This window comes from Mesoplodon densirostris, chromosome 15 (genome assembly GCF_025265405.1).
Source record: "Mesoplodon densirostris isolate mMesDen1 chromosome 15, mMesDen1 primary haplotype, whole genome shotgun sequence".
NCBI lineage: Eukaryota > Metazoa > Chordata > Mammalia > Artiodactyla > Ziphiidae > Mesoplodon > Mesoplodon densirostris.
In genome coordinates, this window is record NC_082675.1 from 90,325,033 (window position 1) to 90,466,846 (window position 141,814).

The following is a 141,814-nucleotide window of genomic DNA, read 5'->3' on the forward strand; positions in this document are numbered from 1 at the left end:
GTCCTAGGGTTAGGCTTAGGGAACGGCAAGGATTAGGGCACAGGTGAGGGTACGGAAACATGTTAGGGTCAGGGTATGTGCTGACGCACGGGTCATTGTCAGCGTACGGATTAGGATTAGGGTACGGCGTAGGGTAAGGTGTAGGGTTGGTGATACGTTTCCATTCCGGGCTAGGGTTAGGGTTAGGGAACGGCAAGGCTTAGGGCACAGGTGAGGGTACGGAAATGTGGGAGGGCCAGGCTATGTGCTGACGCACGGGTCAGTGCCGGCGTACGGGCCAGGAGTATGGTACGGTCTAGGGTAATGTGTAGGGCTGGTGATGGCTTTCCGTTCCGGGCTAGCGTTAGGGTGAGGGAACGGCAAGGCTTAGGGCACAGGTGAGGGTACGGAAACGTGGGAGGGTCAGGCTACGTGCTGACGCACGGGTCAGTGCCAGCTTACGGATGAGGAATAGGGTACGGCGTAAGGTTAGGTGTGGAGCTGGTGGTGGGTTTCCGTTCCGGGCTAGGGTTAGGGTTAGGGAACGGCAAGGCTTAGGGCACAGGTGAGGGTACGGAAACGTGGGAGGGCCAGGCTACGTGCTGAAGCACGGGTCTGCCGGCGTACGGGCCAGCAGTAGGCAACGGTGTAGGGTAAGGCATAGTGCTTGTGGTGGGTTTCTTTTCCCTGCTAGGGTTAGGGTTAGGGAACGGCAAGGCTTAGGGCACAGGTGAGTGTACGGAAACGTGTTAGGGTCAGTGTATGTGCTGACGCACAGGTTAGTATGAGGGTTCGACGTAGGGTAAGGTGTAGGGTTGGTGGTAGGTTTTCGTTCCGGGCTAGGGTAACGTTTAGGGAATGGCAAGGTTTAGGGCACAGGTGAGGGTACGGAAACGTGTTAGGGTCAGGTTACGTTCTGACGCAGGGGCCAGTGTCAGCTTATGGGTTAGGATTAGGGTACGGCATAGGGTAAGGTGGAGGGTTGGTGGTAGGTTTCCGTTCCGGGCTAGGGTTAGGGTTAGGGAACGGCAAGGTTTAGGGCACAGGTGAAGGTAGAGAAACGTGTTAGGGTCAGGTTACATGCTGACGCACGGGTTAGGATTAGGGTACGGCATAGGGTAAGGTGTAGGTTTGGTGGTAGGTTTCCGTTCCGGCCTAGGGTTACACTTAGGGAACGGCAAGGATTAGGGCACAGGTGAGGGTACGGAAACGTCGGAGGGTCAGGCTACGTGCTGACGCACAGGTCAGTGCCAGCGTACGGGCCAGGAGTAGGTTACGGCGTAGGGTAAGGCGTAGGGCTGGTGGCGTTTTTCCTTTCCGGGCTAGGGTTAGGGTTAGGGAACAGCAAGGCTTAGGGCACAGGTGAGGGTACGGAAATGTTGGAGGGTCAGGCTACGTGATGATGCACGGGTCATTGCCAGCGTACGGGCCAGGAGTAGGGTACGGCGTAGGGTAAGGTGTAGGGCTGTTGGCGGGTTTCCGTTCTGGGTTAGGGTTAGGGTTAGGGAACGGCAAGGCTTAGGGCACAGGTGAGGGTACGGAAACGTGGGAGGGTCAGGCTAGGTGCTGACGCACGGTTTAGCACCGGCGTACGGGCCAGGAGTAGGGTACAGCATAGGGTAAGGCGTAGGGCTGGTCGCGGATTTACGTTCCGGGCTGGGGTTAGGGTTAGGGAACGGCAAGGATTAAGGTACAGGTGAGGGTACGGAAACGTGGGAGGGTCAGGGTACGTGCTGACGCACGGGTCAGTGTCAGTGTACGTATTAGGATTAGGGTACAGCGTAGGGTAAGATGTAGGTATTGTGGTAGTTTTCCATTCCGCGCTAGGGTTAGGGTTAGGGAACCGCAAGGTCTAGGACCCAGGTGAGGTTACGGAAACGTGTTAGGGTCAGGGTACTTGCTGACGCATGGGTCAGTGTCAGTGTACGGATTAGGATTAGGGTACGGTGTAGGGTAAGGTGTAGGGTTGGTGGTAGGTTTCTGTTCCAGGCTAGGCTTAGGGTTAGGGAAGTGCAAGGTTTAGGGCACACTTGAGTGTACAGAAACGTGTTAGGGTCAAGGTACATGCTGACGCACGGGTTAGGATTGGGGTACGGCGTAGAGTAAGGTGTAGGGTTGGTAGTAGGTTTCCGTTCCGGCCTAGGGTTAGGGTTAGAGAACGGCAAGGTTTAGGGCACAGGTGAGTGTATGGAAACGTGTTATGGTCAGGGTACGTGTTGACCTACGGATAAGGCTTAGGGAACGGCTTAGGTTCAGGTGTAGGGTTGGTGTTAGGTTTCCGTTCTGGGCTAAGGTTAGGGTTAGGGAACGGCAAGGTTTAGGGCACAGGTTAGGGTACGGAAATGTGTTAGGGTGAGTGTACGTGTTGACGCACAGGTTAGTGTCAGCGTACTGATTAGTATTAGGGTACGGCGTAGGGTAAGGTGTACGGTGGGTGGTAGGTTTCCGTTCCTCGCTAGGGTTAGGGTTAGGGAACGGCAAGGTTTATGGCAAAGGTGAGGGTACGGAAACGTGTTAAGACCAGGGGTACGCGTTGACGCACGGGTTAGTGTCAGCGTACGGATTAGGATTATGATCCTTCATAGGGTATGGTGTAGGGTTGGTGGTAGGTTTCCGTTCCGGGCTAGGGTTAGTTTAAGGGAACGGCAAGGTTTAGGGCACAGGTGTGGGTACTGAAACGTGTTATGGTCAGGGTACATGTTGACATATGGATTAGGATTAGTGTACGGCTTAGGGTAAGGTGTAGGTTTGGTGGTAGGTTTCCATACTGGGTTAGGATTAGGGTTAGGGAACGACAAGGTTTAGGACACAGGTGAGGGTACTGAAACGTTTTATGGTCAGGGTACGTGGTGACGTATGGACTAGGATTACTTTACGGCGTAGGGTAAGGCTTTCCATGTTTTATCAGAGGCCCAGAAGGAATTGTACTGAATTTCCCTGTTTTTCTGTTTTGTTTTTGAAATTCATTTTTATAGTGAGATTGAGCTGATTCTCACTGCTGTGTTTATGCCGGTCTAGACACACTTGATTCCCTTATGGAGACATATCAATATATAGGTTTTAAGATTCTTACTAGTCAGATATATTCCTGTATGGGAGATATTGGGTGTTGAGTCCGTTCCCTGAGGAAGGAATAGGTCTTGTCTATTCCTTATTTGGTTTTTGGAACGGTACCTGTGCTAATATCAAACTCTGGTTTTAAGCATCACCCAACTTGTCCTTCCCCCTTAAGCAGGCGTACGAGTGTTTTCTAAATGTGAGTCTCTGTTTTCTTTCCTAACTCAGTTCATGTGCAGCCATGTTTACAGGACCTTCATAAGTGATATCTTATGATAAGTTTCTTTTTCTGTGTGACTTATTTCACTTAGAATCATCGTACCTGAATCCACTCATTATGCTGCTACTGGCCTTATGACATTGATTTCATGGCTGAGGGATATTCCATCGTACGTAAGTACCACAATTTCTTTACCAATTTTGTCTTTCCTGTGATATTTAAGGTGTCCCCAAGTCGAGGTTCTTGTAAGAAGTGCAGCTCTACATTTTGTGGTGGCTATGTATTATTGATTTTCAGTTTTCCCAGGGTATATTCCCTAGACTGGAAGTGCCCTTGGCTCTGTTGCTCTGTTGATTACTTGTTTTATGGAACACAATACAGTCCTCCAGAGAGGCAGTTGGAAATTTACATCCCACCCATCAGCATAACAAGGCTCCCTCTTCTCCAAGGCCTGTCTTGCCTTTCTGGTTTTTACACATATTTCGGATGTCCCTTTTGACCGGTGGGAAGTGATACTTCTTTGTAGTGCAGATTTGCATTGCCCACTTGCTTGCTTGGCCAAAAAGGGCGTATGCATTTTCTCCTGAATATACGCCCTTTTTGGCCAAGTGCATCATTGTCGAAGTTGTGCCCCTCTTCCTGCGATTTAAAGCGATTCCAATGTACCTCTTGAAATCTATTTCCTGCTATTCTGCATCGCATTCAAGTCAGCCTCGTTGCCTTCCCTCAACAGATTTTTGGATGATAGTTGTCCTTTATTACTCTGCCAGTTTGTGAATTGCTGTGCCCCTGAGCTCCATTTTTCAACTCACTTTTTTGTTAGCTGACCGAAAATCCACAATTTTGTTTGAGGTCATATACTGGTTCCTGGTGGTCCGGCTGAGACTTTGGTTAATTCTTCTTCCTGACGTGAAATTAGAGTGACATGTGCCCGTCCAAATGCTTAACAACTACTCTCTCTTTGGTTCACCCACTTCGCTTTCTTCCTTTGAAAAATTGGCAACCTGTGCGAACCAGGAGGTTAAAGGGGCTGTCTCTCCATGTTGGGAGGTTGGTAGTAAAGCAGTTGGGAAGTCAAACAGGAGCACCAGGAGAGGGACTATTAGGAGAGTCTTAGAAACCTTTAGCCATCACAGTGTGCCCATTCTCTAGGTTCCCCATACATGTTATAGCTGTCGTAATATTCCCTTCAACCTGGAGAGTTGGGACCCATGGAATGTGTGCCATGCAGTATTGCTTTAAATGGTCTGCATTTGCTCACCCAATCTCACCAATCTTCTCAGTCCCAAGTGTCCAGCCTTATGCCACATCCAGCTGTCGTTGTAGATATGGTCATTCCAGGTTTCATCAGAGCCCCTGAAGGAATTGTAAAGAAGTTCCCTGTGTTTTCGTTTTGTTTTTGAAATTTATTTTTATAGTGGGTTTGAGCTGATTCTCACTGCCGTGTTTATGCCGGTCTAGACACACTTGATTCCCTTACGGACATATCAATACATAGGTTTTAAGATTCTTACTAGTCAGATATATTCCTCTGCAGGGAATAAGGTGTGTTGAGTCCCGTTCACTGAGGAAGGTGTTGGTCTTGTCTATTCCGTATTTGGTTTTTGGAATGGTACTTGTGCTAATATCGAACTCTGGTTTTATGCATCACCCCACATCTCCTTCCCTCTTAAGCAGGCATAAGAGTGTTTTCTAAATGTGAGACTCTGTTCTCTTTCCTAACTCAGTTCATGTGTAACCATGTTTATAGGACCTTCATAAGTGATATCTTATGATAAGTTTCTTTTTCTGTGTGACTTATTTCACTTAGAATCATCGTACCTGAATCCACTCATTATGCTGCTACTGGCCTTATGACATTGATTTCATGGCTGAGGGATATTCCATCGAACGTAACTACCACAATTTCTTGAACCATTTTTGTCTTTCCTAGGATATTTAAGGCCTACCGAAGTTGACGTTCTTGTAAGCAGGGCAGCCCTACATTTTGTGGTGGCTGTGTCTTATTTATTTTCAGTTTTGCCAAGGTATATTCCCTAGAGTTGACGTGACCTTGTCTCTGCTGCTCTGTTATTTACTTGATTTAGGGAACACAATGCACTCCTCCAGAGAGGCAGTTGGCAATTTACATCCCGCCCATCAGCATAACAAGGCTCCCTGTTCTCCAGGGCGGGTCTTGCCTTTCTGGTTTTTACACATTTTGCAGATGTCCCCTTTAACCGGTGGGAAGTGCTACTTCTTTGTAGTTCAGATTTGCATTGCTCGCTTTCTTGCTTGGCCAAAAAGGGCATATGTGTTTTCTCCTGAATATATTCAGGAGAAAACACATATTCCCCTTTTGGGCAAGTGCATCATTTTCGAAGTTCTGCCCCTCTTCCTGTGCTTTGAATGCGATTCCAATATATCTCTTGACATCTCTATCCTGCTATTCTGCCTCGCTTTCAAGTCCGCCTCGTTGCCTTCCCTCAACAGATTTTTGGACAAGAGTTGTCCTTTATAAATCTGCCAGTTTGTGAATTCCTGTGCCCATGAGCTCCATTTTTCAACTCGCTTTTATGTGAGCTGACGGCAAATCCACCATTTTGCTTCAGGACCTATACTGTTCCTGGGGGGGGGCAGGCTGAGACTTTGGTTATTTCTTCTTCCAGACTGGAAATTAGAGTGACATGTGCTGGTCAAAATACCTACAGCTACTCTCTCATTGTTTCTCCCTCATCCCTTTCATCATCTGCAAAATTGGCAACCTGTGTGAACCAGGATTTTAAAGGGGCTGACTCTGCAATTTGGGAGGTTGATAGTAATGCAGTTGGAAAGTCAAACTGGAGCACCAGGTGAGGGAATATTAGGAGAGTTTTAGAAACCTTTCACCATCACAGTGTGTCCATTCTCTAGGTTTCCCGTGCATGTTATAGCTGTAGTAATATTCCCTTCAACCTGGAGCGTTGGGACCCATGGAATGTGTGTCTCACATTATTGCTTTATAGGGTCTGCATTTGCTCACCCAATCTCACCAATCCTCTCAGTCCCAAGTGTCCAGACTTATGTCTCATCCAGCTGTCGTTGTAGATAGGGTCATTCCAGGTATCATCAGAGCCCCTGAAGTAATTGTGTAAGAATTTCCCTGTTTTATTGGGTTTTTTTTGAAATTCATTTTTATAATTGGATTTAGCTGATTTCACAGCCGTGTTTATAGCATTCTAGACACAATTGATTCCATTACAGTGACATATCAGTACATAGGTTTTAAGATTTTTTCTTGTCAGATATATTCCTCTGCTGGGAATATGGGGGGTTGAGTCCCGTTCACTGAGGAAGGAGTAAGTCTTGTCTACTACATATTTGGTTTATGGAATGGTACTTGTGCTAATATCAAACTCTGATTTTATGCATCACCCCACGTCTCCTTTCCCCTTAAGCAGGCATAATTGTGTTGTCTAAAGGTGAGACACTGTTCTGTTTCCTAATTCAGTTCATGTGTAGCCATGTTTACATTCCCTTCATAATTGATATCTTATGATAAGATTCTTTTTCTGTGTGACTTATTTCACTTAGTATCATCATACCTAAATCCACTAATTATGCTGTTACTGGCCTTATGACTTTGATTTCATGGCTGAGGGATGTTCCATCGTACATAAGTGCCATCCCTTCTTTACCCATTTTTTTCTTTCCTGGGATATTTATGGTGTACTGAAGTTGAGGTGCTTGTAAGCCATGCAGCCCTACATTTTGGGTTGGCTGTGACTTATTCATTTTCAGTTTTCCCAAGGTATATTCCCATGACTGTAACTGCCCTAGGCTCTGTAGCTTTGTTTTTACTCCCTTTAGGGAACATAATGCACTCCTTCTGAGTGGCTGTTGGCAATTTACATCCCGCCCATCAGCATAAAAAGGCTCCCTGTTCCCCATGGCCTGTCCTGCCTTTTGTGTTTTTATGCTTTTTTTGCATGTCTCTTTTGACAGGTGGGATGTGATACTTCTTTGTCATGTAGATTTGCATTGCCCCCTTGCTTGGTTAGCCAAAAAGTGTGTATGCGTTTTTTCCTGAATATATTCAGGAAGAAATGCATACGCCCTTTTTGGCCAAGTGCATCATTGTCGAAGTTCTTCTTGTTTACATGTGGTTTAAGGCGACTTATTCTCCCTCTTGAAACTTTTTTCTTGCAATTCTGCCTTGCTTTCATATCCTCTTCGTTGCCTTACCTAAATATATTTTTGGACGGTAGTTGTATTTATAACTCTGCAACTTTTTGAATTGGTGAGCTCCTAAACCTCAGTTTTCACCTCACTTTTATGTGATCTGCCCACAATTTGCAGGACTGCTCTAGGACCTATTTTGATCCGGAGAGGCAGGCTGAGCCTTTGGTTATGTCTTCTTTTGATGGCAAAATAAAGTGACATGTACCCCTTCAAACACCTACAGCTAGTCTCTCATTGCTTCCCCCTCTTCCCATTCATCCTATGCACAATTTGGTAACTGTGCGAAACAGGATGTTAAAGGTGCTAATTCTCCCTGTGAGGAGGTTGTTACTAAAGCGGGTGAAATGGCAAACTGGAGCACCACTTTTTGAAAAATTACTTGTGTTTTAGAAACCTGTCCAGATCACACAGTATAAAAACCTCTGGGATTCCCATGCATCTTTTACCTGTAGGAAGATTCCCTTCAACCTGGAGAGTTGGGACCCAGGGAATGGGTAACATGCTGAATTACTTTAAAGGGTCTTCCTTTGCTCACCCAACCACACCAATCATCTGTGCCCCAAGAGTTTCCAGCCTTATGTCTCATCCAGCTGTGGATGTAGATGTGGTCAGTCTGGGTTGCATCACAACTTCTGAACGAATTTTGTAAAAAACTCTCTCTCTTTCACTGTCTCTGTGTTTTGTGTTTGAAATTTATTTTTATAGTGGCATTTACCTGAATTTCACTGCTGTGTTTATGCCACAGTACACAGACTTGATTCACCTACAGCGATATATCAATACATAGGATTTAAAATTCTTACTAGTCAGATATATTTTTCTGTGGTGAATAGTGACTGTTGTGTCCAGTTCACTGAGCAAGGAGTAGGTATTTTCTATTATATATTTGGTTTATAGAACGGTATCTGTGCTAACTTCAAAGTCTTGTTTTATGCATCACCCCACCTCACCTTTCCCCTTAAGCAGGCATAAGTGTGTTTTCTAAATGTGTGACTCTGTTCTGTTTTGTAATTCAGTTCATGTGTAGCGATGTTTACATTCCCTCTCTAAGTGATATCTTATGTTAAGTGTCTTTTTCTGTGTGACTTATTTCACTTAGAATCATCATACCTAAATCCACTTATTATGCTGCTACTGGCCTTATGACATTGATTTCATGTCTGAGTGATATTCCGTTGTACAAAATTACCACAAGTTCTTTACGCAATTTTCTCTTTCCTGGAATATTTAAGGTGTACCGAAGTTGAGGTTCTTGTATGCAGAGCAGCCCTAAACTTTGGGGTGCCTGTGTCTTGTTGATATTTAGTCTTCCCAAGTTATATGCCCGTGAGTGGAAGTTCCCTATGCTCGGTAGCTTTGTATTTTAGATGTTTTAGGAAACAGCATACACTTCTTCAGAGTGGCTCTTGGATATTTATACCCCACCCATCAGCGTGACTAGGCTCCCTGTTCTCCATGGCCTCTCCTGCATTTCTGCTTTGTACACTATTTTTGGATGCCGCTTCTGAGCAGTGGAAATTGAGACTTCTTTGTTGTGCGGATTTGCATTTCCCGCTTGCTTGGTTGGCCAAAAACTCTGTATGTGTTTTATTCCTGAAGATATTCAGGAAAAAAACGCATACACCCTTTTGCCCAACTGCATCATTTTAGATATTCTGCTGCTTTTCATATGCTTTAAATGTGAGTCCAATCTACCTTTTGAAATCTGTTTCCTGCAATTCTGCCTCTCATTCAGATCCTCTTCGTTGCCTTACCTGAATATATTTTTGGACGTTGGTTATCATTATATCTTTGCAGGTCTTTGAATTGTCTGCTCCTGAGCTCCATTTTTCAACTCGCTTTTTTTTTGTGAGCTGGCCGCCAAACCATTGGATTGCTTCTGGCCCTATTCTGGTTCTGGGGAGGCAGGCTGAGCCTTTGGTTAACTCTTCTTCCTAATGGGAAATTAGAGTGACCTGTGCCTGTCAAAACTCCTACAGCTAGTCTCTCATTGGTTCCCCCTCTTCCCGTTTATCCTCTGCACAAATTGCAAACTGTGTGAAACAGGAGGTTAAAGGTGCTGATTCTCCAAGTGGGGAGATTGTTAGTAATGTGGCTGGAATGGCGAACCCCAGCACCAGGAGATCAAAAATGAGGTGCATTTTAGACACCTTTCCTGAGCACACGGTGTACATTCATCTCGGTTTCCCAAGCATGTTTTTGCTGTAGGAAGATTCCCTTGAACCTGCAGATTTGGGACCCATGGAATGGGTACCAGGCAGTATTACTTTAAAAGGTCTGCATTTCCTCACCCAGCCTCTCTAACATCTCTTAGCGTGCATAGCTTCCAGCCTTATATATCATCCTGCTGTGGGTCTAGATGTGTTCAATCCATGTTACATCGTAGCCCTTCAACAAAAGTTGTAAGAATTTTTGTCTGTCTCACTTATTTTCTAAATATTTTTAAATTTATTATTATATTGCTTACAGCTGATTTTCAAAGCTCTGTTTTTTGCTGCTGTACATCCACTTGATTCATGTACTGTGAGACATCAATAAATTCTTTTACAGATTCTTACCAGTCATATGTATTATTTTCCAGTGACTTGAGTGTACTGAGTGCAGTTCTTTGAGGTACCGTGTAGGCCTTGTCAATTATTCAATTTGGTACTTGGAATGGTATCTTGGCTAATTTCAACCTCCTGGATAATACCTCACCCTTCCCCACCTTTCCCATTTAGCAGCCTTATGTCTGTTTTCTACATATTTGACTATGTTTCTGTTTTGTAATTTATTTCATGTGTAGCCATTTTTGATTCCACCTTTAAGTGACATCTTATGATATGTGTCTTTTTCTTTCTGACATATGTCACTTAGAATGATCGTATGTAACTCCTCCAGAGTTGTTACAACTGGCCTTATTTCATTGATTTCTGGATGAGTAATATTCCACTCTACATAAGTACCCCATCTCTTTCATCCATTTTATCCTTCCAGGGACATTTAGGTTATATCCAAGTGGAGGCTCTTTTTAACAGAGAGGTGGTAAACGTTGGGGTGCCTGTTTTCTGTCGATTTTTGTTTTTCCCAAGGTATACGCCCATGAGTGCAAGTGCCCTATGCTCTGTAGCTCATTTTTTAGATGTTTTAGCAAACACAATACACTTCTCCAGAGTGGCCGTTGGCAAATTACATTTCCACTATCAGCCTCACAGGGCTCCCTTTTCTCCTCGCCCTGTCCTGCATTTCTGGTGTTTACACTTTATGTGGATGGCCCTTCTGACTGATGTGAAGTGATACATTTTGTAGTATTGATTTCCAGTGCCCACCTGTTTGGTTGGATAAAAAGTGTGTATGGCCTTTACTTGAATATATTCAGAAAAAATGTATACGCCCTTTTTGGCCAACTGCATCATTGGCGATGTTCAGCCCCTTTTCTTGTGCTTTAATGGGGAGTCTTTTCTACCTCTTCAAATCTGTTTCCTGCCACACTCCCTTGCTTACAAGTCCTTTTCTGTGACTTACCTCAAGACATTTTTTGACGATAGATATTTTCAACTCTGCAGTTTCATGAATTTTAGTGCCCCTGAGTTCCATTTTTCAACTTGTGTTTTTGGAAACTGGACACAAAACAGCGGGATTTCCTCTAGCCCTATTCTGTTTCTGTGGGCAATTCTAGCCTTTGATGAATTTGTCTTCCGGATTGTAAATTAGAGTGGCATGTGCCTGTCCGAACACCTAGGACTTGTCTCTAACTTTTTCAAATCCTTCCGCTTCATCCTCTGGACAAATTCCAAACTGTGTGCAACAGAATGTTGACGGTGCTGATATCCCCAAGTGAGGAGATTGTTAGGAAAGATGCTGGAGGGTTGAACCTGAGCACCAGGCGATGAGGAGATGAGGTGCCTTTTCCAAACTCTTTCTGATCAAACGGTGTACCATCCTCTAGGTGTGACAGGCATGTTTTAGCAGTAGGAAGGGTCCGGTGCATGTAAGGAGAACACCAGGGATTTTTCCAAATCAGTGCCTCCCCGAACCCCAAACTGGGGAATTTTTAAGCTACGGCTACACATATGTCCATTAAGGGCCTTGGGAAATGGGCAGAGTCCAAACTTTAGATGGTTGAAATCTTCAGGGTCAGAAGCGCTCACCATCGGCCTTGCTTAGGTTACATTTTATCTGTCATTGATAGGTGATGTCGATAAAATATCTATTCTTTTCCAGATTATTTCCCCTTATAGGTTTTTGCAAAATATTCAGTGTAGTTCCCTGTGCTATACAGTAGTTCCTTGTTTATGATCTATTTCATACATAGCAGTGTGTATGTGTTAATCCCAGACTGTTAATTTATCCCTTCTCCTACCTATCCCTTTTGGTAATAATAAATTATAAGATTTTATACTTCTCAGAAATGGGGGAGCTGAAAGAGAGGTATCCTTTTCAATGGAAAAGCATTCAAAACAAGATTGAAGCTTCAGCCAAGAGTATTCTATCTACATCCTTGGAAATAAATCCCTTCATTGCTCTAATGTTGGCCTGACAAATAAGACAGACTTCTTCACTGAACTTGCTTACAATAAAGTGATGGAAATATCAAACGTAAGTCTTAGAAACATCTTACTTTACCCGAGCCTTATACACTGCTCTATGTTAACTACAGTTTGGCTCACACACCTGTTCATTGAAGTTACAATGTTCTCAATTTCTGTTACTGATCCTCCAGAGTGGACCCCAACAGGAGTCCCCGCGCCCAGTGTCATTGGAGCCAACAGATCAAGACTGAGTTTGGTTCAGAAGCAAAGGAAACTTTATATTTTGAAAATAGAATGGAGAGGTGAGAGCGTGCACTCCCCCGTGGGCTGTGGGCTGGGCTGCTGTGTAGGGATCCCGGCAGCGTCAGTGGGAGGGAGGGGATGGAGCTGTCAAAGGCTGGGTTGGCTGCAGCTCAGGCTCTATGTCACGGAGTCTACATGGGACCCCGCTAGCTGAGGTGTCGACCCAGCCATTCTGCACTAGGAAATCGGGTCTGAAGGGCCGGGTGTGGGACCTCTGCATGCGGAACCCCAGGAGCACGTGATATTAGACCAAGCACAAAGGAAAAACAGGTTAGACTTTATTTTATTGCCCAGATTCTCTTTTTATCTCCCAGGAATTTTTAATGAACGTTGCCGGAGACGAACACCTCCTCTGCCTTTTGTCCTGTACCTCATTCTTGGGGTGCTGAGAGTGCAGACCCCTCTTTTGTAACTGCTTCATGCTGAGTTGGGAGCCCTCATACCCGGGGGGAGGGGCAAAATTTCTCCCGAGCACCCTCCAGGTGCGGTTGATTGTCCCAAGGCCTCCTGCCTCACTGCTCGTCCGCCTGAGCACCAGCATTGGAAGAGTTATAGATTCTAGTGACCTTTAAGGGTCCAGGAAAGAGATGCACAGAGATGCTGCAGTGGCAGGTTTCACCCCACCCCACATTTGTTCGGCGACCTTAGGCTGACGTTTTTTGCCAGCCTAGATGCTCTGACCAGTAGTCTGTGCTTTCTTTAATTAGGTCCCTGAATTAATGTACAAACAGCACCATGTGTCAGAGCCCTTTCCGCTCAACTCCCAGACAGTCCAGGGTCAGTGGTGATCCAGGACCATGATGTCCACTGAGTCAACGCCCTTTAGAAGTAGCCAGCAGTCCAGCCGGTCATATTGGCCACCATCACCGCGGTGTCTGTAGGGTTTTCTATGGAGAAAGCGTGATATACATTTCCCCCGCCAAGCTTATTAGCTCCCCTCTGCGTGCAGTAAGTCCTGCAAGCAGTAAGTAGTCTGCTCTTTCGGGGCACAGTCTTGTTGTTTTCTGAGAGAAACTCCAGGTCAAGTGATGGTCACACGAGTCATCTTGGGGGCCCATTGCCCCCGTTTGTGTCCCTGGAGGTTGGAGTTGGAGGGCCTCCTCACTCGAGGTCAGTGTGTCCACAGAGTGACCCCTGCAATGTCAGGGCATGATGGGTGGTTAGGATCACCACGTGGGGTCCTTTTCCCTTAGGAGGGAGCTGGCCTTGCGGGCTGCTGATTTCCAGCTTTTTAGATACCCCAGTATCCTGGCCTGATGGGGCGGTGGGCAAAGCCCTTGGTGACCATAGTTTATCATACCTGAAGGGCATTCTTGTGTTGCTCCATTTCAAGTGGTTCCAGGTTTTGCACTAAGGCTCCCAGGGCGATTAACCTTTGACCGGGTATGTAAAGGTCAAAGGGTTTAGTTAAATTAGGGAGTTCCTGGGCAAGGGTCTGAATTGACTGCTCTTTCCATTCTTGAAAGGCTGCTTCTGGATTCTATTCAAAAGGATCATCATCTTTTCGTGTCAGTGTTTCATGTAGAGGCCCAGCTATTAGACTGTAGTTAGGGATCCAGATGCAGAAAACCTTGGCCTCCCCAGGAACCCCTAAACTGTCTTCTAGTTTTAGAAGAGGTAAGGCTGCAAATGGCTTCTTCCCTATCCTGGGATGTGTTTCTCTGAATATCTGTGAGAATGAAGCCCAGGCATGTCACCTTAGCCTGGGATATTTGAGCCTTTTTCTTGGACACCTTCTATCCTTTCTTGGCTAGGTAGTTCAGAGGCGTCTTTAGTAGGCCTGGCGATCAGAATGTCATCTGCATATTGAAGGAGGGTTCCCTTTTACAGAGGTAGAACTTTTAGGTCTTTAGAGAACATTTCCCCAATGATGGTGTGGGGATTTTTGAACCATTGGGGCAGGACGGCCCAGCATTATTGCTTTTGTTGCATGTTGTGGCCTGCCAGTCACAAGCCAAAAATTCTTGTGACTCTGAGATGAATGGAATACATAAGAAGGCATCATTGAAGTCTAATACAGAATGCCATGGCCTGGTGGATGGTAGAATGACCAGCAGTGTGTAGGTACTGGCTGTATATCCTTGGTGGCTTCACTGACTGTCCTGATATCCTTTACCGGGTCTCCAGCAGCCCATGGGGCTCTCGTGGTCAGGCCAATCCCAGGATATGGAGCTCACCTGGGCTGCACCCCCCACCCCACAGCCCACGGGGCTCTCGTGGTCAAGTCCCTCCCAGTGTATGGAGCTCACCTGTGCAGTTACCCAGCAGCCCATGGGGCTCACATAGTCAGGCCCTTCCCAGGATACGGAGCTCCCCTGGGCAGGTAACCAGGCAGGGCTGGACACACAGGAACCGTGCACATAGCCCAACTTGCAGAGAACCCCCAGCTCACCTGTTGCTCACAGCTGACACAGAACACCTCAGAGCAAGACTTGAACTAACAAACAGCAGCTCTGACAGGTCTGTGACCCTGGCTATCACTCTGTGCAGCCTCTCTCTGCCTGGTCTTCCAGACACTTCCACTGCAGCCAGGGCACCAGGCCTCTGTCTCCACCCACCATCACTCCTCTCCCTGACTCCTGGGTTCCTCTCATTAGGATAGGGTCTTCTTGAATTTGTTTTCCACTCATGGACCAGATAAAATGATAAGAAAACAAGCCACAGCTGCAGCCCCTTGTCTATCCTGACTCTCAAGAGCCCACACGTGTTCCTTGGGCCTGGCCCGTTTAACAAGGTTCATTTTCTGCAACTGAGAGCCCCTGAGGGGTGAGGATTGGCTGATTTGGGCAGCCTGACACTGCCTGCCGGCCCTCCCCAGGTGTGCCTGGGTTGAGGTCAATATAAACAGCGCTCCAGGCAGCAATAGCCCCTGAAGCTGTGCCTGACTCCATATTCTCTGCCCCGTCAGCAGTGTCGGGGCTGTGCTGGTGGGAGGGAGTGAGGGGCCACGGTTTTGTGGGGGGCCCAGTGTGAATGGTGCTCTGCTGGCTTTTCTGCAGGATTTTCCAGGCTGCCACCTGTAAAGAAGAGGATGTGTCACCCATACCTTCCGCTAGAATATCTCTCCGGCCAGTGGTGAGGAAGGAAAAAAGCAGTGGGGGCCGGGACAGGAGGGGTATCTCAGGTAGGGCAATAGAAAGCTTCCAGAAGAGCGCCCGGGGCCAGGACCATCCTGGCTGGCCTGCAGGCACCAAGTTGGCCTGCGTGCTGTCGCTGGTGTGGCTCCAGGGCCCTTCCTCTAGGCTTTCAAGCCCTTGTACATATTCAGGTGTTTTACCTGGGAAGGGTGGGAACAGTTCAGCAGCAGCTGGCCTGGGGCTCAGCTCAGGTTTACTCACAGATGCCTCAGCACGGTCCCCCAGCTTTGCAATGAGGACGCTGCTTGCATGGGGGGTGGGTTGCTGGCTGTATGGGAGGTGATTCCCCACCTCTGACCAATTTCAGAATTCTTTACCGCTGGAGCAAGTGCCCTGATAGGGTTTCCCTCTGTATAACTGGTGGGTTCATGTTTTTTTTTTCTTTTATGGTTCAAGTTAGATTTGATTCCTCTTTTATGTATTTATAGATATAAGCATGGAAATAATTCATTCCTATAAATACATCTGTGTGAAGGGAAGAACTTTTTTCTGTTTTATTTTAAAATTTTATTTTTTTAAATTTTGAAATTTAATTTTATTTATTTTTTTTATACAGCAGGTTATTATTAGTTATGTATTTTATGCATATACATGTATACAGGTCAATCCCAATCTCCCAACTCATCCCACCACCACCACCCCATGGCTTCCCACACTTGGTGTCCATACGTTTGTTCTCTTCCTCTGTGTCTCTATTTCTTCCCTGCAAACCAGTTCATCTGTACCATTTTTTAGGTTCCACATATATGCATTAATATACAATATTTGTTTTCCTCTTTCTGACTTACTTCATTCTGTATGACTGTCTCTAGATCCATCGATGTCTCTACAAATGACCCAGTTTCATTCCTTTTTATGGCTGAGTAATATTCCATTTTATATATGTACCACATCTTTATCCATTCATCTGTCTGTGGGCATTTAGGTTGCTTGCATTACCTGGCTATTGTAAATAGTGCTGCAATGAACATTGTGGTGAATGTGCCTTTTTGATTTATGGTTTTCTCTGGGTATATGCCCAGAAGTGGGATTGCTGGATCAGATGGTAATTCTATTTCTAGTTTTTTTAAGGAAACTCCATACTCTTCTCCATAGTGACTGTATCAATTTACATCCCCACCAATAGTGGAAGAGGGCTCCTTTTGTCCACAACCTCCCCAGAATTTGTTGTTTGTAGATTTTCTGAGGATGCCGATTCTAACAGGTGTGAGGTGATACCTCATTGTAGTTTTGATTTGCATTTCTCTAATAATTAGTGCTGTTGAGCAGCTTTTCATGTGGGTCTTGGCCATCTCTGTGTCTTCTTTGAAGAAACGTCTCTTTAGATCTTCTACCCATTTTTGTATTGGGTTGTTTGTTTTTTTAATATTAAGCTGCATGAGCTGTTTATATATATATTGGAATTTAAACCTTTGTCCATTGATTCATTTGCAACGATTTTCGCCCATTCTGAGGGATGCCTTTTTCCATTCCCGTTTTTTTAACAAAAAAGGAAAGAAAGAAAAAGAAGCAGAACACTAATGTGCGTAAAATATGCCTTTGGAAATGGTCCTTTTGAAATATGGACGTCCTTTGAATTTTTTGGTCGATATGTGACCCCAGGATTTGTTTTCAGGGCAGGTGTCATTTACAGGCCTGCAATGATTTTGAATATCAACTGACCATTAGCGCTGGGATTAAAGCTGCTGTTGCGTGAAACGGCCACAAGGTGGCAGCAGTTCTCCCTTACCAAATCTGGTTACTAGGGCAACAGAGCCTCAATGGAAGTCGTGTTCTAGATTGGAATTTAGAATGGAATGTGCCAGGAGAAAGCCCCTCATGTTTGTCTCACTACTTCTTGTTCGTGTTTTTAATTTTTTTTTTTATTTTCTATTACAGCAAGTTTGATTACAATGTTTGGCTTGTTGTAGGTGTGGAAGATGTGGTTCTTTTACACATATACAGATGTCTGTTCTTCCTGGGATCCTTTTCCCATGTACGTTAGGACAGAATGTTGAGTCGTCTTCTCTTGGTATTCCGTAGGTCTTTGGTGAATATATATGTCACCTGTGTTTGATTATGTCTGTTAACCCCGATATCGTAATGAAACCAATCCTCACACCTTTCCATTGGTGAACCATAAGTTTGTTTAATGAATCTGTGATTGCCCTTCTCCGTGGAAATATCTGCCCTGGTATCCATTTTTAGGTAATACCTATAAGTGATATGATACGATATGTGTCTTTCACTTTCTGACTTACTCCAAGCCACGTGATTACCTCTAGACTCATCTACGGGGCTGCAAATGGCATTGTGTCCTTTTTTTCCTTGGCTTCTATTCTGCCTTAGCGAGGTCCATTTTCAACCATGTGATTCCCTGAGGGTTGTGGATTAGCTGACCTGGGCAGCCTCACACTGCCGGCCGGCCCTCCCCAGGTGTGCCTGGTTGAGGTCAATATAAACAGCGCTCCAGGCAGCAATAGCCCCTGAAGTTGTGCCTGACTCCATATTCTCTGCCCCGTCAGCAGTCTCGGGGCTGTGCTGTTGGGAGGGAGTGAGGGGCCAAGGGTTTGTTGGTGGCCCGGTGTGAGAGGGCATCTGCTGGCCTTTCTGTAGTAGTTGCCAGACTGCCACCTGTAAAGAAGAGGATGTGTCACCCATAACTTCCGATGGAATTTCTCTTCGGACAGAGTTGAGGAAGGAAAAAAGCAGTGGGGGCCGGGAGAGGAGGGGTATCTCAGGCAGGGCAATAGAAAGCTTCCAGAAGAGCGCCCGGGGCCAGGACCATCCTGACTGGCCTGCAGGCACCAAGTTGGCCTGCGTGTTGTCGCTGGTGTGGCTCCACGGCCCTTCCTCTAGGCTTTCAAGCCCTTGTACATATTCAGGGGTTTTACCTGGGAAGGGTGGGGACAGTTCAGCAGCAGCTGGCCTGGGGCTCAGCTCACGTTTACTCACAGATGCCTCGGCACGGTCCCCCAGCTTTGCAATGAGGAATATCCTTGCGTGGGGGGTGGGTTGCTGGCTGTATGGGTGATGATTCCCCACCTCTGACCAATTTCAGAATTGTTTACCGCTGGAGCAAGTGCACTGATAGGGTTTTCCTCTGTATACCTGGTGGGTTCAGCTTTTTTTTTTCTTTTATGGTTCACGTTAGATTTTATTCCTCTTTTATGTATTGATAGATATAAGCATGGAAATAATTCATTCCTATAAATACATCTGTGTGAAGGGAAGAACTTTTTTCTGTTTTATTTTTAAATTTTATTTTTTAAAATTTTGAAATATAATTTTATTTATTTTTTTATAGAGCAGGTTATTATTAGTTATGTATTTTATGCATATACATGTATACAGGTCAATCCCCATCTCCCAACTCATCCCACCACCACCACCCCATGGCTTCCCACACTTGGTGTCCATACGTTTGTTCTCTTCCTCTGTGTCTCTATTTCTTCCCTGCAAACCAGTTCATCTGTACCATTTTTTAGGTTCCACATATATGCATTAATATACAATATTTGTTTTCCTCTTTCTGACTTACTTCATTCTGTATGACAGTCTCTAGATCCATCGATGTCTCTACAAATGACCCAGTTTCATTCCTTTTTATGGCTGAGTAATATTCCATTTTATATATGTACCACATCTTTATCCATTCATCTGTCTGTGGGCATTTAGGTTGCTTGCATTACCTGGCTATTGTAAATAGTGCTGCAATGAGCATTGTGGTGAATGTGCCTTTTTGATTTACGGTTTTCTCTGGGTATATACCCAGAAGTGGGATTGCTGGATCAGATGGTAATTCTATTTCTAGTTTTTTTAAGGAAACTCCATACTGTTCTCTATAGTGTCTGTATCAATTTACATTCCCACCAATAGTGGAAGAGGGCTCCTTTTGTCCTCACCTTCCCCAGAATTTGTTGTTTGTAGAGTTTCTGAGGATGCGGATTCTAACAGGTGTGAGGTGATACCTCAATGTAGTTTTGATTTGCATTTCTCTAATAATTAGTGCTGTTGAGCAGCTTTTGATGTGCGTCTTGGCCATCTCTGTGTCTTCTTTGAAGAAACGTCTCTTTAGATCTTCTGCCCATTTTTCTATTGAGTTGTTTGTTTTTTTAATATTAAGCTGCATGAGCTGTTTATATATATTGGAGATTAAACCTTTGTCCATTGATTTGTTTGCAACGATTTTCGCCCATTCTGAGGGATGCCTTTTTCCATTCCCGTTTTTTTAACAAAAAAGGAAAGAAAGAAAAAGAAGCAGAACACTAATGTGCGTAAAATATGCCTTTTGAAACGGTCGTTTTGAAATGTGGACGTCCTTTGAATTTTTTGGTCGATATGTGACCCCAGGATTTGTTTTCAGGGCAGGTGTCATTTACAGGCCTGCAATGATTTTGAATATCAACGGACCATTAGGGCTGGGATTAAAGCTGCTGTTGTGTGAAATGGCCACAAGGTGGCAGCAGTTCTCCCTTACCAAATCTGGTTACTAGGGCAACAGAGCCTCAAAGGAAGTCGTGTTCTAGATTGGAATTTAGAATGGAATGTGCCAGGAAAAAGCCCCTCAGGTTTGTCTCACTACTTCTTGTTCGTGTTTTTCATTTAATTTTTTTATTTTTTATTACAGCTGGTGGCGGGTTTCCGTTCAGGGGTAGGGTTAGGGTTAGGGAACGGCAAGGCTTAGGGCTCAGGTGAGGGTACGGAAACGTGGGAGAGTCAGGCTATGTGCTGACGCACGGGTCAGTGCCGGCCTACGGGCCAGGAGTAGGGTACCGCTTACGGTAAGGTGTAGGGCTGGTGGCGGGTTTCCGTTACGGGCTAGGGTTAGATTTAGGGAACGGCAAGGCTTAGGGCACAGGTGAGGGTACAGAAACGTTGGATAGTCAGGCTACGTGCTGACGCAGGAATCAGTGCCGGCGTATGGGCCAGGATTAGGGTACGGCGTAGGGTAAGGCGTAGGGCTGGTGGCGGGTTTCCGTTCCGGGCTAGGGTTAGGGTTAGGGAACGGCAAGGCTTAGGGCACAGGTGAGGGTACGGAAACGTGGGAGGGTCAGGCTACGTGCTGATGCACGGGTCAGTGCCAGCGTACAGGCCAGGAGTAGTGTACGGCGTAGGGTAAGGCACAGGGCTGGTGGCGGGTTTCTGTTCCGGACTAGGGTTAGGGTTAGGGAAAGGCAAGTCTTAGGGCACAGGTGAGGGTACGGAAACGTGGGAGGGTCAGGCTACGTGCTGACGCACGGGTCAGTGCCAGCGTACGGGCCAAGAGTAGCGTACGGAGTAGGGTAAGGTGTAGGGCTTGTGGCGGGTTTTCGTTCCGGGCTAGGGTTAGGTTTAGGGAACGGCAAGGCTTAGGGCACAGGTGAGGGTATGGAAACATGGGAGTGTCAGGCTATGTGCTGACGCAGGGGTCCGTGCCAGCGTACGGGCCAGGAGTAGGTTACGGCGTAGGGTAATGTGTAGGGCTGGTGGCGGGTTTCCGTTCTGGGCTAGGGTTAGCGTTAAGGAACGGCAAGGCTTAGGGCACAGGTGAGGATACGGAAACGTGGGAGGGTCGGGCTCCGTGCTGACGCACGGGTCAGTGCCGGCGTATGGGCCAGGAATAGGGTACAGCGTAGGGTAAGGCGTAGGGCTGGTGGGGGGTTTCCGTTCCGGGCTAGGGTTAGGGATAGGGAACGGCAAGGCTTAGGGCACAGGTGAGGGTGCAGAAACGTGGGAGGGTCAGGCTACGTGCTGACGCACGGGTCAGTGCCGGCGTACGTGCCAGGAGTAGGGTACGGCGTAGGGTAAGGTGTACGGTTGTTGGCTGGTTTCCGTTCTGGGCTAGGGTTAGGGTTAGGGAACGGCAAGGCTTAGGGCACAGGTGAGGGTACGGAAACGTAGGAGGGTCAGGCTATGTGCTGACGCACGTGTCAGTGCCGGCGTATGGGACAGGAGTAGGGTACAGCGTAGGGTAAGGTGTAGGGCTGGTGGTGGGTTTCCGTTCCGGGCTAGGTTTAGGGTAAGGGAACGGCAAAGCTGAGGGCACAGGTGAGGGTACGGAAACGTAGGAGGGTCAGGCTACGTGCTGACGCACGGGTCAGTGCCAGCGTCATGGCCAGGAATATGGTACAGCATAGGGTAAGTCGTAGGGTTGGTGGGGGGTTTCCGTTCCGGGCTAGGGTTAGGGTTTGGGAAAGGCAAGGTTTAGGCCACAGGTGTGGGTACGGAAACATGGGAGTGTCTGGCTACGTGCTGACGCAAGGGTCTGTCCCGACCTACGGGCCAGGAGTAGGGTACGGCGTAGGGTAAGGCGTAGGGCTGGTGGCAGATTTCTGTTCTGGGCTAGGGTTAGGGTTAGGGAACGGCAAGGCTTAGGGCACAGGTGAGGGTACGGAAACGTGGGAGGGTCAGGCTATGTGCTGACGCACGGGTCAGTGCCACCGTATGGTCCAGGAGTAGCGTACGGCATAGAGTAAGGTGTAGGGCTGCTGTCGGGTTTCCGTTCCGGGCTAGGGTTATGGTTAGGGAATGGCAAGGCTTAGGGCACAGGTGAGCGTACATAAACGTGGGAGTGTCAGGCTACGTGCTGACGCACTGGTCAGTGCCGGGGTACGGGCCAGGAGTAGGGTACAGCGTAGGGTAAGGCGTAGGGCAGGTGGCGGGTTTCCGTTCCGGGCTAGGGTTAGGGTTAGGGAACGGCAAGGCTTAGGGCACAGGAGAGGGTACGGAAATTTGGGAGGGTCAGGCTACGTGCTGACGCACGGGTCAGTGCCGGCGTACGGGCCAGGAGTAGGGTACGGCGTAGGGTAAGGCGTAGGGCTGGTGGGGGGTTTCCGTTCCGGGCTAGGGTTAGGGTTAGGGAACGGCAAGGTTTAGGGCACAGGTGAGGGTATGGAAACGTGGGAGTGTCAGGCTACGTGCTGATACATGGGTCAGTGCCGGCGTACGGGCCAGGAGTAGGGTACGGCGTAGGGTAAGGCGTAGGCCTGGTGGCAGGTTTCCGTTCTGGGCTAGGGTTAGGGTTAGGGAACGGCAAGGCTTAGGGCACAGGTGATGGTACGGAAACGTGGGAGGGTCAGGCTACGTGTTGACGCACGGGTCAGTGCCAGCGTACGGGCCAGGGGTAGGGTACGGTGTAGGGTAAGGCGGAGGGCTGGTGGCATGTTTCCGTTCCGGGCTAGGGTCAGGGTTAGGAAACGGCAAGGCTTAGGGCACAGGTGAGGGTACGGAAACGTGGGAGCATCAGGCTAAGTGCTGACGCACGGGTCAGTGCCAGCGTACAGGCCAGGAGTAGGGTACGGTGTAGGGTAATGTGTAGGGCTGGTGGCGGGTTTCCGTTCCGGGCTAGGGTTAGGGTTAGGTAACGGCAAGGCTTAGGGCACAGGTGAGTGTACGGAAACGTGGGAGTGTCAGGGTACGTGCTGACTCACAGGTCAGAGCCTGCGTACGGACCAGAAGTACGGTACGGCGTAGGGTAAGGCGTAGGGCTGGTGGCGGGTTTCCGTTCTGGGCTAGGGTTAGGGTTAGGGAACGGCAAGGCTTAGGGCACAGGTGAGGGTACGGAAACGTGGGAGGGCCAGGATACGTGCTGACGCACAGGTCAGTGACTGCGTACGGGCCAGGAGTATGGGACGGCGTAGGGTAAGGCATAGGGCTGGTGGCGGGTTTCCGTTCCGGGCTAGGGTTAGGGTTAGGGAACGGGAAGGTTTAGGGCACAGGTGAGTGTACGGAAATGTGTTAGGGTCCGTGTATGTGCTGACGCACGGGTTAGTATGAGGGTTCGGCGTAGGGTAAGGTGTAGGGTTGGTGGTAGGTTTTCGTTCCGGTCTAGGGTAACGTTTAGGGAACGGCAAGGTTTAGGGCACAGGTGAGGGTATGGAAACGTGTTAGGGTCAGGGTACGTTCTGACGCACGGGTCAGTGTCAGCTTACGGATTAGTATTAGGGTACGGCGTAGGGTAAGGTGGAGGGTTGGTGGTAGGTTTCCATTCCGGGCTAGGGTTAGGGTTAGGGAACGGCAAGGTTTAGGGCACAGGTGAGGGTACAGAAAGGTGTTAGGGTCAGGGTACATGCTGACGCATGGGTTAGGATTAGGGTACGGCGTAGGGTAAGGTGTAGGGTTGGTGGTAGGTTTCCGTTCCGCCCTAGGCTTACGCTTAGGGAATGGCAAGGATTAGGGCACAAGTGAGGGTACGGAAACGGGTTAGGGTCAGGGTATGTGCTGACGCACGGGTCATTGTCAGCGTACAGATTAGGATTAGGGTATGGCGTAGGGTAAGGTATAGTGATGGAGGTAGTTTTCCGTTCTGGGCTAGGGTTAGGGTTAGGGAACTGCAAGGTTTAGGGCACAGGTGAGTGTACGGAAACGTGTTAGGGTCAGGGCACGTGCTGACCCACGGGTCAGTGTCAGCGTATGGATTAGGATTAGGGTACGGCGTAGGGTAAGGTGTAGGTATTGTGGTAGTTTTCCATTCCGCGCTAGGGTTAGGGTTAGGGAACCGCAAGGTTTAGGACACAGGTGAGGTTACGGAAACGTGTTAGGGTCAGGGTACTTGCTGACGCACAGGTCAGTGTCAGTGTACGGATTAGGATTAGGGTACGGCGCAGGGTAAGGTGTAGGGTTGGTGGTAGGTTTCCGTTCCAGGCTAGGGTTAGGGTTAGGGAACTACAAGGTTTAGGGCACAGGTGAGGGTACGGAAACGTTAGCGTCAGGGTACGTGCTGACGCACGGGTCAGTTTCAGCGTACGGATTAGGATTAGGGTACGGCATAGGATAAGGTGTAGGGTTGGTGGTAGGTTTCCGTTTCAGTCTAGGGTTAGGGTTAGGGAACAGCAAGGTTTAGGGCACAGGTGAGGGTACAGAAACGTGTTAGGGTCAGGGTACATGCTGACGCACGGGTTAGGATTAGCATACGGCGTAGAGTAAGGTGTAGGGTTGGTGGTAGGTTTCCGTTCCGGCCTAGGGTTACGGTTAGGGAACGGCAAGGATTAGGGCACAGGTGAGGGTTCGGAGACGTGTTAGGGTCAGGGTATGTGCTGACGCACGGGTCATTGTCAGCGTACAGATTAGGATTATGGTATGGCGTAGGGTAAGGTATAGTGTTGGTGGTAGTTTTCCGTTCTGGGTTAGGGTTAGGTTTAGGGAACCGCAAGGTTTAGGACACAGGTGAGGTTACGGAAACGTGTTAGGGTCAGGGTACTGGCTGACACACGGGTCAGTGTCAGTGTACGGATTAGGATTAGGGTACGGCGTAGGGTAAGGTGTAGGGTTGGTGATAGTTTTCCGTTCCAGGCTAGGGTTAGGGTTAGGGAACTGCAAGGTTTAGGGCACAGGTGAGGGTACGGAAACGTGTTAGCGTCAGGGTACGTGCTGACGCACGGGTCAGTGTCAGCGTACGGATTAGGATTAGGGTACAGCATAGGATAAGGTGTAGGGTTGGTGGTAGGTTTCCGTTTCGGGCTAGGGTTAGGGTTAGGGAACGGCAAGGTTTAGGGCACAGGTGAGGGTACAGAAACGTGTTAGGGTCAGGGTACATGCTGACGCATGGGTTAGGATTAGGGTACGGCGTAGAGTAAGGTTTAGGGTTGGTGGTAGGTTTCCGTGCCGGCCTAGGGTTAGGCTTAGGGAACGGCAAGGATTAGGGCACAGGTGAGAGTACGGAAACATGTTACGTTCAGGGTATGTGCTGATGCACGGGTCATTGTCAGCGTATGGATTAGGATTAGGGTACGGCGTAGGGTAAGGTGTAGGGTGGGTGATACGTTTCCATTCCCGGCTACCGTTAGGGTTAGGGAACGGCAAGGTTTAGGGCACAGGTGAGGTTACGGAAACGTGGGAAGGTCAGGCTACGTGCTGACGCACGGGTCAGTGCCAGCGTACAGGCCAGGAGTAGGGTACGGCGTAGGGTAAGGTGTAGGGCTGGTGGTGGGTTTCCGTTCTGTGCTAAGGTTAGCGTTAGGGAACGGGAAGGCTTAGGGCACAGGTGAGGGTACAGAAACGTGGGAGGGTCAGGCTACGTGCTGACGAATGGGTTAGTGCCAGCTTACGGATGAGGAATAGGGTACGGCGTAAGGTTAAGTGTAGAGCTGGTGGTGGGTTTCCATTCCGGGCAAGGGTTAGGGTTAGGGAACGGCAAGGCTTAGGGCACAGGTGAGGGTACGGAAACGTGGGAGGTTCAGGCTACGTGCTGACGCACGGGTCAGTGCCAGCGTATGGGCCAGGAGTTGGGTACGGCATAGAGCAAAGTGTAGGGTTGGTGGTGGGTTTCCGTTCCGGGCTAGGGTAACGTTTAGGGAACGGCAAGGTTTAGGGCACAGGTGAGGGTACGGAAACGTGTTAGGGTCAGGGTACGTTCTGACGCATGGGTCAGTGTCAGCTTACGGATTAGGATTAGGGTACGGCGTAGGGTAAGGTGGAGGGTTGGTCGTAGGTTTCCATTCCGGGCTAGGGTTAGGGTTAGGGAACGGCAAGTTTAGGGCACAGGTGAGGGTACGGAAACGTGTTAGGGTCAGGGTACATGCTGACGCACGGCTTAGGATTAGGGTACAGCGTAGGGTAAGGTGTAGGGTTGGTGGTAGGTTTCCGTTCCGGCCTAGGGTTATGCTTAGGGAACGGCAAGGATTAGGGCACAGGTGAGGGTACGGAAACGTGTTAGGGTCAGGGTATGTGCTGACGCAAGGGTCATTGTCAGCGTACAGATTAGGATTAGGTTACGGCGTAGGGGAAGATGTACGGATGGTGGTAGGTTTCCATTCCTGGCTAGGGTTAGGGTTAGGGAACGCCAAGGTTTAGGGCACAGGTGAGTGTACGGAAACGTGTTAGGGTCAGCGTACGTGCTGACACACGTGTCAGTGTAAGCGTACGGATTAGTATTTGGGTACGGTGTAGGGTAAGGTGTAGGTTTTGTGGTAGGTTTCCATTCCGCGCTAGGGTTAGGGTTAGGGAACGGCAAGGTTTAGGACAGACGTGAGGGTACGGAAACGTGTTAGGGTGAGGGAACTTGCTGACGCATGGGTCAGCGTCAGCGAACTGGATTAGGATTAGGGTACGGCGTAGGGTAAGGTGTAGGGTTGGTGGTAGATTTCTGTTCTGGGCTAGGGTTAGGGTTAGGGAACGGTAAGGTTTAGGGCACGGGTGAGGGTACAGAAACGTGTTAGTGTCAGGGTACATGCTGACGCACGGGTTAGGATTAGGGTACGGCGTAGGGTAAGGTGAAGGGTTGGTGGTAGGTTTCCGTTCCGGGCTAGGGTTAGGGTTAGGGAACGGCAAGGCTTAGGACACAGGAGAGGGTATGGAAACGTGGGAGGGTCAGGCTAAGTGCTGACGCACGGGTCAGTGCCAGCGTACGGGCCAGGAGTAGGGTACGGCGTAGGGTAAGGCGTAGGGCTGGTGGGGGGTTTCCGTTCCGGGCTAGGGTTAGGGTTAGGGAACGGCAAGGTTTAGGGCACAGGTGAGGGTATGGAAACGTGGGAGTGTCAGGCTACGTGCTGATACATGGGTCAGTGCCGGCATACGGGCCAGGAGTAGGCAACGGGGTAGGGTAAGGCGTAGGGCTGGTGGCGGGTTTCCATTCTGGGCTATGATTAGGGTTAGGGAACGGCAATGCTTAGGGCACAGGTGAGGGTACGGAAACGTGGGAGGGCCAGGCTACGTGCTGACGCACGGGTCAGTGCCGGCCTACGGGCCAGGAGTAGGCAACGGCGTAGGGTAAGGCGAAAGGCTGGTGGTGTGTTTCTGTTCCGGGCTAAAGTAAGGGTTAGGGAACGGCAAGGCTTAGGGCACAGGGGAGGGTAGGGAAACGTGGGAGGGCCAGGCTACGTGCTGACGCACGGGTCAGTGCCAGCGTACAGGCCAGGAGTAGGGTACGGCGTAGGGTAAGGTGTAGGGTTGGTGGTAGGTTTCCGTTCCAGGCTAGGGTTAGGGTTAGGGAACTGCAAGGTTTAGGACACAGGTGAGGGTACGGAAACGTGTTAGCGTCAGGGTACGTGCTGACGCACGGGTCACTGTCAGCCTACGGATTAGGATTAGGGTACGGCATAGGATAAGGTGTAGGGTTGGTGGTAGTTTTCCGTTTCAGGCTAGGGTTAGGGTTAGGGAACAGCAAGGTTTAGGGCACAGGTGAGGGTACAGAAACGTGTTAGGGTCAGGGTACATGCTGACGCACGGGTTAGGATTAGGGTACGGTGTAGAGTAAGGTGTAGGGTTGGTGGTACGTTTCCGTTCCGGCCTAGGGTTACGCTTAGGGAACGGCAAGGATTAGGGCACAGGTGAGGGTACGGAAACGTGTTAGGGTCAGGGTACGTGTTGACGCACGGGTCAGTGTCAGCGTATGGATTAGGATTAGGGTAGGGGGTAGGGTAAGGTGGAGGTATTGTGGTATTTTTCCATTCCACACTAGGGTTAGGGTTAGGGAACCGCAAGGTTTAGGACACAGGTGAGGTTACGGAAACGTGTTAGGGTCAGGGTACTTGCTGACGCACGGGTCAGTGTCAGTGTACAGATTAGGATTAGGTTACGGCGTAGGGTAAGGTGTAGGGTGGGTGGTAGGTTTCCGTTCCAGGCTAGGGTTAGGGTTAGGGAACTGCAAGGTTTAGGGCACAGGTGAGGGTACAGAAACGTGTTAGTGTCAGGGTACATCCTGATGCACGGGTTAGGATTAGGGTACGGCGTAGAGTAAGGTGTAGGGTTGGTGGTAGGTTTCCATGCCAGCCTAGGGTTAGGCTTAGGGAACGGCAAGGATTGGGGCACAGGTGAGGGTATGGAAACATGTTAGGGTCAGGGTATGTGCTGACGCACGGGTCATTGTCAGCGTACGGATTAGGATTAGGGTACGGCGTAGGGTAAGGTGTAGGGTTGGTGATACGTTTCCATTCTGGGCTAGGGTTAGGGTTAGGGAACGGCAAGGCTTAGGGCACAGGTGAGGGTACGGAAACGTGGGAGGGCCAGGCTACGTGCTGACGCACGGGTCAGTGCCGGCGTACGGGCCAGGAGTAGGGTACGGCATAGGGTAATGTGTAGGGCTGGTGATGGGTTTCCGTTCCGGGCTAGCGTTAGGGTGAGGGAACGGCAAGGCTTAGGGCACAGGTGAGGGTACGGAAACGTGGGAGGGTCAGGCTACGTGCTGACGCATGGGTCAGTGCCTGCTTACGGATGAGGAATAGGGTACGGCGTAAGGTTAGGTGTAGAGCTGGTGGTGGGTTTCCGTTCCGGGCTAGGGTTAGGGTTAGGGAACGGCAAGGCTTAGGGCACAGGTGAGGGTACGGAAACGTGGGAGGGCCAGGCTACGTGCTGACGCACGGGTCAGTGCCAGCGTAGGAGCCAGCAGTAGGCAACGGTGTAGGGTAAGGCGTAGTGCTTGTGGTGGGTTTCTGTTCCCGGCTAGGGTTAGGGTTAGGGAACGGCAAGGCTTAGGGCACAGGTGAGTGTACGGAAACGTGTTAGGGTCAGTGTATGTGCTGACGCACAGGTTAGTATGAGTGTTCGACGTAGGGTAAGGTGTAGGGTTGGTGGTAGGTTTTCGTTCCGGGCTAGGGTAACGTTTAGGGAACGGCAAGGTTTAGGGCACAGGTGAGGGTATGGAAACGTGTTAGGATCAGGGTACGTTCTGACGCACGGGTCAGTGTCAGCTTACGGATTAGTATTAGGGTACGGCGTAGGGTAAGGTGGAGGGTTGGTAGTAGGTTTCCATTCCGGGCTAGGGTTAGGGTTAGGGAACGGCAAGGTTTAGGGCACAGGTGAGGGTACAGAAAGGTGTTAGGGTCAGGGTACATGCTGACGCACGGGTTAGGATTAGGGTACGGCGTAGGGTAAGGTGTAGGGTTGGTGGTAGGTTTCCGTTCCGCCCTAGGCTTACGCTTAGGGAATGGCAAGGATTAGGGCACAGGTGAGGGTACGGAAACGGGTTAGGGTCAGGGTATGTGCTGACGCACGGGTCATTGTCAGCGTACAGATTAGGATTAGGGTATGGCGTAGGGTAAGGTATAGTGATGGAGGTAGTTTTCCGTTCTGGGCTAGGGTTAGGGTTAGGGAACTGCAAGGTTTAGGGCACAGGTGAGTGTACGGAAACGTGTTAGGGTCAGGGCACGTGCTGACCCACGGGTCAGTGTCAGCGTATGGATTAGGATTAGGGTACGGCGTAGGGTAAGGTGTAGGTATTGTGGTAGTTTTCCATTCCGCGCTAGGGTTAGGGTTAGGGAACCGCAAGGTTTAGGACACAGGTGAGGTTACGGAAACGTGTTAGGGTCAGGGTACTTGCTGACGCACAGGTCAGTGTCAGTGTACGGATTAGGATTAGGGTACAGCGCAGGGTAAGGTGTAGGGTTGGTGGTAGGTTTCCGTTCCAGGCTAGGGTTAGGGTTAGGGAACTACAAGGTTTAGGGCACAGGTGAGGGTACGGAAACGTTAGCGTCAGGGTACGTGCTGACGCACGGGTCAGTTTCAGCGTACGGATTAGGATTAGGGTACGGCATAGGATAAGGTGTAGGGTTGGTGGTAGGTTTCCGTTTCAGTCTAGGGTTAGGGTTAGGGAACAGCAAGGTTTAGGGCACAGGTGAGGGTACAGAAACGTGTTAGGGTCAGGGTACATGCTGACGCACGGGTTAGGATTAGCATACGGCGTAGAGTAAGGTGTAGGGTTGGTGGTAGGTTTCCGTGCCGGCCTAGGGTTAGGCTTAGGGAACGGCAAGGATTAGGGCACAGGTGAGGGTACGGAAACATGTTAGGGTCAGGGTATGTGCTGACGCACGGGTCATTGTCAGCGTACGGATTAGGATTAGGGTACGGCGTAGGGTAAGGTGTAGGGTTGGTGATACGTTTCCATTTCGTGCTAGGGTTAGGGTTAGGGAACGGCAAGGTTTAGGGCACAGGTGAGGTTACGGAAACGTGTTAGGGTCAGGGTACGTTCTGACGCATGGGTCAGTGTCAGCTTACGGATTAGGATTAGGGTACGGCGTACGGTAAGGTGTAGGTATTGTGGTAGTTTTCCATTCCGCGCTAGGGTTAGGTTTAGGGAACCGCAAGGTTTAGGACACAGGTGAGGTTACGGAAACGTGTTAGGGTCAGGGTACTGGCTGACACACGGGTCAGTGTCAGTGTACGGATTAGGATTAGGGTACGGCGTAGGGTAAGGTGTAGGGTTGGTGATAGTTTTCCGTTCCAGGCTAGGGTTAGGGTTAGGGAACTGCAAGGTTTAGGGCACAGGTGAGGGTACGGAAACGTGTTAGCGTCAGGGTACGTGCTGACGCACGGGTCAGTGTCAGCGTACGGATTAGGATTAGGGTACAGCATAGGATAAGTTTTAGGGTTGGTGGTAGGTTTCCGTTTCGGGCTAGGGTTAGGGTTAGGGAACGGCAAGGTTTAGGGCACAGGTGAGGGTACAGAAACGTGTTAGGGTCAGGGTACATGCTGACGCATGGGTTAGGATTAGGGTACGGCGTAGAGTAAGGTTTAGGGTTGGTGGTAGGTTTCCGTGCCGGCCTAGGGTTAGGCTTAGGGAACGGCAAGGATTAGGGCACAGGTGAGAGTACGGAAACATGTTACGTTCAGGGTATGTGCTGATGCACCGGTCATTGTCAGCGTATGGATTAGGATTAGGGTACGGCGTAGGGTAAGGTGTAGGGTGGGTGATACGTTTCCATTCCCGGCTACCGTTAGGGTTAGGGAACGGCAAGGTTTAGGGCACAGGTGAGGTTACGGAAACGTGGGAAGGTCAGGCTACGTGCTGACGCACGGGTCAGTGCCAGCGTACAGGCCAGGAGTAGGGTACGGCGTAGGGTAAGGTGTAGGGCTGGTGGTGGGTTTCCGTTCTGTGCTAAGGTTAGCGTTAGGGAACGGGAAGGCTTAGGGCACAGGTGAGGGTACGGAAACGTGGGAGGGTCAGGCTACGTGCTGACGAATGGGTTAGTGCCAGCTTACGGATGAGGAATAGGGTACGGCGTAAGGTTAAGTGTAGAGCTGGTGGTGGGTTTCCATTCCGGGCAAGGGTTAGGGTTAGGGAACGGCAAGGCTTAGGGCACAGGTGAGGGTACGGAAACGTGGGAGGTTCAGGCTACGTGCTGACGCACGGGTCAGTGCCAGCGTATGGGCCAGGAGTTGGGTACGGCATAGAGCAAAGTGTAGGGTTGGTGGTGGGTTTCCTTTCCGGGCTAGGGTAACGTTTAGGGAACGGCAAGGTTTAGGGCACAGGTGAGGGTACGGAAACGTGTTAGGGTCAGGGTACGTTCTGACGCATGGGTCAGTGTCAGCTTACGGATTAGGATTAGGGTACGGCGTAGGGTAAGGTGGAGGGTTGGTCGTAGGTTTCCATTCCGGGCTAGGGTTAGGGTTAGGGAACGGCAAGTTTAGGGCACAGGTGAGGGTACGGAAACGTGTTAGGGTCAGGGTACATGCTGACGCACGGCTTAGGATTAGGGTACAGCGTAGGGTAAGGTGTAGGGTTGGTGGTAGGTTTCCGTTCCGGCCTAGGGATATGCTTAGGGAACGGCAAGGATTAGGGCACAGGTGAGGGTACGGAAACGTGTTAGGGTCAGGGTATGTGCTGACGCAAGGGTCATTGTCAGCGTACAGATTAGGATTAGGTTACGGCGTAGGGGAAGATGTACGGATGGTGGTAGGTTTCCATTCCTGGCTAGGGTTAGGGTTAGGGAACGCCAAGGTTTAGGGCACAGGTGAGTGTACGGAAACGTGTTAGGGTCAGCGTACGTGCTGACACACGTGTCAGTGTAAGCGTACGGATTAGTATTTGGGTACGGTGTAGGGTAAGGTGTAGGTTTTGTGGTAGGTTTCCATTCCGCGCTAGGGTTAGGGTTAGGGAACGGCAAGGTTTAGGACAGACGTGAGGGTACGGAAACGTGTTAGGGTGAGGGAACTTGCTGACGCATGGGTCAGCGTCAGCGAACTGGATTAGGATTAGGGTACGGCGTAGGGTAAGGTGTAGGGTTGGTGGTAGGTTTCTGTTCTGGGCTAGGGTTAGGGTTAGGGAACGGTAAGGTTTAGGGCACGGGTGAGGGTACAGAAACGTGTTAGTGTCAGGGTACATGCTGACGCACGGGTTAGGATTAGGGTACGGCGTAGGGTAAGGTGAAGGGTTGGTGGTAGGTTTCCGTTCCGGGCTAGGGTTAGGGTTAGGGAACGGCAAGGCTTAGGACACAGGAGAGGGTATGGAAACGTGGGAGGGTCAGGCTAAGTGCTGACGCACGGGTCAGTGCCAGCGTACGGGCCAGGAGTAGGGTACGGCGTAGGGTAAGGCGTAGGGCTGGTGGGGGGTTTCCGTTCCGGGCTAGGGTTAGGGTTAGGGAACGGCAAGGTTTAGGGCACAGCTGAGGGTATGGAAACGTGGGAGTGTCAGGCTACGTGCTGATACATGGGTCAGTGCCGGCATACGGGCCAGGAGTAGGCAACGGGGTAGGGTAAGGCGTAGGGCTGGTGGCGGGTTTCCATTCTGGGCTATGGTTAGGGTTAGGGAACGGCAACGCTTAGGGCACAGGTGAGGGTACGGAAACGTGGGAGGGCCAGGCTACGTGCTGACGCACGGGTCAGTGCCGGCCTACGGGCCAGGAGTAGGCAACGGCGTAGGGTAAGGCGAAAGGCTGGTGGTGTGTTTCTGTTCTGGGCTAAAGTAAGGGTTAGGGAACGGCAAGGCTTAGGGCACAGGGGAGGGTAGGGAAACGTGGGAGGGCCAGGCTACGTGCTGACGCACGGGTCAGTGCCAGCGTACAGGCCAGGAGTAGGGTACGGCGTAGGGTAAGGTGTAGGGTTGGTGGTAGGTTTCCGTTCCAGGCTAGGTTTAGGGTTAGGGAACTGCAAGGTTTAGGACACAGGTGAGGGTACGGAAACGTGTTAGTGTCAGGGTACGTGCTGACGCACGGGTCACTGTCAGCCTACGGATTAGGATTAGGGTACGGCATAGGATAAGGTGTAGGGTTGGTGGTAGTTTTCCGTTTCAGGCTAGGGTTAGGGTTAGGGAACAGCAAGGTTTAGGGCACAGGTGAGGGTACAGAAACGTGTTAGGGTCAGGGTACATGCTGACGCACGGGTTAGGATTAGGGTACGGTGTAGAGTAAGGTGTAGGGTTGGTGGTACGTTTCCGTTCCGGCCTAGGGTTACGCTTAGGGAACGGCAAGGATTAGGGCACAGGTGAGGGTACGGAAACGTGTTAGGGTCAGGGTATGTGTTGACGCACGGGTCATTGTCAGCGTACAGATTAGAATTAGGGTATGGCGTAGGGTAAGGTATAGTGATGGAGGTTGTTTTCCGTTCTGGGCTAGGGTTAGGGTTAGGGAACTGCAAGGTTTAGGGCACAGGTGAGTGTACGGAAACGTGTTAGGGTCAGGGTACGTGTTGACGCACGGGTCAGTGTCAGCGTATGGATTAGGATTAGGGTAGGGGGTAGGGTAAGGTGTAGGTATTGTGGTAGTTTTCCATTCCACACTAGGGTTAGGGTTAGGGAACCGCAAGGTTTAGGACACAGGTGAGGTTACGGAAACGTGTTAGGGTCAGGGTACTTGCTGACGCACGGGTCAGTGTCAGTGTACAGATTAGGATTAGGTTACGGCGTAGGGTAAGGTGTAGGGTGGGTGGTAGGTTTCCGTTCCAGGCTAGGGTTAGGGTTAGGGAACTGCAAGGTTTAGGGCACAGGTGAGGGTACAGAAACGTGTTAGTGTCAGGGTACATCCTGACGCACGGGTTAGGATTAGGGTACGGCGTAGAGTAAGGTGTAGGGTTGGTGGTAGGTTTCCATGCCAGCCTAGGGTTAGGCTTAGGGAACGGCAAGAATTGGGGCACAGGTGAGGGTATGGAAACATGTTAGGGTCAGGGTATGTGCTGACGCACGGGTCATTGTCAGCGTACGGATTAGGATTAGGGTAAGGCGTAGGGTAAGGTGTAGGGTTGTTGATACGTTTCCATTCTGGGCTAGGGTTAGGGTTAGGGAACGGCAAGGCTTAGGGCACAGGTGAGGGTACGGAAACGTGGGAGGGCCAGGCTACGTGCTGACGCACGGGTCAGTGCCGGCGTACGGGCCAGGAGTAGGGTACGGCATAGGGTAATGTGTAGGGCTGGTGATGGGTTTCCGTTCCGGGCTAGCGTTAGGGTGAGGGAACGGCAAGGCTTAGGGCACAGGTGAGGGTACGGAAACGTGGGAGGGTCAGGCTACGTGCTGACGCATGGGTCAGTGCCTGCTTACGGATGAGGAATAGGGTACGGCGTAAGGTTAGGTGTAGAGCTGGTGGTGGGTTTCCGTTCCGGGCTAGGGTTAGGGTTAGGGAACGGCAAGGCTTAGGGCACAGGTGAGGGTACGGAAACGTGGGAGGGCCAGGCTACGTGCTGACGCACGGGTCAGTGCCAGCGTAGGAGCCAGCAGTAGGCAACGGTGTAGGGTAAGGCGTAGTGCTTGTGGTGGGTTTCTGTTCCCGGCTAGGGTTAGGGTTAGGGAACGGCAAGGCTTAGGGCACAGGTGAGTGTACGGAAACGTGTTAGGGTCAGTGTATGTGCTGACGCACAGGTTAGTATGAGTGTTCGACGTAGGGTAAGGTGTAGGGTTGGTGGTAGGTTTTCGTTCCGGGCTAGGGTAACGTTTAGGGAACGGCAAGGTTTAGGGCACAGGTGAGGGTATGGAAACGTGTTAGGGTCAGGGTACGTTCTGACGCACGGGTCAGTGTCAGCTTACGGATTAGTATTAGGGTACGGCGTAGGGTAAGGTGGAGGGTTGGTAGTAGGTTTCCATTCCGGGCTAGGGTTAGGGTTAGGGAACGGCAAGGTTTAGGGCACAGGTGAGGGTACAGAAAGGTGTTAGGGTCAGGGTACATGCTGACGCACGGGTTAGGATTAGGGTACGGCGTAGGGTAAGGTGTAGGGTTGGTGGTAGGTTTCCGTTCCGCCCTAGGCTTACGCTTAGGGAATGGCAAGGATTAGGGCACAGGTGAGGGTACGGAAACGGGTTAGGGTCAGGGTATGTGCTGACGCACGGGTCATTGTCAGCGTACAGATTAGGATTAGGGTATGGCGTAGGGTAAGGTATAGTGATGGAGGTAGTTTTCCGTTCTGGGCTAGGGTTAGGGTTAGGGAACTGCAAGGTTTAGGGCACAGGTGAGTGTACGGAAACGTGTTAGGGTCAGGGCACGTGCTGACCCACGGGTCAGTGTCAGCGTATGGATTAGGATTAGGGTACGGCGTAGGGTAAGGTGTAGGTATTGTGGTAGTTTTCCATTCCGCGCTAGGGTTAGGGTTAGGGAACCGCAAGGTTTAGGACACAGGTGAGGTTACGGAAACGTGTTAGGGTCAGGGTACTTGCTGACGCACAGGTCAGTGTCAGTGTACGGATTAGGATTAGGGTACGGCGCAGGGTAAGGTGTAGGGTTGGTGGTAGGTTTCCGTTCCAGGCTAGGGTTAGGGTTAGGGAACTACAAGGTTTAGGGCACAGGTGAGGGTACGGAAACGTTAGCGTCAGGGTACGTGCTGACGCACGGGTCAGTTTCAGCGTACGGATTAGGATTAGGGTACGGCATAGGATAAGGTGTAGGGTTGGTGGTAGGTTTCCGTTTCAGTCTAGGGTTAGAGTTAGGGAACAGCAAGGTTTAGGGCACAGATGAGGGTACAGAAACGTGTTAGGGTCAGGGTACATGCTGACGCACGGGTTAGGATTAGCATACGGCGTAGAGTAAGGTGTAGGGTTGGTGGTAGGTTTCCGTTCCGGCCTAGGGTTAGGCTTAGGGAACGGCAAGGATTAGGGCACAGGTGAGGGTACGGAAACATGTTAGGGTCAGGGTATGTGCTGACGCACGGGTCATTGTCAGCGTACGGATTAGGATTAGGGTACGGCGTAGGGTAAGGTGTAGGGTTGCTGATACGTTTCCATTCCGTGCTAGGGTTAGGGTTAGGGAACGGCAAGGTTTAGGGCACAGGTGAGGTTACGGAAACGTGTTAGGGTCAGGGTACGTGCTGACGCATGGGTCAGTGTCAGCTTACGGATTAGGATTAGGGTACGGCGTAGGGTAAGGTGGAGGGTTGGTGGTAGGTTTCCATTCCGGGCTAGGGTTAGGGTTAGGGAACGGCAAGGTTTAGGGCACAGGTGAGGGTACAGAAACGTGTTAGGGTTAGGGTACATGCTGACGCACGGGTTAGTATTAGGGTACGGCGTAGGGTAAGGTGTAGGGTTGGTGGTAGGTTTCCGTTCCGGCCAAGGGTTACGGTTAGGGAACGGCAAGGATTAGGGCACAGGTGAGGGTTCGGAGACGTGTTAGGGTCAGGGTATGTGCTGACGCACGGGTCATTGTCAGCGTACAGATTAGGATTATGGTATGGCGTAGGGTAAGGTATAGTGTTGGTGGTAGTTTTCCGTTCTGGGTTAGGGTTAGGGTTAGGGAACTGAAAGGTTTAGGGCACAGGTGAGTGTACGGAAACGTGTTAGGGTCAGGGTACGTGCTTACGCATGGGTCAGTGTCAGCGTATGGATTAGGATTAGGGTACGGCGTAGGGTAAGGTGTAGGTATTGTGGTAGTTTTCCATTCCGCGCTAGGGTTAGGTTTAGGGAACCGCAAGGTTTAGGACACAGGTGAGGTTACGGAAACGTGTTAGGGTCAGGGTACTGGCTGACACACGGGTCAGTGTCAGTGTACGGATTAGGATTAGGGTACGGCGTAGGGTAAGGTGTAGGGTTGGTGATAGTTTTCCGTTCCAGGCTAGGGTTAGGGTTAGGGAACTGCAAGGTTTAGGGCACAGGTGAGGGTACGGAAACGTGTTAGCGTCAGGGTACGTGCTGACGCACGGGTCAGTGTCAGCGTACGGATTAGGATTAGGGTACAGCATAGGATAAGGTGTAGGGTTGGTGGTAGGTTTCCGTTTCGGGCTAGGGTTAGGGTTAGGGAACGGCAAGGTTTAGGGCACAGGTGAGGGTACAGAAACGTGTTAGGGTCAGGGTACATGCTGACGCATGGGTTAGGATTAGGGTACGGCATAGAGTAAGGTTTAGGGTTGGTGGTAGGTTTCCGTGCCGGCCTAGGGTTAGGCTTAGGGAACGGCAAGGATTAGGGCACAGGTGAGAGTATGGAAACATGTTACGTTCAGGGTATGTGCTGATGCACGGGTCATTGTCAGCGTATGGATTAGGATTAGGTTACGGCGTAGGGTAAGGTGTAGGGTGGGTGTTACGTTTCCATTCCCGGCTACCGTTAGGGTTAGGGAACGGCAAGGTTTAGGGCACAGGTGAGGTTACGGAAACGTGGGAAGGTCAGGCTACGTGCTGACGCACGGGTCAGTGCCAGCGTACAGGCCAGGAGTAGGGTACGGCGTAGGGTAAGGTGTAGGGCTGGTGGTGGGTTTCCGTTCTGTGCTAAGGTTAGCGTTAGGGAACGGGAAGGCTTAGGGCACAGGTGAGGGTACGGAAACGTGGGAGGGTCAGGCTACGTGCTGACGAATGGGTTAGTGCCAGCTTACGGATGAGGAATAGGGTACGGCGTAAGGTTAAGTGTAGAGCTGGTGGTGGGTTTCCATTCCGGGCAAGGGTTAGGGTTAGGGAACGGCAAGGCTTAGGGCACAGGTGAGGGTACGGAAACGTGGGAGGTTCAGGCTACGTGCTGACGCACGGGTCAGTGCCAGCGTATGGGCCAGGAGTTGGGTACGGCATAGAGCAAAGTGTAGGGTTGGTGGTGGGTTTCCGTTCCGGGCAGGGTAACGTTTAGGGAACGGCAAGGTTTAGGGCACAGGTGAGGGTACGGAAACGTGTTAGGGTCAGGGTACGTTCTGACGCATGGGTCAGTGTCAGCTTACGGATTAGGATTAGGGTACGGCGTAGGGTAAGGTGGAGGGTTGGTCGTAGGTTTCCATTCCGGGCTAGGGTTAGGGTTAGGGAACGGCAAGTTTAGGGCACAGGTGAGGGTACGGAAACGTGTTAGGGTCAGGGTACATGCTGACGCACGGCTTAGGATTAGGGTACAGCGTAGGGTAAGGTGTAGGGTTGGTGGTAGGTTTCCGTTCCGGCCTAGGGTTATGCTTAGGGAACGGCAAGGATTAGGGCACAGGTGAGGGTACGGAAACGTGTTAGGGTCAGGGTATGTGCTGACGCAAGGGTCATTGTCAGCGTACAGATTAGGATTAGGTTACGGCGTAGGGGAAGATGTAGGGATGGTGGTAGGTTTCCATTCCTGGCTAGGGTTAGGGTTAGGGAACGCCAAGGTTTAGGGCACAGGTGAGTGTACGGAAACGTGTTAGGGTCAGCGTACGTGCTGACACACGTGTCAGTGTAAGCGTACGGATTAGAATTTGGGTACGGTGTAGGGTAAGGTGTAGGTTTTGTGGTAGGTTTCCATTCCGCGCTAGGGTTAGGGTTAGGGAACGGCAAGGTTTAGGACAGACGTGAGGGTACGCAAACGTGTTAGGGTGAGGGAACTTGCTGACGCATGGGTCAGCGTCAGCGAACTGGATTAGGATTAGGGTACGGCGTAGGGTAAGGTGTAGGGTTGGTGGTAGGTTTCTGTTGTGGGCTAGGGTTAGGGTTAGGGAACGGTAAGGTTTAGGGCACGGGTGAGGGTACAGAAACGTGTTAGTGTCAGGGTACATGCTGACGCACGGGTTAGGATTAGGGTACGGCGTAGGGTAAGGTGAAGGGTTGGTGGTAGGTTTCCGTTCCGGGCTAGGGTTAGGGATAGGGAACGGCAAGGCTTAGGACACAGGAGAGGGTATGGAAACGTGGGAGGGTCAGGATAAGTGCTGACGCACGGGTCAGTGCCAGCGTACGGGCCAGGAGTAGGGTACGGCGTAGGGTAAGGCGTAGGGCTGGTGGGGGGTTTCCGTTCCGGGCTAGGGTTAGGGTTAGGGAACGGCAAGGTTTAGGGCACAGGTGAGGGTATGGAAACGTGGGAGTGTCAGGCTACGTGCTGATACATGGGTCAGTGCCGGCATACGGGCCAGGAGTAGGCAACGGGGTAGGGTAAGGCGTAGGGCTGGTGGCGGGTTTCCATTCTGGGCTATGGTTAGGGTTAGGGAACGGCAATGCTTAGGGCACAGGTGAGGGTACGGAAACGTGTTAGCGTCAGGGTACGTGCTGACGCACGGATCACTGTCAGCCTACGGATTAGGATTAGGGTACGGCATAGGATAAGGTGTAGGGTTGGTGGTAGTTTTCCGTTTCAGGCTAGGGTTAGGGTTAGGGAACAGCAAGGTTTAGGGCACAGGTGAGGGTACAGAAACGTGTTAGGGTCAGGGTACATGCTGACGCACGGGTTAGGATTAGGGTACGGTGTAGAGTAAGGTGTAGGGTTGGTGGTACGTTTCCGTTCCGGCCTAGGGTTACGCTTAGGGAACGGCAAGGATTAGGGCACTGGTGAGGGTACGGAAACGTGTTAGGGTCAGGGTATGTGTTGACGCACGGGTCATTGTCAGTGTACAGATTAGGATTAGGGTATGGCGTAGGGTAAGGTATAGTGATGGAGGTTGTTTTCCGTTCTGGGCTAGGGTTAGGGTTAGGGAACTGCAAGGTTTAGGGCACAGGTGAGTGTACGGAAACGTGTTAGGGTCAGGGTACGTGTTGACGCACGGGTCAGTGTCAGTGTATGGATTAGGATTAGGGTAGGGTGTAGGGTAAGGTGTAGGTATTGTGGTAGTTTTCCATTCCACACTAGGGTTAGGGTTAGGGAACCGCAAGGTTTAGGACACAGGTGAGGTTACGGAAACGTGTTAGGGTCAGGGTACTTGCTGACGCACGGGTCAGTGTCAGTGTACAGATTAGGATTAGGTTACGGCGTAGGGTAAGGTGTAGGGTGGGTGGTAGGTTTCCGTTCCAGGCTAGGGTTAGGGTTAGGGAACTGCAAGGTTTAGGGCACAGGTGAGGGTACAGAAACGTGTTAGTGTCAGGGTACATCCTGACGCACGGGTTAGGATTAGGGTACGGCGTAGAGTAAGGTGTAGGGTTGGTGGTAGGTTTCCATGCCAGCCTAGGGTTAGGCTTAGGGAACGGCAAGGATTGGGGCACAGGTGAGGGTATGGAAACATGTTAGAGTCAGGGTATGTGCTGACGCACGGGTCATTGTCAGCGTACGGATTAGGATTAGGGTACGGCGTAGGGTAAGGTGTAGGGTTGGTGATACGTTTCCATTCTGGGCTAGGTTTAGGGTTAGGGAACGGCAAGGCTTAGGGCACAGGTGAGGGTACGGAAACGTGGGAGGGCCAGGCTACGTGCTGACGCACGGGTCAGTCCCGGCGTACGGGCCAGGAGTAGGGTACGGCATAGGGTAATGTGTAGGGCTGGTGATGGGTTTCCGTTTCGGGCTAGCGTTAGGGTGAGGGAACGGCAAGGCTTAGGGCACAGGTGAGGGTACGGAAACGTGGGAGGGTCAGGCTACATGCTGACGCATGGGTCAGTGCCTGCTTACGGATGAGGAATAGGGTACGGCGTAAGGTTAGGTGTAGAGCTGGTGGTGGGTTTCCGTTCCGGGCTAGGGTTAGGGTTAGGGAACGGCAAGGCTTAGGGCACAGGTGAGGGTACGGAAACGTGGGAGGGCCAGGCTACGTGCTGACGCACGGGTCAGTGCCAGCGTAGGAGCCAGCAGTAGGCAACGGTGTAGGGTAAGGCGTAGTGCTTGTGGTGGGTTTCTGTTCCCGGCTAGGGTTAGGGTTAGGGAACGGCAAGGCTTAGGGCACAGGTGAGTGTACGGAAACGTGTTAGGGTCAGTGTATGTGCTGACGCACAGGTTAGTATGAGTGTTCGACGTAGGGTAAGGTGTAGGGTTGGTGGTAGGTTTTCGTTCCGGGCTAGGGTAACGTTTAGCGAACGGCAAGGTTTAGGGCACAGGTGAGGGTACGGAAACGTGTTAGCGTCAGGGTACGTTCTGTCGCAGGGGTCAGTGTCAGCTTGTGGATTAGGATTAGGGTACGGCATAGGGTAAGGTGGAGGGTTGGTGGTAGGTTTCCATTCCGGGCTAGGGTTAGGGTTAGGGAACGGCAAGGTGTAGGGCACAGGTGAGGGTACAGAAACGTGTTAGGGTCAGGGTACATGCTGACACACGGGTTACGATTAGGGTACGGCATAGGGTAAGGTGTAGGTTTGGTGGTAGGTTTCCGTTCCAGCCTAGGGTTACACTTAGGGAACGGCAAGAATTAGGGCACAGGTGAGGGTACGGAAACGTCGGAGGGTCAGGCTACGTGCTGACGCACGGGTCAGTGCCAGCGTACGGGCCAGGAGTAGGTTACGGCGTAGGGTAAGGCGTAGGGCTGGTGGCGTTTTTCTGTTCCGGGCTAGGGTTAGGGTTAGGGAACGGCAAGGCTTAGGGCACAGGTGAGGGTACGGAAACGTGGGAGGGTCAGGCTATGTGCTGACGCATGGGTCAGTGCTGGCATATGGGCCAGGAGTAGGGTACAGCGTACGGTAAGGTTTAGGGCTGGTGGCGGGTTTCCGTTCTGGGCTAGGGTTAGGGTTAGGGAACGGCAAAGCTTAGGGCACAGGTGAGGATACGGAAACATGCGAGGGTCAGGCTACGTGCTGACGCACGGGTCAGTGCCAGCGTACGGTCCAAGAGTAGGGTACGGCGTAGGGTAAGGCGTAGAGCTGGTGGCGGTTTTCCGTTCCGGGCTAGGGTTAGGGTTAGGGAACGGCAAGGCTTAGGGCACAGGTGAGGGCAGAGAAACGTGGGAGGGTCAGGCTATGTGCTGATGCACGGGTCAGTGCCGCCGTACGGGCCAGGAGTAGGGTACGGCGTAGGGTAAGGTGTAGGGCTGGTGGTGGGTTTCCGTTCCAGGCTAGGGTTAGGGTTAGGGAACGGCAAGGCTTAGGGCACAGGTGAGGGCACAGAAACGTGGGAGGGTCAGGCTATGTGCTGACGCCGGGGTCAGTGCCAGCTTACAGACCAGGAGTAAGCTACGGAGTAGGGTAAGGTGTAGGGCTCGTGGTGGGTTTCCATTCTGGGCTAGGGTTAGGGTTAGGGAACAGCAAGGTTTAGGGCACAGGTGAGTGTACGGAAACGTGTTAGGGTCAGTGTATGTGCTGACGCACGGGTTAGTATGAGGGTTCGGCATAGGGTAAGGTGTAGGGTTGGTGGTAGGTTTTCGATCCGGTCTAGGGTAACGTTTAGGGAATGGCAAGGTTTAGGGCACAGGTGAGGGTACGGAAACGTGTTAGGGTCAGGGTATGTTCTGACGCACGGGTCAGTGTCAGCTTACGGATTAGGATTAGGGTACGGCGTAGAGTAACGTGTAGGGTTGGTGGTAGGTTTCCGTGCCGTCCTAGGGTTAGGCTTAGGGAACGGCAAGGATTAGGGCACAGGTGAGGGTACGGAAACATGTTAGGGTCAGGGTATGTGCTGACGCACGGGTCATTGTCAGCGTACGGATTAGGATTAGGGTACGGCGTAGGGTAAGGTGTAGGATTGGTGATACGTTTCCATTCCGGGCTAGGGTTAGGGTTAGGGAACGGCAAGGCTTAGGGCACAGGTGAGGGTACGGAAACGTGGGAGGGCCAGGCTACGTGCTGACGCACGGGTCAGTGCCGGCGTACGGGCCAGGAGTAGGGTACGGCATAGGGTAATGTGTAGGGCTGGTGATGGGTTTCCGTTCCGGGCTAGCGTTAGGGTGAGGGAACGGCAAGGCTTAGGGCACAGGTGAGGGTACGGAAACGTGGGAGGGTCAGGCTACGTGCTGACGCATGGGTCAGTGCCTGCTTACGGATGAGGATTAGGGTACGGCGTAAGGTTAGGTGTAGAGCTGGTGGTGGGTTTCCGTTCCGGGCTAGGGTTAGGGTTAGGGAACGGCAAGGCTTAGGGCACAGGTGAGGGTACGGAAACGTGGGAGGGCCAGGCTACGTGCTGACGCACGGGTCAGTGCCGGCGTAGGAGCCAGCAGTAGGCAACGGTGTAGGGTAAGGCGTAGTGCTTGTGGTGGGTTTCTGTTCCCGGCTAGGGTTAGGGTTAGGGAACGGCAAGGCTTAGGGCACAGGTGAGTGCACGGAAACGTGTTAGGGTCAGTGTATGTGCTGACGCACAGGTTAGTATGAGTGTTCGACGTAGGGTAAGGTGTAGGGTTGGTGGTAGGTTTTCGTTCTGGGCTAGGGTAACGTTTAGGGAACGGCAAGGTTTAGGGCACAGGTGAGGGTACGGAAACGTGTTAGCATCAGGGTACGTTCTGATGCAGGGGTCAGTGTCAGCTTATGGATTAGGATTAGGGTACGGCTTAGGGTAAGGTGGAGGGTTGGTGGTAGGTTTCCATTCCGGGCTAGGGTTAGGGTTAGGGAACGGCAAGGTGTAGGGCACAGGTGAGGGTACAGAAACGTGTTAGGGTCAGGGTACATGCTGACGCACGGGTTAGGATTAGGGTACGGCATAGGGTAAGGTGTAGGTTTGGTGGTAGGTTTCCATTCCGGCCTAGGGTTACACTTAGGGAACGGCAAGAATTAGGGCACAGGTGAGGGTACGGAAACGTCGGAGGGTCAGGCTACGTGCTGACGCACGGGTCAGTGCCAGCGTACGGGCCAGGAGTAGGTTACGGCGTAGGGTAAGGCGTAGGGCTGGTGGCGTTTTTCCGTTCCGGGCTAGGGTTAGGGTTAGGGAACGGCAAGGCTTAGGGCACAGGTGAGGGTACGGAAACGTGGGACGGACAGGCTATGTGCTGACGCATGGGTCAGTGCTGGCATATGGGCCAGGAGTAGGGTACAGCGTAGGGTAAGGTTTAGGGCTGGTGGCGGGTTTCCGTTCTGGGCTAGGGTTAGGGTTAGGGAACGGCAAAGCTTAGGGCACAGGTGAGGATACGGAAACATGCGAGGGTCAGGCTACGTGCTGACGCACGGGTCAATGCCAGCGTACGGTCCAAGAGTAGGGTACGGCGTAGGGTAAGGCGTAGAGCTGGTGGCGGTTTTCCGTTCCGGGCTAGGGTTAGTGTTAGGGAACGGCAAGGCTTAGGGCACAGGTGAGGGCACAGAAACGTGGGAGGGTCAGGCTATGTGCTGATGCACGGGTCAGTGCCGCCGTACGGGCCAGGAGTAGGGTACGGCGTAGGGTAAGGCGTAGGGCTGGTGGTGGGTTTCCGTTCCAGGCTAGGGTTAGGGTTAGGGAACGGCAAGGCTTAGGGCACAGGTGAGGGTACGGAAACGTGGGAGGGTCAGGCTACGTGCTGACGCATGGGTCAGTGCCTGGTTACGGATGAGGATTAGGGTACGGCGTAAGGTTAGGTGTAGAGCTGGTGGTGGGTTTCCGTTCCGGGCTAGGGTTAGGGTTAGGGAACGGCAAGGCTTAGGGCACAGGTGAGGGTACGGAAACGTGGGAGGGCCAGGCTACGTGCTGACGCACGGGTCAGTGCCGGCGTAGGAGCCAGCAGTAGGCAACGGTGTAGGGTAAGGCGTAGTGCTTGTGGTGGGTTTCTGTTCCCGGCTAGGGTTAGGGTTAGGGAACGGCAAGGCTTAGGGCACAGGTGAGTGCACGGAAACGTGTTAGGGTCAGTGTATGTGCTGACGCACAGGTTAGTATGAGTGTTCGACGTAGGGTAAGGTGTAGGGTTGGTGGTAGGTTTTCGTTCCGGGCTAGGGTAACGTTTAGGGAACGGCAAGGTTTAGGGCACAGGTGAGGGTACGGAAACGTGTTAGCGTCAGGGTATGTTCTGACGCAGGGGTCAGTGTCAGCTTATGGATTAGGATTAGGGTACGGCATAGGGTAAGGTGGAGGGTTGGTGGTAGGTTTCCATTCCGGGCTAGGGTTAGGGTTAGGGAACGCCAAGGTGTAGGGCACAGGTGAGGGTACAGAAACGTGTTAGGGTCAGGGTACATGCTGACGCACGGGTTAGGATTAGGGTACGGCATAGGGTAAGGTGTAGGTTTGGTGGTAGGTTTCCATTCCGGCCTAGGGTTACACTTAGGGAACGGCAAGAATTAGGGCACAGGTGAGGGTACGGAAACGTCGGAGGGTCAGGCTACGTGCTGACGCACGGGTCAGTGCCAGCGTACGGGCCAGGAGTAGGTTACGGCGTAGGGTAAGGCGTAGGGCTGGTGGCATGTTTCAGTTCCGGGCTAGGGTTAGGGTTAGGGAACGGCAAGGCTTAGGGCACAGGTGAGGGTACGGAAATGTGGGACGGTCAGGCTATGTGCTGACGCATGGGTCAGTGCTGGCATATGGGCCAGGAGTAGGGTACAGTGTAGGGTAAGGTTTAGGGCTGGTGGCGGGTTTCCATTCTGGGCTAGGGTTAGGGTAAGGGAACGGCAAAGCTTAGGGCACAGGTGAGGATACGGAAACATGCGAGGGTCAGGCTACGTGCTGACGCACGGGTCAGTGCCAGCGTACGGTCCAAGAGTAGGGTACGGCGTAGGGTAAGGCGTAGAGCTGGTGGCGGTTTTCCGTTCCGGGCTAGGGTTAGTGTTAGGGAACGGCAAGGCTTAGGGCACAGGTGAGGGCACAGAAACGTGGGAGGGTCAGGCTATGTGCTGATGCACGGGTCAGTGCCGCCCTACGGGCCAGGAGTAGTGTACGGCATAGGGTAAGGCGTAGGGCTGGTGGTGGGTTTCCGTTCCAGGCTAGGGTTAGGGTTAGGGAATGGCAAGGCTTAGGGCACAGGTGAAGGCACAGAAACGTGGGAGGGTCAGGCTATGTGCTGATGCACGGGTCAGTGCCGGCATACGGGCCAGGAGTAGGGTACGGCGTAGGGTAAGGCGTAGGGCTGGTGGCGGGTTTCCGTTCCGGGCTAGGGTTAGGGTTAGGGAATGGCAAGTCTTAGGGCACAGGTGAGGGTACGGAAACGTGGGAGGGTCAGGCTACGTGCTGACGCCGGGGTCAGTGCCAGCTTACAGACCAGGAGTAAGCTACGGAGTAGGGTAAGGTGTAGGGCTCGTGGTGGGTTTCCATTCTGGGCTAGGGTTAGGGTTAGGGAACAGCAAGGTTTAGGGCACAGGTGTGTACGGAAACGTGTTAGGGTCAGTGTATGTGCTGACGCACGGGTTAGTATGAGGGTTCGGCATAGGGTAAGGTGTAGGTTTGGTGGTAGGTTTTCGTTCCGGTCTAGGGTAACGTTTAGGGAATGGCAAGGTTTAGGGCACAGGTGAGGGTACGGAAACGTATTAGGGTCAGGGTATGTTCTGACGCACGTGTCAGTGTCAGCTTACGGATTAGGATTAGGGTACGGTGTAGGGTAAGGTGGAGGGTTGGTAGTAGGTTTCCATTCCGGGCTAGGGTTAGGGTTAGGGAGCGGCAAGGTTTAGGGCACAGGTGAGGGTACAGAAACGTGTTAGGGTCAGGGTACATGTTGACATATGGATTAGGATTAGTGTACGGCTTAGGGTAAGGTGTAGGGTTGGTGATACGTTTCCATTCCGGGCTAGGGTTAGGGTTAGGGAACGGCAAGGCTTAGGGCACAGGTGAGGGTACGGAAACGTGGGAGGGCCAGGCTACGTGCTGACGCACGGGTCAGTGCCAGCTTACGGATGAGGAATAGGGTACGGCATAAGGTTAGGTGTGGAGCTGGTGGTGGGTTTCCGTTCCGGGCTAGGGTTAGGGTTAGGGAACGGCAAGGCTTAGGGCACAGGTGAGGGTATGGAAACGTGGGAGGGCCAGGCTACGTGCTGACGCACGGGTCAGTGCCGGCGTACGGGCCAGGAGTAGGCAACAGTGTAGGGTAAGGCATAGTGCTTGTGGTGGGTTTCTTTTCCCGGCTAGGGTTAGGGTTAGGGAACGGAAAGGCTTAGGGCACAGGTGAGTGTACGGAAACGTGTTAGGGTCAGTGTATGTGCTGACGCACAGGTTAGTATGAGTGTTCGACATAGGGTAAGGTGTAGGGTTGGTGGTAGGTTTTCGTTCTGGGCTAGGGTAACGTTTAGGGAACGGCAAGGTTTAGGGCACAGGTGAGGGTACGGAAACGTGTTAGGGTCAGGGTACGTTCTGACGCAGGGGTCAGTGTCAGCTTATGGGTTAGGATTAGGGTACGGCATAGGGTAAGGTGGAGGGTTGTTGGTAGGTTTCCATTCCGGGCTAGGGTTAGGGTTAGGGAACAGCAAGGTTTAGGGCACAGGTGAGGGTACAGAAACGTGTTAGGGTCAGGGTACATGCTGACGCACGGGTTAGGATTAGGGTACGGCATAGGGTAATGTGTAGGTTTGGTGGTAGGATTCCGTTCCGGCCTAGGGTTACACTTAGGGAACGGCAAGGATTAGGGCACAGGTGAGGGTATGGAAACGTCGGAGGGTCAGGCTATGTGCTGACGCACGGGTCAGTGCGAGCGTACGGGCCAGGAGTAGGTTACGGCGTAGGGTAAGGCGTAGGGCTGGTGGCGTTTTTCCTTTCCGGGCTAGGGTTAGGGTTAGGGAACGGCAAGGCTTAGGGCACAGGTGAGGGTACGGAAATGTTGGAGGGTCAGGCTACGTGATGACGCACGGGTCATTGCCAGCGTACGGGCCAGGCGTAGGGTACAGCGTAGGGTATGGGGTAGGGCTGTTGGCGGGTTTCCATTCCTGGCTAGGGTTAAGGTTACGGAACGGTAAGGCTTAGGGCACAGGTGACGGTACGGAAACGTCGGCGGGTCAGGCTACGTGCTGACGCACGGGTCAGTGCCAGCGTACGGGCCAGGAGTAGGGTACGGCATAGGGTAAAGTGTAGGGCTGGTGGTGGGTTTCCGTTCCGGGTTAGGGTTAGGGTTAGGGAACGGCAAGGCTTACGGCACAGGTGAGGGTACGGAAACTTGGGAGGGTCAGGCTATGTGCTGACGCCGGGTTCAGTGCCAGCTTACGGACCAGGAGTAAGCTACGGCGTAGGGTAAGGTGTAGGGCTGGTGGTGGGTTTCCATTCTGGGCTAGGGTTAGTGTTAGGGAACGGCAAGGTTTAGGGCACAGGTGAGTGTACGGAAACGTGTTAGGGTCAGTGTATGTGCTGACTCACGGGTTAGTATGAGAGTTCGGAGTATTGTAAGGTGTAGGGTTGGTGGTAGGTTTTCGTTCCGGTCTAGGGTAACGTTTAGGGAACGGCAAGGTTTAGGGCACAGGTGAGTGTAGGGAAACGTGTTAGGGTCAGGGTACGTTCTGACGCACGGGTCAGTGTCAGCTTACGGATTAGGATTAGGGTACGGCGTAGGGTAAGGTGGAGGGTTGGTGGTAGGTTTCCATTCCGGGCTAGGGTTAGGGTTAGGGAACGGCAAGGTTTAGGGCACAGGTGAGGGTACAGAAACGTGTTAGGGTCAGGGTACATGCTGACGCACGGGTTAGGATTAGGGTACGGCGTAGAGTAAGGTGTAGGGTTGGTGGTAGGTTTCCGTGCCGGCCTAGGGTTAGGCTTAGGGAACGGCAAGGATTAGGGCACAGGTGAGGGTACGGAAACATGTTAGTGTCAGGGTATGTGCTGACGCACTCGTCATTGTCAGCGTACAGATTAGGATTAGGGTACGGCGTCGGGTAAGGTGTAGGGTTGGTGATACGTTTCCATTCCAGGCTAGGGTTAGGGTTAGGGAACGGCAAGGTTTAGGGCACAGGTGAGTGTACAGAAACGTGTTAGGGTCATGGTACGTGCTGATGCACGGGTCAGTGTCAGCGTACGGATTAGGATTAGGGTACGGCGTAGGGTAAGGTGTAGGTTTTGTGGTAGGTTTCCTTTCCGCGCTACGGTTAGGGTTAGTGAACCGTAAGGTTTAGGACACAGGTGAGCATACGGAAACGTGTTAGGGTCAGGGTACTTGCTGACGCATGGGTCAGTGTCAGCGTACGGATTAGGATTAGGGTACGGCGTAGGGTAAGGTGTAGGGTTGGTGGTAGGTTTCCGTTCCGCCCTAGGGTTACGCTTAGGGAACGGCAAGGATTAGTGCACAGGTGAGGATACGGAAACGTGTTAGGGTCAGGGTATGTGCTGACGCACGGGTCATTGTCAGCGTACAGATTAGGATTAGGGTATGGCGTAGGTTAAGGTATAGTGATGGTGGTAGTTTTCCTTTCTGGGCTAGGGTTAGGGTTAGGGAACTGCAAGGTTTAGGGCACAGGTGAGTGTACGGAAACGTGTTAGGCTCAGGGTACGTGCTGACGCACGGGTCAGTGTCAGCGTATGGAGAAGGATTAGGGTACGGCGTAGGGTAAGGTGTAGGTTTGGTGGTAGGATTCCGTTCCGGCCTAGGGTTACACTTAGGGAACGGCAAGGATTAGGGCACAGGTGAGGGTATGGAAACGTCGGAGGGTCAGGCTATGTGCTGACGCACGGGTCAGTGCGAGCGTACGGGCCAGGAGTAGGTTACGGCGTAGGGTAAGGCGTAGGGCTGGTGGCGTTTTTCCTTTCCGGGCTAGGGTTAGGGTTAGGGAACGGCAAGGCTTAGGGCACAGGTGAGGGTACGGAAATGTTGGAGGGTCAGGCTACGTGATGACGCACGGGTCATTGCCAGCGTACGGGCCAGGAGTAGGGTACAGCGTAGGGTATGGGGTAGGGCTGTTGGCGGGTTTCCATTCCTGGCTAGGGTTAAGGTTATGGAACGGTAAGGCTTAGGGCACAGGTGACGGTACGGAAACGTCGGCGGGTCAGGCTACGTGCTGATGCACGGGTCAGTGCCAGCGTACGGGCCAGGAGTAGGGTACGGCATAGGGTAAAGTGTAGGGCTGGTGGTGGGTTTCCGTTCCGGGTTAGGGTTAGGGTTAGGGAACGGCAAGGCTTACGGCACAGGTGAGGGTACGGAAACTTGGGAGGGTCAGGCTATGTGCTGACGCCGGGTTCAGTGCCAGCTTACGGACCAGGAGTAAGCTACGGCGTAGGGTAAGGTGTAGGGCTGGTGGTGGGTTTCCATTCTGGGCTAGGGTTAGTGTTAGGGAACGGCAAGGTTTAGGGCACAGGTGAGTGTACGGAAACGTGTTAGGGTCAGTGTATGTGCTGACTCACGGGTTAGTATGAGAGTTCGGAGTATTGTAAGGTGTAGGGTTGGTGGTAGGTTTTCGTTCCGGTCTAGGGTAACGTTTAGGGAACGGCAAGGTTTAGGGCACAGGTGAGTGTAGGGAAACGTGTTAGGGTCAGGGTACGTTCTGACGCACGGGTCAGTGTCAGCTTACGGATTAGGATTAGGGTACGGCGTAGGGTAAGGTGGAGGGTTGGTGGTAGGTTTCCATTCCGGGCTAGGGTTAGGGTTAGGGAACGGCAAGGTTTAGGGCACAGGTGAGGGTACAGAAACGTGTTAGGGTCAGGGTACATGCTGACGCACGGGTTAGGATTAGGGTACGGCGTAGAGTAAGGTGTAGGGTTGGTGGTAGGTTTCCGTGCCGGCCTAGGGTTAGGCTTAGGGAACGGCAAGGATTAGGGCACAGGTGAGGGTACGGAAACATGTTAGTGTCAGGGTATGTGCTGACGCACTCGTCATTGTCAGCGTACAGATTAGGATTAGGGTACGGCGTCGGGTAAGGTGTAGGGTTGGTGATACGTTTCCATTCCAGGCTAGGGTTAGGGTTAGGGAACGGCAAGGTTTAGGGCACAGGTGAGTGTACGGAAACGTGTTAGGGTCATGGTACGTGCTGATGCACGGGTCAGTGTCAGCGTACGGATTAGGATTAGGGTACGGCGTAGGGTAAGGTGTAGGTTTTGTGGTAGGTTTCCTTTCCGCGCTACGGTTAGGGTTAGTGAACCGTAAGGTTTAGGACACAGGTGAGCATACGGAAACGTGTTAGGGTCAGGGTACTTGCTGACGCATGGGTCAGTGTCAGCGTACGGATTAGGATTAGGGTACGGCGTAGGGTAAGGTGTAGGGTTGGTGGTAGGTTTCCGTTCCAGGCTAGGGTTAGGGTTAGGGAACTGCAAGGTTTAGGGCACAGGTGAGGGTACGGAAACGTGTTAGGCTCAGGGTACGTGCTGACGCACGGGTCAGTGTCAGCGTATGGAGAAGGATTAGCGTACGGCGTAGGGTAAGGTGTAGGGTTGGTGGTAGGTTTCCATTCTGGGCTAGGGTTAGGGTTAGGGAACGGCAAGGCTTAGGGCACAGGTGAGGGTACGGAAACGTGGGAGGGTCAGGCTACATGTTGACGCACGGGTCAGTGCCAGCATACGGGCCAGGCGTAGTGTACGGCATAGGGTAAAGTGTAGGGCTAGTGGCGGGTTTCCGTTCCGGGCTAGGGTTAGGGTTAGGGTACGGCAAGGCTTAGGGCACAGGTGAGGGTACGGAAACGTGGGAGGTCCAGGCTACGTGCTGATGCACGGGTCAGTGCCAGCGTATGGGCCAGGAGTTGGGTACTGCATAGAGTAAAGTGTAGGGTTAGTGGTGGGTTTCCCTTCTGGGCTAGGGTTAGGGTTAGGGAACGGCAAGGCTTAGGGCACAGGTGAGGGTACGGAAACGTGGGAGGGTCAGGCTACGTGCTGACGCCGGGGTCAGTGCCAGCTTACAGACCAGGAGTAAGCTACGGCGTAGGGTAAGGTGTAGGGCTGGTGGTGGGTTTCCATTCTGGGCTAGGGTTAGGGTTAGGGAACGTCAAGGTTTAGGGCACAGGTGAGTGCACGGAAACGTGTTAGGGACAGTGTATGTGCTGACGCATGGGTTAGTATGAGGGTTCGGCGTAGGGTAAGGTGTAGGGTTGGTGGTACGTTTTCGTTCCGGTCTAGGGTAACGTTTAGGGAACGGCAAGGCTTAGGGCACAGGTGAGGGTACGGAAACGTGTTAGGGTCAGGGTACGTTCTGACGCACGGGTCAGTGTCAGCTTACGGATTAGGATTAGGGTACGGCGTAGGTTAAGGTGGAGGGTTGGTGGTATGTTTCCATTCCGGGCTAGGGTTAGGGTTAGGGAACGGCAAGGTTTAGGGCACAGGTGAGGGTACAGAAACGTGTTAGGGTCAGGGTACATGCTGACGCACGGGTTAGGATTAGGGTACGGTGTAGGGTAAGGTGTAGGGTTGGTGGTAGGTTTCCATTCCGCCCTAGGGTTACGCTTAGGGAACGGCAAGGATTAGGGCACAGGTGAGGATACGGAAACGTGTTAGGGTCAGGGTATGTGCTGACGCACGGGTCATTGTCAGCGTACAGATTAGGATTAGGGTATGGCGTAGGGTAAGGTATAGTGATGGTGGTAGTTTTCCTTTCTGGGCTAGGGTTAGGGTTAGGGAACTGCAAGGTTTAGGGCACAGGTGAGTGTACGGAAACGTGTTAGGCTCAGGGTACGTGCTGACGCACGGGTCAGTGTCAGCGTATGGAGAAGGATTAGGGTACGGCGTAGGGTAAGGTGTAGGTTTGGTGGTAGGATTCCGTTCCGGCCTAGGGTTACACTTAGGGAACGGCAAGGATTAGGGCACAGGTGAGGGTATGGAAACGTCGGAGGGTCAGGCTATGTGCTGACGCACGGGTCAGTGCGAGCGTACGGGCCAGGAGTAGGTTACGGCGTAGGGTAAGGCGTAGGGCTGGTGGCGTTTTTCCTTTCCGGGCTAGGGTTAGGGTTAGGGAACGGCAAGGCTTAGGGCACAGGTGAGGGTACGGAAATGTTGGAGGGTCAGGCTACGTGATGACGCACGGGTCATTGCCAGCGTACGGGCCAGGAGTAGGGTACAGCGTAGGGTATGGGGTAGGGCTGTTGGCGGGTTTCCATTCCTGGCTAGGGTTAAGGTTATGGAACGGTAAGGCTTAGGGCACAGGTGACGGTACGGAAACGTCGGCGGGTCAGGCTACGTGCTGACGCACGGGTCAGTGCCAGCGTACGGGCCAGGAGTAGGGTACGGCATAGGGTAAAGTGTAGGGCTGGTGGTGGGTTTCCGTTCCGGGTTAGGGTTAGGGTTAGGGAACGGCAAGGCTTACGGCACAGGTGAGGGTACGGAAACTTGGGAGGGTCAGGCTATGTGCTGACGCCGGGTTCAGTGCCAGCTTACGGACCAGGAGTAAGCTACGGCGTAGGGTAAGGTGTAGGGCTGGTGGTGGGTTTCCATTCTGGGCTAGGGTTAGTGTTAGGGAACGGCAAGGTTTAGGGCACAGGTGAGTGTACGGAAACGTGTTAGGGTCAGTGTATGTGCTGACTCACGGGTTAGTATGAGAGTTCGGAGTATTGTAAGGTGTAGGGTTGGTGGTAGGTTTTCATTCCGGTCTAGGGTAATGTTTAGGGAACGGCAAGGTTTAGCGCACAGGTGAGTGTAGGGAAACGTGTTAGGGTCAGGGTACGTTCTGACGCACGGGTCAGTGTCAGCTTACGGATTAGGATTAGGGTACGGCGTAGGGTAAGGTGTAGGGTTGGTGGTAGGTTTCCGTTCCAGGCTAGGGTTAGGGTTAGGGAACTGCAAGGTTTAGGGCACAGGTGAGGGTACGGAAACGTGTTAGGCTCAGGGTACGTGCTGACGCACGGGTCAGTGTCAGCGTATGGAGAAGGATTAGGGTACGGCGTAGGGTAAGGTGTAGGGTTGGTGGTAGGTTTCCATTCCGCGCTAGGGTTAGGGTTAGGGAATGGCAAGGTTTAGGACAGAGGTGAGTGTACGGAAACGTGTTAGGGTCAGGGTACTTGCTGACGCACGTGTCAGTGTCAGCGAACGGATTAGGATTAGGGTACGGCGTAGGGTAAGGTGTAGGGTTGGTGGTAGGCTTCTGTTCCGGGCTAGGGTTAGGGTTAGGGAACGGTAAGGTTTAGGGCACAGGTGAGGGTACAGAAACGTGTTAGTGTCAGGGTACATGCTGACGCACGGGTTAGGATTAGGGTACGGCGTAGGGTAAGGTGTCGGGTTGGTGGTAGGTTTCCGTTCCGGGCTAGGGTTAGGGTTAGGGAAAGGCAATGCTTAGGGCACAGGTGAGGGTACGGAAACATGGGAGGGCCAGGCTACGTGCTGACGCACGGGTCAGTGCCAGCGTACGGGCCAGGAGTAGGGTACGGCGTATGGTAAGGCGTAGGGCTGGTGGCCGGTTTCCGTTCCGGGCTAGGGTTAGGGCTAGGGAATGGCAAGGCTTAGGGCACAGGTGAGGGTACGGAAACGTGGGAGGGCCAGGCTACGTGCTGACGCATGGGTCAGTGCTGGCGTACGGTCCAGGAGTAGGGTACAGCGTAGGGTAAGGCGTAGGGCTGGTGGCGGGTTTTCGTTCCGGGCTAGCGTTAGGGTTAGGGAACGGGAAGGCTTAGGGCACAGGTGAGGGTACGGAAACGTGGGAGGGCCAGGCTACGTGCTGACGCACAGGTCAGTGCTGGCGTACGGGCCAGGAGTAGGGTACGGCGTAGGGTAAGGCGTAGGGCTGGTGGCGGGTTTCCTTTCCGGGCTAGGGTTAGGGTTAGGGAACGGCAAGGCTTAGGGCACAGGTGAGAATACGGAAACGTGGGAGGGTCAGGCTACGTGCTGACGCACAGGTCAGTGCCAGCTTACGGATGAGGAATAGGGTACGGCGTAAGGTTAGGTGTAGAGCTGGTGGTGGGTTTCCGTTCCGGTCTCGGGTTAGGGTTAGGGAACGGCAAGGCTTAGGGCACAGGTGAGGGTACGGAAACGTGGGAGGTTCAGGCTACGTGCTGACGCACGGGTCAGTGCCAGCGTACGGGCCAGGAGTAGGGTACGGCATAGGGTAAAGTGTAGGGCTGGTTGTGGGTTTCCGTTCCGGGCTAGGGTTAGGGTTAGGGAAAGGCAAGGCTTAGGGCACAGGTGAGGGTACGGAAACGTGGGAGGGTCAGGCTACGTGCTGACGCTGGGGTCAGTGCCAGCTTACAGACCAGGAGTAAGCTACGGTGTAGGGTAAGGTGTAGGGCTGGTGGTGGGTTTCCATTCAGGGATAGGGTTAGGGTTAGGGAACAGCAAGGTTTAGGGCACAGGTGAGTGTACGGAAACGTGTTAGGGTCAGTGTATGTGCTGACGCATGGGTTAGTATGAGGTTTCGGCGTAGGGTAAGGTGTAGGGTTGGTGGTAGGTTTTCGTTCCGGGATAGGGTAATGTTTAGGAAACGGCAAGGTTTAGGGCACAGGTGAGGGTACGGAAACGTGTTAGGGTCAGGGTACGTTCTGACGCACAGGTCAGTGTCAGCTTAAGGATTAGGATTAGGGTACGGCGTAGGTTAAGGTGGAGGGTTGGTGGTAGGTTTCCATTCCGGGCTAGGGTTAGGGTTAGGGAACGGCAAGGTTTAGGGCACAGGTGAGGGTACAGAAACGTGTTAGGGTCAGGGTACATGCTGACGCACGGGTTAGGATTAGGTACGGCGTAGGGTAAGGTGTAGGGTTGGTGGCAGGTTTCCGTTCCGGCCTTGGGTTACGCTTAGGGAACGGCAAGGATTAGGGCACAGGTGAGAGTTCGGAAACGTGTTAGGGTCAGGGTATGTGCTGACGCACAGGTCATTGTCAGCGTACAGATTAGGATTAGGGTATGGCGTAGGGTAAGTTATAGAGATGGTGGTAGGTTTCCGTTCCAGGCTAGGGTTAGGGGTTGGGAACTGCAAGGTTTAGGGCACAGGTGAGGGTACGGAAACGTGTTAGCGTCAGGGTACGTGCTGACGCTCGGGTCAGTGTCAGCGTACGGATTAGGATTAGGGTACGGCATAGGATAAGGTGTAAGGTTGGTGGTAGGTTTCCGTTTCAGTCTAGGGTTAGGGTTAGGGAACAGCAAGGTTTAGGGCACAGGTGAGGGTACAGAAACGTGTTAGGGTCAGGGTACATGCTGACGCACGGGTTAGGATTAGGGTACGGCGTAGAGTAACGTGTAGGGTTGGTGGTAGGTTTCCGTGCCGTCCTAGGGTTAGGCTTAGGGAACGGCAAGGATTAGGGCACAGGTGAGGGTACGGAAACATGTTAGGGTCAGGGTATGTGCTGACGCACGGGTCATTGTCAGCGTACGGATTAGGATTAGGGTACGGCGTAGGGTAAGGTGTAGGGTTGGTGATACGTTTCCATTCCGGGCTAGGGTTAGGGTTAGGGAACGGCAAGGCTTAGGGCACAGGTGAGGGTACGGAAACGTGGGAGGGCCAGGCTATGTGCTGACGCACGGGTCAGTGCCGGCGTACGGGCCAGGAGTATGGTACGGTCTAGGGTAATGTGTAGGGCTGGTGATGGCTTTCCGTTCCGGGCTAGCGTTAGGGTGAGGGAACGGCAAGGCTTAGGGCACAGGTGAGGGTACGGAAACGTGGGAGGGTCAGGCTACGTGCTGACGCACGGGTCAGTGCCAGCTTACGGATGAGGAATAGGGTACGGCGTAAGGTTAGGTGTGGAGCTGGTGGTGGGTTTCCGTTCCGGGCTAGGGTTAGGGTTAGGGAACGGCAAGGCTTAGGGCACAGGTGAGGGTACGGAAACGTGGGAGGGCCAGGCTACGTGCTGAAGCACGGGTCAGTGCCGGCGTACGGGCCAGCAGTAGGCAACGGTGTAGGGTAAGGCATAGTGCTTGTGGTGGGTTTCTTTTCCCTGCTAGGGTTAGGGTTAGGGAACGGCAAGGCTTAGGGCACAGGTGAGTGTACGGAAACGTGTTAGGGTCAGTGTATGTGCTGACGCACAGGTTAGTATGAGGGTTCGACGTAGGGTAAGGTGTAGGGTTGGTGGTAGGTTTTCGTTCCGGGCTAGGGTAACGTTTAGGGAATGGCAAGGTTTAGGGCACAGGTGAGGGTACGGAAACGTGTTAGGGTCAGGTTACGTTCTGACGCAGGGGCCAGTGTCAGCTTATGGGTTAGGATTAGGGTACGGCATAGGGTAAGGTGGAGGGTTGGTGGTAGGTTTCCGTTCCGGGCTAGGGTTAGGGTTAGGGAACGGCAAGGTTTAGGGCACAGGTGAAGGTAGAGAAACGTGTTAGGGTCAGGTTACATGCTGACGCACGGGTTAGGATTAGGGTACGGCATAGGGTAAGGTGTAGGTTTGGTGGTAGGTTTCCGTTCCGGCCTAGGGTTACACTTAGGGAACGGCAAGGATTAGGGCACAGGTGAGGGTACGGAAACGTCGGAGGGTCAGGCTACGTGCTGACGCACAGGTCAGTGCCAGCGTACGGGCCAGGAGTAGGTTACGGCGTAGGGTAAGGCGTAGGGCTGGTGGCGTTTTTCCTTTCCGGGCTAGGGTTAGGGTTAGGGAACAGCAAGGCTTAGGGCACAGGTGAGGGTACGGAAATGTTGGAGGGTCAGGCTACGTGATGATGCACGGGTCATTGCCAGCGTACGGGCCAGGAGTAGGGTACGGCGTAGGGTAAGGTGTAGGGCTGTTGGCGGGTTTCCGTTCTGGGTTAGGGTTAGGGTTAGGGAACGGCAAGGCTTAGGGCACAGGTGAGGGTACGGAAACGTGGGAGGGTCAGGCTAGGTGCTGACGCACGGGTTAGCACCGGCGTACGGGCCAGGAGTAGGGTACAGCATAGGGTAAGGCGTAGGGCTGGTCGCGGATTTACGTTCCGGGCTGGGGTTAGGGTTAGGGAACGGCAAGGATTAAGGTACAGGTGAGGGTACGGAAACGTGGGAGGGTCAGGGTACGTGCTGACGCACGGGTCAGTGTCAGTGTACGTATTAGGATTAGGGTACAGCGTAGGGTAAGATGTAGGTATTGTGGTAGTTTTCCATTCCGCGCTAGGGTTAGGGTTAGGGAACCGCAAGGTCTAGGACCCAGGTGAGGTTACGGAAACGTGTTAGGGTCAGGGTACTTGCTGACGCATGGGTCAGTGTCAGTGTACGGATTAGGATTAGGGTACGGTGTAGGGTAAGGTGTAGGGTTGGTGGTAGGTTTCTGTTCCAGGCTAGGCTTAGGGTTAGGGAAGTGCAAGGTTTAGGGCACAGGTGAGTGTACAGAAACGTGTTAGGGTCAAGGTACATGCTGACGCACGGGTTAGGATTGGGGTACGGCGTAGAGTAAGGTGTAGGGTTGGTAGTAGGTTTCCGTTCCGGCCTAGGGTTAGGGTTAGAGAACGGCAAGGTTTAGGGCACAGGTGAGTGTATGGAAACGTGTTATGGTCAGGGTACATGTTGACCTACGGATAAGGCTTAGGGAACGGCTTAGGTTCAGGTGTAGGGTTGGTGTTAGGTTTCCGTTCTGGGCTAAGGTTAGGGTTAGGGAACGGCAAGGTTTAGGGCACAGGTTAGGGTACGGAAATGTGTTAGGGTGAGTGTACGTGTTGACGCACAGGTTAGTGTCAGCGTACTGATTAGTATTAGGGTACGGCGTAGGGTAAGGTGTACGGTGGGTGGTAGGTTTCCGTTCCTCGCTAGGGTTAGGGTTAGGGAACGGCAAGGTTTATGGCAAAGGTGAGGGTACGGAAACGTGTTAAGACCAGGGGTACGCGTTGACGCACGGGTTAGTGTCAGCGTACGGATTAGGATTATGATCCTTCATAGGGTATGGTGTAGGGTTGGTGGTAGGTTTCCGTTCCGGGCTAGGGTTAGTTTAAGGGAACGGCAAGGTTTAGGGCACAGGTGTGGGTACTGAAACGTGTTATGGTCAGGGTACATGTTGACATATGGATTAGGATTAGTGTACGGCTTAGGGTAAGGTGTAGGTTTGGTGGTAGGTTTCCATAGTGGGTTAGGATTAGGGTTAGGGAACGACAAGGTTTAGGACACAGGTGAGGGTACTGAAACGTTTTATGGTCAGGGTACGTGGTGACGTATGGACTAGGATTACTTTACGGCGTAGGGTAAGGCTTTCCATGTTTTATCAGAGGCCCAGAAGGAATTGTACTGAATTTCCCTGTTTTTCTGTTTTGTTTTTGAAATTCATTTTTATAGTGAGATTGAGCTGATTCTCACTGCTGTGTTTATGCCGGTCTAGACACACTTGATTCCCTTATGGAGACATATCAATATATAGGTTTTAAGATTCTTACTAGTCAGATATATTCCTGTATGGGAGATATTGGGTGTTGAGTCCGTTCCCTGAGGAAGGAATAGGTCTTGTCTATTCCTTATTTGGTTTTTGGAACGGTACCTGTGCTAATATCAAACTCTGGTTTTAAGCATCACCCAACTTGTCCTTCCCCCTTAAGCAGGCGTACGAGTGTTTTCTAAATGTGAGTCTCTGTTTTCTTTCCTAACTCAGTTCATGTGCAGCCATGTTTACAGGACCTTCATAAGTGATATCTTATGATAAGTTTCTTTTTCTGTGTGACTTATTTCACTTAGAATCATCGTACCTGAATCCACTCATTATGCTGCTACTGGCCTTATGACATTGATTTCATGGCTGAGGGATATTCCATCGTACGTAAGTACCACAATTTCTTTACCAATTTTGTCTTTCCTGTGATATTTAAGGTGTCCCCAAGTCGAGGTTCTTGTAAGAAGTGCAGCTCTACATTTTGTGGTGGCTATGTATTATTGATTTTCAGTTTTCCCAGGGTATATTCCCTAGACTGGAAGTGCCCTTGGCTCTGTTGCTCTGTTGATTACTTGTTTTATGGAACACAATACAGTCCTCCAGAGAGGCAGTTGGAAATTTACATCCCACCCATCAGCATAACAAGGCTCCCTCTTCTCCAAGGCCTGTCTTGCCTTTCTGGTTTTTACACATATTTCGGATGTCCCTTTTGACCGGTGGGAAGTGATACTTCTTTGTAGTGCAGATTTGCATTGCCCACTTGCTTGCTTGGCCAAAAAGGGCGTATGCATTTTCTCCTGAATATACGCCCTTTTTGGCCAAGTGCATCATTGTCGAAGTTGTGCCCCTCTTCCTGCGATTTAAAGCGATTCCAATGTACCTCTTGAAATCTATTTCCTGCTATTCTGCATCGCATTCAAGTCAGCCTCGTTGCCTTCCCTCAACAGATTTTTGGATGATAGTTGTCCTTTATTACTCTGCCAGTTTGTGAATTGCTGTGCCCCTGAGCTCCATTTTTCAACTCACTTTTTTGTTAGCTGACCGAAAATCCACAATTTTGTTTGAGGTCATATACTGGTTCCTGGTGGTCCGGCTGAGACTTTGGTTAATTCTTCTTCCTGACGTGAAATTAGAGTGACATGTGCCCGTCCAAATGCTTAACAACTACTCTCTCTTTGGTTCACCCACTTCGCTTTCTTCCTTTGAAAAATTGGCAACCTGTGCGAACCAGGAGGTTAAAGGGGCTGTCTCTCCATGTTGGGAGGTTGGTAGTAAAGCAGTTGGGAAGTCAAACAGGAGCACCAGGAGAGGGACTATTAGGAGAGTCTTAGAAACCTTTAGCCATCACAGTGTGCCCATTCTCTAGGTTTCCCATACATGTTATAGCTGTCGTAATATTCCCTTCAACCTGGAGAGTTGGGACCCATGGAATGTGTGCCATGCAGTATTGCTTTAAATGGTCTGCATTTGCTCACCCAATCTCACCAATCTTCTCAGTCCCAAGTGTCCAGCCTTATGCCACATCCAGCTGTCGTTGTAGATATGGTCATTCCAGGTTTCATCAGAGCCCCTGAAGGAATTGTAAAGAAGTTCCCTGTGTTTTCGTTTTGTTTTTGAAATTTATTTTTATAGTGGGTTTGAGCTGATTCTCACTGCCGTGTTTATGCCGGTCTAGACACACTTGATTCCCTTACGGACATATCAATACATAGGTTTTAAGATTCTTACTAGTCAGATATATTCCTCTGCAGGGAATAAGGTGTGTTGAGTCCCGTTCACTGAGGAAGGTGTTGGTCTTGTCTATTCCGTATTTGGTTTTTGGAATGGTACTTGTGCTAATATCGAACTCTGGTTTTATGCATCACCCCACATCTCCTTCCCTCTTAAGCAGGCATAAGAGTGTTTTCTAAATGTGAGACTCTGTTCTCTTTCCTAACTCAGTTCATGTGTAACCATGTTTATAGGACCTTCATAAGTGATATCTTATGATAAGTTTCTTTTTCTGTGTGACTTATTTCACTTAGAATCATCGTACCTGAATCCACTCATTATGCTGCTACTGGCCTTATGACATTGATTTCATGGCTGAGGGATATTCCATCGAACGTAACTACCACAATTTCTTGAACCATTTTTGTCTTTCCTAGGATATTTAAGGCCTACCGAAGTTGACGTTCTTGTAAGCAGGGCAGCCCTACATTTTGTGGTGGCTGTGTCTTATTTATTTTCAGTTTTGCCAAGGTATATTCCCTAGAGTTGACGTGACCTTGTCTCTGCTGCTCTGTTATTTACTTGATTTAGGGAACACAATGCACTCCTCCAGAGAGGCAGTTGGCAATTTACATCCCGCCCATCAGCATAACAAGGCTCCCTGTTCTCCAGGGCGGGTCTTGCCTTTCTGGTTTTTACACATTTTGCAGATGTCCCCTTTAACCGGTGGGAAGTGCTACTTCTTTGTAGTTCAGATTTGCATTGCTCGCTTTCTTGCTTGGCCAAAAAGGGCATATGTGTTTTCTCCTGAATATATTCAGGAGAAAACACATATTCCCCTTTTGGGCAAGTGCATCATTTTCGAAGTTCTGCCCCTCTTCCTGTGCTTTGAATGCGATTCCAATATATCTCTTGACATCTCTATCCTGCTATTCTGCCTCGCTTTCAAGTCCGCCTCGTTGCCTTCCCTCAACAGATTTTTGGACAAGAGTTGTCCTTTATAAATCTGCCAGTTTGTGAATTCCTGTGCCCATGAGCTCCATTTTTCAACTCGCTTTTATGTGAGCTGACGGCAAATCCACCATTTTGCTTCAGGACCTATACTGTTCCTGGGGGGGGGCAGGCTGAGACTTTGGTTATTTCTTCTTCCAGACTGGAAATTAGAGTGACATGTGCTGGTCAAAATACCTACAGCTACTCTCTCATTGTTTCTCCCTCATCCCTTTCATCATCTGCAAAATTGGCAACCTGTGTGAACCAGGATTTTAAAGGGGCTGACTCTGCAATTTGGGAGGTTGATAGTAATGCAGTTGGAAAGTCAAACTGGAGCACCAGGTGAGGGAATATTAGGAGAGTTTTAGAAACCTTTCACCATCACAGTGTGTCCATTCTCTAGGTTTCCCGTGCATGTTATAGCTGTAGTAATATTCCCTTCAACCTGGAGCGTTGGGACCCATGGAATGTGTGTCTCACATTATTGCTTTATAGGGTCTGCATTTGCTCACCCAATCTCACCAATCCTCTCAGTCCCAAGTGTCCAGACTTATGTCTCATCCAGCTGTCGTTGTAGATAGGGTCATTCCAGGTATCATCAGAGCCCCTGAAGTAATTGTGTAAGAATTTCCCTGTTTTATTGGGTTTTTTTTGAAATTCATTTTTATAATTGGATTTAGCTGATTTCACAGCCGTGTTTATAGCATTCTAGACACAATTGATTCCATTACAGTGACATATCAGTACATAGGTTTTAAGATTTTTTCTTGTCAGATATATTCCTCTGCTGGGAATATGGGGGGTTGAGTCCCGTTCACTGAGGAAGGAGTAAGTCTTGTCTACTACATATTTGGTTTATGGAATGGTACTTGTGCTAATATCAAACTCTGATTTTATGCATCACCCCACGTCTCCTTTCCCCTTAAGCAGGCATAATTGTGTTGTCTAAAGGTGAGACACTGTTCTGTTTCCTAATTCAGTTCATGTGTAGCCATGTTTACATTCCCTTCATAATTGATATCTTATGATAAGATTCTTTTTCTGTGTGACTTATTTCACTTAGTATCATCATACCTAAATCCACTAATTATGCTGTTACTGGCCTTATGACTTTGATTTCATGGCTGAGGGATGTTCCATCGTACATAAGTGCCATCCCTTCTTTACCCATTTTTTTCTTTCCTGGGATATTTATGGTGTACTGAAGTTGAGGTGCTTGTAAGCCATGCAGCCCTACATTTTGGGTTGGCTGTGACTTATTCATTTTCAGTTTTCCCAAGGTATATTCCCATGACTGTAACTGCCCTAGGCTCTGTAGCTTTGTTTTTACTCCCTTTAGGGAACATAATGCACTCCTTCTGAGTGGCTGTTGGCAATTTACATCCCGCCCATCAGCATAAAAAGGCTCCCTGTTCCCCATGGCCTGTCCTGCCTTTTGTGTTTTTATGCTTTTTTTGCATGTCTCTTTTGACAGGTGGGATGTGATACTTCTTTGTCGTGTAGATTTGCATTGCCCCCTTGCTTGGTTAGCCAAAAAGTGTGTATGCGTTTTTTCCTGAATATATTCAGGAAGAAATGCATACGCCCTTTTTGGCCAAGTGCATCATTGTCGAAGTTCTTCTTGTTTACATGTGGTTTAAGGCGACTTATTCTCCCTCTTGAAACTTTTTTCTTGCAATTCTGCCTTGCTTTCATATCCTCTTCGTTGCCTTACCTAAATATATTTTTGGACGGTAGTTGTATTTATAACTCTGCAACTTTTTGAATTGGTGAGCTCCTAAACCTCAGTTTTCACCTCACTTTTATGTGATCTGCCCACAATTTGCAGGACTGCTCTAGGACCTATTTTGATCCGGAGAGGCAGGCTGAGCCTTTGGTTATGTCTTCTTTTGATGGCAAAATAAAGTGACATGTACCCCTTCAAACACCTACAGCTAGTCTCTCATTGCTTCCCCCTCTTCCCATTCATCCTATGCACAATTTGGTAACTGTGCGAAACAGGATGTTAAAGGTGCTAATTCTCCCTGTGAGGAGGTTGTTACTAAAGCGGGTGAAATGGCAAACTGGAGCACCACTTTTTGAAAAATTACTTGTGTTTTAGAAACCTGTCCAGATCACACAGTATAAAAACCTCTGGGATTCCCATGCATCTTTTACCTGTAGGAAGATTCCCTTCAACCTGGAGAGTTGGGACCCAGGGAATGGGTAACATGCTGAATTACTTTAAAGGGTCTTCCTTTGCTCACCCAACCACACCAATCATCTGTGCCCCAAGAGTTTCCAGCCTTATGTCTCATCCAGCTGTGGATGTAGATGTGGTCAGTCTGGGTTGCATCACAACTTCTGAACGAATTTTGTAAAAAACTCTCTCTCTTTCACTGTCTCTGTGTTTTGTGTTTGAAATTTATTTTTATAGTGGCATTTACCTGAATTTCACTGCTGTGTTTATGCCACAGTACACAGACTTGATTCACCTACAGCGATATATCAATACATAGGATTTAAAATTCTTACTAGTCAGATATATTTTTCTGTGGTGAATAGTGACTGTTGTGTCCAGTTCACTGAGCAAGGAGTAGGTATTTTCTATTATATATTTGGTTTATAGAACGGTATCTGTGCTAACTTCAAAGTCTTGTTTTATGCATCACCCCACCTCACCTTTCCCCTTAAGCAGGCATAAGTGTGTTTTCTAAATGTGTGACTCTGTTCTGTTTTGTAATTCAGTTCATGTGTAGCGATGTTTACATTCCCTCTCTAAGTGATATCTTATGTTAAGTGTCTTTTTCTGTGTGACTTATTTCACTTAGAATCATCATACCTAAATCCACTTATTATGCTGCTACTGGCCTTATGACATTGATTTCATGTCTGAGTGATATTCCGTTGTACAAAATTACCACAAGTTCTTTACGCAATTTTCTCTTTCCTGGAATATTTAAGGTGTACCGAAGTTGAGGTTCTTGTATGCAGAGCAGCCCTAAACTTTGGGGTGCCTGTGTCTTGTTGATATTTAGTCTTCCCAAGTTATATGCCCGTGAGTGGAAGTTCCCTATGCTCGGTAGCTTTGTATTTTAGATGTTTTAGGAAACAGCATACACTTCTTCAGAGTGGCTCTTGGATATTTATACCCCACCCATCAGCGTGACTAGGCTCCCTGTTCTCCATGGCCTCTCCTGCATTTCTGCTTTGTACACTATTTTTGGATGCCGCTTCTGAGCAGTGGAAATTGAGACTTCTTTGTTGTGCGGATTTGCATTTCCCGCTTGCTTGGTTGGCCAAAAACTCTGTATGTGTTTTATTCCTGAAGATATTCAGGAAAAAAACGCATACACCCTTTTGCCCAACTGCATCATTTTAGATATTCTGCTGCTTTTCATATGCTTTAAATGTGAGTCCAATCTACCTTTTGAAATCTGTTTCCTGCAATTCTGCCTCTCATTCAGATCCTCTTCGTTGCCTTACCTGAATATATTTTTGGACGTTGGTTATCATTATATCTTTGCAGGTCTTTGAATTGTCTGCTCCTGAGCTCCATTTTTCAACTCGCTTTTTTTTTGTGAGCTGGCCGCCAAACCATTGGATTGCTTCTGGCCCTATTCTGGTTCTGGGGAGGCAGGCTGAGCCTTTGGTTAACTCTTCTTCCTAATGGGAAATTAGAGTGACCTGTGCCTGTCAAAACTCCTACAGCTAGTCTCTCATTGGTTCCCCCTCTTCCCGTTTATCCTCTGCACAAATTGCAAACTGTGTGAAACAGGAGGTTAAAGGTGCTGATTCTCCAAGTGGGGAGATTGTTAGTAATGTGGCTGGAATGGCGAACCCCAGCACCAGGAGATCAAAAATGAGGTGCATTTTAGACACCTTTCCTGAGCACACGGTGTACATTCATCTCGGTTTCCCAAGCATGTTTTTGCTGTAGGAAGATTCCCTTGAACCTGCAGATTTGGGACCCATGGAATGGGTACCAGGCAGTATTACTTTAAAAGGTCTGCATTTCCTCACCCAGCCTCTCTAACATCTCTTAGCGTGCATAGCTTCCAGCCTTATATATCATCCTGCTGTGGGTCTAGATGTGTTCAATCCATGTTACATCGTAGCCCTTCAACAAAAGTTGTAAGAATTTTTGTCTGTCTCACTTATTTTCTAAATATTTTTAAATTTATTATTATATTGCTTACAGCTGATTTTCAAAGCTCTGTTTTTTGCTGCTGTACATCCACTTGATTCATGTACTGTGAGACATCAATAAATTCTTTTACAGATTCTTACCAGTCATATGTATTATTTTCCAGTGACTTGAGTGTACTGAGTGCAGTTCTTTGAGGTACCGTGTAGGCCTTGTCAATTATTCAATTTGGTACTTGGAATGGTATCTTGGCTAATTTCAACCTCCTGGATAATACCTCACCCTTCCCCACCTTTCCCATTTAGCAGCCTTATGTCTGTTTTCTACATATTTGACTATGTTTCTGTTTTGTAATTTATTTCATGTGTAGCCATTTTTGATTCCACCTTTAAGTGACATCTTATGATATGTGTCTTTTTCTTTCTGACATATGTCACTTAGAATGATCGTATGTAACTCCTCCAGAGTTGTTCCAACTGGCCTTATTTCATTGATTTCTGGATGAGTAATATTCCACTCTACATAAGTACCCCATCTCTTTCATCCATTTTATCCTTCCAGGGACATTTAGGTTATATCCAAGTGGAGGCTCTTTTTAACAGAGAGGTGGTAAACGTTGGGGTGCCTGTTTTCTGTCGATTTTTGTTTTTCCCAAGGTATACGCCCATGAGTGCAAGTGCCCTATGCTCTGTAGCTCATTTTTTAGATGTTTTAGCAAACACAATACACTTCTCCAGAGTGGCCGTTGGCAAATTACATTTCCACTATCAGCCTCACAGGGCTCCCTTTTCTCCTTGCCCTGTCCTGCATTTCTGGTGTTTACACTTTATGTGGATGGCCCTTCTGACTGATGTGAAGTGATACATTTTGTAGTATTGATTTCCAGTGCCCACCTGTTTGGTTGGATAAAAAGTGTGTATGGCCTTTACTTGAATATATTCAGAAAAAATGTATACGCCCTTTTTGGCCAACTGCATCATTGGCGATGTTCAGCCCCTTTTCTTGTGCTTTAATGGGGAGTCTTTTCTACCTCTTCAAATCTGTTTCCTGCCACACTCCCTTGCTTACAAGTCCTTTTCTGTGACTTACCTCAAGACATTTTTTGACGATAGATATTTTCAACTCTGCAGTTTCATGAATTTTAGTGCCCCTGAGTTCCATTTTTCAACTTGTGTTTTTGGAAACTGGACACAAAACAGCGGGATTTCCTCTAGCCCTATTCTGTTTCTGTGGGCAATTCTAGCCTTTGATGAATTTGTCTTCCGGATTGTAAATTAGAGTGGCATGTGCCTGTCCGAACACCTAGGACTTGTCTCTAACTTTTTCAAATCCTTCCGCTTCATCCTCTGGACAAATTCCAAACTGTGTGCAACAGAATGTTGACGGTGCTGATATCCCCAAGTGAGGAGATTGTTAGGAAAGATGCTGGAGGGTTGAACCTGAGCACCAGGCGATGAGGAGATGAGGTGCCTTTTCCAAACTCTTTCTGATCAAACGGTGTACCATCCTCTAGGTGTGACAGGCATGTTTTAGCAGTAGGAAGGGTCCGGTGCATGTAAGGAGAACACCAGGGATTTTTCCAAATCAGTGCCTCCCCGAACCCCAAACTGGGGAATTTTTAAGCTACGGCTACACATATGTCCATTAAGGGCCTTGGGAAATGGGCAGAGTCCAAACTTTAGATGGTTGAAATCTTCAGGGTCAGAAGCGCTCACCATCGGCCTTGCTTAGGTTACATTTTATCTGTCATTGATAGGTGATGTCGATAAAATATCTATTCTTTTCCAGATTATTTCCCCTTATAGGTTTTTGCAAAATATTCAGTGTAGTTCCCTGTGCTATACAGTAGTTCCTTGTTTATGATCTATTTCATACATAGCAGTGTGTATGTGTTAATCCCAGACTGTTAATTTATCCCTTCTCCTACCTATCCCTTTTGGTAATAATAAATTATAAGATTTTATACTTCTCAGAAGTGGGGGAGCTGAAAGAGAGGTATCCTTTTCAATGGAAAAGCATTCAAAACAAGATTGAAGCTTCAGCCAAGAGTATTCTATCTACATCCTTGGAAATAAATCCCTTCATTGCTCTAATGTTGGCCTGACAAATAAGACAGACTTCTTCACTGAACTTGCTTACAATAAAGTGATGGAAATATCAAACGTAAGTCTTAGAAACATCTTACTTTACCCGAGCCTTATACACTGCTCTATGTTAACTACAGTTTGGCTCACACACCTGTTCATTGAAGTTACAATGTTCTCAATTTCTGTTACTGATCCTCCAGAGTGGACCCCAACAGGAGTCCCCGCGCCCAGTGTCATTGGAGCCAACAGATCAAGACTGAGTTTGGTTCAGAAGCAAAGGAAACTTTATATTTTGAAAATAGAATGGAGAGGTGAGAGCGTGCACTCCCCCGTGGGCTGTGGGCTGGGCTGCTGTGTAGGGATCCCGGCAGCGTCAGTGGGAGGGAGGGGATGGAGCTGTCAAAGGCTGGGTTGGCTGCAGCTCAGGCTCTATGTCACGGAGTCTACATGGGACCCCGCTAGCTGAGGTGTCGACCCAGCCATTCTGCACTAGGAAATCGGGTCTGAAGGGCCGGGTGTGGGACCTCTGCATGCGGAACCCCAGGAGCACGTGATATTAGACCAAGCACAAAGGAAAAACAGGTTAGACTTTATTTTATTGCCCAGATTCTCTTTTTATCTCCCAGGAATTTTTAATGAACGTTGCCGGAGACGAACACCTCCTCTGCCTTTTGTCCTGTACCTCATTCTTGGGGTGCTGAGAGTGCAGACCCCTCTTTTGTAACTGCTTCATGCTGAGTTGGGAGCCCTCATACCCGGGGGGAGGGGCAAAATTTCTCCCGAGCACCCTCCAGGTGCGGTTGATTGTCCCAAGGCCTCCTGCCTCACTGCTCGTCCGCCTGAGCACCAGCATTGGAAGAGTTATAGATTCTAATGACCTTTAAGGGTCCAGGAAAGAGATGCACAGAGATGCTGCAGTGGCAGGTTTCACCCCACCCCACATTTGTTCGGCGACCTTAGGCTGACGTTTTTTGCCAGCCTAGATGCTCTGACCAGTAGTCTGTGCTTTCTTTAATTAGGTCCCTGAATTAATGTACAAACAGCACCATGTGTCAGAGCCCTTTCCGCTCAACTCCCAGACAGTCCAGGGTCAGTGGTGATCCAGGACCATGATGTCCACTGAGTCAACGCCCTTTAGAAGTAGCCAGCAGTCCAGCCGGTCATATTGGCCACCATCACCGCGGTGTCTGTAGGGTTTTCTATGGAGAAAGCGTGATATACATTTCCCCCGCCAAGCTTATTAGCTCCCCTCTGCGTGCAGTAAGTCCTGCAAGCAGTAAGTAGTCTGCTCTTTCGGGGCACAGTCTTGTTGTTTTCTGAGAGAAACTCCAGGTCAAGTGATGGTCACACGAGTCATCTTGGGGGCCCATTGCCCCCGTTTGTGTCCCTGGAGGTTGGAGTTGGAGGGCCTCCTCACTCGAGGTCAGTGTGTCCACAGAGTGACCCCTGCAATGTCAGGGCATGATGGGTGGTTAGGATCACCACGTGGGGTCCTTTTCCCTTAGGAGGGAGCTGGCCTTGCGGGCTGCTGATTTCCAGCTTTTTAGATACCCCAGTATCCTGGCCTGATGGGGCGGTGGGCAAAGCCCTTGGTGACCATAGTTTATCATACCTGAAGGGCATTCTTGTGTTGCTCCATTTCAAGTGGTTCCAGGTTTTGCACTAAGGCTCCCAGGGCGATTAACCTTTGACCGGGTATGTAAAGGTCAAAGGGTTTAGTTAAATTAGGGAGTTCCTGGGCAAGGGTCTGAATTGACTGCTCTTTCCATTCTTGAAAGGCTGCTTCTGGATTCTATTCAAAAGGATCATCATCTTTTCGTGTCAGTGTTTCATGTAGAGGCCCAGCTATTAGACTGTAGTTAGGGATCCAGATGCAGAAAACCTTGGCCTCCCCAGGAACCCCTAAACTGTCTTCTAGTTTTAGAAGAGGTAAGGCTGCAAATGGCTTCTTCCCTATCCTGGGATGTGTTTCTCTGAATATCTGTGAGAATGAAGCCCAGGCATGTCACCTTAGCCTGGGATATTTGAGCCTTTTTCTTGGACACCTTCTATCCTTTCTTGGCTAGGTAGTTCAGAGGCGTCTTTAGTAGGCCTGGCGATCAGAATGTCATCTGCATATTGAAGGAGGGTTCCCTTTTACAGAGGTAGAACTTTTAGGTCTTTAGAGAACATTTCCCCAATGATGGTGTGGGGATTTTTGAACCATTGGGGCAGGACGGCCCAGCATTATTGCTTTTGTTGCATGTTGTGGCCTGCCAGTCACAAGCCAAAAATTCTTGTGACTCTGAGATGAATGGAATACATAAGAAGGCATCATTGAAGTCTAATACAGAATGCCATGGCCTGGTGGATGGTAGAATGACCAGCAGTGTGTAGGTACTGGCTGTATATCCTTGGTGGCTTCACTGACTGTCCTGATATCCTTTACCGGGTCTCCAGCAGCCCATGGGGCTCTCGTGGTCAGGCCAATCCCAGGATATGGAGCTCACCTGGGCTGCACCCCCCACCCCACAGCCCACGGGGCTCTCGTGGTCAAGTCCCTCCCAGTGTATGGAGCTCACCTGTGCAGTTACCCAGCAGCCCATGGGGCTCACATAGTCAGGCCCTTCCCAGGATACGGAGCTCCCCTGGGCAGGTAACCAGGCAGGGCTGGACACACAGGAACCGTGCACATAGCCCAACTTGCAGAGAACCCCCAGCTCACCTGTTGCTCACAGCTGACACAGAACACCTCAGAGCAAGACTTGAACTAACAAACAGCAGCTCTGACAGGTCTGTGACCCTGGCTATCACTCTGTGCAGCCTCTCTCTGCCTGGTCTTCCAGACACTTCCACTGCAGCCAGGGCACCAGGCCTCTGTCTCCACCCACCATCACTCCTCTCCCTGACTCCTGGGTTCCTCTCATTAGGATAGGGTCTTCTTGAATTTGTTTTCCACTCATGGACCAGATAAAATGATAAGAAAACAAGCCACAGCTGCAGCCCCTTGTCTATCCTGACTCTCAAGAGCCCACACGTGTTCCTTGGGCCTGGCCCGTTTAACAAGGTTCATTTTCTGCAACTGAGAGCCCCTGAGGGGTGAGGATTGGCTGATTTGGGCAGCCTGACACTGCCTGCCGGCCCTCCCCAGGTGTGCCTGGGTTGAGGTCAATATAAACAGCGCTCCAGGCAGCAATAGCCCCTGAAGCTGTGCCTGACTCCATATTCTCTGCCCCGTCAGCAGTGTCGGGGCTGTGCTGGTGGGAGGGAGTGAGGGGCCACGGTTTTGTGGGGGGCCCAGTGTGAATGGTGCTCTGCTGGCTTTTCTGCAGGATTTTCCAGGCTGCCACCTGTAAAGAAGAGGATGTGTCACCCATACCTTCCGCTAGAATATCTCTCCGGCCAGTGGTGAGGAAGGAAAAAAGCAGTGGGGGCCGGGACAGGAGGGGTATCTCAGGTAGGGCAATAGAAAGCTTCCAGAAGAGCGCCCGGGGCCAGGACCATCCTGGCTGGCCTGCAGGCACCAAGTTGGCCTGCGTGCTGTCGCTGGTGTGGCTCCACGGCCCTTCCTCTAGGCTTTCAAGCCCTTGTACATATTCAGGTGTTTTACCTGGGAAGGGTGGGAACAGTTCAGCAGCAGCTGGCCTGGGGCTCAGCTCAGGTTTACTCACAGATGCCTCAGCACGGTCCCCCAGCTTTGCAATGAGGACGCTGCTTGCATGGGGGGTGGGTTGCTGGCTGTATGGGAGGTGATTCCCCACCTCTGACCAATTTCAGAATTCTTTACAGCTGGAGCAAGTGCCCTGATAGGGTTTCCCTCTGTATAACTGGTGGGTTCATGTTTTTTTTTCTTTTATGGTTCAAGTTAGATTTGATTCCTCTTTTATGTATTTATAGATATAAGCATGGAAATAATTCATTCCTATAAATACATCTGTGTGAAGGGAAGAACTTTTTTCTGTTTTATTTTAAAATTTTATTTTTTTAAATTTTGAAATTTAATTTTATTTATTTTTTTATACAGCAGGTTATTATTAGTTATGTATTTTATGCATATACATGTATACAGGTCAATCCCAATCTCCCAACTCATCCCACCACCACCACCCCATGGCTTCCCACACTTGGTGTCCATACGTTTGTTCTCTACCTCTGTGTCTCTATTTCTTCCCTGCAAACCAGTTCATCTGTACCATTTTTTAGGTTCCACATATATGCATTAATATACAATATTTGTTTTCCTCTTTCTGACTTACTTCATTCTGTATGACTGTCTCTAGATCCATCGATGTCTCTACAAATGACCCAGTTTCATTCCTTTTTATGGCTGAGTAATATTCCATTTTATATATGTACCACATCTTTATCCATTCATCTGTCTGTGGGCATTTAGGTTGCTTGCATTACCTGGCTATTGTAAATAGTGCTGCAATGAACATTGTGGTGAATGTGCCTTTTTGATTTATGGTTTTCTCTGGGTATATGCCCAGAAGTGGGATTGCTGGATCAGATGGTAATTCTATTTCTAGTTTTTTTAAGGAAACTCCATACTCTTCTCCATAGTGACTGTATCAATTTACATCCCCACCAATAGTGGAAGAGGGCTCCTTTTGTCCACAACCTCCCCAGAATTTGTTGTTTGTAGATTTTCTGAGGATGCCGATTCTAACAGGTGTGAGGTGATACCTCATTGTAGTTTTGATTTGCATTTCTCTAATAATTAGTGCTGTTGAGCAGCTTTTCATGTGGGTCTTGGCCATCTCTGTGTCTTCTTTGAAGAAACGTCTCTTTAGATCTTCTACCCATTTTTGTATTGGGTTGTTTGTTTTTTTAATATTAAGCTGCATGAGCTGTTTATATATATATTGGAATTTAAACCTTTGTCCATTGATTCATTTGCAACGATTTTCGCCCATTCTGAGGGATGCCTTTTTCCATTCCCGTTTTTTTAACAAAAAAGGAAAGAAAGAAAAAGAAGCAGAACACTAATGTGCGTAAAATATGCCTTTGGAAATGGTCGTTTTGAAATATGGACGTCCTTTGAATTTTTTGGTCGATATGTGACCCCAGGATTTGTTTTCAGGGCAGGTGTCATTTACAGGCCTGCAATGATTTTGAATATCAACTGACCATTAGCGCTGGGATTAAAGCTGCTGTTGCGTGAAACGGCCACAAGGTGGCAGCAGTTCTCCCTTACCAAATCTGGTTACTAGGGCAACAGAGCCTCAATGGAAGTCGTGTTCTAGATTGGAATTTAGAATGGAATGTGCCAGGAGAAAGCCCCTCATGTTTGTCTCACTACTTCTTGTTCGTGTTTTTAATTTTTTTTTTTATTTTCTATTACAGCAAGTTTGATTACAATGTTTGGCTTGTTGTAGGTGTGGAAGATGTGGTTCTTTTACACATATACAGATGTCTGTTCTTCCTGGGATCCTTTTCCCATGTACGTTAGGACAGAATGTTGAGTCGTCTTCTCTTGGTATTCCGTAGGTCTTTGGTGAATATATATGTCACCTGTGTTTGATTATGTCTGTTAACCCCGATATCGTAATGAAACCAATCCTCACACCTTTCCATTGGTGAACCATAAGTTTGTTTAATGAATCTGTGATTGCCCTTCTCCGTGGAAATATCTGCCCTGGTATCCATTTTTAGGTAATACCTATAAGTGATATGATACGATATGTGTCTTTCACTTTCTGACTTACTCCAAGCCACGTGATTACCTCTAGACTCATCTACGGGGCTGCAAATGGCATTGTGTCCTTTTTTTCCTTGGCTTCTATTCTGCCTTAGCGAGGTCCATTTTCAACCATGTGATTCCCTGAGGGTTGTGGATTAGCTGACCTGGGCAGCCTCACACTGCCGGCTGGCCCTCCCCAGGTGTGCCTGGTTGAGGTCAATATAAACAGCGCTCCAGGCAGCAATAGCCCCTGAAGTTGTGCCTGACTCCATATTCTCTGCCCCGTCAGCAGTCTCGGGGCTGTGCTGTTGGGAGGGAGTGAGGGGCCAAGGGTTTGTTGGTGGCCCGGTGTGAGAGGGCATCTGCTGGCCTTTCTGTAGTAGTTGCCAGACTGCCACCTGTAAAGAAGAGGATGTGTCACCCATAACTTCCGATGGAATTTCTCTTCGGACAGAGTTGAGGAAGGAAAAAAGCAGTGGGGGCCGGGAGAGGAGGGGTATCTCAGGCAGGGCAATAGAAAGCTTCCAGAAGAGCGCCCGGGGCCAGGACCATCCTGACTGGCCTGCAGGCACCAAGTTGGCCTGCGTGTTGTCGCTGGTGTGGCTCCACGGCCCTTCCTCTAGGCTTTCAAGCCCTTGTACATATTCAGGGGTTTTACCTGGGAAGGGTGGGGACAGTTCAGCAGCAGCTGGCCTGGGGCTCAGCTCACGTTTACTCACAGATGCCTCGGCACGGTCCCCCAGCTTTGCAATGAGGAATATCCTTGCGTGGGGGGTGGGTTGCTGGCTGTATGGGTGATGATTCCCCACCTCTGACCAATTTCAGAATTGTTTACCGCTGGAGCAAGTGCACTGATAGGGTTTTCCTCTGTATACCTGGTGGGTTCAGCTTTTTTTTTTCTTTTATGGTTCACGTTAGATTTTATTCCTCTTTTATGTATTGATAGATATAAGCATGGAAATAATTCATTCCTATAAATACATCTGTGTGAAGGGAAGAACTTTTTTCTGTTTTATTTTTAAATTTTATTTTTTAAAATTTTGAAATTTAATTTTATTTATTTTTTTATAGAGCAGGTTATTATTAGTTATGTATTTTATGCATATACATGTATACAGGTCAATCCCCATCTCCCAACTCATCCCACCACCACCACCCCATGGCTTCCCACACTTGGTGTCCATACGTTTGTTCTCTTCCTCTGTGTCTCTATTTCTTCCCTGCAAACCAGTTCATCTGTACCATTTTTTAGGTTCCACATATATGCATTAATATACAATATTTGTTTTCCTCTTTCTGACTTACTTCATTCTGTATGACAGTCTCTAGATCCATCGATGTCTCTACAAATGACCCAGTTTCATTCCTTTTTATGGCTGAGTAATATTCCATTTTATATATGTACCACATCTTTATCCATTCATCTGTCTGTGGGCATTTAGGTTGCTTGCATTACCTGGCTATTGTAAATAGTGCTGCAATGAGCATTGTGGTGAATGTGCCTTTTTGATTTACGGTTTTCTCTGGGTATATACCCAGAAGTGGGATTGCTGGATCAGATGGTAATTCTATTTCTAGTTTTTTTAAGGAAACTCCATACTGTTCTCTATAGTGTCTGTATCAATTTACATTCCCACCAATAGTGGAAGAGGGCTCCTTTTGTCCTCACCTTCCCCAGAATTTGTTGTTTGTAGATTTTCTGAGGATGCGGATTCTAACAGGTGTGAGGTGATACCTCAATGTAGTTTTGATTTGCATTTCTCTAATAATTAGTGCTGTTGAGCAGCTTTTGATGTGCGTCTTGGCCATCTCTGTGTCTTCTTTGAAGAAACGTCTCTTTAGATCTTCTGCCCATTTTTCTATTGAGTTGTTTGTTTTTTTAATATTAAGCTGCATGAGCTGTTTATATATATTGGAGATTAAACCTTTGTCCATTGATTTGTTTGCAACGATTTTCGCCCATTCTGAGGGATGCCTTTTTCCATTCCCGTTTTTTTAACAAAAAAGGAAAGAAAGAAAAAGAAGCAGAACACTAATGTGCGTAAAATATGCCTTTTGAAACGGTCGTTTTGAAATGTGGACGTCCTTTGAATTTTTTGGTCGATATGTGACCCCAGGATTTGTTTTCAGGGCAGGTGATATTTACAGGCCTGCAATGATTTTGAATATCAACGGACCATTAGGGCTGGGATTAAAGCTGCTGTTGTGTGAAATGGCCACAAGGTGGCAGCAGTTCTCCCTTACCAAATCTGGTTACTAGGGCAACAGAGCCTCAAAGGAAGTCGTGTTCTAGATTGGAATTTAGAATGGAATGTGCCAGGAAAAAGCCCCTCAGGTTTGTCTCACTACTTCTTGTTCGTGTTTTTCATTTAATTTTTTTATTTTTTATTACAGCTGGTGGCGGGTTTCCGTTCAGGGGTAGGGTTAGGGTTAGGGAACGGCAAGGCTTAGGGCTCAGGTGAGGGTACGGAAACGTGGGAGAGTCAGGCTATGTGCTGACGCACGGGTCAGTGCCGGCCTACGGGCCAGGAGTAGGGTACCGCTTACGGTAAGGTGTAGGGCTGGTGGCGGGTTACCGTTACGGGCTAGGGTTAGATTTAGGGAACGGCAAGGCTTAGGGCACAGGTGAGGGTACAGAAACGTTGGATAGTCAGGCTACGTGCTGACGCAGGAATCAGTGCCGGCGTATGGGCCAGGATTAGGGTACGGCGTAGGGTAAGGCGTAGGGCTGGTGGCGGGTTTCCGTTCCGGGCTAGGGTTAGGGTTAGGGAACGGCAAGGCTTAGGGCACAGGTGAGGGTACGGAAACGTGGGAGGGTCAGGCTACGTGCTGATGCACGGGTCAGTGCCAGCGTACAGGCCAGGAGTAGTGTACGGCGTAGGGTAAGGCACAGGGCTGGTGGCGGGTTTCTGTTCCGGACTAGGGTTAGGGTTAGGGAAAGGCAAGTCTTAGGGCACAGGTGAGGGTACGGAAACGTGGGAGGGTCAGGCTACGTGCTGACGCACGGGTCAGTGCCAGCGTACGGGCCAAGAGTAGCGTACGGAGTAGGGTAAGGTGTAGGGCTTGTGGCGGGTTTTCGTTCCGGGCTAGGGTTAGGTTTAGGGAACGGCAAGGCTTAGGGCACAGGTGAGGGTATGGAAACATGGGAGTGTCAGGCTATGTGCTGACGCAGGGGTCCGTGCCAGCGTACGGGCCAGGAGTAGGTTACGGCGTAGGGTAATGTGTAGGGCTGGTGGCGGGTTTCTGTTCTGGGCTAGGGTTAGCGTTAAGGAACGGCAAGGCTTAGGGCACAGGTGAGGATACGGAAACGTGGGAGGGTCGGGCTCCGTGCTGACGCACGGGTCAGTGCCGGCGTATGGGCCAGGAATAGGGTACAGCGTAGGGTAAGGCGTAGGGCTGGTGGGGGGTTTCCGTTCCGGGCTAGGGTTAGGGATAGGGAACGGCAAGGCTTAGGGCACAGGTGAGGGTGCAGAAACGTGGGAGGGTCAGGCTACGTGCTGACGCACGGGTCAGTGCCGGCGTACGTGCCAGGAGTAGGGTACGGCGTAGGGTAAGGTGTACGGTTGTTGGCTGGTTTCCGTTCTGGGCTAGGGTTAGGGTTAGGGAACGGCAAGGCTTAGGGCACAGGTGAGGGTACGGAAACGTAGGAGGGTCAGGCTATGTGCTGACGCACGTGTCAGTGCCGGCGTATGGGACAGGAGTAGGGTACAGCGTAGGGTAAGGTGTAGGGCTGGTGGTGGGTTTCCGTTCCGGGCTAGGTTTAGGGTAAGGGAACGGCAAAGCTGAGGGCACAGGTGAGGGTACGGAAACGTAGGAGGGTCAGGCTACGTGCTGACGCACGGGTCAGTGCCAGCGTCATGGCCAGGAATATGGTACAGCATAGGGTAAGTCGTAGGGTTGGTGGGGGGTTTCCGTTCCGGGCTAGGGTTAGGGTTTGGGAAAGGCAAGGTTTAGGCCACAGGTGTGGGTACGGAAACATGGGAGTGTCTGGCTACGTGCTGACGCAAGGGTCTGTCCCGACCTACGGGCCAGGAGTAGGGTACGGCGTAGGGTAAGGCGTAGGGCTGGTGGCAGATTTCTGTTCTGGGCTAGGGTTAGGGTTAGGGAACGGCAAGGCTTAGGGCACAGGTGAGGGTACGGAAACGTGGGAGGGTCAGGCTATGTGCTGACGCACGGGTCAGTGCCACCGTATGGTCCAGGAGTAGCGTACGGCATAGAGTAAGGTGTAGGGCTGCTGTCGGGTTTCCGTTCCGGGCTAGGGTTATGGTTAGGGAATGGCAAGGCTTAGGGCACAGGTGAGCGTACATAAACGTGGGAGTGTCAGGCTACGTGCTGACGCACTGGTCAGTGCCGGGGTACGGGCCAGGAGTAGGGTACAGCGTAGGGTAAGGCGTAGGGCAGGTGGCGGGTTTCCGTTCCGGGCTAGGGTTAGGGTTAGGGAACGGCAAGGCTTAGGGCACAGGAGAGGGTACGGAAATTTGGGAGGGTCAGGCTACGTGCTGACGCACGGGTCAGTGCCGGCGTACGGGCCAGGAGTAGGGTACGGCGTAGGGTAAGGCGTAGGGCTGGTGGGGGGTTTCCGTTCCGGGCTAGGGTTAGGGTTAGGGAACGGCAAGGTTTAGGGCACAGGTGAGGGTATGGAAACGTGGGAGTGTCAGGCTACGTGCTGATACATGGGTCAGTGCCGGCGTACGGGCCAGGAGTAGGGTACGGCGTAGGGTAAGGCGTAGGCCTGGTGGCAGGTTTCCGTTCTGGGCTAGGGTTAGGGTTAGGGAACGGCAAGGCTTAGGGCACAGGTGATGGTACGGAAACGTGGGAGGGTCAGGCTACGTGTTGACGCACGGGTCAGTGCCAGCGTACGGGCCAGGGGTAGGGTACGGTGTAGGGTAAGGCGGAGGGCTGGTGGCATGTTTCCGTTCCGGGCTAGGGTCAGGGTTAGGAAACGGCAAGGCTTAGGGCACAGGTGAGGGTACGGAAACGTGGGAGCATCAGGCTAAGTGCTGACGCACGCGTCAGTGCCAGCGTACAGGCCAGGAGTAGGGTACGGTGTAGGGTAATGTGTAGGGCTGGTGGCGGGTTTCCGTTCCGGGCTAGGGTTAGGGTTAGGTAACGGCAAGGCTTAGGGCACAGGTGAGTGTACGGAAACGTGGGAGTGTCAGGGTACGTGCTGACTCACAGGTCAGAGCCTGCGTACGGACCAGAAGTACGGTACGGCGTAGGGTAAGGCGTAGGGCTGGTGGCGGGTTTCCGTTCTGGGCTAGGGTTAGGGTTAGGGAACGGCAAGGCTTAGGGCACAGGTGAGGGTACGGAAACGTGGGAGGGCCAGGATACGTGCTGACGCACAGGTCAGTGACTGCGTACGGGCCAGGAGTATGGGACGGCGTAGGGTAAGGCATAGGGCTGGTGGCGGGTTTCCGTTCCGGGCTAGGGTTAGGGTTAGGGAACGGGAAGGTTTAGGGCACAGGTGAGTGTACGGAAATGTGTTAGGGTCCGTGTATGTGCTGACGCACGGGTTAGTATGAGGGTTCGGCGTAGGGTAAGGTGTAGGGTTGGTGGTAGGTTTTCGTTCCGGTCTAGGGTAACGTTTAGGGAACGGCAAGGTTTAGGGCACAGGTGAGGGTATGGAAACGTGTTAGGGTCAGGGTACGTTCTGACGCACGGGTCAGTGTCAGCTTACGGATTAGTATTAGGGTACGGCGTAGGGTAAGGTGGAGGGTTGGTGGTAGGTTTCCATTCCGGGCTAGGGTTAGGGTTAGGGAACGGCAAGGTTTAGGGCACAGGTGAGGGTACAGAAAGGTGTTAGGGTCAGGGTACATGCTGACGCACGGGTTAGGATTAGGGTACGGCGTAGGGTAAGGTGTAGGGTTGGTGGTAGGTTTCCGTTTCAGTCTAGGGTTAGGGTTAGGGAACAGCAAGGTTTAGGGCACAGGTGAGGGTACAGAAACGTGTTAGGGTCAGGGTACATGCTGACGCACGGGTTAGGATTAGCATACGGCGTAGAGTAAGGTGTAGGGTTGGTGGTAGGTTTCCGTTCCGGCCTAGGGTTACGGTTAGGGAACGGCAAGGATTAGGGCACAGGTGAGGGTTCGGAGACGTGTTAGGGTCAGGGTATGTGCTGACGCACGGGTCATTGTCAGCGTACAGATTAGGATTATGGTATGGCGTAGGGTAAGGTATAGTGTTGGTGGTAGTTTTCCGTTCTGGGTTAGGGTTAGGGTTAGGGAACTGAAAGGTTTAGGGCACAGGTGAGTGTACGGAAACGTGTTAGGGTCAGGGTACGTGCTGACGCATGGGTCAGTGTCAGCGTATGGATTAGGATTAGGGTACGGCGTAGGGTAAGGTGTAGGTATTGTGGTAGTTTTCCATTCCGCGCTAGGGTTAGGTTTAGGGAACCGCAAGGTTTAGGACACAGGTGAGGTTACGGAAACGTGTTAGGGTCAGGGTACTGGCTGACACACGGGTCAGTGTCAGTGTACGGATTAGGATTAGGGTACGGCGTAGGGTAAGGTGTAGGGTTGGTGATAGTTTTCCGTTCCAGGCTAGGGTTAGGGTTAGGGAACTGCAAGGTTTAGGGCACAGGTGAGGGTACGGAAACGTGTTAGCGTCAGGGTACGTGCTGACGCACGGGTCAGTGTCAGCGTACGGATTAGGATTAGGGTACAGCATAGGATAAGGTGTAGGGTTGGTGGTAGGTTTCCGTTTCGGGCTAGGGTTAGGGTTAGGGAACGGCAAGGTTTAGGGCACAGGTGAGGGTACAGAAACGTGTTAGGGTCAGGGTACATGCTGACGCATGGGTTAGGATTAGGGTACGGCGTAGAGTAAGGTTTAGGGTTGGTGGTAGGTTTCCGTGCCGGCCTAGGGTTAGGCTTAGGGAACGGCAAGGATTAGGGCACAGGTGAGAGTACGGAAACATGTTACGTTCAGGGTATGTGCTGATGCACGGGTCATTGTCAGCGTATGGATTAGGATTAGGGTACGGCGTAGGGTAAGGTGTAGGGTGGGTGATACGTTTCCATTCCCGGCTACCGTTAGGGTTAGGGAACGGCAAGGTTTAGGGCACAGGTGAGGTTACGGAAACGTGGGAAGGTCAGGCTACGTGCTGACGCACGGGTCAGTGCCAGCGTACAGGCCAGGAGTAGGGTACGGCGTAGGGTAAGGTGTAGGGCTGGTGGTGGGTTTCCGTTCTGTGCTAAGGTTAGCGTTAGGGAACGGGAAGGCTTAGGGCACAGGTGAGGGTACGGAAACGTGGGAGGGTCAGGCTACGTGCTGACGAATGGGTTAGTGCCAGCTTACGGATGAGGAATAGGGTACGGCGTAAGGTTAAGTGTAGAGCTGGTGGTGGGTTTCCATTCCGGGCAAGGGTTAGGGTTAGGGAACGGCAAGGCTTAGGGCACAGGTGAGGGTACGGAAACGTGGGAGGTTCAGGCTACGTGCTGACGCACGGGTCAGTGCCAGCGTATGGGCCAGGAGTTGGGTACGGCATAGAGCAAAGTGTAGGGTTGGTGGTGGGTTTCCGTTCCGGGCTAGGGTAACGTTTAGGGAACGGCAAGGTTTAGGGCACAGGTGAGGGTACGGAAACGTGTTAGGGTCAGGGTACGTTCTGACGCATGGGTCAGTGTCAGCTTACGGATTAGGATTAGGGTACGGCGTAGGGTAAGGTGGAGGGTTGGTCGTAGGTTTCCATTCCGGGCTAGGGTTAGGGTTAGGGAACGGCAAGTTTAGGGCACAGGTGAGGGTACGGAAACGTGTTAGGGTCAGGGTACATGCTGACGCACGGCTTAGGATTAGGGTACAGCGTAGGGTAAGGTGTAGGGTTGGTGGTAGGTTTCCGTTCCGGCCTAGGGTTATGCTTAGGGAACGGCAAGGATTAGGGCACAGGTGAGGGTACGGAAACGTGTTAGGGTCAGGGTATGTGCTGACGCAAGGGTCATTGTCAGCGTACAGATTAGGATTAGGTTACGGCGTAGGGGAAGATGTACGGATGGTGGTAGGTTTCCATTCCTGGCTAGGGTTAGGGTTAGGGAACGCCAAGGTTTAGGGCACAGGTGAGTGTACGGAAACGTGTTAGGGTCAGCGTACGTGCTGACACACGTGTCAGTGTAAGCGTACGGATTAGTATTTGGGTACGGTGTAGGGTAAGGTGTAGGTTTTGTGGTAGGTTTCCATTCCGCGCTAGGGTTAGGGTTAGGGAACGGCAAGGTTTAGGACAGACGTGAGGGTACGGAAACGTGTTAGGGTGAGGGAACTTGCTGACGCATGGGTCAGCGTCAGCGAACTGGATTAGGATTAGGGTACGGCGTAGGGTAAGGTGTAGGGTTGGTGGTAGATTTCTGTTCTGGGCTAGGGTTAGGGTTAGGGAACGGTAAGGTTTAGGGCACGGGTGAGGGTACAGAAACGTGTTAGTGTCAGGGTACATGCTGACGCACGGGTTAGGATTAGGGTACAGCGTAGGGTAAGGTGAAGGGTTGGTGGTAGGTTTCCGTTCCGGGCTAGGGTTAGGGTTAGGGAACGGCAAGGCTTAGGACACAGGAGAGGGTATGGAAACGTGGGAGGGTCAGGCTAAGTGCTGACGCACGGGTCAGTGCCAGCGTACGGGCCAGGAGTAGGGTACGGCGTAGGGTAAGGCGTAGGGCTGGTGGGGGGTTTCCGTTCCGGGCTAGGGTTAGGGTTAGGGAACGGCAAGGTTTAGGGCACAGGTGAGGGTATGGAAACGTGGGAGTGTCAGGCTACGTGCTGATACATGGGTCAGTGCCGGCATACGGGCCAGGAGTAGGCAACGGGGTAGGGTAAGGCGTAGGGCTGGTGGCGGGTTTCCATTCTGGGCTATGATTAGGGTTAGGGAACGGCAATGCTTAGGGCACAGGTGAGGGTACGGAAACGTGGGAGGGCCAGGCTACGTGCTGACGCACGGGTCAGTGCCGGCCTACGGGCCAGGAGTAGGCAACGGCGTAGGGTAAGGCGAAAGGCTGGTGGTGTGTTTCTGTTCCGGGCTAAAGTAAGGGTTAGGGAACGGCAAGGCTTAGGGCACAGGGGAGGGTACGGAAACGTGGGAGGGCCAGGCTACGTGCTGACGCACGGGTCAGTGCCAGCGTACAGGCCAGGAGTAGGGTACGGCGTAGGGTAAGGTGTAGGGTTGGTGGTAGGTTTCCGTTCCAGGCTAGGGTTAGGGTTAGGGAACTGCAAGGTTTAGGACACAGGTGAGGGTACGGAAACGTGTTAGCGTCAGGGTACGTGCTGACGCACGGGTCACTGTCAGCCTACGGATTAGGATTAGGGTACGGCATAGGATAAGGTGTAGGGTTGGTGGTAGTTTTCCGTTTCAGGCTAGGGTTAGGGTTAGGGAACAGCAAGGTTTAGGGCACAGGTGAGGGTACAGAAACGTGTTAGGGTCAGGGTACATGCTGACGCACGGGTTAGGATTAGGGTACGGTGTAGAGTAAGGTGTAGGGTTGGTGGTACGTTTCCGTTCCGGCCTAGGGTTACGCTTAGGGAACGGCAAGGATTAGGGCACAGGTGAGGGTACGGAAACGTGTTAGGGTCAGGGTATGTGTTGACGCACGGGTCATTGTCAGCGTACAGATTAGGATTAGGGTATGGCGTAGGGTAAGGTATAGTGATGGAGGTTGTTTTCCGTTCTGGGCTAGGGTTAGGGTTAGGGAACTGCAAGGTTTAGGGCACAGGTGAGTGTACGGAAACGTGTTAGGGTCAGGGTACGTGTTGACGCACGGGTCAGTGTCAGCGTATGGATTAGGATTAGGGTAGGGGGTAGGGTAAGGTGTAGGTATTGTGGTAGTTTTCCATTCCACACTAGGGTTAGGGTTAGGGAACCGCAAGGTTTAGGACACAGGTGAGGTTACGGAAACGTGTTAGGGTCAGGGTACTTGCTGACGCACGGGTCAGTGTCAGTGTACAGATTAGGATTAGGTTACGGCGTAGGGTAAGGTGTAGGGTGGGTGGTAGGTTTCCGTTCCAGGCTAGGGTTAGGGTTAGGGAACTGCAAGGTTTAGGGCACAGGTGAGGGTACAGAAACGTGTTAGTGTCAGGGTACATCCTGATGCACGGGTTAGGATTAGGGTACGGCGTAGAGTAAGGTGTAGGGTTGGTGGTAGGTTTCCATGCCAGCCTAGGGTTAGGCTTAGGGAACGGCAAGGATTGGGGCACAGGTGAGGGTATGGAAACATGTTAGGGTCAGGGTATGTGCTGATGCACGGGTCATTGTCAGCGTACGGATTAGGATTAGGGTACGGCGTAGGGTAAGGTGTAGGGTTGGTGATACGTTTCCATTCTGGGCTAGGGTTAGGGTTAGGGAACGGCAAGGCTTAGGGCACAGGTGAGGGTACGGAAACGTGGGAGGGCCAGGCTACGTGCTGACGCACGGGTCAGTGCCGGCGTACGGGCCAGGAGTAGGGTACGGCATAGGGTAATGTGTAGGGCTGGTGATGGGTTTCCGTTCCGGGCTAGCGTTAGGGTGAGGGAACGGCAAGGCTTAGGGCACAGGTGAGGGTACGGAAACGTGGGAGGGTCAGGCTACGTGCTGACGCATGGGTCAGTGCCTGCTTACGGATGAGGAATAGGGTACGGCGTAAGGTTAGGTGTAGAGCTGGTGGTGGGTTTCCGTTCCGGGCTAGGGTTAGGGTTAGGGAACGGCAAGGCTTAGGGCACAGGTGAGGGTACGGAAACGTGGGAGGGCCAGGCTACGTGCTGACGCACGGGTCAGTGCCAGCGTAGGAGCCAGCAGTAGGCAACGGTGTAGGGTAAGGCGTAGTGCTTGTGGTGGGTTTCTGTTCCCGGCTAGGTTTAGGGTTAGGGAACGGCAAGGCTTAGGGCACAGGTGAGTGTACGGAAACGTGTTAGGGTCAGTGTATGTGCTGACGCACAGGTTAGTATGAGTGTTCGACGTAGGGTAAGGTGTAGGGTTGGTGGTAGGTTTTCGTTCCGGGCTAGGGTAACGTTTAGGGAACGGCAAGGTTTAGGGCACAGGTGAGGGTATGGAAACGTGTTAGGGTCAGGGTACGTTCTGACGCACGGGTCAGTGTCAGCTTACGGATTAGTATTAGGGTACGGCGTAGGGTAAGGTGGAGGGTTGGTAGTAGGTTTCCATTCCGGGCTAGGGTTAGGGTTAGGGAACGGCAAGGTTTAGGGCACAGGTGAGGGTACAGAAAGGTGTTAGGGTCAGGGTACATGCTGACGCACGGGTTAGGATTAGGGTACGGCGTAGGGTAAGGTGTAGGGTTGGTGGTAGGTTTCCGTTCCGCCCTAGGCTTACGCTTAGGGAATGGCAAGGATTAGGGCACAGGTGAGGGTACGGAAACGGGTTAGGGTCAGGGTATGTGCTGACGCACGGGTCATTGTCAGCGTACAGATTAGGATTAGGGTATGGCGTAGGGTAAGGTATAGTGATGGAGGTAGTTTTCCGTTCTGGGCTAGGGTTAGGGTTAGGGAACTGCAAGGTTTAGGGCACAGGTGAGTGTACGGAAACGTGTTAGGGTCAGGGCACGTGCTGACCCACGGGTCAGTGTCAGCGTATGGATTAGGATTAGGGTACGGCGTAGGGTAAGGTGTAGGTATTGTGGTAGTTTTCCATTCCGCGCTAGGGTTAGGGTTAGGGAACCGCAAGGTTTAGGACACAGGTGAGGTTACGGAAACGTGTTAGGGTCAGGGTACTTGCTGACGCACAGGTCAGTGTCAGTGTACGGATTAGGATTAGGGTACGGCGCAGGGTAAGGTGTAGGGTTGGTGGTAGGTTTCCGTTCCAGGCTAGGGTTAGGGTTAGGGAACTACAAGGTTTAGGGCACAGGTGAGGGTACGGAAACGTTAGCGTCAGGGTACGTGCTGACGCACGGGTCAGTTTCAGCGTACGGATTAGGATTAGGGTACGGCATAGGATAAGGTGTAGGGTTGGTGGTAGGTTTCCGTTTCAGTCTAGGGTTAGGGTTAGGGAACAGCAAGGTTTAGGGCACAGGTGAGGGTACAGAAACGTGTTAGGGTCAGGGTACATGCTGACGCACGGGTTAGGATTAGCATACGGCGTAGAGTAAGGTGTAGGGTTGGTGGTAGGTTTCCGTGCCGGCCTAGGGTTAGGCTTAGGGAACGGCAAGGATTAGGGCACAGGTGAGGGTACGGAAACATGTTAGGGTCAGGGTATGTGCTGACGCACGGGTCATTGTCAGCGTACGGATTAGGATTAGGGTACGGCATAGGGTAAGGTGTAGGGTTGGTGATACGTTTCCATTTCGTGCTAGGGTTAGGGTTAGGGAACGGCAAGGTTTAGGGCACAGGTGAGGTTACGGAAACGTGTTAGGGTCAGGGTACGTTCTGACGCATGGGTCAGTGTCAGCTTACGGATTAGGATTAGGGTACGGCGTAGGGTAAGGTGGAGGGTTGGTGGTAGGTTTCCATTCCGGGCTAGGGTTAGGGTTAGGGAACGGCAAGGTTTAGGGCACAGGTGAGGGTACAGAAACGTGTTAGGGTTAGGGTACATGCTGACGCACGGGTTAGTATTAGGGTACGGCGTAGGGTAAGGTGTAGGGTTGGTGGTAGGTTTCCGTTCCGGCCTAGGGTTACGGTTAGGGAACGGCAAGGATTAGGGCACAGGTGAGGGTTCGGAGACGTGTTAGGGTCAGGGTATGTGCTGACGCACGGGTCATTGTCAGCGTACAGATTAGGATTATGGTATGGCGTAGGGTAAGGTATAGTGTTGGTGGTAGTTTTCCGTTCTGGGTTAGGGTTAGGGTTAGGGAACTGAAAGGTTTAGGGCACAGGTGAGTGTACGGAAACGTGTTAGGGTCAGGGTACGTGCTGACGCATGGGTCAGTGTCAGCGTATTGATTAGGATTAGGGTACGGCGTACGGTAAGGTGTAGGTATTGTGGTAGTTTTCCATTCCGCGCTAGGGTTAGGTTTAGGGAACCGCAAGGTTTAGGACACAGGTGAGGTTACGGAAACGTGTTAGGGTCAGGGTACTGGCTGACACACGGGTCAGTGTCAGTGTACGGATTAGGATGAGGGTACGGCGTAGGGTAAGGTGTAGGGTTGGTGATAGTTTTCCGTTCCAGGCTAGGGTTAGGGTTAGGGAACTGCAAGGTTTAGGGCACAGGTGAGGGTACGGAAACGTGTTAGCGTCAGGGTACGTGCTGACGCACGGGTCAGTGTCAGCGTACGGATTAGGATTAGGGTACAGCATAGGATAAGTTTTAGGGTTGGTGGTAGGTTTCCGTTTCGGGCTAGGGTTAGGGTTAGGGAACGGCAAGGTTTAGGGCACAGGTGAGGGTACAGAAACGTGTTAGGGTCAGGGTACATGCTGACGCATGGGTTAGGATTAGGGTACGGCGTAGAGTAAGGTTTAGGGTTGGTGGTAGGTTTCCGTGCCGGCCTAGGGTTAGGCTTAGGGAACGGCAAGGATTAGGGCACAGGTGAGAGTACGGAAACATGTTACGTTCAGGGTATGTGCTGATGCACCGGTCATTGTCAGCGTATGGATTAGGATTAGGGTACGGCGTAGGGTAAGGTGTAGGGTGGGTGATACGTTTCCATTCCCGGCTACCGTTAGGGTTAGGGAACGGCAAGGTTTAGGGCACAGGTGAGGTTACGGAAACGTGGGAAGGTCAGGCTACGTGCTGACGCACGGGTCAGTGCCAGCGTACAGGCCAGGAGTAGGGTACGGCGTAGGGTAAGGTGTAGGGCTGGTGGTGGGTTTCCGTTCTGTGCTAAGGTTAGCGTTAGGGAACGGGAAGGCTTAGGGCACAGGTGAGGGTACGGAAACGTGGGAGGGTCAGGCTACGTGCTGACGAATGGGTTAGTGCCAGCTTACGGATGAGGAATAGGGTACGGCGTAAGGTTAAGTGTAGAGCTGGTGGTGGGTTTCCATTCCGGGCAAGGGTTAGGGTTAGGGAACGGCAAGGCTTAGGGCACAGGTGAGGGTACGGAAACGTGGGAGGTTCAGGCTACGTGCTGACGCACGGGTCAGTGCCAGCGTATGGGCCAGGAGTTGGGTACGGCATAGAGCAAAGTGTAGGGTTGGTGGTGGGTTTCCTTTCCGGGCTAGGGTAACGTTTAGGGAACGGCAAGGTTTAGGGCACAGGTGAGGGTACGGAAACGTGTTAGGGTCAGGGTACGTTCTGACGCATGGGTCAGTGTCAGCTTACGGATTAGGATTAGGGTACGGCGTAGGGTAAGGTGGAGGGTTGGTCGTAGGTTTCCATTCCGGGCTAGGGTTAGGGTTAGGGAACGGCAAGTTTAGGGCACAGGTGAGGGTACGGAAACATGTTAGGGTCAGGGTACATGCTGACGCACGGCTTAGGATTAGGGTACAGCGTAGGGTAAGGTGTAGGGTTGGTGGTAGGTTTCCGTTCCGGCCTAGGGATATGCTTAGGGAACGGCAAGGATTAGGGCACAGGTGAGGGTACGGAAACGTGTTAGGGTCAGGGTATGTGCTGACGCAAGGGTCATTGTCAGCGTACAGATTAGGATTAGGTTACGGCGTAGGGGAAGATGTAGGGATGGTGGTAGGTTTCCATTCCTGGCTAGGGTTAGGGTTAGGGAACGCCAAGGTTTAGGGCACAGGTGAGTGTACGGAAACGTGTTAGGGTCAGCGTACGTGCTGACACACGTGTCAGTGTAAGCGTACGGATTAGTATTTGGGTACGGTGTAGGGTAAGGTGTAGGTTTTGTGGTAGGTTTCCATTCCGCGCTAGGGTTAGGGTTAGGGAACGGCAAGGTTTAGGACAGACGTGAGGGTACGGAAACGTGTTAGGGTGAGGGAACTTGCTGACGCATGGGTCAGCGTCAGCGAACTGGATTAGGATTAGGGTACGGCGTAGGGTAAGGTGTAGGGTTGGTGGTAGGTTTCTGTTCTGGGCTAGGGTTAGGGTTAGGGAACGGTAAGGTTTAGGGCACGGGTGAGGGTACAGAAACGTGTTAGTGTCAGGGTACATGCTGACGCACGGGTTAGGATTAGGGTACGGCGTAGGGTAAGGTGAAGGGTTGGTGGTAGGTTTCCGTTCCAGGCTAGGGTTAGGGTTAGGGAACGGCAAGGCTTAGGACACAGGAGAGGGTATGGAAACGTGGGAGGGTCAGGCTAAGTGCTGACGCACGGGTCAGTGCCAGCGTACGGGCCAGGAGTAGGGTACGGCGTAGGGTAAGGCGTAGGGCTGGTGGGGGGTTTCCGTTCCGGGCTAGGGTTAGGGTTAGGGAACGGCAAGGTTTAGGGCACAGCTGAGGGTATGGAAACGTGGGAGTGTCAGGCTACGTGCTGATACATGGGTCAGTGCCGGCATACGGGCCAGGAGTAGGCAACGGGGTAGGGTAAGGCGTAGGGCTGGTGGCGGGTTTCCATTCTGTGCTATGGTTAGGGTTAGGGAACGGCAATGCTTAGGGCACAGGTGAGGGTACGGAAACGTGGGAGGGCCAGGCTACGTGCTGACGCACGGGTCAGTGCCGGCCTACGGGCCAGGAGTAGGCAACGGCGTAGGGTAAGGCGAAAGGCTGGTGGTGTGTTTCTGTTCTGGGCTAAAGTAAGGGTTAGGGAACGGCAAGGCTTAGGGCACAGGGGAGGGTAGGGAAACGTGGGAGGGCCAGGCTACGTGCTGACGCACGGGTCAGTGCCAGCGTACAGGCCAGGAGTAGGGTACGGCGTAGGGTAAGGTGTAGGGTTGGTGGTAGGTTTCCGTTCCAGGCTAGGTTTAGGGTTAGGGAACTGCAAGGTTTAGGACACAGGTGAGGGTACGGAAACGTGTTAGTGTCAGGGTACGTGCTGACGCACGGGTCACTGTCAGCCTACGGATTAGGATTAGGGTACGGCATAGGATAAGGTGTAGGGTTGGTGGTAGTTTTCCGTTTCAGGCTAGGGTTAGGGTTAGGGAACAGCAAGGTTTAGGGCACAGGTGAGGGTACAGAAACGTGTTAGGGTCAGGGTACATGCTGACGCACGGGTTAGGATTAGGGTACGGTGTAGAGTAAGGTGTAGGGTTGGTGGTACGTTTCCGTTCCGGCCTAGGGTTACGCTTAGGGAACGGCAAGGATTAGGGCACAGGTGAGGGTACGGAAACGTGTTAGGGTCAGGGTATGTGTTGACGCACGGGTCATTGTCAGCGTACAGATTAGGATTAGGGTACGGCGTAGGGTAAGGTGGAGGGTTGGTGGTAGGTTTCCATTCCGGGCTAGGGTTAGGGTTAGGGAACGGCAAGGTTTAGGGCACAGGTGAGGGTACAGAAAGGTGTTAGGGTCAGGGTACATGCTGACGCATGGGTTAGTATTAGGGTACGGCGTAGGGTAAGGTGTAGGGTTGGTGGTAGGTTTCCGTTCCGCCCTAGGCTTACGCTTAGGGAATGGCAAGGATTAGGGCACAGGTGAGGGTACGGAAACGGGTTAGGGTCAGGGTATGTGCTGACGCACGGGTCATTGTCAGCGTACAGATTAGGATTAGGGTATGGCGTAGGGTAAGGTATAGTGATGGAGGTAGTTTTCCGTTCTCGGCTAGGGTTAGGGTTAGGGAACTGCAAGGTTTAGGGCACAGGTGAGTGTACGGAAACGTGTTAGGGTCAGGGCACGTGCTGACCCACGGGTCAGTGTCAGCGTATGGATTAGGATTAGGGTACGGCGTAGGGTAAGGTGTAGGTATTGTGGTAGTTTTCCATTCCGCGCTAGGGTTAGGGTTAGGGAACCGCAAGGTTTAGGACACAGGTGAGGTTACGGAAACGTGTTAGGGTCAGGGTACTTGCTGACGCACAGGTCAGTGTCAGTGTACGGATTAGGATTAGGGTACGGCGCAGGGTAAGGTGTAGGGTTGGTGGTAGGTTTCCGTTCCAGGCTAGGGTTAGGGTTAGGGAACTACAAGGTTTAGGGCACAGGTGAGGGTACGGAAACGTTAGCGTCAGGGTACGTGCTGACGCACGGGTCAGTTTCAGCGTACGGATTAGGATTAGGGTACGGCATAGGATAAGGTGTAGGGTTGGTGGTAGGTTTCCGTTTCAGTCTAGGGTTAGAGTTAGGGAACAGCAAGGTTTAGGGCACAGATGAGGGTACAGAAACGTGTTAGGGTCAGGGTACATGCTGACGCACGGGTTAGGATTAGCATACGGCGTAGAGTAAGGTGTAGGGTTGGTGGTAGGTTTCCGTTCCGGCCTAGGGTTAGGCTTAGGGAACGGCAAGGATTAGGGCACAGGTGAGGGTACGGAAACATGTTAGGGTCAGGGTATGTGCTGACGCACGGGTCATTGTCAGCGTACGGATTAGGATTAGGGTACGGCGTAGGGTAAGGTGTAGGGTTGCTGATACGTTTCCATTCCGTGCTAGGGTTAGGGTTAGGGAACGGCAAGGTTTAGGGCACAGGTGAGGTTACGGAAACGTGTTAGGGTCAGGGTAAGTTCTGACGCATGGGTCAGTGTCAGCTTACGGATTAGGATTAGGGTACGGCGTAGGGTAAGGTGGAGGGTTGGTGGTAGGTTTCCATTCCGGGCTAGGGTTAGGGTTAGGGAACGGCAAGGTTTAGGGCACAGGTGAGGGTACAGAAACGTGTTAGGGTTAGGGTACATGCTGACGCACGGGTTAGTATTAGGGTACGGCGTAGGGTAAGGTGTAGGGTTGGTGGTAGGTTTCCGTTCCGGCCTAGGGTTACGGTTAGGGAACGGCAAGGATTAGGGCACAGGTGAGGGTTCGGAGACGTGTTAGGGTCAGGGTATGTGCTGACGCACGGGTCATTGTCAGCGTACAGATTAGGATTATGGTATGGCATAGGGTAAGGTATAGTGTTGGTGGTAGTTTTCCGTTCTGGGTTAGGGTTAGGGTTAGGGAACTGAAAGGTTTAGGGCACAGGTGAGTGTACGGAAACGTGTTAGGGTCAGGGTACGTGCTGACGCATGGGTCAGTGTCAGCGTATGGATTAGGATTAGGGTACGGCGTAGGGTAAGGTGTAGGTATTGTGGTAGTTTTCCATTCCGCGCTAGGGTTAGGTTTAGGGAACCGCAAGGTTTAGGACACAGGTGAGGTTACGGAAACGTGTTAGGGTCAGGGTACTGGCTGACACACGGGTCAGTGTCAGTGTACGGATTAGGATTAGGGTACGGCGTAGGGTAAGGTGTAGGGTTGGTGATAGTTTTCCGTTCCAGGCTAGGGTTAGGGTTAGGGAACTGCAAGGTTTAGGGCACAGGTGAGGGTACGGAAACGTGTTAGCGTCAGGGTACGTGCTGACGCACGGGTCAGTGTCAGCGTACGGATTAGGATTAGGGTACAGCATAGGATAAGGTGTAGGGTTGGTGGTAGGTTTCCGTTTCGGGCTAGGGTTAGGGTTAGGGAACGGCAAGGTTTAGGGCACAGGTGAGGGTACAGAAACGTGTTAGGGTCAGGGTACATGCTGACGCATGGGTTAGGATTAGGGTACGGCGTAGAGTAAGGTTTAGGGTTGGTGGTAGGTTTCCGTGCCGGCCTAGGGTTAGGCTTAGGGAACGGCAAGGATTAGGGCACAGGTGAGAGTATGGAAACATGTTACGTTCAGGGTATGTGCTGATGCACGGGTCATTGTCAGCGTATGGATTAGGATTAGGTTACGGCGTAGGGTAAGGTGTAGGGTGGGTGTTACGTTTCCATTCCCGGCTACCGTTAGGGTTAGGGAACGGCAAGGTTTAGGGCACAGGTGAGGTTACGGAAACGTGGGAAGGTCAGGCTACGTGCTGACGCACGGGTCAGTGCCAGCGTACAGGCCAGGAGTAGGGTACGGCGTAGGGTAAGGTGTAGGGCTGGTGGTGGGTTTCCGTTCTGTGCTAAGGTTAGCGTTAGGGAACGGGAAGGCTTAGGGCACAGGTGAGGGTACGGAAACGTGGGAGGGTCAGGCTACGTGCTGACGAATGGGTTAGTGCCAGCTTACGGATGAGGAATAGGGTACGGCATAAGGTTAAGTGTAGAGCTGGTGGTGCGTTTCCATTCCGGGCAAGGGTTAGGGTTAGGGAACGGCAAGGCTTAGGGCACAGGTGAGGGTACGGAAACGTGGGAGGTTCAGGCTACGTGCTGACACACGGGTCAGTGCCAGCGTATGGGCCAGGAGTTGGGTACGGCATAGAGCAAAGTGTAGGGTTGGTGGTGGGTTTCCGTTCCGGGCTAGGGTAACGTTTAGGGAACGGCAAGGTTTAGGGCACAGGTGAGGGTACGGAAACGTGTTAGGGTCAGGGTACGTTCTGACGCATGGGTCAGTGTCAGCTTACGGATTAGGATTAGGGTACGGCGTAGGGTAAGGTGGAGGGTTGGTCGTAGGTTTCCATTCCGGGCTAGGGTTAGGGTTAGGGAACGGCAAGTTTAGGGCACAGGTGAGGGTACGGAAACGTGTTAGGGTCAGGGTACATGCTGACGCACGGCTTAGGATTAGGGTACAGCGTAGGGTAAGGTGTAGGGTTGGTGGTAGGTTTCCGTTCCGGCCTAGGGTTATGCTTAGGGAACGGCAAGGATTAGGGCACAGGTGAGGGTACGGAAACGTGTTAGGGTCAGGGTATGTGCTGACGCAAGGGTCATTGTCAGCGTACAGATTAGGATTAGGTTACGGCGTAGGGGAAGATGTAGGGATGGTGGTAGGTTTCCATTCCTGGCTAGGGTTAGGGTTAGGGAACGCCAAGGTTTAGGGCACAGGTGAGTGTACGGAAACGTGTTAGGGTCAGCGTACGTGCTGACACACGTGTCAGTGTAAGCGTACGGATTAGAATTTGGGTACGGTGTAGGGTAAGGTGTAGGTTTTGTGGTAGGTTTCCATTCCGCGCTAGGGTTAGGGTTAGGGAACGGCAAGGTTTAGGACAGACGTGAGGGTACGGAAACGTGTTAGGGTGAGGGAACTTGCTGACGCATGGGTCAGCGTCAGCGAACTGGATTAGGATTAGGGTACGGCGTAGGGTAAGGTGTAGGGTTGGTGGTAGGTTTCTGTTGTGGGCTAGGGTTAGGGTTAGGGAACGGTAAGGTTTAGGGCACGGGTGAGGGTACAGAAACGTGTTAGTGTCAGGGTACATGCTGACGCACGGGTTAGGATTAGGGTACGGCGTAGGGTAAGGTGAAGGGTTGGTGGTAGGTTTCCGTTCCGGGCTAGGGTTAGGGATAGGGAACGGCAAGGCTTAGGACACAGGAGAGGGTATGGAAACGTGGGAGGGTCAGGCTAAGTGCTGACGCACGGGTCAGTGCCAGCGTACGGGCCAGGAGTAGGGTACGGCGTAGGGTAAGGCGTAGGGCTGGTGGGGGGTTTCCGTTCCGGGCTAGGGTTAGGGTTAGGGAACGGCAAGGTTTAGGGCACAGGTGAGGGTATGGAAACGTGGGAGTGTCAGGCTACGTGCTGATACATGGGTCAGTGCCGGCATACGGGCCAGGAGTAGGCAACGGGGTAGGGTAAGGCGTAGGGCTGGTGGCGGGTTTCCATTCTGGGCTATGGTTAGGGTTAGGGAACGGCAATGCTTAGGGCACAGGTGAGGGTACGGAAACGTGTTAGCGTCAGGGTACGTGCTGACGCACGGATCACTGTCAGCCTACGGATTAGGATTAGGGTACGGCATAGGATAAGGTGTAGGGTTGGTGGTAGTTTTCCGTTTCAGGCTAGGGTTAGGGTTAGGGAACAGCAAGGTTTAGGGCACAGGTGAGGGTACAGAAACGTGTTAGGGTCAGGGTACATGCTGACGCACGGGTTAGGATTAGGGTACGGTGTAGAGTAAGGTGTAGGGTTGGTGGTACGTTTCCGTTCCGGCCTAGGGTTACGCTTAGGGAACGGCAAGGATTAGGGCACAGGTGAGGGTACGGAAACGTGTTAGGGTCAGGGTATGTGTTGACGCACGGGTCATTGTCAGCGTACAGATTAGGATTAGGGTATGGCGTAGGGTAAGGTATAGTGATGGAGGTTGTTTTCCGTTCTGGGCTAGGGTTAGGGTTAGGGAACTGCAAGGTTTAGGGCACAGGTGAGTGTACGGAAACGTGTTAGGGTCAGGGTACTTGCTGACGCACGGGTCAGTGTCAGTGTACAGATTAGGATTAGGTTACGGCGTAGGGTAAGGTGTAGGGTGGGTGGTAGGTTTCCGTTCCAGGCTAGGGTTAGGGTTAGGGAACTGCAAGGTTTAGGGCACAGGTGAGGGTACAGAAACGTGTTAGTGTCAGGGTACATCCTGACGCACGGGTTAGGATTAGGGTACGGCGTAGAGTAACGTGTAGGGTTGGTGGTAGGTTTCCGTGCCGTCCTAGGGTTAGGCTTAGGGAACGGCAAGGATTAGGGCACAGGTGAGGGTACGGAAACATGTTAGGGTCAGGGTATGTGCTAACGCACGGGTCATTGTCAGCGTACGGATTAGGATTAGGGTACGGCGTAGGGTAAGGTGTAGGATTGGTGATACGTTTCCATTCCGGGCTAGGGTTAGGGTTAGGGAACGGCAAGGCTTAGGGCACAGGTGAGGGTACGGAAACGTGGGAGGGCCAGGCTACGTGCTGACGCACGGGTCAGTGCCGGCGTACGGGCCAGGAGTAGGGTACGGCATAGGGTAATGTGTAGGGCTGGTGATGGGTTTCCGTTCCGGGCTAGCGTTAGGGTGAGGGAACGGCAAGGCTTAGGGCACAGGTGAGGGTACGGAAACGTGGGAGGGTCAGGCTACGTGCTGACGCATGGGTCAGTGCCTGCTTACGGATGAGGATTAGGGTACGGCGTAAGGTTAGGTGTAGAGCTGGTGGTGGGTTTCCGTTCCGGGCTAGGGTTAGGGTTAGGGAACGGCAAGGCTTAGGGCACAGGTGAGGGTACGGAAACGTGGGAGGGCCAGGCTACGTGCTGACGCACGGGTCAGTGCCGGCGTAGGAGCCAGCAGTAGGCAACGGTGTAGGGTAAGGCGTAGTTCTTGTGGTGGGTTTCTGTTCCCGGCTAGGGTTAGGGTTAGGGAACGGCAAGGCTTAGGGCACAGGTGAGTGCACGGAAACGTGTTAGGGTCAGTGTATGTGCTGACGCACAGGTTAGTATGAGTGTTCGACGTAGGGTAAGGTGTAGGGTTGGTGGTAGGTTTTCGTTCTGGGCTAGGGTAACGTTTAGGGAACGGCAAGGTTTAGGGCACAGGTGAGGGTACGGAAACGTGTTAGCATCAGGGTACGTTCTGATGCAGGGGTCAGTGTCAGCTTATGGATTAGGATTAGGGTACGGCTTAGGGTAAGGTGGAGGGTTGGTGGTAGGTTTCCATTCCGGGCTAGGGTTAGGGTTAGGGAACGGCAAGGTGTAGGGCACAGGTGAGGGTACAGAAACGTGTTAGGGTCAGGGTACATGCTGAAGCACGGGTTAGGATTAGGGTACGGCATAGGGTAAGGTGTAGGTTTGGTGGTAGGTTTCCATTCCGGCCTAGGGTTACACTTAGGGAACGGCAAGAATTAGGGCACAGGTGAGGGTACGGAAACGTCGGAGGGTCAGGCTACGTGCTGACGCACGGGTCAGTGCCAGCGTACGGGCCAGGAGTAGGTTACGGCGTAGGGTAAGGCGTAGGGCTGGTGGCGTTTTTCCGTTCCGGGCTAGGGTTAGGGTTAGGGAACGGCAAGGCTTAGGGCACAGGTGAGGGTACGGAAACGTGGGACGGTCAGGCTATGTGCTGACGCATGGGTCAGTGCTGGCATATGGGCCAGGAGTAGGGTACAGCGTAGGGTAAGGTTTAGGGCTGGTGGCGGGTTTCCGTTCTGGGCTAGGGTTAGGGTTAGGGAACGGCAAAGCTTAGGGCACAGGTGAGGATACGGAAACATGCGAGGGTCAGGCTACGTGCTGACGCACGGGTCAATGCCAGCGTACGGTCCAAGAGTAGGGTACGGCGTAGGGTAAGGCGTAGAGTTGGTGGCGGTTTTCCGTTCCGGGCTAGGGTTAGTGTTAGGGAACGGCAAGGCTTAGGGCACAGGTGAGGGCACAGAAACGTGGGAGGGTCAGGCTATGTGCTGATGCACGGGTCAGTGCCGCCGTACGGGCCAGGAGTAGGGTACGGCGTAGGGTAAGGCGTAGGGCTGGTGGTGGGTTTCCGTTCCAGGCTAGGGTTAGGGTTAGGGAACGGCAAGGCTTAGGGCACAGGTGAGGGTACGGAAACGTGGGAGGGTCAGGCTACGTGCTGACGCATGGGTCAGTGCCTGCTTACGGATGAGGATTAGGGTACGGCGTAAGGTTAGGTGTAGAGCTGGTGGTGGGTTTCCGTTCCGGGCTAGGGTTAGGGTTAGGGAACGGCAAGGCTTAGGGCACAGGTGAGGGTACGGAAACGTGGGAGGGCCAGGCTACGTGCTGACGCACGGGTCAGTGCCGGCGTAGGAGCCAGCAGTAGGCAACGGTGTAGGGTAAGGCGTAGTGCTTGTGGTGGGTTTCTGTTCCCGGCTAGGGTTAGGGTTAGGGAACGGCAAGGCTTAGGGCACAGGTGAGTGCACGAAACGTGTTAGGGTCAGTGTATGTGCTGACGCACAGGTTAGTATGAGTGTTCGACGTAGGGTAAGGTGTAGGGTTGGTGGTAGGTTTTCGTTCCGGGCTAGGGTAACGTTTAGGGAACGGCAAGGTTTAGGGCACAGGTGAGGGTACGGAAACGTGTTAGCGTCAGGGTACGTTCTGATGCAGGGGTCAGTGTCAGCTTATGGATTAGGATTAGGGTACGGCTTAGGGTAAGGTGGAGGGTTGGTGGTAGGTTTCCATTCCGGGCTAGGGTTAGGGTTAGGGAACGGCAAGGTGTAGGGCACAGGTGAGGGTACAGAAACGTGTTAGGGTCAGGGTACATGCTGACGCACGGGTTAGGATTAGGGTACGGCATAGGGTAAGGTGTAGGTTTGGTGGTAGGTTTCCATTCCGGCCTAGGGTTACACTTAGGGAACGGCAAGAATTAGGGCACAGGTGAGGGTACGGAAACGTCGGAGGGTCAGGCTACGTGCTGACGCACGGGTCAGTGCCAGCGTACGGGCCAGGAGTAGGTTACGGCGTAGGGTAAGGCGTAGGGCTGGTGGCGTTTTTCCGATCCGGGCTAGGGTTAGGGTTAGGGAACGGCAAGGCTTAGGGCACAGGTGAGGGTACGGAAACGTGGGACGGTCAGGCTATGTGCTGACGCATGGGTCAGTGCTGGCATATGGGCCAGGAGTAGGGTACAGCGTAGGGTAAGGTTTAGGGCTGGTGGCGGGTTTCCATTCTGGGCTAGGGTTAGGGTTAGGGAACGGCAAAGCTTAGGGCACAGGTGAGGATACGGAAACATGCGAGGGTCAGGCTACGTGCTGACGCACGGGTCAGTGCCAGCGTACGGTCCAAGAGTAGGGTACGGCGTAGGGTAAGGCGTAGAGCTGGTGGCGGTTTTCCGTTCCGGGCTAGGGTTAGTGTTAGGGAACGGCAAGGCTTAGGGCACAGGTGAGGGCACAGAAACGTGGGAGGGTCAGGCTATGTGCTGATGCACGGGTCAGTGCCGCCGTACGGGCCAGGAGTAGGGTACGGCGTAGGGTAAGGCGTAGGGCTGGTGGTGGGTTTCCGTTCCAGGCTAGGGTTAGGGTTAGGGAACGGCAAGGCTTAGGGCACAGGTGAGGGCACAGAAACGTGGGAGGGTCAGGCTATGTGCTGATGCACGGGTCAGTGCCGGCATACGGGCCAGGAGTAGGGTACGGCGTAGGGTAAGGCGTAGGGCTGGTGGCGGGTTTCCGTTCCGGGCTAGGGTTAGGGTTAGGGAATGGCAAGGCTTAGGGCACAGGTGAGGGTACGGAAACGTGGGAGGGTCAGGCTACGTGCTGACGCCGGGGTCAGTGCCAGCTTACAGACCAGGAGTAAGCTACGGAGTAGGGTAAGGTGTAGGGCTCGTGGTGGGTTTCCATTCTGGGCTAGGGTTAGGGTTAGGGAACAGCAAGGTTTAGGGCACAGGTGAGTGTACGGAAACGTGTTAGGGTCAGTGTATGTGCTGACGCACGGGTTAGTATGAGGGTTCGGCATAGGGTAAGGTGTAGGGTTGGTGGTAGGTTTTCGTTCCGGTCTAGGGTAACGTTTAGGGAATGGCAAGGTTTAGGGCACAGGTGAGGGTACGGAAACGTATTAGGGTCAGGGTATGTTCTGACGCACGGGTCAGTGTCACCTTACGGATTAGGATTAGGGTACGGTGTAGGGTAAGGTGGAGGGTTGGTAGTAGGTTTCCATTCCGGGCTAGGGTTAGGGTTAGGGAGCGGCAAGGTTTAGGGCACAGGTGAGGGTACAGAAACGAGTTAGGGTCAGGGTACATGCTGACGCAAGGGTTAGGATTAGGTACGGCATAGGGTAAGGTGTAGGGTTGGTGGCACGTTTCCGTTCCGGCCTAGGGTTACGCTTAGGGAACGGCAAGGATTAGGGCACAGGTGAGGGTACGGAAACGTGTTAGGGTCAGGGTATGTGCTGACACACGTGTCATTGTCAGCTTACAGATTAGGATTATGGTATGGCGTAGGGTAAGGTATAGTGATGGTGGTAGTTTTCCGTTCTGGGCTAGGGTTAGGGTTAGGGAACTGCAAGGTTTAGGGCACAGGTGAGTGTACGGAAACGTGTTAGGGTCACGGTACGTGCTGACGCATGGGTCAGTGTCAGCGTACGGATTAGGATTAGGGTACCGCGTAGGGTAAGGTGTAGGTATTGTGGTAGTTTTCCATTCCGCTCTAGGCTTAGGGTTAGGGAACCACAAGGTTTAGGACACAGGTGAGGTTAGAGAAACGTGTTAGGGTCAGGGTACTTGCTGACGCACGGGTCAGTGTCAGTGTACGGATTAGGATTAGGGTACGGCGTAGGGTAAGGTGTAGGGTTGGTGGTAGGTTTCCGTTCCAGGCTAGGGTTAGGGTTAGGGAACCGCAAGGTTTAGGACACAGGTGAGGTTACGGAAACGTGTTAGGGTCAGGGTACTTGCTGACGCACGGGTCAGTGTCAGTGTACAGATTAGGATTAGGTTACGGCGTAGGGTAAGGTGTAGGGTGGGTGGTAGGTTTCCTTTCCAGGCTAGGGTTAGGGTTAGGGAACTGCAAGGTTTAGGGCACAGGTGAGGGTACGGAAACGTGTTAGCGTCAGGGTACGTGCTGACTCACGGGTCAGTGTCAGCGTACGGATTAGGTTTAGGGTACGGCATAGGATAAGGTGTAGGGTTGGTGGTAGGTTTCCGTTTCAGTCTAGGGTTAGGGTTAAGGAACAGCAAGGTTTAGGGCACAGGTGAGGGTACAGAAACGTGTTAGGGTCAGGGTACATCCTGACGCACGGGTTAGGATTAGGGTACAGCGTAGAGTAAGGTGTAGGGTTGGTGGTAGGTTTCCGTGCCGGCCTAGGGTTAGGCTTAGGGAACGGCAAGGATTAGGGCACAGGTGAGGGTACGGAAACATGTTAGGGTCAGGGTATGTGCTGACGCACGGGTCATTGTCAGCGTACGGATTAGGATTAGGGTACGGCGTAGGGTAAGGTGTAGGGTTGGTGATACGTTTCCATTCCGGGCTAGGGTTAGGGTTAGGGAACGGCAAGGCTTAGGGCACAGGTGAGGGTACGGAAACGTGGGAGGGCCAGGCTACGTGCTGAGGCACGGCTCAGTGCCGGCGTACGGGCCAGGAGTAGGGTACGGCATAGGGTAATGTGTAGGACTGGTGATGGGTTTCCGTTCCGGGCTAGCGTTAGGGTGAGGGAACGGCAAGGCTTAGGGCACAGGTGAGGGTACGGAAACGTGGGAGGGTCAGGCTATGTGCTGACGCATGGGTCAGTGCCAGGTTACGGATGAGGAATAGGGTATGGCGTAAGGTTAGGTGTAGAGCTGGTGCTGGGTTTCCGTTCCGGGCTAGGGTTAGGGTTAGGGAACGCCAAGGTGTAGAGCACAGGTGAGGGTACAGAAACGTGTTAGCGTCAGGGTACATGCTGACGCACGGGTTAGGATTAGGGTACGGCATAGGGTAAGGTGTAGGTTTGGTGGTAGGTTTCCGTTCCAGCCTAGGGTTACACTTAGGGAACGGCAAGAATTAGGGCACAGGTGAGGGTACGGAAACGTCGGAGGGTCAGGCTACGTGCTGACGCACGGGTCAGTGCCAGCGTACGGGCCAGGAGTAGGTTACGGCGTAGGGTAAGGCGTAGTGCTTGTGGTGGGTTTCTGTTCCCGGCTAGGGTTAGGGTTAGGGAACGGCAATGCTTAGGGCACAGGTGAGTGTACGGAAACGTGTTAGGGTCAGTGTATATGCTGACGCACAGGTTAGTATGAGTGTTCGACGTAGGGTAAGGTGTAGGGTTGGTGGTAGGTTTTCGTTCCGGGCTAGGGTAACGTTTAGGGAACGGCAAGGTTTAGGGCACAGATGAGGGTACGGAATCGTGTTAGCGTCAGGGTACGTTCTGACGCAGGGGTCAGTGTCAGCTTATGGATTAGGATTAGGGTACGGCATAGGGTAAGGTGGAGGGTTGGTGGTAGGTTTCCATTCCGGGCTAGGGTTAGGGTTAGGGAACGCCAAGGTGTAGGGCACAGGTGAGGGTACAGAAACGTGTTAGGGTCAGGGTACATGCTGACACACGTGTTAGGATTAGGGTATGGCATAGGGTAAGGTGCAGGTTTGGTGGTAGGTTTCCGTTCCAGCCTAGTGTTACACTTAGGGAACGGCAAGAATTAGGGCACAGGTGAGGGTACGGAAACGTCGGAGGGTCAGGCTACGTGCTGACGCACGGGTCAGTGCCAGCGTACGGGCCAGGAGTAGGTTACGGCGTAGGGTAAGGCGTAGGGCTGGTGGTGTTTTTCCGTTCCGGGCTAGGGTTAGGGTTAGGGAACGGCAAGGCTTAGGGCACAGGTGAGGGTACGGAAACGTGGGAGGGTCAGGCTATGTGCTGACGCATGGGTCAGTGCTGGCATATGGGCCAGGAGTAGGGTACAGCGTAGGGTAAGGTTTAGGGCTGGTGGCGGGTTTCCATTCTGGGCTAGGGTTAGGGTTAGGGAACGGCAAAGCTTAGGGCACAGGTGAGGATACGGAAACATGCGAGGGTCAGGCTACGTGCTGACGCACGGGTCAGTGCCAGCGTACGGTCCAAGAGTAGGGTACGGCGTAGGGTAAGGCGTAGAGCTGGTGGCCGTTTTCCGTTCCGGGCTAGGGTTAGTGTTAGGGAACGGCAAGGCTTAGGGCACAGGTGAGGGCACAGAAACGTGGGAGGGTCAGGCTATGTGCTGATGCACGGGTCAGTGCCGACGTACGGGCCAGGAGTAGGGTACGGCGTAGGGTAAGGCATAGGGCTGGTGGCGGGTTTCCGTTCCGGGCTAGGGTTAGGGTTAGGGAACGGCAAGGCTTAGGGCACAGGTGAGGGCACAGAAACGTGGGAGGGTCAGGCTATGTGCTGATGCACGGGTCAGTGCCGGCATACGGGCCAGGAGTAGGGTACGGCGTAGGGTAAGGCGTAGGGCTGGTGGCGGGTTTCCGTTCCGGGCTAGGGTTAGGGTTAGGGAACGGCAAGGCTTAGGGCACAGGTGAGGGTACGGAAACGTGGGAGGGCCAGGCTATGTGCTGATGCACGGGTCAGTGCCGGCATACGGGCCAGGAGTAGGGTACGGCGTAGGGTAAGGCGTAGTGCTTGTGGTGGGTTTCTGTTCCCGGCTAGGGTTAGGGTTAGGGAACGGCAAGGCTTAGGGCACAGGTGAGTGCACGGAAACGTGTTAGGGTCAGTGTATGTGCTGACGCACAGGTTAGTATGAGTGTTCGACGTAGGGTAAGGTGTAGGGTTGGTGGTAGGTTTTCGTTCCGGGCTAGGGTAACGTTTAGGGAACGGCAAGGTTTAGGGCACAGGTGAGGGTACGGAAACGTGTTAGCGTCAGGGTATGTTCTGACGCAGGGGTCAGTGTCAGCTTATGGATTAGGATTAGGGTACGGCATAGGGTAAGGTGGAGGGTTGGTGGTAGGTTTCCATTCCGGGCTAGGGTTAGGGTTAGGGAACGCCAAGGTGTAGGGCACAGGTGAGGGTACAGAAACGTGTTAGGGTCAGGGTACATGCTGACGCACGGGTTAGGATTAGGGTACGGCATAGGGTAAGGTGTAGGTTTGGTGGTAGGTTTCCATTCCGGCCTAGGGTTACACTTAGGGAACGGCAAGAATTAGGGCACAGGTGAGGGTACGGAAACGTCGGAGGGTCAGGCTACGTGCTGACGCACGGGTCAGTGCCAGCGTACGGGCCAGGAGTAGGTTACGGCGTAGGGTAAGGCGTAGGGCTGGTGGCATGTTTCAGTTCCGGGCTAGGGTTAGGGTTAGGGAACGGCAAGGCTTAGGGCACAGGTGAGGGTACGGAAACGTGGGAGGGCCAGGCTATGTGCTGACGCACGGGTCAGTGCCGGCGTACGGGCCAGGAGTAGGGTACGGCATAGCGTAATGTGTAGGGCTGGTGATGGGTTTCCGTTCCGGGCTAGCGTTAGGGTGAGGGAACGGCAAGGCTTAGGGCACAGGTGAGGGTACGGAAACGTGGGAGGGTCAGGCTACGTGCTGACGCATGGGTCAGTGCCTGCTTACGGATGAGGAATCGGGTACGGCGTAAGGTTAGGTGTAGAGCTGGTGGTGGGTTTCCGTTCCGGGCTAGGGTTAGGGTTAGGGAATGGCAAGGCTTAGGGCACAGGTGAGGGTACGGAAACGTGGGAGGGCCAGGCTACGTGCTGACCCACGGGTCAGTGCCGGCGTAGGAGCCAGCAGTAGGCAACGGTGTAGGGTAAGGCGTAGTGCTTGTGGTGGGTTTCTGTTCCCGGCTAGGGTTAGGGTTAGGGAACGGCAAGGCTTAGGGCACAGGTGAGTGTACGGAAACGTGTTAGGGTCAGTGTATGTGCTGACGCACAGGTTAGTATGAGTGTTCGACGTAGGGTAAGGTGTAGGGTTGGTGGTAGGTTTTCGTTCCGGGCTAGGGTAACGTTTAGGGAACGGCAAGGTTTAGGGCACAGGTGAGGGTACGGAAACGTGTTAGCGTCAGGGTATGTTCTGACGCAGGGGTCAGTGTCAGCTTATGGATTAGGATTAGGGTACGGCATAGGGTAAGGTGGAGGGTTGGTGGTAGGTTTCCATTCCGGGCTAGGGTTAGGGTTAGGGAACGCCAAGGTGTAGGGCACAGGTGAGGGTACAGAAACGTGTTAGGGTCAGGGTACATGCTGACGCACGGGTTAGGATTAGGGTACGGCATAGGGTAAGGTGTAGGTTTGGTGGTAGGTTTCCATTCCGGCCTAGGGTTACACTTAGGGAACGGCAAGAATTAGGGCACAGGTGAGGGTACGGAAACGTCGGAGGGTCAGGCTACGTGCTGACGCACGGGTCAGTGCCAGCGTACGGGCCAGGAGTAGGTTACGGCGTAGGGTAAGGCGTAGGGCTGGTGGCATGTTTCAGTTCCGGGCTAGGGTTAGGGTTAGGGAACGGCAAGGCTTAGGGCACAGGTGAGGGTACGGAAACGTGGGACGGTCAGGCTATGTGCTGACGCATGGGTCAGTGCTGGCATATGGGCCAGGAGTAGGGTACAGTGTAGGGTAAGGTTTAGGGCTGGTGGCGGGTTTCCATTCTGGGCTAGGGTTAGGGTAAGGGAACGGCAAAGCTTAGGGCACAGGTGAGGATACGGAAACATGCGAGGGTCAGGCTACGTGCTGACGCACGGGTCAGTGCCAGCGTACGGTCCAAGAGTAGGGTACGCCGTAGGGTAAGGCGTAGAGCTGGTGGCGGTTTTCCGTTCCGGGCTAGGGTTAGTGTTAGGGAACGGCAAGGCTTAGGGCACAGGTGAGGGCACAGAAACGTGGGAGGGTCAGGCTATGTGCTGATGCACGGGTCAGTGCCGCCCTACGGGCCAGGAGTAGTGTACGGCATAGGGTAAGGCGTAGGGCTGGTGGTGGGTTTCCGTTCCAGGCTAGGGTTAGGGTTAGGGAATGGCAAGGCTTAGGGCACAGGTGAAGGCACAGAAACGTGGGAGGGTCAGGCTATGTGCTGATGCACGGGTCAGTGCCGGCATACGGGCCAGGAGTAGGGTACGGCGTAGGGTAAGGCGTAGGGCTGGTGGCGGGTTTCCGTTCCGGGCTAGGGTTAGGGTTAGGGAATGGCAAGTCTTAGGGCACAGGTGAGGGTACGGAAACGTGGGAGGGTCAGGCTACGTGCTGACGCCGGGGTCAGTGCCAGCTTACAGACCAGGAGTAAGCTACGGAGTAGGGTAAGGTGTAGGGCTCGTGGTGGGTTTCCATTCTGGGCTAGGGTTAGGGTTAGGGAACAGCAAGGTTTAGGGCAAAGGTGTGTACGGAAACGTGTTAGGGTCAGTGTATGTGCTGACGCACGGGTTAGTATGAGGGTTCGGCATAGGGTAAGGTGTAGGGTTGGTGGTAGGTTTTCGTTCCGGTCTAGGGTAACGTTTAGGGAATGGCAAGGTTTAGGGCACAGGTGAGGGTACGGAAACGTATTAGGGTCAGGGTATGTTCTGACGCACGTGTCAGTGTCAGCTTACGGATTAGGATTAGGGTACGGTGTAGGGTAAGGTGGAGGGTTGGTAGTAGGTTTCCATTCCGGGCTAGGGTTAGGGTTAGGGAGCGGCAAGGTTTAGGGCACAGGTGAGGGTACAGAAACGTGTTAGGGTCAGGGTACATGTTGACATATGGATTAGGATTAGTGTACGGCTTAGGGTAAGGTGTAGGGTTGGTGATACGTTTCCATTCCGGGCTAGGGTTAGGGTTAGGGAACGGCAAGGCTTAGGGCACAGGTGAGGGTACGGAAACGTGTTAGGGTCAGTGTATGTGCTGACGCACAGGTTAGTATGAGTGTTCGACGTAGGGTAAGGTGTAGGGTTGGTGGTAGGTTTTCGTTCTGGGCTAGGGTAACGTTTAGGGAACGGCAAGGTTTAGGGCACAGGTGAGGGTACGGAAACGTGTTAGGGTCAGGGTACGTTCTGACGCAGGGGTCAGTGTCAGCTTATGGGTTAGGATTAGGGTACGGCATAGGGTAAGGTGGAGGGTTGTTGGTAGGTTTCCATTCCGGGCTAGGGTTAGGGTTAGGGAACGGCAAGGTTTAGGGCACAGGTGAGGGTACAGAAACGTGTTAGGGTCAGGGTACATGCTGACGCACGGGTTAGGATTAGGGTACGGCATAGGGTAAGGTGTAGGTTTGGTGGTAGGATTCCGTTCCGGCCTAGGGTTACACTTAGGGAACGGCAAGGATTAGGGCACAGGTGAGGGTATGGAAACGTCGGAGGGTCAGGCTATGTGCTGACGCACGGGTCAGTGCGAGCGTACGGGCCAGGAGTAGGTTACGGCGTAGGGTAAGGCGTAGGGCTGGTGGCGTTTTTCCTTTCCGGGCTAGGGTTAGGGTTAGGGAACGGCAAGGCTTAGGGCACAGGTGAGGGTACGGAAATGTTGGAGGGTCAGGCTACGTGATGACGCACGGGTCATTGCCAGCGTACGGGCCAGGCGTAGGGTACAGCGTAGGGTATGGGGTAGGGCTGTTGGCGGGTTTCCATTCCTGGCTAGGGTTAAGGTTACGGAACGGTAAGGCTTAGGGCACAGGTGACGGTACGGAAACGTCGGCAGGTCAGGCTACGTGCTGACGCACGGGTCAGTGCCAGCGTACGGGCCAGGAGTAGGGTACGGCATAGGGTAAAGTGTAGGGCTGGTGGTGGGTTTCCGTTCCGTGTTAGGGTTAGGGTTAGGGAACGGCAAGGCTTACGGCACAGGTGAGGGTACGGAAACTTGGGAGGGTCAGGCTATGTGCTGACGCCGGGTTCAGTGCCAGCTTACGGACCAGGAGTAAGCTACGGCGTAGGGTAAGGTGTAGGGCTGGTGGTGGGTTTCCATTCTGGGCTAGGGTTAGTGTTAGGGAACGGCAAGGTTTAGGGCACAGGTGAGTGTATGGAAACGTGTTAGGGTCAGTGTATGTGCTGACTCACGGGTTAGTATGAGAGTTCGGAGTATTGTAAGGTGTAGGGTTGGTGGTAGGTTTTCGTTCCGGTCTAGGGTAACGTTTAGGGAACGGCAAGGTTTAGGGCACAGGTGAGGGTACAGAAACGTGTTAGGGTCATGGTACGTGCTGATGCACGGGTCAGTGTCAGCGTACGGATTACGATTAGGGTACGGCGTAGGGTAAGGTGTAGGTTTTGTGGTAGGTTTCCTTTCCGCGCTACGGTTAGGGTTAGTGAACCGTAAGGTTTAGGACACAGGTGAGCATACGGAAATGTGTTAGGGTCAGGGTACTTGCTGACGCATGGGTCAGTGTCAGCATACGCATTAGGATTAGGGTACGGCGTAGGGTAAGGTGTAGGGTTGGTGGTAGGTTTCCGTTCCGCCCTAGGGTTACGCTTAGGGAACGGCAAGGATTAGTGCACAGGTGAGGATACGGAAACGTGTTAGGGTCAGGGTATGTGCTGACGCACGGGTCATTGTCAGCGTACAGATTAGGATTAGGGTATGGCGTAGGTTAAGGTATAGTGATGGTGGTAGTTTTCCTTTCTGGGCTAGGGTTAGGGTTAGGGAACTGCAAGGTTTAGGGCACAGGTGAGTGTACGGAAACGTGTTAGGATCAGGGTACGTGCTGACGCACGGGTCAGTGTCAGCGTATGGAGAAGGATTAGGGTACGGCGTAGGGTAAGGTGTAGGTTTGGTGGTAGGATTCCGTTCCGGCCTAGGGTTACACTTAGGGAACGGCAAGGATTAGGGCACAGGTGAGGGTATGGAAACGTCGGAGGGTCAGGCTATGTGCTGACGCACGGGTCAGTGCGAGCGTACGGGCCAGGAGTAGGTTACGGCGTAGGGTAAGGCGTAGGGCTGGTGGCGTTTTTCCTTTCCGGGCTAGGGTTAGGGTTAGGGAACGGCAAGGCTTAGGGCACAGGTGAGGGTACGGAAATGTTGGAGGGTCAGGCTACGTGATGACGCACGGGTCATTGCCAGCGTACGGGCCAGGAGTAGGGTACAGCGTAGGGTATGGGGTAGGGCTGTTGGCGGGTTTCCATTCCTGGCTAGGGTTAAGGTTACGGAGCGGTAAGGCTTAGGGCACAGGTGACGGTACGGAAACGTCGGCGGGTCAGGCTACGTGCTGACGCACGGGTCAGTGCCAGCGTACGGGCCAGGAGTAGGGTACGGCGTATGGTAAGGCGTAGGGCTGGTGGCCGGTTTCCGTTCCGGGCTAGGGTTAGGGCTAGGGAACGGCAAGTCTTAGGGCACAGGTGAGGGTACGGAAACGTGGGAGGGCCAGGCTACGTGCTGACGCACGGGTCAGTGCTGGCGTACGGTCCAGGAGTAGGGTACAGCGTAGGGTAAGGCGTAGGGCTGGTGGCGGGTTTTCGTTCCGGGCTAGCGTTAGGGTTAGGGAACGGGAAGGCTTAGGGCACAGGTGAGGGTACGGAAACGTGGGAGGGCCAGGCTACGTGCTGACGCACAGGTCAGTGCTGGCGTACGGGCCAGGAGTAGGGTACGGCGTAGGGTAAGGCGTAGGGCTGGTGGCGGGTTTCCTTTCCGGGCTAGGGTTAGGGTTAGGGAACGGCAAGGCTTAGGGCACAGGTGAGAATACGGAAACGTGGGAGGGTCAGGCTACGTGCTGACGCACAGGTCAGTGCCAGCTTACGGATGAGGAATAGGGTACGGCGTAAGGTTAGGTGTAGAGCTGGTGGTGGGTTTCCGTTCCGGTCTCGGGTTAGGGTTAGGGAACGGCAAGGCTTAGGGCACAGGTGAGGGTACGGAAACGTGGGAGGTGCAGGCTACGTGCTGACGCACGGGTCAGTGCCAGCGTACGGGCCAGGAGTAGGGTACGGCATAGGGTAAAGTGTAGGGCTGGTTGTGGGTTTCCGTTCCGGGCTAGGGTTAGGGTTAGGGAAAGGCAAGGCTTAGGGCACAGGTGAGGGTACGGAAACGTGGGAGGGTCAGGCTACGTGCTGACGCTGGGGTCAGTGCCAGCTTACAGACCAGGAGTAAGCTACGGTGTAGGGTAAGGTGTAGGGCTGGTGGTGGGTTTCCATTCAGGGATAGGGTTAGGGTTAGGGAACAGCAAGGTTTAGGGCACAGGTGAGTGTACGGAAACGTGTTAGGGTCAGTGTATGTGCTGACGCATGGGTTAGTATGAGGTTTCGGCGTAGGGTAAGGTGTAGGGTTGGTGGTAGGTTTTCGTTCCGGGATAGGGTAATGTTTAGGAAACGGCAAGGTTTAGGGCACAGGTGAGGGTACGGAAACGTGTTAGGGTCAGGGTACGTTCTGACGCACAGGTCAGTGTCAGCTTACGGATTAGGATTAGGGTACGGCGTAGGTTAAGGTGGAGGGTTGGTGGTAGGTTTCCATTCCGGGCTAGGGTTAGGGTTAGGGAACGGCAAGGTTTAGGGCACAGGTGAGGGTACAGAAACGTGTTAGGGTCAGGGTACATGCTGACGCACGGGTTAGGATTAGGTACGGCGTAGGGTAAGGTGTAGGGTTGGTGGCAGGTTTCCGTTCCGGCCTTGGGTTACGCTTAGGGAACGGCAAGGATTAGGGCACAGGTGAGAGTTCGGAAACGTGTTAGGGTCAGGGTATGTGCTGACGCACAGGTCATTGTCAGCGTACAGATTAGGATTAGGGTATGGCGTAGGGTAAGTTATAGAGATGGTGGTAGGTTTCCGTTCCAGGCTAGGGTTAGGGGTTGGGAACTGCAAGGTTTAGGGCACAGGTGAGGGTACGGAAACGTGTTAGCGTCAGGGTACGTGCTGACGCTCGGGTCAGTGTCAGCGTACGGATTAGGATTAGGGTACGGCATAGGATAAGGTGTAAGGTTGGTGGTAGGTTTCCGTTTCAGTCTAGGGTTAGGGTTAGGGAACAGCAAGGTTTAGGGCACAGGTGAGGGTACAGAAACGTGTTAGGGTCAGGGTACATGCTGACGCACGGGTTAGGATTAGGGTACGGCGTAGAGTAACGTGTAGGGTTGGTGGTAGGTTTCCGTGCCGTCCTAGGGTTAGGCTTAGGGAACGGCAAGGATTAGGGCACAGGTGAGGGTACGGAAACATGTTAGGGTCAGGGTATGTGCTGACGCACGGGTCATTGTCAGCGTACGGATTAGGATTAGGGTACGGCGTAGGGTAAGGTGTAGGGTTGGTGATACGTTTCCATTCCGGGCTAGGGTTAGGGTTAGGGAACGGCAAGGCTTAGGGCACAGGTGAGGGTACGGAAACGTGGGAGGGCCAGGCTATGTGCTGACGCACGGGTCAGTGCCGGCGTACGGGCCAGGAGTATGGTACGGTCTAGGGTAATGTGTAGGGCTGGTGATGGCTTTCCGTTCCGGGCTAGCGTTAGGGTGAGGGAACGGCAAGGCTTAGGGCACAGGTGAGGGTACGGAAACGTGGGAGGGTCAGGCTACGTGCTGACGCACGGGTCAGTGCCAGCTTACGGATGAGGAATAGGGTACGGCGTAAGGTTAGGTGTAGAGCTGGTGGTGGGTTTCCGTTCCGGGCTAGGGTTAGGGTTAGGGAACGGCAAGGCTTAGGGCACAGGTGAGGGTACGGAAACGTGGGAGGGCCAGGCTACGTGCTGAAGCACGGGTCAGTGCCGGCGTACGGGCCAGCAGTAGGCAACGGTGTAGGGTAAGGCATAGTGCTTGTGGTGGGTTTCTTTTCCCTGCTAGGGTTAGGGTTAGGGAACGGCAAGGCTTAGGGCACAGGTGAGTGTACGGAAACGTGTTAGGGTCAGTGTATGTGCTGACGCACAGGTTAGTATGAGGGTTCGACGTAGGGTAAGGTGTAGGGTTGGTGGTAGGTTTTCGTTCCGGGCTAGGGTAACGTTTAGGGAATGGCAAGGTTTAGGGCACAGGTGAGGGTACGGAAACGTGTTAGGGTCAGGTTACGTTCTGACGCAGGGGCCAGTGTCAGCTTATGGGTTAGGATTAGGGTACGGCATAGGGTAAGGTGGAGGGTTGGTGGTAGGTTTCCGTTCCGGGCTAGGGTTAGGGTTAGGGAACGGCAAGGTTTAGGGCACAGGTGAAGGTAGAGAAACGTGTTAGGGTCAGGTTACATGCTGACGCACGGGTTAGGATTAGGGTACGGCATAGGGTAAGGTGTAGGTTTGGTGGTAGGTTTCCGTTCCGGCCTAGGGTTACACTTAGGGAACGGCAAGGATTAGGGCACAGGTGAGGGTACGGAAACGTCGGAGGGTCAGGCTACGTGCTGACGCACGGGTCAGTGCCAGCGTACGGGCCAGGAGTAGGTTACGGCGTAGGGTAAGGCGTAGGGCTGGTGGCGTTTTTCCTTTCCGGGCTAGGGTTAGGGTTAGGGAACAGCAAGGCTTAGGGCACAGGTGAGGGTACGGAAATGTTGGAGGGTCAGGCTACGTGATGATGCACGGGTCATTGCCAGCGTACGGGCCAGGAGTAGGGTACGGCGTAGGGTAAGGTGTAGGGCTGTTGGCGGGTTTCCGTTCTGGGTTAGGGTTAGGGTTAGGGAACGGCAAGGCTTAGGGCACAGGTGAGGGTACGGAAACGTGGGAGGGTCAGGCTAGGTGCTGACGCACGGGTTAGCACCGGCGTACGGGCCAGGAGTAGGGTACAGCATAGGGTAAGGCGTAGGGCTGGTCGCGGATTTACGTTCCGGGCTGGGGTTAGGGTTAGGGAACGGCAAGGATTAAGGTACAGGTGAGGGTACGGAAACGTGGGAGGGTCAGGGTACGTGCTGACGCACGGGTCAGTGTCAGTGTACGTATTAGGATTAGGGTACAGCGTAGGGTAAGATGTAGGTATTGTGGTAGTTTTCCATTCCGCGCTAGGGTTAGGGTTAGGGAACCGCAAGGTCTAGGACCCAGGTGAGGTTACGGAAACGTGTTAGGGTCAGGGTACTTGCTGACGCATGGGTCAGTGTCAGTGTACGGATTAGGATTAGGGTACGGTGTAGGGTAAGGTGTAGGGTTGGTGGTAGGTTTCTGTTCCAGGCTAGGCTTAGGGTTAGGGAAGTGCAAGGTTTAGGGCACAGGTGAGTGTACAGAAACGTGTTAGGGTCAAGGTACATGCTGACGCACGGGTTAGGATTGGGGTACGGCGTAGAGTAAGGTGTAGGGTTGGTAGTAGGTTTCCGTTCCGGCCTAGGGTTAGGGTTAGAGAACGGCAAGGTTTAGGGCACAGGTGAGTGTATGGAAACGTGTTATGGTCAGGGTACGTGTTGACCTACGGATAAGGCTTAGGGAACGGCTTAGGTTCAGGTGTAGGGTTGGTGTTAGGTTTCCGTTCTGGGCTAAGGTTAGGGTTAGGGAACGGCAAGGTTTAGGGCACAGGTTAGGGTACGGAAATGTGTTAGGGTGAGTGTACGTGTTGACGCACAGGTTAGTGTCAGCGTACTGATTAGTATTAGGGTACGGCGTAGGGTAAGGTGTACGGTGGGTGGTAGGTTTCCGTTCCTCGCTAGGGTTAGGGTTAGGGAACGGCAAGGTTTATGGCAAAGGTGAGGGTACGGAAACGTGTTAAGACCAGGGGTACGCGTTGACGCACGGGTTAGTGTCAGCGTACGGATTAGGATTATGATCCTTCATAGGGTATGGTGTAGGGTTGGTGGTAGGTTTCCGTTCCGGGCTAGGGTTAGTTTAAGGGAACGGCAAGGTTTAGGGCACAGGTGTGGGTACTGAAACGTGTTATGGTCAGGGTACATGTTGACATATGGATTAGGATTAGTGTACGGCTTAGGGTAAGGTGTAGGTTTGGTGGTAGGTTTCCATACTGGGTTAGGATTAGGGTTAGGGAACGACAAGGTTTAGGACACAGGTGAGGGTACTGAAACGTTTTATGGTCAGGGTACGTGGTGACGTATGGACTAGGATTACTTTACGGCGTAGGGTAAGGCTTTCCATGTTTTATCAGAGGCCCAGAAGGAATTGTACTGAATTTCCCTGTTTTTCTGTTTTGTTTTTGAAATTCATTTTTATAGTGAGATTGAGCTGATTCTCACTGCTGTGTTTATGCCGGTCTAGACACACTTGATTCCCTTATGGAGACATATCAATATATAGGTTTTAAGATTCTTACTAGTCAGATATATTCCTGTATGGGAGATATTGGGTGTTGAGTCCGTTCCCTGAGGAAGGAATAGGTCTTGTCTATTCCTTATTTGGTTTTTGGAACGGTACCTGTGCTAATATCAAACTCTGGTTTTAAGCATCACCCAACTTGTCCTTCCCCCTTAAGCAGGCGTACGAGTGTTTTCTAAATGTGAGTCTCTGTTTTCTTTCCTAACTCAGTTCATGTGCAGCCATGTTTACAGGACCTTCATAAGTGATATCTTATGATAAGTTTCTTTTTCTGTGTGACTTATTTCACTTAGAATCATCGTACCTGAATCCACTCATTATGCTGCTACTGGCCTTATGACATTGATTTCATGGCTGAGGGATATTCCATCGTACGTAAGTACCACAATTTCTTTACCAATTTTGTCTTTCCTGTGATATTTAAGGTGTCCCCAAGTCGAGGTTCTTGTAAGAAGTGCAGCTCTACATTTTGTGGTGGCTATGTATTATTGATTTTCAGTTTTCCCAGGGTATATTCCCTAGACTGGAAGTGCCCTTGGCTCTGTTGCTCTGTTGATTACTTGTTTTATGGAACACAATACAGTCCTCCAGAGAGGCAGTTGGAAATTTACATCCCACCCATCAGCATAACAAGGCTCCCTCTTCTCCAAGGCCTGTCTTGCCTTTCTGGTTTTTACACATATTTCGGATGTCCCTTTTGACCGGTGGGAAGTGATACTTCTTTGTAGTGCAGATTTGCATTGCCCACTTGCTTGCTTGGCCAAAAAGGGCGTATGCATTTTCTCCTGAATATACGCCCTTTTTGGCCAAGTGCATCATTGTCGAAGTTGTGCCCCTCTTCCTGCGATTTAAAGCGATTCCAATGTACCTCTTGAAATCTATTTCCTGCTATTCTGCATCGCATTCAAGTCAGCCTCGTTGCCTTCCCTCAACAGATTTTTGGATGATAGTTGTCCTTTATTACTCTGCCAGTTTGTGAATTGCTGTGCCCCTGAGCTCCATTTTTCAACTCACTTTTTTGTTAGCTGACCGAAAATCCACAATTTTGTTTGAGGTCATATACTGGTTCCTGGTGGTCCGGCTGAGACTTTGGTTAATTCTTCTTCCTGACGTGAAATTAGAGTGACATGTGCCCGTCCAAATGCTTAACAACTACTCTCTCTTTGGTTCACCCACTTCGCTTTCTTCCTTTGAAAAATTGGCAACCTGTGCGAACCAGGAGGTTAAAGGGGCTGTCTCTCCATGTTGGGAGGTTGGTAGTAAAGCAGTTGGGAAGTCAAACAGGAGCACCAGGAGAGGGACTATTAGGAGAGTCTTAGAAACCTTTAGCCATCACAGTGTGCCCATTCTCTAGGTTCCCCATACATGTTATAGCTGTCGTAATATTCCCTTCAACCTGGAGAGTTGGGACCCATGGAATGTGTGCCATGCAGTATTGCTTTAAATGGTCTGCATTTGCTCACCCAATCTCACCAATCTTCTCAGTCCCAAGTGTCCAGCCTTATGCCACATCCAGCTGTCGTTGTAGATATGGTCATTCCAGGTTTCATCAGAGCCCCTGAAGGAATTGTAAAGAAGTTCCCTGTGTTTTCGTTTTGTTTTTGAAATTTATTTTTATAGTGGGTTTGAGCTGATTCTCACTGCCGTGTTTATGCCGGTCTAGACACACTTGATTCCCTTACGGACATATCAATACATAGGTTTTAAGATTCTTACTAGTCAGATATATTCCTCTGCAGGGAATAAGGTGTGTTGAGTCCCGTTCACTGAGGAAGGTGTTGGTCTTGTCTATTCCGTATTTGGTTTTTGGAATGGTACTTGTGCTAATATCGAACTCTGGTTTTATGCATCACCCCACATCTCCTTCCCTCTTAAGCAGGCATAAGAGTGTTTTCTAAATGTGAGACTCTGTTCTCTTTCCTAACTCAGTTCATGTGTAACCATGTTTATAGGACCTTCATAAGTGATATCTTATGATAAGTTTCTTTTTCTGTGTGACTTATTTCACTTAGAATCATCGTACCTGAATCCACTCATTATGCTGCTACTGGCCTTATGACATTGATTTCATGGCTGAGGGATATTCCATCGAACGTAACTACCACAATTTCTTGAACCATTTTTGTCTTTCCTAGGATATTTAAGGCCTACCGAAGTTGACGTTCTTGTAAGCAGGGCAGCCCTACATTTTGTGGTGGCTGTGTCTTATTTATTTTCAGTTTTGCCAAGGTATATTCCCTAGAGTTGACGTGACCTTGTCTCTGCTGCTCTGTTATTTACTTGATTTAGGGAACACAATGCACTCCTCCAGAGAGGCAGTTGGCAATTTACATCCCGCCCATCAGCATAACAAGGCTCCCTGTTCTCCAGGGCGGGTCTTGCCTTTCTGGTTTTTACACATTTTGCAGATGTCCCCTTTAACCGGTGGGAAGTGCTACTTCTTTGTAGTTCAGATTTGCATTGCTCGCTTTCTTGCTTGGCCAAAAAGGGCATATGTGTTTTCTCCTGAATATATTCAGGAGAAAACACATATTCCCCTTTTGGGCAAGTGCATCATTTTCGAAGTTCTGCCCCTCTTCCTGTGCTTTGAATGCGATTCCAATATATCTCTTGACATCTCTATCCTGCTATTCTGCCTCGCTTTCAAGTCCGCCTCGTTGCCTTCCCTCAACAGATTTTTGGACAAGAGTTGTCCTTTATAAATCTGCCAGTTTGTGAATTCCTGTGCCCATGAGCTCCATTTTTCAACTCGCTTTTATGTGAGCTGACGGCAAATCCACCATTTTGCTTCAGGACCTATACTGTTCCTGGGGGGGGGCAGGCTGAGACTTTGGTTATTTCTTCTTCCAGACTGGAAATTAGAGTGACATGTGCTGGTCAAAATACCTACAGCTACTCTCTCATTGTTTCTCCCTCATCCCTTTCATCATCTGCAAAATTGGCAACCTGTGTGAACCAGGATTTTAAAGGGGCTGACTCTGCAATTTGGGAGGTTGATAGTAATGCAGTTGGAAAGTCAAACTGGAGCACCAGGTGAGGGAATATTAGGAGAGTTTTAGAAACCTTTCACCATCACAGTGTGTCCATTCTCTAGGTTTCCCGTGCATGTTATAGCTGTAGTAATATTCCCTTCAACCTGGAGCGTTGGGACCCATGGAATGTGTGTCTCACATTATTGCTTTATAGGGTCTGCATTTGCTCACCCAATCTCACCAATCCTCTCAGTCCCAAGTGTCCAGACTTATGTCTCATCCAGCTGTCGTTGTAGATAGGGTCATTCCAGGTATCATCAGAGCCCCTGAAGTAATTGTGTAAGAATTTCCCTGTTTTATTGGGTTTTTTTTGAAATTCATTTTTATAATTGGATTTAGCTGATTTCACAGCCGTGTTTATAGCATTCTAGACACAATTGATTCCATTACAGTGACATATCAGTACATAGGTTTTAAGATTTTTTCTTGTCAGATATATTCCTCTGCTGGGAATATGGGGGGTTGAGTCCCGTTCACTGAGGAAGGAGTAAGTCTTGTCTACTACATATTTGGTTTATGGAATGGTACTTGTGCTAATATCAAACTCTGATTTTATGCATCACCCCACGTCTCCTTTCCCCTTAAGCAGGCATAATTGTGTTGTCTAAAGGTGAGACACTGTTCTGTTTCCTAATTCAGTTCATGTGTAGCCATGTTTACATTCCCTTCATAATTGATATCTTATGATAAGATTCTTTTTCTGTGTGACTTATTTCACTTAGTATCATCATACCTAAATCCACTAATTATGCTGTTACTGGCCTTATGACTTTGATTTCATGGCTGAGGGATGTTCCATCGTACATAAGTGCCATCCCTTCTTTACCCATTTTTTTCTTTCCTGGGATATTTATGGTGTACTGAAGTTGAGGTGCTTGTAAGCCATGCAGCCCTACATTTTGGGTTGGCTGTGACTTATTCATTTTCAGTTTTCCCAAGGTATATTCCCATGACTGTAACTGCCCTAGGCTCTGTAGCTTTGTTTTTACTCCCTTTAGGGAACATAATGCACTCCTTCTGAGTGGCTGTTGGCAATTTACATCCCGCCCATCAGCATAAAAAGGCTCCCTGTTCCCCATGGCCTGTCCTGCCTTTTGTGTTTTTATGCTTTTTTTGCATGTCTCTTTTGACAGGTGGGATGTGATACTTCTTTGTCGTGTAGATTTGCATTGCCCCCTTGCTTGGTTAGCCAAAAAGTGTGTATGCGTTTTTTCCTGAATATATTCAGGAAGAAATGCATACGCCCTTTTTGGCCAAGTGCATCATTGTCGAAGTTCTTCTTGTTTACATGTGGTTTAAGGCGACTTATTCTCCCTCTTGAAACTTTTTTCTTGCAATTCTGCCTTGCTTTCATATCCTCTTCGTTGCCTTACCTAAATATATTTTTGGACGGTAGTTGTATTTATAACTCTGCAACTTTTTGAATTGGTGAGCTCCTAAACCTCAGTTTTCACCTCACTTTTATGTGATCTGCCCACAATTTGCAGGACTGCTCTAGGACCTATTTTGATCCGGAGAGGCAGGCTGAGCCTTTGGTTATGTCTTCTTTTGATGGCAAAATAAAGTGACATGTACCCCTTCAAACACCTACAGCTAGTCTCTCATTGCTTCCCCCTCTTCCCATTCATCCTATGCACAATTTGGTAACTGTGCGAAACAGGATGTTAAAGGTGCTAATTCTCCCTGTGAGGAGGTTGTTACTAAAGCGGGTGAAATGGCAAACTGGAGCACCACTTTTTGAAAAATTACTTGTGTTTTAGAAACCTGTCCAGATCACACAGTATAAAAACCTCTGGGATTCCCATGCATCTTTTACCTGTAGGAAGATTCCCTTCAACCTGGAGAGTTGGGACCCAGGGAATGGGTAACATGCTGAATTACTTTAAAGGGTCTTCCTTTGCTCACCCAACCACACCAATCATCTGTGCCCCAAGAGTTTCCAGCCTTATGTCTCATCCAGCTGTGGATGTAGATGTGGTCAGTCTGGGTTGCATCACAACTTCTGAACGAATTTTGTAAAAAACTCTCTCTCTTTCACTGTCTCTGTGTTTTGTGTTTGAAATTTATTTTTATAGTGGCATTTACCTGAATTTCACTGCTGTGTTTATGCCACAGTACACAGACTTGATTCACCTACAGCGATATATCAATACATAGGATTTAAAATTCTTACTAGTCAGATATATTTTTCTGTGGTGAATAGTGACTGTTGTGTCCAGTTCACTGAGCAAGGAGTAGGTATTTTCTATTATATATTTGGTTTATAGAACGGTATCTGTGCTAACTTCAAAGTCTTGTTTTATGCATCACCCCACCTCACCTTTCCCCTTAAGCAGGCATAAGTGTGTTTTCTAAATGTGTGACTCTGTTCTGTTTTGTAATTCAGTTCATGTGTAGCGATGTTTACATTCCCTCTCTAAGTGATATCTTATGTTAAGTGTCTTTTTCTGTGTGACTTATTTCACTTAGAATCATCATACCTAAATCCACTTATTATGCTGCTACTGGCCTTATGACATTGATTTCATGTCTGAGTGATATTCCGTTGTACAAAATTACCACAAGTTCTTTACGCAATTTTCTCTTTCCTGGAATATTTAAGGTGTACCGAAGTTGAGGTTCTTGTATGCAGAGCAGCCCTAAACTTTGGGGTGCCTGTGTCTTGTTGATATTTAGTCTTCCCAAGTTATATGCCCGTGAGTGGAAGTTCCCTATGCTCGGTAGCTTTGTATTTTAGATGTTTTAGGAAACAGCATACACTTCTTCAGAGTGGCTCTTGGATATTTATACCCCACCCATCAGCGTGACTAGGCTCCCTGTTCTCCATGGCCTCTCCTGCATTTCTGCTTTGTACACTATTTTTGGATGCCGCTTCTGAGCAGTGGAAATTGAGACTTCTTTGTTGTGCGGATTTGCATTTCCCGCTTGCTTGGTTGGCCAAAAACTCTGTATGTGTTTTATTCCTGAAGATATTCAGGAAAAAAACGCATACACCCTTTTGCCCAACTGCATCATTTTAGATATTCTGCTGCTTTTCATATGCTTTAAATGTGAGTCCAATCTACCTTTTGAAATCTGTTTCCTGCAATTCTGCCTCTCATTCAGATCCTCTTCGTTGCCTTACCTGAATATATTTTTGGACGTTGGTTATCATTATATCTTTGCAGGTCTTTGAATTGTCTGCTCCTGAGCTCCATTTTTCAACTCGCTTTTTTTTTGTGAGCTGGCCGCCAAACCATTGGATTGCTTCTGGCCCTATTCTGGTTCTGGGGAGGCAGGCTGAGCCTTTGGTTAACTCTTCTTCCTAATGGGAAATTAGAGTGACCTGTGCCTGTCAAAACTCCTACAGCTAGTCTCTCATTGGTTCCCCCTCTTCCCGTTTATCCTCTGCACAAATTGCAAACTGTGTGAAACAGGAGGTTAAAGGTGCTGATTCTCCAAGTGGGGAGATTGTTAGTAATGTGGCTGGAATGGCGAACCCCAGCACCAGGAGATCAAAAATGAGGTGCATTTTAGACACCTTTCCTGAGCACACGGTGTACATTCATCTCGGTTTCCCAAGCATGTTTTTGCTGTAGGAAGATTCCCTTGAACCTGCAGATTTGGGACCCATGGAATGGGTACCAGGCAGTATTACTTTAAAAGGTCTGCATTTCCTCACCCAGCCTCTCTAACATCTCTTAGCGTGCATAGCTTCCAGCCTTATATATCATCCTGCTGTGGGTCTAGATGTGTTCAATCCATGTTACATCGTAGCCCTTCAACAAAAGTTGTAAGAATTTTTGTCTGTCTCACTTATTTTCTAAATATTTTTAAATTTATTATTATATTGCTTACAGCTGATTTTCAAAGCTCTGTTTTTTGCTGCTGTACATCCACTTGATTCATGTACTGTGAGACATCAATAAATTCTTTTACAGATTCTTACCAGTCATATGTATTATTTTCCAGTGACTTGAGTGTACTGAGTGCAGTTCTTTGAGGTACCGTGTAGGCCTTGTCAATTATTCAATTTGGTACTTGGAATGGTATCTTGGCTAATTTCAACCTCCTGGATAATACCTCACCCTTCCCCACCTTTCCCATTTAGCAGCCTTATGTCTGTTTTCTACATATTTGACTATGTTTCTGTTTTGTAATTTATTTCATGTGTAGCCATTTTTGATTCCACCTTTAAGTGACATCTTATGATATGTGTCTTTTTCTTTCTGACATATGTCACTTAGAATGATCGTATGTAACTCCTCCAGAGTTGTTACAACTGGCCTTATTTCATTGATTTCTGGATGAGTAATATTCCACTCTACATAAGTACCCCATCTCTTTCATCCATTTTATCCTTCCAGGGACATTTAGGTTATATCCAAGTGGAGGCTCTTTTTAACAGAGAGGTGGTAAACGTTGGGGTGCCTGTTTTCTGTCGATTTTTGTTTTTCCCAAGGTATACGCCCATGAGTGCAAGTGCCCTATGCTCTGTAGCTCATTTTTTAGATGTTTTAGCAAACACAATACACTTCTCCAGAGTGGCCGTTGGCAAATTACATTTCCACTATCAGCCTCACAGGGCTCCCTTTTCTCCTCGCCCTGTCCTGCATTTCTGGTGTTTACACTTTATGTGGATGGCCCTTCTGACTGATGTGAAGTGATACATTTTGTAGTATTGATTTCCAGTGCCCACCTGTTTGGTTGGATAAAAAGTGTGTATGGCCTTTACTTGAATATATTCAGAAAAAATGTATACGCCCTTTTTGGCCAACTGCATCATTGGCGATGTTCAGCCCCTTTTCTTGTGCTTTAATGGGGAGTCTTTTCTACCTCTTCAAATCTGTTTCCTGCCACACTCCCTTGCTTACAAGTCCTTTTCTGTGACTTACCTCAAGACATTTTTTGACGATAGATATTTTCAACTCTGCAGTTTCATGAATTTTAGTGCCCCTGAGTTCCATTTTTCAACTTGTGTTTTTGGAAACTGGACACAAAACAGCGGGATTTCCTCTAGCCCTATTCTGTTTCTGTGGGCAATTCTAGCCTTTGATGAATTTGTCTTCCGGATTGTAAATTAGAGTGGCATGTGCCTGTCCGAACACCTAGGACTTGTCTCTAACTTTTTCAAATCCTTCCGCTTCATCCTCTGGACAAATTCCAAACTGTGTGCAACAGAATGTTGACGGTGCTGATATCCCCAAGTGAGGAGATTGTTAGGAAAGATGCTGGAGGGTTGAACCTGAGCACCAGGCGATGAGGAGATGAGGTGCCTTTTCCAAACTCTTTCTGATCAAACGGTGTACCATCCTCTAGGTGTGACAGGCATGTTTTAGCAGTAGGAAGGGTCCGGTGCATGTAAGGAGAACACCAGGGATTTTTCCAAATCAGTGCCTCCCCGAACCCCAAACTGGGGAATTTTTAAGCTACGGCTACACATATGTCCATTAAGGGCCTTGGGAAATGGGCAGAGTCCAAACTTTAGATGGTTGAAATCTTCAGGGTCAGAAGCGCTCACCATCGGCCTTGCTTAGGTTACATTTTATCTGTCATTGATAGGTGATGTCGATAAAATATCTATTCTTTTCCAGATTATTTCCCCTTATAGGTTTTTGCAAAATATTCAGTGTAGTTCCCTGTGCTATACAGTAGTTCCTTGTTTATGATCTATTTCATACATAGCAGTGTGTATGTGTTAATCCCAGACTGTTAATTTATCCCTTCTCCTACCTATCCCTTTTGGTAATAATAAATTATAAGATTTTATACTTCTCAGAAGTGGGGGAGCTGAAAGAGAGGTATCCTTTTCAATGGAAAAGCATTCAAAACAAGATTGAAGCTTCAGCCAAGAGTATTCTATCTACATCCTTGGAAATAAATCCCTTCATTGCTCTAATGTTGGCCTGACAAATAAGACAGACTTCTTCACTGAACTTGCTTACAATAAAGTGATGGAAATATCAAACGTAAGTCTTAGAAACATCTTACTTTACCCGAGCCTTATACACTGCTCTATGTTAACTACAGTTTGGCTCACACACCTGTTCATTGAAGTTACAATGTTCTCAATTTCTGTTACTGATCCTCCAGAGTGGACCCCAACAGGAGTCCCCGCGCCCAGTGTCATTGGAGCCAACAGATCAAGACTGAGTTTGGTTCAGAAGCAAAGGAAACTTTATATTTTGAAAATAGAATGGAGAGGTGAGAGCGTGCACTCCCCCGTGGGCTGTGGGCTGGGCTGCTGTGTAGGGATCCCGGCAGCGTCAGTGGGAGGGAGGGGATGGAGCTGTCAAAGGCTGGGTTGGCTGCAGCTCAGGCTCTATGTCACGGAGTCTACATGGGACCCCGCTAGCTGAGGTGTCGACCCAGCCATTCTGCACTAGGAAATCGGGTCTGAAGGGCCGGGTGTGGGACCTCTGCATGCGGAACCCCAGGAGCACGTGATATTAGACCAAGCACAAAGGAAAAACAGGTTAGACTTTATTTTATTGCCCAGATTCTCTTTTTATCTCCCAGGAATTTTTAATGAACGTTGCCGGAGACGAACACCTCCTCTGCCTTTTGTCCTGTACCTCATTCTTGGGGTGCTGAGAGTGCAGACCCCTCTTTTGTAACTGCTTCATGCTGAGTTGGGAGCCCTCATACCCGGGGGGAGGGGCAAAATTTCTCCCGAGCACCCTCCAGGTGCGGTTGATTGTCCCAAGGCCTCCTGCCTCACTGCTCGTCCGCCTGAGCACCAGCATTGGAAGAGTTATAGATTCTAGTGACCTTTAAGGGTCCAGGAAAGAGATGCACAGAGATGCTGCAGTGGCAGGTTTCACCCCACCCCACATTTGTTCGGCGACCTTAGGCTGACGTTTTTTGCCAGCCTAGATGCTCTGACCAGTAGTCTGTGCTTTCTTTAATTAGGTCCCTGAATTAATGTACAAACAGCACCATGTGTCAGAGCCCTTTCCGCTCAACTCCCAGACAGTCCAGGGTCAGTGGTGATCCAGGACCATGATGTCCACTGAGTCAACGCCCTTTAGAAGTAGCCAGCAGTCCAGCCGGTCATATTGGCCACCATCACCGCGGTGTCTGTAGGGTTTTCTATGGAGAAAGCGTGATATACATTTCCCCCGCCAAGCTTATTAGCTCCCCTCTGCGTGCAGTAAGTCCTGCAAGCAGTAAGTAGTCTGCTCTTTCGGGGCACAGTCTTGTTGTTTTCTGAGAGAAACTCCAGGTCAAGTGATGGTCACACGAGTCATCTTGGGGGCCCATTGCCCCCGTTTGTGTCCCTGGAGGTTGGAGTTGGAGGGCCTCCTCACTCGAGGTCAGTGTGTCCACAGAGTGACCCCTGCAATGTCAGGGCATGATGGGTGGTTAGGATCACCACGTGGGGTCCTTTTCCCTTAGGAGGGAGCTGGCCTTGCGGGCTGCTGATTTCCAGCTTTTTAGATACCCCAGTATCCTGGCCTGATGGGGCGGTGGGCAAAGCCCTTGGTGACCATAGTTTATCATACCTGAAGGGCATTCTTGTGTTGCTCCATTTCAAGTGGTTCCAGGTTTTGCACTAAGGCTCCCAGGGCGATTAACCTTTGACCGGGTATGTAAAGGTCAAAGGGTTTAGTTAAATTAGGGAGTTCCTGGGCAAGGGTCTGAATTGACTGCTCTTTCCATTCTTGAAAGGCTGCTTCTGGATTCTATTCAAAAGGATCATCATCTTTTCGTGTCAGTGTTTCATGTAGAGGCCCAGCTATTAGACTGTAGTTAGGGATCCAGATGCAGAAAACCTTGGCCTCCCCAGGAACCCCTAAACTGTCTTCTAGTTTTAGAAGAGGTAAGGCTGCAAATGGCTTCTTCCCTATCCTGGGATGTGTTTCTCTGAATATCTGTGAGAATGAAGCCCAGGCATGTCACCTTAGCCTGGGATATTTGAGCCTTTTTCTTGGACACCTTCTATCCTTTCTTGGCTAGGTAGTTCAGAGGCGTCTTTAGTAGGCCTGGCGATCAGAATGTCATCTGCATATTGAAGGAGGGTTCCCTTTTACAGAGGTAGAACTTTTAGGTCTTTAGAGAACATTTCCCCAATGATGGTGTGGGGATTTTTGAACCATTGGGGCAGGACGGCCCAGCATTATTGCTTTTGTTGCATGTTGTGGCCTGCCAGTCACAAGCCAAAAATTCTTGTGACTCTGAGATGAATGGAATACATAAGAAGGCATCATTGAAGTCTAATACAGAATGCCATGGCCTGGTGGATGGTAGAATGACCAGCAGTGTGTAGGTACTGGCTGTATATCCTTGGTGGCTTCACTGACTGTCCTGATATCCTTTACCGGGTCTCCAGCAGCCCATGGGGCTCTCGTGGTCAGGCCAATCCCAGGATATGGAGCTCACCTGGGCTGCACCCCCCACCCCACAGCCCACGGGGCTCTCGTGGTCAAGTCCCTCCCAGTGTATGGAGCTCACCTGTGCAGTTACCCAGCAGCCCATGGGGCTCACATAGTCAGGCCCTTCCCAGGATACGGAGCTCCCCTGGGCAGGTAACCAGGCAGGGCTGGACACACAGGAACCGTGCACATAGCCCAACTTGCAGAGAACCCCCAGCTCACCTGTTGCTCACAGCTGACACAGAACACCTCAGAGCAAGACTTGAACTAACAAACAGCAGCTCTGACAGGTCTGTGACCCTGGCTATCACTCTGTGCAGCCTCTCTCTGCCTGGTCTTCCAGACACTTCCACTGCAGCCAGGGCACCAGGCCTCTGTCTCCACCCACCATCACTCCTCTCCCTGACTCCTGGGTTCCTCTCATTAGGATAGGGTCTTCTTGAATTTGTTTTCCACTCATGGACCAGATAAAATGATAAGAAAACAAGCCACAGCTGCAGCCCCTTGTCTATCCTGACTCTCAAGAGCCCACACGTGTTCCTTGGGCCTGGCCCGTTTAACAAGGTTCATTTTCTGCAACTGAGAGCCCCTGAGGGGTGAGGATTGGCTGATTTGGGCAGCCTGACACTGCCTGCCGGCCCTCCCCAGGTGTGCCTGGGTTGAGGTCAATATAAACAGCGCTCCAGGCAGCAATAGCCCCTGAAGCTGTGCCTGACTCCATATTCTCTGCCCCGTCAGCAGTGTCGGGGCTGTGCTGGTGGGAGGGAGTGAGGGGCCACGGTTTTGTGGGGGGCCCAGTGTGAATGGTGCTCTGCTGGCTTTTCTGCAGGATTTTCCAGGCTGCCACCTGTAAAGAAGAGGATGTGTCACCCATACCTTCCGCTAGAATATCTCTCCGGCCAGTGGTGAGGAAGGAAAAAAGCAGTGGGGGCCGGGACAGGAGGGGTATCTCAGGTAGGGCAATAGAAAGCTTCCAGAAGAGCGCCCGGGGCCAGGACCATCCTGGCTGGCCTGCAGGCACCAAGTTGGCCTGCGTGCTGTCGCTGGTGTGGCTCCACGGCCCTTCCTCTAGGCTTTCAAGCCCTTGTACATATTCAGGTGTTTTACCTGGGAAGGGTGGGAACAGTTCAGCAGCAGCTGGCCTGGGGCTCAGCTCAGGTTTACTCACAGATGCCTCAGCACGGTCCCCCAGCTTTGCAATGAGGACGCTGCTTGCATGGGGGGTGGGTTGCTGGCTGTATGGGAGGTGATTCCCCACCTCTGACCAATTTCAGAATTCTTTACCGCTGGAGCAAGTGCCCTGATAGGGTTTCCCTCTGTATAACTGGTGGGTTCATGTTTTTTTTTTCTTTTATGGTTCAAGTTAGATTTGATTCCTCTTTTATGTATTTATAGATATAAGCATGGAAATAATTCATTCCTATAAATACATCTGTGTGAAGGGAAGAACTTTTTTCTGTTTTATTTTAAAATTTTATTTTTTTAAATTTTGAAATTTAATTTTATTTATTTTTTTATACAGCAGGTTATTATTAGTTATGTATTTTATGCATATACATGTATACAGGTCAATCCCAATCTCCCAACTCATCCCACCACCACCACCCCATGGCTTCCCACACTTGGGTGTCCATACGTTTGTTCTCTACCTCTGTGTCTCTATTTCTTCCCTGCAAACCAGTTCATCTGTACCATTTTTTAGGTTCCACATATATGCATTAATATACAATATTTGTTTTCCTCTTTCTGACTTACTTCATTCTGTATGACTGTCTCTAGATCCATCGATGTCTCTACAAATGACCCAGTTTCATTCCTTTTTATGGCTGAGTAATATTCCATTTTATATATGTACCACATCTTTATCCATTCATCTGTCTGTGGGCATTTAGGTTGCTTGCATTACCTGGCTATTGTAAATAGTGCTGCAATGAACATTGTGGTGAATGTGCCTTTTTGATTTATGGTTTTCTCTGGGTATATGCCCAGAAGTGGGATTGCTGGATCAGATGGTAATTCTATTTCTAGTTTTTTTAAGGAAACTCCATACTCTTCTCCATAGTGACTGTATCAATTTACATCCCCACCAATAGTGGAAGAGGGCTCCTTTTGTCCACAACCTCCCCAGAATTTGTTGTTTGTAGATTTTCTGAGGATGCCGATTCTAACAGGTGTGAGGTGATACCTCATTGTAGTTTTGATTTGCATTTCTCTAATAATTAGTGCTGTTGAGCAGCTTTTCATGTGGGTCTTGGCCATCTCTGTGTCTTCTTTGAAGAAACGTCTCTTTAGATCTTCTACCCATTTTTGTATTGGGTTGTTTGTTTTTTTAATATTAAGCTGCATGAGCTGTTTATATATATATTGGAATTTAAACCTTTGTCCATTGATTCATTTGCAACGATTTTCGCCCATTCTGAGGGATGCCTTTTTCCATTCCCGTTTTTTTAACAAAAAAGGAAAGAAAGAAAAAGAAGCAGAACACTAATGTGCGTAAAATATGCCTTTGGAAATGGTCGTTTTGAAATATGGACGTCCTTTGAATTTTTTGGTCGATATGTGACCCCAGGATTTGTTTTCAGGGCAGGTGTCATTTACAGGCCTGCAATGATTTTGAATATCAACTGACCATTAGCGCTGGGATTAAAGCTGCTGTTGCGTGAAACGGCCACAAGGTGGCAGCAGTTCTCCCTTACCAAATCTGGTTACTAGGGCAACAGAGCCTCAATGGAAGTCGTGTTCTAGATTGGAATTTAGAATGGAATGTGCCAGGAGAAAGCCCCTCATGTTTGTCTCACTACTTCTTGTTCGTGTTTTTAATTTTTTTTTTTATTTTCTATTACAGCAAGTTTGATTACAATGTTTGGCTTGTTGTAGGTGTGGAAGATGTGGTTCTTTTACACATATACAGATGTCTGTTCTTCCTGGGATCCTTTTCCCATGTACGTTAGGACAGAATGTTGAGTCGTCTTCTCTTGGTATTCCGTAGGTCTTTGGTGAATATATATGTCACCTGTGTTTGATTATGTCTGTTAACCCCGATATCGTAATGAAACCAATCCTCACACCTTTCCATTGGTGAACCATAAGTTTGTTTAATGAATCTGTGATTGCCCTTCTCCGTGGAAATATCTGCCCTGGTATCCATTTTTAGGTAATACCTATAAGTGATATGATACGATATGTGTCTTTCACTTTCTGACTTACTCCAAGCCACGTGATTACCTCTAGACTCATCTACGGGGCTGCAAATGGCATTGTGTCCTTTTTTTCCTTGGCTTCTATTCTGCCTTAGCGAGGTCCATTTTCAACCATGTGATTCCCTGAGGGTTGTGGATTAGCTGACCTGGGCAGCCTCACACTGCCGGCCGGCCCTCCCCAGGTGTGCCTGGTTGAGGTCAATATAAACAGCGCTCCAGGCAGCAATAGCCCCTGAAGTTGTGCCTGACTCCATATTCTCTGCCCCGTCAGCAGTCTCGGGGCTGTGCTGTTGGGAGGGAGTGAGGGGCCAAGGGTTTGTTGGTGGCCCGGTGTGAGAGGGCATCTGCTGGCCTTTCTGTAGTAGTTGCCAGACTGCCACCTGTAAAGAAGAGGATGTGTCACCCATAACTTCCGATGGAATTTCTCTTCGGACAGAGTTGAGGAAGGAAAAAAGCAGTGGGGGCCGGGAGAGGAGGGGTATCTCAGGCAGGGCAATAGAAAGCTTCCAGAAGAGCGCCCGGGGCCAGGACCATCCTGACTGGCCTGCAGGCACCAAGTTGGCCTGCGTGTTGTCGCTGGTGTGGCTCCACGGCCCTTCCTCTAGGCTTTCAAGCCCTTGTACATATTCAGGGGTTTTACCTGGGAAGGGTGGGGACAGTTCAGCAGCAGCTGGCCTGGGGCTCAGCTCACGTTTACTCACAGATGCCTCGGCACGGTCCCCCAGCTTTGCAATGAGGAATATCCTTGCGTGGGGGGTGGGTTGCTGGCTGTATGGGTGATGATTCCCCACCTCTGACCAATTTCAGAATTGTTTACCGCTGGAGCAAGTGCACTGATAGGGTTTTCCTCTGTATACCTGGTGGGTTCAGCTTTTTTTTTTCTTTTATGGTTCACGTTAGATTTTATTCCTCTTTTATGTATTGATAGATATAAGCATGGAAATAATTCATTCCTATAAATACATCTGTGTGAAGGGAAGAACTTTTTTCTGTTTTATTTTTAAATTTTATTTTTTAAAATTTTGAAATTTAATTTTATTTATTTTTTTATAGAGCAGGTTATTATTAGTTATGTATTTTATGCATATACATGTATACAGGTCAATCCCCATCTCCCAACTCATCCCACCACCACCACCCCATGGCTTCCCACACTTGGTGTCCATACGTTTGTTCTCTTCCTCTGTGTCTCTATTTCTTCCCTGCAAACCAGTTCATCTGTACCATTTTTTAGGTTCCACATATATGCATTAATATACAATATTTGTTTTCCTCTTTCTGACTTACTTCATTCTGTATGACAGTCTCTAGATCCATCGATGTCTCTACAAATGACCCAGTTTCATTCCTTTTTATGGCTGAGTAATATTCCATTTTATATATGTACCACATCTTTATCCATTCATCTGTCTGTGGGCATTTAGGTTGCTTGCATTACCTGGCTATTGTAAATAGTGCTGCAATGAGCATTGTGGTGAATGTGCCTTTTTGATTTACGGTTTTCTCTGGGTATATACCCAGAAGTGGGATTGCTGGATCAGATGGTAATTCTATTTCTAGTTTTTTTAAGGAAACTCCATACTGTTCTCTATAGTGTCTGTATCAATTTACATTCCCACCAATAGTGGAAGAGGGCTCCTTTTGTCCTCACCTTCCCCAGAATTTGTTGTTTGTAGATTTTCTGAGGATGCGGATTCTAACAGGTGTGAGGTGATACCTCAATGTAGTTTTGATTTGCATTTCTCTAATAATTAGTGCTGTTGAGCAGCTTTTGATGTGCGTCTTGGCCATCTCTGTGTCTTCTTTGAAGAAACGTCTCTTTAGATCTTCTGCCCATTTTTCTATTGAGTTGTTTGTTTTTTTAATATTAAGCTGCATGAGCTGTTTATATATATTGGAGATTAAACCTTTGTCCATTGATTTGTTTGCAACGATTTTCGCCCATTCTGAGGGATGCCTTTTTCCATTCCCGTTTTTTTAACAAAAAAGGAAAGAAAGAAAAAGAAGCAGAACACTAATGTGCGTAAAATATGCCTTTTGAAACGGTCGTTTTGAAATGTGGACGTCCTTTGAATTTTTTGGTCGATATGTGACCCCAGGATTTGTTTTCAGGGCAGGTGTCATTTACAGGCCTGCAATGATTTTGAATATCAACGGACCATTAGGGCTGGGATTAAAGCTGCTGTTGTGTGAAATGGCCACAAGGTGGCAGCAGTTCTCCCTTACCAAATCTGGTTACTAGGGCAACAGAGCCTCAAAGGAAGTCGTGTTCTAGATTGGAATTTAGAATGGAATGTGCCAGGAAAAAGCCCCTCAGGTTTGTCTCACTACTTCTTGTTCGTGTTTTTCATTTAATTTTTTTATTTTTTATTACAGCTGGTGGCGGGTTTCCGTTCAGGGGTAGGGTTAGGGTTAGGGAACGGCAAGGCTTAGGGCTCAGGTGAGGGTACGGAAACGTGGGAGAGTCAGGCTATGTGCTGACGCACGGGTCAGTGCCGGCCTACGGGCCAGGAGTAGGGTACCGCTTACGGTAAGGTGTAGGACTGGTGGCGGGTTTCCGTTACGGGCTAGGGTTAGATTTAGGGAACGGCAAGGCTTAGGGCACAGGTGAGGGTACAGAAACGTTGGATAGTCAGGCTACGTGCTGACGCAGGAATCAGTGCCGGCGTATGGGCCAGGATTAGGGTACGGCGTAGGGTAAGGCGTAGGGCTGGTGGCGGGTTTCCGTTCCGGGCTAGGGTTAGGGTTAGGGAACGGCAAGGCTTAGGGCACAGGTGAGGGTACGGAAACGTGGGAGGGTCAGGCTACGTGCTGATGCACGGGTCAGTGCCAGCGTACAGGCCAGGAGTAGTGTACGGCGTAGGGTAAGGCACAGGGCTGGTGGCGGGTTTCTGTTCCGGACTAGGGTTAGGGTTAGGGAAAGGCAAGTCTTAGGGCACAGGTGAGGGTACGGAAACGTGGGAGGGTCAGGCTACGTGCTGACGCACGGGTCAGTGCCAGCGTACGGGCCAAGAGTAGCGTACGGAGTAGGGTAAGGTGTAGGGCTTGTGGCGGGTTTTCGTTCCGGGCTAGGGTTAGGTTTAGGGAACGGCAAGGCTTAGGGCACAGGTGAGGGTATGGAAACATGGGAGTGTCAGGCTATGTGCTGACGCAGGGGTCCGTGCCAGCGTACGGGCCAGGAGTAGGTTACGGCGTAGGGTAATGTGTAGGGCTGGTGGCGGGTTTCCGTTCTGGGCTAGGGTTAGCGTTAAGGAACGGCAAGGCTTAGGGCACAGGTGAGGATACGGAAACGTGGGAGGGTCGGGCTCCGTGCTGACGCACGGGTCAGTGCCGGCGTATGGGCCAGGAATAGGGTACAGCGTAGGGTAAGGCGTAGGGCTGGTGGGGGGTTTCCGTTCCGGGCTAGGGTTAGGGATAGGGAACGGCAAGGCTTAGGGCACAGGTGAGGGTGCAGAAACGTGGGAGGGTCAGGCTACGTGCTGACGCACGGGTCAGTGCCGGCGTACGTGCCAGGAGTAGGGTACGGCGTAGGGTAAGGTGTACGGTTGTTGGCTGGTTTCCGTTCTGGGCTAGGGTTAGGGTTAGGGAACGGCAAGGCTTAGGGCACAGGTGAGGGTACGGAAACGTAGGAGGGTCAGGCTATGTGCTGACGCACGTGTCAGTGCCGGCGTATGGGACAGGAGTAGGGTACAGCGTAGGGTAAGGTGTAGGGCTGGTGGTGGGTTTCCGTTCCGGGCTAGGTTTAGGGTAAGGGAACGGCAAAGCTGAGGGCACAGGTGAGGGTACGGAAACGTAGGAGGGTCAGGCTACGTGCTGACGCACGGGTCAGTGCCAGCGTCATGGCCAGGAATATGGTACAGCATAGGGTAAGTCGTAGGGTTGGTGGGGGGTTTCCGTTCCGGGCTAGGGTTAGGGTTTGGGAAAGGCAAGGTTTAGGCCACAGGTGTGGGTACGGAAACATGGGAGTGTCTGGCTACGTGCTGACGCAAGGGTCTGTCCCGACCTACGGGCCAGGAGTAGGGTACGGCGTAGGGTAAGGCGTAGGGCTGGTGGCAGATTTCTGTTCTGGGCTAGGGTTAGGGTTAGGGAACGGCAAGGCTTAGGGCACAGGTGAGGGTACGGAAACGTGGGAGGGTCAGGCTATGTGCTGACGCACGGGTCAGTGCCACCGTATGGTCCAGGAGTAGCGTACGGCATAGAGTAAGGTGTAGGGCTGCTGTCGGGTTTCCGTTCCGGGCTAGGGTTATGGTTAGGGAATGGCAAGGCTTAGGGCACAGGTGAGCGTACATAAACGTGGGAGTGTCAGGCTACGTGCTGACGCACTGGTCAGTGCCGGGGTACGGGCCAGGAGTAGGGTACAGCGTAGGGTAAGGCGTAGGGCAGGTGGCGGGTTTCCGTTCCGGGCTAGGGTTAGGGTTAGGGAACGGCAAGGCTTAGGGCACAGGAGAGGGTACGGAAATTTGGGAGGGTCAGGCTACGTGCTGACGCACGGGTCAGTGCCGGCGTACGGGCCAGGAGTAGGGTACGGCGTAGGGTAAGGCGTAGGGCTGGTGGGGGGTTTCCGTTCCGGGCTAGGGTTAGGGTTAGGGAACGGCAAGGTTTAGGGCACAGGTGAGGGTATGGAAACGTGGGAGTGTCAGGCTACGTGCTGATACATGGGTCAGTGCCGGCGTACGGGCCAGGAGTAGGGTACGGCGTAGGGTAAGGCGTAGGCCTGGTGGCAGGTTTCCGTTCTGGGCTAGGGTTAGGGTTAGGGAACAGCAAGGCTTAGGGCACAGGTGATGGTACGGAAACGTGGGAGGGTCAGGCTACGTGTTGACGCACGGGTCAGTGCCAGCGTACGGGCCAGGGGTAGGGTACGGTGTAGGGTAAGGCGGAGGGCTGGTGGCATGTTTCCGTTCCGGGCTAGGGTCAGGGTTAGGAAACGGCAAGGCTTAGGGCACAGGTGAGGGTACGGAAACGTGGGAGCATCAGGCTAAGTGCTGACGCACGGGTCAGTGCCAGCGTACAGGCCAGGAGTAGGGTACGGTGTAGGGTAATGTGTAGGGCTGGTGGCGGGTTTCCGTTCCGGGCTAGGGTTAGGGTTAGGTAACGGCAAGGCTTAGGGCACAGGTGAGTGTACGGAAACGTGGGAGTGTCAGGGTACGTGCTGACTCACAGGTCAGAGCCTGCGTACGGACCAGAAGTACGGTACGGCGTAGGGTAAGGCGTAGGGCTGGTGGCGGGTTTCCGTTCTGGGCTAGGGTTAGGGTTAGGGAACGGCAAGGCTTAGGGCACAGGTGAGGGTACGGAAACGTGGGAGGGCCAGGATACGTGCTGACGCACAGGTCAGTGACTGCGTACGGGCCAGGAGTATGGGACGGCGTAGGGTAAGGCATAGGGCTGGTGGCGGGTTTCCGTTCCGGGCTAGGGTTAGGGTTAGGGAACGGGAAGGTTTAGGGCACAGGTGAGTGTACGGAAATGTGTTAGGGTCCGTGTATGTGCTGACGCACGGGTTAGTATGAGGGTTCGGCGTAGGGTAAGGTGTAGGGTTGGTGGTAGGTTTTCGTTCCGGTCTAGGGTAACGTTTAGGGAACGGCAAGGTTTAGGGCACAGGTGAGGGTATGGAAACGTGTTAGGGTCAGGGTACGTTCTGACGCACGGGTCAGTGTCAGCTTACGGATTAGTATTAGGGTACGGCGTAGGGTAAGGTGGAGGGTTGGTGGTAGGTTTCCATTCCGGGCTAGGGTTAGGGTTAGGGAACGGCAAGGTTTAGGGCACAGGTGAGGGTACAGAAAGGTGTTAGGGTCAGGGTACATGCTGACGCACGGGTTAGGATTAGGGTACGGCGTAGGGTAAGGTGTAGGGTTGGTGGTAGGTTTCCGTTCCGCCCTAGGCTTACGCTTAGGGAATGGCAAGGATTAGGGCACAAGTGAGGGTACGGAAACGGGTTAGGGTCAGGGTATGTGCTGACGCACGGGTCATTGTCAGCGTACAGATTAGGATTAGGGTATGGCGTAGGGTAAGGTATAGTGATGGAGGTAGTTTTCCGTTCTGGGCTAGGGTTAGGGTTAGGGAACTGCAAGGTTTAGGGCACAGGTGAGTGTACGGAAACGTGTTAGGGTCAGGGCACGTGCTGACCCACGGGTCAGTGTCAGCGTATGGATTAGGATTAGGGTACGGCGTAGGGTAAGGTGTAGGTATTGTGGTAGTTTTCCATTCCGCGCTAGGGTTAGGGTTAGGGAACCGCAAGGTTTAGGACACAGGTGAGGTTACGGAAACGTGTTAGGGTCAGGGTACTTGCTGACGCACAGGTCAGTGTCAGTGTACGGATTAGGATTAGGGTACGGCGCAGGGTAAGGTGTAGGGTTGGTGGTAGGTTTCCGTTCCAGGCTAGGGTTAGGGTTAGGGAACTACAAGGTTTAGGGCACAGGTGAGGGTACGGAAACGTTAGCGTCAGGGTACGTGCTGACGCACGGGTCAGTTTCAGCGTACGGATTAGGATTAGGGTACGGCATAGGATAAGGTGTAGGGTTGGTGGTAGGTTTCCGTTTCAGTCTAGGGTTAGGGTTAGGGAACAGCAAGGTTTAGGGCACAGGTGAGGGTACAGAAACGTGTTAGGGTCAGGGTACATGCTGACGCACGGGTTAGGATTAGCATACGGCGTAGAGTAAGGTGTAGGGTTGGTGGTAGGTTTCCGTTCCGGCCTAGGGTTACGGTTAGGGAACGGCAAGGATTAGGGCACAGGTGAGGGTTCGGAGACGTGTTAGGGTCAGGGTATGTGCTGACGCACGGGTCATTGTCAGCGTACAGATTAGGATTATGGTATGGCGTAGGGTAAGGTATAGTGTTGGTGGTAGTTTTCCGTTCTGGGTTAGGGTTAGGGTTAGGGAACTGAAAGGTTTAGGGCACAGGTGAGTGTACGGAAACGTGTTAGGGTCAGGGTACGTGCTGACGCATGGGTCAGTGTCAGCGTATGGATTAGGATTACGGTACGGCGTAGGGTAAGGTGTAGGTATTGTGGTAGTTTTCCATTCCGCGCTAGGGTTAGGTTTAGGGAACCGCAAGGTTTAGGACACAGGTGAGGTTACGGAAACGTGTTAGGGTCAGGGTACTGGCTGACACACGGGTCAGTGTCAGTGTACGGATTAGGATTAGGGTACGGCGTAGGGTAAGGTGTAGGGTTGGTGATAGTTTTCCGTTCCAGGCTAGGGTTAGGGTTAGGGAACTGCAAGGTTTAGGGCACAGGTGAGGGTACGGAAACGTGTTAGCGTCAGGGTACGTGCTGACGCACGGGTCAGTGTCAGCGTACGGATTAGGATTAGGGTACAGCATAGGATAAGGTGTAGGGTTGGTGGTAGGTTTCCGTTTCGGGCTAGGGTTAGGGTTAGGGAACGGCAAGGTTTAGGGCACAGGTGAGGGTACAGAAACGTGTTAGGGTCAGGGTACATGCTGACGCATGGGTTAGGATTAGGGTACGGCGTAGAGTAAGGTTTAGGGTTGGTGGTAGGTTTCCGTGCCGGCCTAGGGTTAGGCTTAGGGAACGGCAAGGATTAGGGCACAGGTGAGAGTACGGAAACATGTTACGTTCAGGGTATGTGCTGATGCACGGGTCATTGTCAGCGTATGGATTAGGATTAGGGTACGGCGTAGGGTAAGGTGTAGGGTGGGTGATACGTTTCCATTCCCGGCTACCGTTAGGGTTAGGGAACGGCAAGGTTTAGGGCACAGGTGAGGTTACGGAAACGTGGGAAGGTCAGGCTACGTGCTGACGCACGGGTCAGTGCCAGCGTACAGGCCAGGAGTAGGGTACGGCGTAGGGTAAGGTGTAGGGCTGGTGGTGGGTTTCCGTTCTGTGCTAAGGTTAGCGTTAGGGAACGGGAAGGCTTAGGGCACAGGTGAGGGTACAGAAACGTGGGAGGGTCAGGCTACGTGCTGACGAATGGGTTAGTGCCAGCTTACGGATGAGGAATAGGGTACGGCGTAAGGTTAAGTGTAGAGCTGGTGGTGGGTTTCCATTCCGGGCAAGGGTTAGGGTTAGGGAACGGCAAGGCTTAGGGCACAGGTGAGGGTACGGAAACGTGGGAGGTTCAGGCTACGTGCTGACGCACGGGTCAGTGCCAGCGTATGGGCCAGGAGTTGGGTACGGCATAGAGCAAAGTGTAGGGTTGGTGGTGGGTTTCCGTTCCGGGCTAGGGTAACGTTTAGGGAACGGCAAGGTTTAGGGCACAGGTGAGGGTACGGAAACGTGTTAGGGTCAGGGTACGTTCTGACGCATGGGTCAGTGTCAGCTTACGGATTAGGATTAGGGTACGGCGTAGGGTAAGGTGGAGGGTTGGTCGTAGGTTTCCATTCCGGGCTAGGGTTAGGGTTAGGGAACGGCAAGTTTAGGGCACAGGTGAGGGTACGGAAACGTGTTAGGGTCAGGGTACATGCTGACGCACGGGTTAGGATTAGGGTACAGCGTAGGGTAAGGTGTAGGGTTGGTGGTAGGTTTCCGTTCCGGCCTAGGGTTATGCTTAGGGAACGGCAAGGATTAGGGCACAGGTGAGGGTACGGAAACGTGTTAGGGTCAGGGTATGTGCTGACGCAAGGGTCATTGTCAGCGTACAGATTAGGATTAGGTTACGGCGTAGGGGAAGATGTAGGGATGGTGGTAGGTTTCCATTCCTGGCTAGGGTTAGGGTTAGGGAACGCCAAGGTTTAGGGCACAGGTGAGTGTACGGAAACGTGTTAGGGTCAGCGTACGTGCTGACACACGTGTCAGTGTAAGCGTACGGATTAGTATTTGGGTACGGTGTAGGGTAAGGTGTAGGTTTTGTGGTAGGTTTCCATTCCGCGCTAGGGTTAGGGTTAGGGAACGGCAAGGTTTAGGACAGACGTGAGGGTACGGAAACGTGTTAGGGTGAGGGAACTTGCTGACGCATGGGTCAGCGTCAGCGAACTGGATTAGGATTAGGGTACGGCGTAGGGTAAGGTGTAGGGTTGGTGGTAGATTTCTGTTCTGGGCTAGGGTTAGGGTTAGGGAACGGTAAGGTTTAGGGCACGGGTGAGGGTACAGAAACGTGTTAGTGTCAGGGTACATGCTGACGCACGGGTTAGGATTAGGGTACGGCGTAGGGTAAGGTGAAGGGTTGGTGGTAGGTTTCCGTTCCGGGCTAGGGTTAGGGTTAGGGAACGGCAAGGCTTAGGACACAGGAGAGGGTATGGAAACGTGGGAGGGTCAGGCTAAGTGCTGACGCACGGGTCAGTGCCAGCGTACGGGCCAGGAGTAGGGTACGGCGTAGGGTAAGGCGTAGGGCTGGTGGGGGGTTTCCGTTCCGGGCTAGGGTTAGGGTTAGGGAACGGCAAGGTTTAGGGCACAGGTGAGGGTATGGAAACGTGGGAGTGTCAGGCTACGTGCTGATACATGGGTCAGTGCCGGCATACGGGCCAGGAGTAGGCAACGGGGTAGGGTAAGGCGTAGGGCTGGTGGCGGGTTTCCATTCTGGGCTATGATTAGGGTTAGGGAACGGCAATGCTTAGGGCACAGGTGAGTGTACGGAAACGTGGGAGGGCCAGGCTACGTGCTGACGCACGGGTCAGTGCCGGCCTACGGGCCAGGAGTAGGCAACGGCGTAGGGTAAGGCGAAAGGCTGGTGGTGTGTTTCTGTTCCGGGCTAAAGTAAGGGTTAGGGAACGGCAAGGCTTAGGGCACAGGGGAGGGTAGGGAAACGTGGGAGGGCCAGGCTACGTGCTGACGCACGGGTCAGTGCCAGCGTACAGGCCAGGAGTAGGGTACGGCGTAGGGTAAGGTGTAGGGTTGGTGGTAGGTTTCCGTTCCAGGCTAGGGGTAGGGTTAGGGAACTGCAAGGTTTAGGACACAGGTGAGGGTACGGAAACGTGTTAGCGTCAGGGTACGTGCTGACGCACGGGTCACTGTCAGCCTACGGATTAGGATTAGGGTACGGCATAGGATAAGGTGTAGGGTTGGTGGTAGTTTTCCGTTTCAGGCTAGGGTTAGGGTTAGGGAACAGCAAGGTTTAGGGCACAGGTGAGGGTACAGAAACGTGTTAGGGTCAGGGTACATGCTGACGCACGGGTTAGGATTAGGGTACGGTGTAGAGTAAGGTGTAGGGTTGGTGGTACGTTTCCGTTCCGGCCTAGGGTTACGCTTAGGGAACGGCAAGGATTAGGGCACAGGTGAGGGTACGGAAACGTGTTAGGGTCAGGGTATGTGTTGACGCACGGGTCATTGTCAGCGTACAGATTAGGATTAGGGTATGGCGTAGGGTAAGGTATAGTGATGGAGGTTGTTTTCCGTTCTGGGCTAGGGTTAGGGTTAGGGAACTGCAAGGTTTAGGGCACAGGTGAGTGTACGGAAACGTGTTAGGGTCAGGGTACGTGTTGACGCACGGGTCAGTGTCAGCGTATGGATTAGGATTAGGGTAGGGGGTAGGGTAAGGTGTAGGTATTGTGGTAGTTTTCCATTCCACACTAGGGTTAGGGTTAGGGAACCGCAAGGTTTAGGACACAGGTGAGGTTACGGAAACGTGTTAGGGTCAGGGTACTTGCTGACGCACGGGTCAGTGTCAGTGTACAGATTAGGATTAGGTTACGGCGTAGGGTAAGGTGTAGGGTGGGTGGTAGGTTTCCGTTCCAGGCTAGGGTTAGGGTTAGGGAACTGCAAGGTTTAGGGCACAGGTGAGGGTACAGAAACGTGTTAGTGTCAGGGTACATCCTGATGCACGGGTTAGGATTAGGGTACGGCGTAGAGTAAGGTGTAGGGTTGGTGGTAGGTTTCCATGCCAGCCTAGGGTTAGGCTTAGGGAACGGCAAGGATTGGGGCACAGGTGAGGGTATGGAAACATGTTAGGGTCAGGGTATGTGCTGACGCACGGGTCATTGTCAGCGTACGGATTAGGATTAGGGTACGGCGTAGGGTAAGGTGTAGGGTTGGTGATACGTTTCCATTCTGGGCTAGGGTTAGGGTTAGGGAACGGCAAGGCTTAGGGCACAGGTGAGGGTACGGAAACGTGGGAGGGCCAGGCTACGTGCTGACGCACGGGTCAGTGCCGGCGTACGGGCCAGGAGTAGGGTACGGCATAGGGTAATGTGTAGGGCTGGTGATGGGTTTCCGTTCCGGGCTAGCGTTAGGGTGAGGGAACGGCAAGGCTTAGGGCACAGGTGAGGGTACGGAAACGTGGGAGGGTCAGGCTACGTGCTGACGCATGGGTCAGTGCCTGCTTACGGATGAGGAATAGGGTACGGCGTAAGGTTAGGTGTAGAGCTGGTGGTGGGTTTCCGTTCCGGGCTAGGGTTAGGGTTAGGGAACGGCAAGGCTTAGGGCACAGGTGAGGGTACGGAAACGTGGGAGGGCCAGGCTACGTGCTGACGCACGGGTCAGTGCCAGCGTAGGAGCCAGCAGTAGGCAACGGTGTAGGGTAAGGCGTAGTGCTTGTGGTGGGTTTCTGTTCCCGGCTAGGGTTAGGGTTAGGGAACGGCAAGGCTTAGGGCACAGGTGAGTGTACGGAAACGTGTTAGGGTCAGTGTATGTGCTGACGCACAGGTTAGTATGAGTGTTCGACGTAGGGTAAGGTGTAGGGTTGGTGGTAGGTTTTCGTTCCGGGCTAGGGTAACGTTTAGGGAACGGCAAGGTTTAGGGCACAGGTGAGGGTATGGAAACGTGTTAGGGTCAGGGTACGTTCTGACGCACGGGTCAGTGTCAGCTTACGGATTAGTATTAGGGTACGGCGTAGGGTAAGGTGGAGGGTTGGTAGTAGGTTTCCATTCCGGGCTAGGGTTAGGGTTAGGGAACGGCAAGGTTTAGGGCACAGGTGAGGGTACAGAAAGGTGTTAGGGTCAGGGTACATGCTGACGCACGAGTTAGGATTAGGGTACGGCGTAGGGTAAGGTGTAGGGTTGGTGGTAGGTTTCCGTTCCGCCCTAGGCTTACGCTTAGGGAATGGCAAGGATTAGGGCACAGGTGAGGGTACGGAAACGGGTTAGGGTCAGGGTATGTGCTGACGCACGGGTCATTGTCAGCGTACAGATTAGGATTAGGGTATGGCGTAGGGTAAGGTATAGTGATGGAGGTAGTTTTCCGTTCTGGGCTAGGGTTAGGGTTAGGGAACTGCAAGGTTTAGGGCACAGGTGAGTGTACGGAAACGTGTTAGGGTCAGGGCACGTGCTGACCCACGGGTCAGTGTCAGCGTATGGATTAGGATTAGGGTACGGCGTAGGGTAAGGTGTAGGTATTGTGGTAGTTTTCCATTCCGCGCTAGGGTTAGGGTTAGGGAACCGCAAGGTTTAGGACACAGGTGAGGTTACGGAAACGTGTTAGGGTCAGGGTACTTGCTGACGCACAGGTCAGTGTCAGTGTACGGATTAGGATTAGGGTACAGCGCAGGGTAAGGTGTAGGGTTGCTGGTAGGTTTCCGTTCCAGGCTAGGGTTAGGGTTAGGGAACTACAAGGTTTAGGGCACAGGTGAAGGTAGAGAAACGTGTTAGGGTCAGGTTACATGCTGACGCACGGGTTAGGATTAGGGTACGGCATAGGGTAAGGTGTAGGTTTGGTGGTAGGTTTCCGTTCCGGCCTAGGGTTACACTTAGGGAACGGCAAGGATTAGGGCACAGGTGAGGGTACGGAAACGTCGGAGGGTCAGGCTACGTGCTGACGCACAGGTCAGTGCCAGCGTACGGGCCAGGAGTAGGTTACGGCGTAGGGTAAGGCGTAGGGCTGGTGGCGTTTTTCCTTTCCGGGCTAGGGTTAGGGTTAGGGAACAGCAAGGCTTAGGGCACAGGTGAGGGTACGGAAATGTTGGAGGGTCAGGCTACGTGATGATGCACGGGTCATTGCCAGCGTACGGGCCAGGAGTAGGGTACGGCGTAGGGTAAGGTGTAGGGCTGTTGGCGGGTTTCCGTTCTGGGTTAGGGTTAGGGTTAGGGAACGGCAAGGCTTAGGGCACAGGTGAGGGTACGGAAACGTGGGAGGGTCAGGCTAGGTGCTGACGCACGGGTTAGCACCGGCGTACGGGCCAGGAGTAGGGTACAGCATAGGGTAAGGCGTAGGGCTGGTCGCGGATTTACGTTCCGGGCTGGGGTTAGGGTTAGGGAACGGCAAGGATTAAGGTACAGGTGAGGGTACGGAAACGTGGGAGGGTCAGGGTACGTGCTGACGCACGGGTCAGTGTCAGTGTACGTATTAGGATTAGGGTACAGCGTAGGGTAAGATGTAGGTATTGTGGTAGTTTTCCATTCCGCGCTAGGGTTAGGGTTAGGGAACCGCAAGGTCTAGGACCCAGGTGAGGTTACGGAAACGTGTTAGGGTCAGGGTACTTGCTGACGCATGGGTCAGTGTCAGTGTACGGATTAGGATTAGGGTACGGTGTAGGGTAAGGTGTAGGGTTGGTGGTAGGTTTCTGTTCCAGGCTAGGCTTAGGGTTAGGGAAGTGCAAGGTTTAGGGCACAGGTGAGTGTACAGAAACGTGTTAGGGTCAAGGTACATGCTGACGCACGGGTTAGGATTGGGGTACGGCGTAGAGTAAGGTGTAGGGTTGGTAGTAGGTTTCCGTTCCGGCCTAGGGTTAGGGTTAGAGAACGGCAAGGTTTAGGGCACAGGTGAGTGTATGGAAACGTGTTATGGTCAGGGTACATGTTGACCTACGGATAAGGCTTAGGGAACGGCTTAGGTTCAGGTGTAGGGTTGGTGTTAGGTTTCCGTTCTGGGCTAAGGTTAGGGTTAGGGAACGGCAAGGTTTAGGGCACAGGTTAGGGTACGGAAATGTGTTAGGGTGAGTGTACGTGTTGACGCACAGGTTAGTGTCAGCGTACTGATTAGTATTAGGGTACGGCGTAGGGTAAGGTGTACGGTGGGTGGTAGGTTTCCGTTCCTCGCTAGGGTTAGGGTTAGGGAACGGCAAGGTTTATGGCAAAGGTGAGGGTACGGAAACGTGTTAAGACCAGGGGTACGCGTTGACGCACGGGTTAGTGTCAGCGTACGGATTAGGATTATGATCCTTCATAGGGTATGGTGTAGGGTTGGTGGTAGGTTTCCGTTCCGGGCTAGGGTTAGTTTAAGGGAACGGCAAGGTTTAGGGCACAGGTGTGGGTACTGAAACGTGTTATGGTCAGGGTACATGTTGACATATGGATTAGGATTAGTGTACGGCTTAGGGTAAGGTGTAGGTTTGGTGGTAGGTTTCCATAGTGGGTTAGGATTAGGGTTAGGGAACGACAAGGTTTAGGACACAGGTGAGGGTACTGAAACGTTTTATGGTCAGGGTACGTGGTGACGTATGGACTAGGATTACTTTACGGCGTAGGGTAAGGCTTTCCATGTTTTATCAGAGGCCCAGAAGGAATTGTACTGAATTTCCCTGTTTTTCTGTTTTGTTTTTGAAATTCATTTTTATAGTGAGATTGAGCTGATTCTCACTGCTGTGTTTATGCCGGTCTAGACACACTTGATTCCCTTATGGAGACATATCAATATATAGGTTTTAAGATTCTTACTAGTCAGATATATTCCTGTATGGGAGATATTGGGTGTTGAGTCCGTTCCCTGAGGAAGGAATAGGTCTTGTCTATTCCTTATTTGGTTTTTGGAACGGTACCTGTGCTAATATCAAACTCTGGTTTTAAGCATCACCCAACTTGTCCTTCCCCCTTAAGCAGGCGTACGAGTGTTTTCTAAATGTGAGTCTCTGTTTTCTTTCCTAACTCAGTTCATGTGCAGCCATGTTTACAGGACCTTCATAAGTGATATCTTATGATAAGTTTCTTTTTCTGTGTGACTTATTTCACTTAGAATCATCGTACCTGAATCCACTCATTATGCTGCTACTGGCCTTATGACA